Genomic DNA, 144,179 nt, shown 5'->3' with positions numbered 1-144,179 from the left:
CAATCTTCTCCAAATAAGCATGGGCAGCTGGACTCAATTTCTTCAGCGCCTCCATTTCCCTTTGATACCCATAAAAATTATATGCAGCAGCTGCTTTCCACAACTTGTCTTTTAGCACCAATCCTTTGTGCCCATCACCCCTAAAGTTTGCATATAAGTGTCGGATACATATGCGATGCGGTGCACTTGGTAGGACCTCCTCGAAGCTTGGTATTAACCCCTAGGCAAAGAACAACAGAAGACAAATTAAAAATAAATAAAGAGAGATTTGAGTCAATGAAAGTAAATGCACAAGTGAAAATGTATGAAAAGACAATATTTTAATATACCTTCTGTCTGTCAGAAATGAATGTCCACCCAGTACAGCCATTTGGACCAAGGTCCCCCACTAGAGTCTCTAGAAACCAGGACCAACTATCCTTGGTTTCAGCTTCAACCACAGCCAGTGCAATCGGATAAATATTGTCGTTTGGATCTCTTCCCACAGCAACCAACAATTGCCCCCCGAAATGTCCCTTAAGGAAGCAGCCGTCAACACCTATCACGGGCCTACAAGCCCTTTTAAAACCCTCCTTGCATGCTGCCAAAGACATATACAACCTTTGAAAAGTAGGTGGGACGTCTAACGTAGGCCTTTCAACTTTCATCAACAGTGTACTCCCTCTATTCATTTGTCTTACTGTTGCACAATAATCCCATAGCCGCTTGTACTGTTCCTTGTGCTTACCTTCTACCTGTTCTTTCACCTTAACCCTGGCCCTGTACAGTTGTCTAGGAGTAACATCCACATTCCATTTCCTTTTTACATCATCAAAGAGAGCTGCAATTGGATAGTTTGGCTGTGTCCTAAATTTGTGGGTCATTCTGTCTGCAATCCATCTAGACGTTACAATCGAAGACTTGTAACATCGTGTACACTGGTGTTTAGGGTTCAGTGACTTAAGCATAAAGTTCTCTCACCCGTAACCAGTGAACCATAAACTCTCCAAGGACAACCCTTGGGCCTACTCTTACAAACTCCAATAACCCGATCCCCATCATTTTTTGTGAACACAACATCCTTACCCCTAAACAAATTGTATTCTCTCACAGCTTTCCTGAATTGAGCAGCAGATTCAAATGACATGCCAACATCCAAATGTGGGTCTTCCATGTCCACATCCTGAAACTGGGAAACCCTAGTAACACACTTAGGCCAACTACTCGCCTCATACTCCTCATCACTTTTAGGGGGAGTTACGAGGATATCACTTCTAGCTAAGTTAGAGGATACCTCATCCTCTTCCTCATCATCCAACATAGTAGCCGAACCACTTAAACCACCAACATCAGCTGCCTTTTCATGGCTACCCTTCCCATGACCACCATCCTCCTCATCAGTATCACCCTCATCATCAAAATGAGGACTATAATCATCATCACGTTTTGAACCACCAGCTTCTGGTTCATCAGCCCCATCCCATGCATCGTCATCGTCACTCATCAATGCATGCCAGTATGGATCATTTACAACCTTCAACCTCCTTTCCTCATTACCACTTTCCACAATATCTTCACCCTCACCCTCACCCTCATTTGCCCCTACTTCAGCACCAGCATCTGCAAAAGACACCGTGTACAGTAATACAAGTGTATGGCCTAATAAGACATCGGCCATTCTGGAGACATCCTCATCAGATGTTAATAAAACCAACCCATCATCTAATTCTCTTCCGGGTATTCGATAGTACACCAGGTCACCTGGTTCGTATCCAAATTTTCCAGCTACTCTTTCGATCTCAAAAAAAGACAAACAATCTAGGTCATACGACTCTTCATACAACCCTATTTGCCCTCCAACATAGGTGCATTTGTATCGCCGATCAAACCGGCCCCCGTAATGAACCCTAAAAATGACATCGTTGTTTGCCATTGTTCAAGTGATAGGATTGATTGACACTGCACATAAAACATACAAACACTGAATTGAGTTTTAAATTTTAAATTTTATTTCGAAAACTTAGAAGTTTATAGGTCATAAACTTTTTAACAAAGAGTTTCACGGTCACTTCTGAACAATGAAGTCAAACTACTTTGTTGATTAGTGACTTGAAATTATTCGGAAAATAGTACTTTCTCTAATGCCAAGTGAAGCCACAAGAACACACACACATACACTTCATTGAAGGCAAATATTTGCATGTATGATCCTATATGCCTATGCCTAGTGCTTGTGTTGGATGAGCCTGAGGGGATTTGCGTTTACTTGGTTTTTCAAGGCATATGAGTCTTTGTCTTGTGTTTTCCTCAACTTACTGCATTTGGTACAAATAGAATGCTTATTATGTTTTTGTTGAATTTTCAGATTTTGAACAGTGTCGCTCCTTTAAAGAACTCTCTCTCTCTCTCTCTCTCTCTCTCTCTCTCTCTCTCTCTATATATATATATATATATATATATATATTATTTGGTTTATGCTGAGGCTTGCTAATATCTTGATTGAAGTGTTACTTTGAAATATCGGCTTGATTTGATACTAGATGGGTGTATGTGGTCACAGGAAAAATAGTGCATTCTACCATTGAAGAATGTCGAGAAGCTTATTTGAACTGGATAAACATGGTAATGTCTTTCTGTTCAATTTAAATGCAGTTTTGATTTTGAAGTTCATGAGTGCTAGATTGTCCATTTAAGAATTTGCATATTTGTTGCTCTTTCAGGCACATGAATTGTTGAAGAAAAAGAACCTTGGTAAAAAAGAAGGTTGGGCTGTTGTAGATAGTTATATTTACAGTAGTTTCTCCAATGCATGAAATTTTATGCTTTGGCTGTTGTAGATGATCAATTATTTTAACCAACACTGAATTTGGTTTGGTTTTCTTTAGCCATTCCTCGGCATTCATTTATTTGTTGGTTGGCTTGTAGGGATGCTTTAGTCACTAAGCAGAAGATGGTTTTGATAATGCGATTTTAAAACTTTATGTTTTCTGGATGTTTTCTATTGATAAATTTTTTCTAAGAGAATTTGAAAATATAACGAGACTCTTGAGTATTGTGATGCACCCTAAGATGCGCTAAATCAAATATGTAATGTATGAAATACCAAAGTAAATTAAATGATAAATAAAGTATGATGATCGTTGCCCTGTCAAGATTGATAGGGCAGAGCCTATTTTCACATATTTTTATAACAGTATTTATTAATTCAATTAATTCGAAAGTATATATAAACCCTACATATGAAATTTTTTTACATTTTACATAAATTGTAATTTGTAGAGTCAAATGATTAATATCTTTAGTTATATTTCAATAATTCGGATGTACTAGATGAAGTTCCCGGAGGTTTTCTGGTTTTGATATTTGATTCTGGTGTTTGTGGTTGCTGCAGTGTTTGTTTTCTGTTCTGTTGTTTTGGTTGTGTGTAGTAGCTTGTTGCTTTATTAGTTGTGTTTCGTTGAGGAGTAGTGCAGGAGTGCTTCCAGTCTTCACTGGAGTGTTTGTTGGATGTTGAGATTGTGCTTTATAAAGTTTTTATTCATCGAAAAAAAAAACCCTAAACAATTTCAAAACACACACAACAAACAAATGGGGAACAAAGGGGACCACTTCAGGGGAAAATTGGTGAACTTTAACACACAAAGGGGAACAAAGTAACAAAGGGGACCACTTCCGAACAAAAAAAAAAAAAAAAGAACCACTGACCGACAAAGGGCCGACCACTGCGGGACCACTTAGGGCAAAGAGGAAACCCTAAACAAATAAAACCAAATCCCAAGTAGCAAATCTATCGGGTACTACCAACAAATAACAACAAAAAGAAATCAACAATAACAAAGCAACAGGTCACTGATCAGAGACAATGAAAACAAACAAATTAAATAAAAAGTACTTACAATTCCGAAAATCTCCAACAAACAGAGTTACTTGTAGCAGATTGGTAGTTGTTATAGGCTGATTTTGATGTTCGAAGATTGCGTGAGGATTGAATGTTGTTCTAGGGTTTTTAGTGTTCAAAGTGAAGTGTGGTTTGAATCCGAAAATAGTGAAGTGTGCGGCGCAGATTAGGGTAGAATGAAACAAAATTCAAGGGCATTTGAGGTATTCCACGCTAAAAAGGGTATTCTCGCCTTTAATCGTACCGGAGGGCATTTTCGGAATAAAAATGGGGTAGACGGCACTTGACATGCACGTGAGCAGTTGACCGTCGGACATAACGGGTCTGACTGACGGAAGGGGGCAAACGGTGTCAAATTGGTAGTTGGATGCTCTATTTTGGTCGAAGGGGTAGTTCATGGGTGCAAAATGACACTGGCCAGTAGTTCATGGGGGGAAAAGGTAATTACCCCAAAAAAAAAGGCCAAGTACAAAGGAAGACTACAAAGTCTTCCCTCTTGTCAATCCCTTGAGTAATTGGTAAGAGTCACTTGGAAATGTAAAGCCACGTATGTTGCTCATAAATAATTCAGCAATGTGATTTGGAAGTCTAAAAGTCAAGCATGTCGTGGAATTCCAGGAAAAAAGAGACCAAGTTGTGGAAGGAACATAAATGGGCTTCACTAAGTTGTGCTTATACTGTACACTAAGGGGCAGATGTTGGGAATTGGTTTGCAAAAACAATTTTGTGCAGCGACAAAATAAAATTCACTAACTTAACAACGAACTTTATGAAGAATAGGCGAAGAACAATGCTATTTTAAAAATAAATTACAAATCAGAAACACTTATTTAAATGTATTTAAAATTAAAATGTCACTCCTTGGCTATATGGGCAAGATTAAGCTTTTTTCACATCGACAACGAAGAACGTGTGATGAACCTTTCAGATCTTCTCACTAATGACTGATGATAACCAAGAAAGTGAGCTCTCAACTTGCTATTCAAAATTTAAATTTATTTTCGAGAGTTAACTCAAAAATATTAGTTATTACTAAAAACAAAAGAACCGTAGCAAAATAGCTTATTTTTTAAGAGCTACAGGCATATCTATTTATAGGCTCAGAATACTGGGAGACTGGGAGACTTAAGCAATGTAAGACAAGTTGTAGTTGAAGTTCTAGATAAACTAGAACCCTCTATAATAGTGGACGGCTAAGGCTCCACCACTTGTAAGTGATGCATGGGGCCAATGATAAACTCCCTGGCCCATGTGTCCATTTCATGCGTATGGGCTTGAGTTTTATCCCAAAGTCAAATCTCTCATTCCATCAAATGCACAATTTTTCTCTAACCCATGTTTTTAATTAAATAAAAACAACTAGCCCAATAAATAAAAAGTCTGATCTTGTTAAATTAATCAGCTTGGTGAGGGACCTAAAGGAAAAAAGAAAAAAGAAAAAAAAAAGAGTTCTGACTCTTCAAGTCACTATTTAATTACAATTGATTCCACTAAACAATTGTAATTGTATTCTGGTTTATATTTTCGATTAAAATAATTAATATTTTAAATTTACTTAATTTTGACTTTTGATTCCTCCATGAAATCTTCCACAGCAGAATTAAAGCTAAGATACTGCAATTTAATTCTCTACCTCTTTTTCCTTGAGTCCCTTGATTTTATATATATTATTATCTTACTCGTGAAAGACTTATTACATGTACTTTGTATTTCAGTATCTCATACCAAAATGCTTCGGCTAGAGACTTAGAATAATTCAATCTATAAAATCAATCTCAAGGAAAAATTTCTTATCCTTTTAAAAAATGACTTGGATTACATTTTGAAAAAAACTTTCTCACAATATTAATTGCGATCACCCAACGCATCGAGTATGTTGACCATCATTTTGATCTCACCCATAAATGTATTAAAGTGATCTACACTTCACATCTGAATATACAATCCTCTCAGGATTTAGAATCATTATTGTTAGTTTTTGATTGGCTGCATTCTGTTGATAAAATCACTATCATGTAATGTTGCTGCTTTCACAAGGATGCCGTATATTTCAGAGTCTTTAGATATTCAAAGTTTATTTCTATGATATGGAAAAAGCCTTATTATGACAAGTTCCAATGTCACAAGCTGCAAGAATGCTATTTCGGTATTCCAAGAAGATTTTGTGCAGATTCAAACTCAGAAAAGTCGGATCCCTTGTTTCCGTTCGGACATCCTAGTAAAACGTCTGGACGCTCATTAGTCAGCGACATTCGTCTGGACGACGTGGCAATACCGTCCAGACGTTCATCAGTGTCGAGAAGCTTAAAGGTTGAATTCGTCCGGACGTCATGGCAACACGTCCGAACGCTCTTTAGAGTTTGAAAAGTTTTCAGCGTTGCAATGCATTCGTCCGGACAACGTGACAATACAGTCCGGACGCTAGTCAGAGTTCGAGGAGAATTAGGTTTTCCTTTCAGAAACAAATATGGGAAGACAGCTACATCCGTCCGGATGTCAGGTCTACACCGTCTGGACGCTATCTTTAATAAGGAAAGACGTAGAGAAGAATTGCAACCGTCCGAACATCAGGGCAACACCGTCCGGACGCCAGTCCTTATTATGTAAATTGCGTGAAGCGCGTTATGGAAAGCCGGTTGCACAGTTATTCGTCCGGATGGCTTCAGCTTGCGTCCGGACGCCGCCTAGAGAAATCTGTTCCAGACTAGATTTAGGTCTGTTGAATCTATAAATAGAGGCCTCTAGGCATGTATTATTTACAGAATTCGATATTGAATTCTTCATAACTTAGAGAGTATATTATAGGGAGAAATTGTGAATATCCGCTAGCTCTCAAGCAGTTGCTATTGTGTGCTATAGTTGTGCTCGTTATTGAAGTCTATCTTAGGGAGGAACCCTAAGGTAAAGGAATCCATAGAAGACCTATTCAAGTATGAGACTTAGTTGGGAGGCGTTCACGTTAAGTTACGTGTTAGAGTGCTAGATACAATCGCTGCATCGGGTATGTGAGTGTTACTGTCTATGTTCTAGTTTGTTTTCTGATAGTGAATTTCCTGGGTTTGGCTGCCCCAGAATGATTTTTCTCTTCATTGAGTTTCCACTTTATTAACAAAATATATGTCTTATTTAAATTCCGCACTTTTGATATTTTGTTACATGTTGCACAAACACACACACAGTTAAGTTAAAAGTCTCTTTATTTTTCAATTAGTATCAGAGCAAGTATACTTGTGTTCGGATTAATTTTCTGAGTGTAATCCTTATTTTCTATTGACTTCTTTTATCATGAATTCTTCTATGTTGTTTGAAGAGAATTATGATAATGAGCTTATTGAGAATTTTCTTAAATTGAGTAAAAAGTCCAATAAAGAGCTCAAAAAGGTTAAGAAGGAAAAATAGTCTTTAATTATTAAATTGATTGAATCACATGTTTTGATTGACTCTTTGAATATGAGAATACCATGCTATTTGACATTATTGATACACTTGAGAATAAATTAAAAGAATATGAAGATTTCTTGAAAAAATTCTCTTGTGATAATTTAAAGAGCATGCTTTATATTCATTCAGATATTTAATCATATTATTCATGTACCATAATATGACTATATGATCATATATTAATATAAAATTGTCTCATATGACATATAATCACTATATCATATGAATATGATCGAATGTTCATAGTATTATCATTAGATACTTAAGAATCATTAGATTATGGGGTCCAAGGTCTAAGATCATAGGAAAAATGATATTTGTACACACACTCACATGGGTCCCACACCCATTGTGAGTGTGTGTACAAATAACACAACTCAAGATCATATGATATAAATATTATCGATAAATAGTTGAAAATTAGGATAATTAGATCAGATTTACTGATTTAGGCTTTTAGCCTTTAGGTCAAGTGTTAGGGGCATGGTTTTGTCCACATTACTCAGTATGGGATCATTGGTACACCACCTGACATTTCAATATTTGCGCAAAGGACAAGTATATCGGATTAGCTATTCCACATTACTTGCATTAGCTGTTCAGCATTAGTGCATTATGAATCTACGACTACTATTTACTCATTTAGCCTAAGACACATACCATCCATCAGATAACCCTCAAAAGTGAAAACCTAAAATCAGATTGAACCGCACAAGCACAACTCCTCTTTTCCCCAAACCCTAACCCTATCTAGTATCTACGCCGCATGCCGCACACAGGCTCCTCACTACAGATCCTTGCACGCCGCACGTTGCATGCTACTGACAAGTCACTCTTAGAGCACTAGTAGCAGATGCCCTATAAGTGGTTCTATTCCCTAAAATAGGGAAAATTTGAAAAAAGTTACCAAAAAACGCATCACAACAGATGCCCTATTTTACATGTTCTTCCTTGGGTAGCTACAGTGCTACCCAATGCTTAATATAATGATAAAAAATAACACTCTCTCTCCTCCTACGCCTCCTTTTATTCTGAATCACTTTTTTTTTTTTTTTTTTTTTTTTTTTTATGGTTTTTTACCCCTACGCTTTGCTTCATCTTCCTTTCTATTCTGAATCTCCATACCCCTCTCTCTCTCTCTCTCTCTCTCTCTCTCTCTCTCTCTCAATTTTTGCTTCCTTTCGGTATACAGTGTTTGGAGCACCAGATCAAGGGCTAGCCTTGGACGATGCTCCTGCTGCTGCCACAGCCGACGAGCTCACCGAACCAGAGCAAAGGAAAACTTGGGCCTTGGATTTGTGTTGTCTTGTGCCAATTTAGATTTCATTGCTCTTAATCTCTCTGTTTGAAGAAAAAAAAAATATGAAAAATGGTTGAAAAGCAAAATCATCTCTTTGTCTCTCCTTGCTCTTTGTCTCTTTGCTCTTTGTCTCTCTGTTTGTAGAGAAAAAAAAATATGAAAAATGGTTGAAAGGCAAAATCGTCTCTTTGTCTCTCCTTGCTCTTTGCCTCTCTGTGTTGTCTTGTGCCAATTGCCATTTGCCAGTGTTTTGTTGAAGAAGAAGATGAAGAATGGGGGTTGGAAGGGACAAAGATGGACGTTGATGAGAGAGAGAATTAATTGAGAAAAAAATAAAACTTGCTTTTGGAATAAAGTTAAAAAAAATTAAAATTAAAAAAAGGTAAAAAAATATTATTTTAATATATAGGGAAAGATAAAGGGAAGCTGTTGTGAAGTGTATTTGTATAGGGAAAGAAAAAGTGGTTTGATTCCCTAAATTTTTCCTAAATTAGGGAAAATGATTGGGAATTTGCTGCTAGTGCTCTTAATCCTTCCTTCCAGACATACGGCCTTCCACTTCCAGCTCCAGCCTCCAGAGCGTAGACTCGCAACTTATTGGCCTTCCTTCTTATTGATCTCTGATTCCAAAAATGGTTCTTCATTCTTCAAGTTTTCAACCCGTGTGCACTGAGTTTGCAAGAAATTTGTGTGTACCCTCTTCAAATTCCACCGTCGGTCTGTCGGTACCGGTTCCAGTTTGTCTCCCCTCTCTCTCCCTCTCAGTTCATTCTTTTGCCCATGTCTGATTCTTTGAAAAAAAAAAAATAGAAACAAGAAATACCTGCATCGCCCTATGAGATACCCAAATCTTAACAGATTAACAACATAAAATGCGGGTTGCAGATCACGGATTTAAAACCTGTGAGCCTCGGGCCGGGTCTAAGAAAACCAGTAAATCCAGCCCATGCCCACCTCGAGCTGTAACACATCTTTATATGTGAGAGTTATATGATGTTACACATCTCCATGAGCTCACTTCCAATGATTTGATCAAACGAATTACATTATGGCTTGATTTTCTAAAAGGGTGATCAACGGCTAGGATCGTTGTTGTGCAAATTCATATTAACTCACAAGCGCACGAATCATTTGCAATATAGTGTATGTGCAAGTGCGAGGTCGATTCCACAGGGAATTGTGTTGCGAAATTAATCTCTATTTAAACTAATCATATTTTAACCACCTAGTTCCGAATTTTTGGATTTTTTTTTTTTTTAAGAATCAAAACACAAAGAAAAAGATGATTAACTAAAAAGAAAGAAAAGCACTAAGGTTTTGGAATCCACCAAGCCAAATCAAACACCACATTTTTACATGCTAATTATAAATCCAATTGAAATGAATTGGCAATTCAAGTTCTTTAATAAATCGTAAATCATTTGATGAATCCAACTTTAAGATAAATTACAACGATTATCCCTTTGAGATCAAATCATCCATTTTATTCGTTTGTCAGACAAATCACAATGGATATCCATTCTCAAGGAAATCAATCGATGTATCCATCGGTTGAAACATATCAAATATCCACTAGAAAATAAAATATTCAATTTAAATACATGAGTCAATAAATTGAATTAGAACTTGAATTTTATAAAATATCGAATTTATAAATTTCATGACAAGAATGTTGGTGTTATCATTGATGAGGTTTCATCTTCAACCTTAGTTGAGAATGACTCTCATAAAATAAAACTTATAGAAAATAAAAGAAATAGAGAAGGTAGAATGACAGAAATTAAACATAAAATAAAAGAAACTAAAGAGATGAAAAAGATAAAAAGACAGAAATTAAACTAAAGTACAAAAGAAAGAAAAGAACTTGTAATGCAAACATAAAAATAAAAGAAAGGTAGAATAAAGAAGACAGAAATAAAGAATTAATCTAAATTAAAATAGTGAAAAGAGCTAAAACTAATGCTCTGAAAAGAAAATGTGTATATACAATGATCAATGATAAAGTAGAGTCTATCATGGGGTTTTTATAGCAAAATATTAGGTTAAACCCCATATTTTCAAAATGACACCTCTACCCCTCAAAACCATAATAGGAGAAAAGAATGCTAGGGTTTAGGGCCATATTTTCAAAATGGCGCCTCTACCCCTTAAAATCCTAATAGGAGAAAAGAATGCTAGGGTTTAGGGTGTCTCTAGCCGCCAGGAGCAAGGAAATTCGCGTTTGCCACATCAGCCCTGATAATTGCTCAAGCGACATCGTGCTGATGCGCTCGAGCGGTGCTGATGCACTTGAGCGCCTTTCAGGTGCTTGTTTCTCCAATAGCGTTGTCACGTCAGCCCTAACACCCGTGCTTTGAATGGCTCTGAAGACTTCTTCTCCTGTTTCTTTGCAAAACCCACAAAAATACTGCAATTTTATCTCAAAGTCCTGCAAAACACTGAAACACCAAAACTAACAAAAAAAGTTAGAAAATAACAAAGCTAAAGGTTTAACAAGTGTAAATTAAGGGGTCCAAATATACAATATTTGGCACTCATCAAATACCCTCAAACTTACATTTTACTAGTCCCTTAGCAAAACAAAATGAAAAACAAAAATCAAAGTATGAAACATAAGTCCTCTATCGTGGGAGAGATGATTGCATTTAGCATATGCAACAAGCATTTTAAACCTTTAAGACTCCCTAGAGGACGAGTGAAGTCTCGTGCGAGTTTACCAGAAATGATACCCACGAACATTTTAAAGAACTATGTTGTTGTCAAACAAAGACTTCCACACAAAAATATGGTTCATATGTCATGATTAGGTTTACCAGTTTTCCATAGATGAGTGGACTCCTTTGAACTCTCCAATTAATGAGGTACTGATGGAAATCAAGAGGGACCCGCAGTACGAGAAGCCTTGCCCGCTCCACAACAAATACGTGAAAGAAGAAAACAGAAATAAATACTGCGCATTCTATGATGCCCGAGGCCATGTCACCGAGGAATGCCAAAATCTCAGAATCTTAATCGAGAAGTTCATCAAAAACTGAAAACTACTCCGTTTTATTGCAGACAACCAAGGCCAGCCTCGGCAGAATCAGAAGTCTCGCGAGCATCAAGACAAAGAGCCGAGACACAGAGATCGCTCCCCTCAGAAGCACCGGGAAGTTCGCTGAGACAGAAGGAGGGAGGAGCCCCGTCGGGAAGAGCCTTGACGGAATAGAAGCATAAGCAACAGCAGAGGCACACGGGGTTGTGACCCGCGTAATGAACCGGTTATCGCCGATATCCGAACCATATTCGGGGGCTTCGGTGGAGGAGGAGAAACGAGTGCAGATAGAAAGGCCTATGCTCGGCACCAGAAGTATCAGAAAATTATGACTGTAGAGATACCTCACAAATCCCACAGAAGGGAGTCCATGGTGGTGGGGTTTTCATATGAAGAGTATGCGGGAGTCTCGCTCCCTCATACTGACGCAATCGTGGTCACGCTACAAGTAGCTAACCACCGAATTCACCGAATGTTTGTCGATAACGGAAGCTCGGCCGATATCCTATATTGGTCAGCCTTTCAGCACATGGAGATTAGCCCGGAAAATGTGATCCTGACTACCTGCCCTTTGGAGGGGTTTGCAGGGGAGCAAGTCCAGCCGGTCGGATCTATTGAACTCCCTGTAACGGCCAGGGACTATCCAACCACAAAAACCATCATGGTTAAGTTCCTTCTGATCGATAGACCTTTGGCCTACAATGGGATCCTTGGAAGGACAGCCCTCAACGATCTGAAGGCAATTACTTCTACACTACATTTGAAGATTAAATTCCCGACCGAGAGGGGGGTCGAGGAAGTAAGGGGAGAGCAGAGTGTGACACGCCAGTGCTATAACGTAACAATGAAAGGAGCCCCCTCACGGGGCAATGGTGGGGAGAAAGACGAACAATAGCAATTATAGTTAGGAGAACCAGCCGAGGAGATGGAAGAGTTTGAAGTAGGAGGTAAAGAGAGAAGAGTTAGAGTAGGGTCTCTGTTATCTCCGGAGATCAAAGAGTCCTTGATAGCTTTCCTCCGAAGTAATTCTGACGTGTTTGCCTGGTGCCATGAGGATATGCCAGGGATTGATCCTTCAATAATTTCGCACAGGCTGAATGTCGACCCAAACTACCGACCCGTCAAACGAAAAAGAAGAAGCGTTGCTCCAGAAAGAAACCAAGCCATACATGAAGAAGTGGAGAGACTATTGAAAGTTAGTTTCATCCATGAGGTGGACTACCCTGAATGGCTGGCCAATGTTGTCTTAGTAAAGAAGCCAAGCGAGAAATGGAGAATGTGCGTGGATTTCATCGACCTCAACAAGGCATGCCCAAAAGATAGTTTCCCTTTCCCGCGGATGGATGTCCTAATCGACTCCACCTCAGGGCATGAGCTCCTAAGTTTTATGGATGCCTTCTCAGGATATAACCAGATCCACATGAGCGAGCTCGATGAAGAAAAAACTTCCTTCATCACTGACCGAGGATTATATTGTTACAATATGATGCCCTTTGGTTTGAAGAATGCCGAGGCAACCTACCAAAGGCTGGTCAACAGAATGTTCAGTGACCAGATCGGGAGAAATGTAGAAGTATATGTGGATGACATGCTGGTGAAGAGTCGGAAAGCGATCAGCCATCTGGCTGATCTCGAAGAAACTTTCAACACACTAAGAAGATATCAGATGAAGTTGAACCCGGCGAAATGTGCTTTCGGCGTCTCATCAGGAAAGTTCCTGGGATTCATGGTTTCGAGTAGAGGGATTGAAGCAAATCCGGAGAAAATTCGGGCTGTGCTTGAAATGCGAGCTCCCCGTACAACAAAACAACTGCAGCAATTGACCGGGAGGATTGCAGCCTTGAACCGGTTCATTTATCGATCAACGGACAAATGTCTACCCTTCTTTAAGATACTTCGGAAGACATTTGTTTGAAGCAACGAGTGTGAAGAGGCTTTTTGCCAGCTAAAAGAGTACCTAGCAAACCAACCACTCCTAAGCTCGCTAGAAGAAGGGGAAATTCTCTACCTATACCTAGCAGTATCGCCGTCAGCTGTCAGCTCGGTTCTAGTTTGAGAAGAGTCCGGAGTGCAAAAACCAGTATATTTCACTAGCAGGGCGCTACACGGAGCAGAAGGAAGGTATCCCCGGATTGAGAAGTTGGCTTTCGCCCTCATCACCTCAACTCGGAGGTTGAGACCATACTTCCAAGCACATGCTGTAATGGAGCTTATAGAGTATCCTTTGAAGAAAGTACTGCAAAAGCCTTACCTCTCGGATAGGTTGGTAAATTAGGCCGTGGAACTCAGAGAATTCGACCTAGAATTCTACCCGAGAACCACCATCAAGGCTCAAGTTCTGGCAAACTTTATTGCAGAATTTAGCAACCTTCCCGAAAGTCAGGAAATGCCCGACAAAGAAGCGTGGGTAGCATATGTCGATGGGTCATCCATGAAGTCCCGAAGCGGAGCCGGGGTAGCCTTGATAACACCGGATAAGGAGGAAATTGCAGTGGCATTGAAGTTAGACTTTCCAACTACAAACAACGAGGCAGAGTACGAAGCAGTGATAGCAGGCCTCAGCCTGGTGGAACATCTAGGAGCAAAAAACCTAGAAATTTGAAGCGACTCACAGGTTGTTGTCGGCCACATCCAAGGAGGATCTGAGGCTAAAGGAGAAAAAATGATAAAGTACCTTGCCAAGGTTTTGGGTTTTTGGGACCGCTTCGAACGAGTGGTGGTCACACAGATCCCAAGAACCGAAAACGAACGAGCCGATGCACTAGCTCGGCTAGGGTCAGGAACGGATGAAAAGATTTCGGCCTCAAAACACCGGGTTATCATTCTGGACAAGCCTTCTGTGGATGACACTGGGTCGGTGATGCAGATCGAAGACGCTTACGTAATTCCTGAATGGGCAAGGCACGTGATTGAATATCTTAAGAACGGGCAATTGCCGAATGATAAAAAAGAAGCTCGGAAGATTCAGATGCAATTAGCCCGATATACTCTTGTCGGTGAAATTTTGTATCGTCGAGGCTATACACTCCCACTCCTGAAGTGCCTCTCGGCAACTGAGGCCGAGTATGTATTGAAGGAAATTCACGAGGGAGTCTGCGGCAGTCACTCGGGGGGTAGAGTGTTAGCACATAAGGCTGTACGAGCTGACTACTATTGGCCAACGATGAATCAAGAATCAATGGAAATGGTCCGAAGATGCGACAAGTGTCAAAGGTTTGCAAAGTTACAAACCAACCCCCCAACAGAACTCAGCTTGGTTTCTTCACCATGGCCGTTTGCCCAGTGGGGGGTTGACATTGTAGGGCCCATGCCCATAGGGAAAGGGAATTGCAGATTTCTAGTGGTCATAGTAGATTACTTCACCAAATGGGCAGAAGCGGGGCCTTTAATGACTATCACAACCGGGGCAATCAAAAATTTCCTATGGAAGGCGGTTATATGTAGATTCAGGATACCTTATGCCTTAGTAACTAACAATGGGACGCAGTTTGACTGCAAACCATTCCAGGACTGCTGCGTCGAGCTCAAAATCTGACATTTTTTCCCATCGGTATATTACCCTCAGTCAAATGGGCAGGTTGAAGTGACAAACAAAACTCTAGTAAAGATATTGAAGAAAAAACTCTCGAAGCGTAAGGGTGGATGGGTGGAATATTTGCCGGAAGTCATGTGGTCGTACCGAACAATAGTCAGCTCGGCCACTTCCGAAACTCTGTACTCACTAGCATTCGAAGTCGAAGCAGTGATCCCAGTCGAAATAGGTTCCTTGAGCTATCGCATTCAGCATTATAATCCCGGATTCAACAGTGAAGGATTAAAGTTGCACCTTGATCTTCTGGAAGAGAAACGAGAAGAAGCAAGAGTTAGAACTTCTGCTTACAAAGCAAAAGCAGCCCGGTATTATAACAAAAAAGTAAAGCCCCGATCATTCAATACCGGTGATTGGGTGCTTAGGAGGGTAACTTCGGCAGCTAAAGACCCCACAGAAGGGAAATTGGGGCCAGTCTGGGAAGGACCATTCCGAGTTATCAAAGTCAACCCAAAGGGAGCATACCATCTTGAATATCCAAACGGGAAGAAGCTGCAACGACCATGGAATGCCGAGTATCTACGTAAATATTATATGTAATTTGCTTGTTTTTTGACTTTATTGTTTATCAATGAAATGCAGATTCAGACGTCATATTAAATCCATAAACAACATTCGCAAGTTACATGACTCGAATCACGTTGAGGGGATTCGAGCCGAGACTTGAATCACGTTGAGGGGATTCAAGTCGGAAAAATAATATGACTTGAGCCACGTTGAGAAGGTTCAAATCGGAATAATTCAAAGCGTAAAACTTAGACGATACTAGATATACCAAAATCTACACTTAGCCAAAATTGGCTAAGTGTAAAACTTAGACGGTACTAGTACCACATAAATTGGCTAAGCATAAATTTTGTGCAAAGATGCCGAATGTCATGTATATAATAGAAAAGCCAAAGTCTTACAAAAACGCCGAGGCTAAGACGGCGAAGCTACAAAAAAAAAAAAAAAAAATAGCTAAGGATTCTCGGTATTCGTTTTTCCGGAAACTTGAGTAGTAAAAGCTTCAATGCCAACGGCCTCAGTCGAAGTGTTTAAATTCGCCGGCTCAGTAACCTCATCAACAGGGTCGGCGTGATCACCAACCCAATCCGGGACATTAGGAATCAAGTCTCGCCCTATTCCTCTCAGCTCTAAGATAGCTTCCTCGGGAACATCCATTAAATCGATATAGTTCAGCTCGGCAAAATTTGGAGAAGGCGTCGAGGGGTTAAGCACAAATTCTTTAAGGGAATCAAAACCCCACCTAAATCCGTTAACCCAGATTTGGTCTCGAACCTTTGTAAATGCCAAGATCTGACCATGAAACCAATCTGCCCTCGCTTTGTAGCAAGTGGCCTTCGATTTATAGTGCTTGGACTTCTTCCGAAGCTCGTGACACTTGGATTTCGCCTTTTGTAAATCTGCCCGAGCTATTTGTGAACCCGATTCAACCTCTTTGAGCTTCTCCTCAGCAGCTATTTCCAAAGCGGGGCGAGCTTAAGCTCGGCCGAGATCAGCAAGTTGATGATTACGAATCAGAACTCGTTGAGCTGGGCTATAAAACGGTCATCATGGCGTTGCAAACGTTCGGTGACCGGAGGGGTGTTGGGAAAATCGGGTCACGGTTGGAAAATAACACCACCCCAAACACCCATTTTTTTTAAAATAAAAATAAAAATAAGAAATAAAATTTAGTTTATTTATTTTTTGATTTATTTTTTGAATTTATTATTTTTAATTGAAAGATGACACGTGACAAGAGTATTTTTGGGATATTTTGCCAAAATGAGCATTTTTTAAAGGTTTTGGTAGTTTGGGGTCAAAATATAAGTCTTGGTAGTTTAGCGAGCCATTTGAAGAAAATGTGATAGTTTGGGATGGCTAGCCTAAATTGCATTTTTTTTTTTTTGAAAAAAAAGAAAAGTGTCACATGGGATACCTAAGAGCACTAGTAGCAAATGCCCTATAAGTAGTTCTATTCCCTAAAATAGGGAAAATTTAAAAAAAGTTACAAAAAATTAAGCCACAGCAGTTACCCTACTTTAGGGGACTACCCTTGGGAAGCTACAGTGCTTCCCAATACATTGGGAAGCACTGTAGTTTCCCAATCATATATTTTAATAATAAAAAAAAAAACAGCTCTTGTAACGACCCACCCTCAATGATACAATATTGTCCACTTTTGCCTCCCCATACCAGACTTCCAGGAGGTCACCCATCCTGGGATTGCTCTCGTAGAAGCACGCTTAACTGCGGAGTTCTGATAGGTTCATAACCATCACGGCTTTAAAACGCGTTGTTGTGGTATCAGAGCACGCCGCAGCCATGGTGACCCACCCACAATATTGTCCTCTTTGGTATCTTGGGACTACTCGAACCCTCAACTTCAAGGCTTTGTTCCTTACACCCAACCATCTGGGCTCCAGACGCGTTGTGTCATAAAGGGTTCATTTATACATATAAACACATCCTCATTCCCAGGCGATGTGGGATGTCACAATCACCCCCTCTTGGGACCCAGCGTCCTCGCTGGCGACCCTCATGGGCTTGTGCACGCTCCCACCATCTCAGGCTGGGCAATGGCTTTGATACCATTTGTAGCGACCCACCCCCAATGACACAATATTGTCCACTTTTGGCTCCCCATACCAGACTTCCCAGGAGGTCACCCATCCTGAGATTGCTCTCGTAGAAGCACGCTTAACTGCGGAGTTCTGATAGGTTCATAACCATCACGTGATGGAGATCAAGGCACCGCTTTGAAGGATCTCGTTCAAGTACCAATTGGGCCGGTTACGAGAGCACGAGCAAAGAAGTTCAAGGATGTGCTCAACAAACTCATCCAAGAGTTATGGGCTCAAGCAAATTCGGGGAGGCCCATTGAGCATGATCCACGTGGGCAACAAAGAATTGTCACCTTGATTCAAGTTCTAGAAGGATCCGGTCAAGGCTAAGAACTGCTGAGATTGTTCGTTAATTTAGAAGGATCGGATTGCAAGACTTATTTTCTTTACCTACCTAAGATCTTTAGTTATTTTCTTTCCTTGCTAGGAATTGATTTGTTTACTTATCAGGATTAGAACTACTTTCTCCGCAAGTACTTTTCTTGTATAAATAGGTGTACCTACCATGTAATCGAGGAGACATTGATGATTCATAAAACTTGTGAGGTTTTATTCTCTTTGGTTCTTTGAAGAACTACTTGAACTTATCGAGATTTCCCGTGGCGTTCATCTCGACTTATCAAACGGAATTTCCACCACCGTTTGTGGCGTCTTCCTTATACCGAGGTTCTTGTTTGTCATAAACAACGGGTCGGGGTTTTTCCATTCGAATCTGTCCTTAGAACGGTCTTGGGTTCCCTTTCATTGTTGGGTCTCATTATTCTTGACGGAGTTCACATCATCACGGCTTTAAAACGCGTTGTTGTGGTATCAGAGCACGCCGCAGCCATGGTGACCCACCCACAATATTGTCCTCTTTGGTATCTTGGGACTACTCGAACCCTCAACCTCAAGGCTTTGTTCCTTACACCCAACCATTTGGGCTCCAGACGCGTTGTGTCATAAAGGGTGCATTTATACATATAAACACATCCTCATTCCCAGGCGATGTGGGATGTCACAGCTCTTTCTCTCCCCTCTCCTTCACGTCCAATCAGTAATCACTTTCTCATCTTCCACTCATATTTCTTCAGATGCAACTCATCTTCCTCGCTCAGATGGTCATCGTCGAGGTCGTCGAGCTTTGCAGAGGGAGTGCCAGTAGAGGAGAGACTGGAGAAGCTGGGATCGGCGGAAGTGGCGGTGGAGTCTGGCTCGATCGGAGAAGTGTGGTTGAGGAGGATGTTGCAGAATTCGTCCTCAGGCTGAGCCAAGGTGATTCGGATGGTCGAGTTGGCCCTATTGCCGCTCTGCTGCTCGTCTCCGGAGAGAGACTCCGACGACAGTGACTATTGGATTTCAACCACGGCCTGCACTGCGATCGACTTCGTCGCGTGGGATTTCACGCACGGCCTGCACTGCGATCGAATTCGTCGCGTGGGATTTCATCCACGGCCTGCACTGTGATGAGTGCCAAATATTGTATATTTGGACCCCTTAATTTGCATTAGTTGGACCTTTAGCTTTGTTATTTTCTAATGTTTTTTGTTAGTTTTTGTATTTTGGTATTTTATAGATCATTGAGAGAAAATGGTAATTTTTAAGTGAAAAAATGCAAAGTTTGGAAGCCAAAATCGGATTGGATCAAATTTCAGGTTCTGTACAAGTTATAGTATTTTGATCATAACTTTCAGCTTAAACATTAGATTAAAGTGAAAGCTAATTCAAAATGCTACAAATCATCGTGAAATAGAATTTTCCTAATTCGAAAGTCTGCTACGTCATAAATGTCCCGCAATATAAGAGCGCGAATTTCCTTATTCCTGGCGGCTGCAGACACTCCAAACCCTAGCATTCTTTTCTCTTATTAGGGTTTTTGAGAGGTAGAGGTGCCATTTTGAAAATATGGCCCTAAACTCTAGCGTTCTTTTCTCCTATTAGGGTTTAGAGGGGTAGAGGTGCCATTTTGTAAAAGTTGGGTTTAACCTAATCTTCTGCTATAAATACCCCCTGCTAGGCACCACTTAAGACATATCCGAAAATTGTACATAGCAGCAATTGGGTTCTTTTGCTTCTATTCTTTGTAAGTTTTTATTTTTATATTCTTAATAAAATTTAGTATTTTCTTTTTAGTAATGAGTAGTTAATTTTTCAACTAAGGTTGATGATGAAACCTCACCTTTGATAATACTTTCATTCTTGTTATTTTATTTTGTGCAACTCCGATATTTATCAAATTATTGTTCAAGTCCAATATTCAATTAATTGATTTATGTCTTTTGATTGAATGATTATTTATTAAAAGTTGGATATTCAATGTGTTTCAACCGATGGATACATCGAATGATTTGGTTGAAAGAGGATATCCATTGTGATTTGTTTGTTAAAACGGATACATTGGATGATTTGATTTTAATTGGGTATTCGTTGTGATTTGTTATTAAGTTGGATTCATTGAATGATTTAACATAATTTTTACGGAACCTTGAACAAGGAATATGTTTCAATTGTTTATTGGGTGTATGAATAAAATACAAGAATGTGTTATTTGATATGGTGAGGTGGATTCTAAAACCTTAGTGCTCTTTGTTATTAATTTTTTTTTTCTTTTTTTCTTTTCTTTTTTTAATTCAGTTTTTATTTAGTTTATTATTTTACATGATAAAATCCTAAAATTTAGAACTAGGTTAAAATAGAATTAGTTTAAATAGAAATTAATTTTTGCAACGCAATTCCCTGTGGATTCGACCTTGCACTTGCACATACCCTATATTGCAAACGATTCGTGCGCTTGCGAGTATTAAAATTTGCACATCAAGTTTTTGGCACCGTTGCCGGAGAATTGTTTGTTTGTGAAAATTGATTTTTGTTTGAATTGATTTTATTTTTCTACTAGTTTAGGTAGATTTTTGTTTTATTTTTCCTCTTCCAATTTTTGTTTCTTTTTATTTTTATTTGTTTTTGCTTTATTGTCTAACCAAAAAGAAAAGAAAAAAAGAAAAGAAAAAAAAGCAAGGGTTTCTGTTCTATTGTTATTTCAGGTTGTGCGGAATTTTGCGAAGTCAATCGATCGAACCAACACTGGAGGTGTTACCTGGAAAAGTTCAGTAGCAGAAATTTTTTGCCAAAAAAATTATTTTTGGTCCAAACTGTAAGTTTTAATTCTTAGCTTGCTGGTGTCTTTGTTTGTTGCATGTATTTGTGTTAGTCTTCAATTTTTTTTTTTTTATTTATTTATTTTGTTTGTGCTATTTTTCTTTTAATCTTCAAAAAAAAAAAAAAAACTTTGCTAGTGTGGTCTTGTGGCGCTATCCAAGTGTCGAGGCAAGTTCTGGCTAGGAAAGTCTTGGGATTTAAGTGTGTCCGGTGTGACCCCCCTCACTTTCCTGGGAACGAAACTGGGCTTTTGGAGAATTCTGTCTACCCCACTTGCATTTTCTTTTTTTTTTTTCTTTTCTTTTTTTTTTTCTTAAAAAAAAAAAAAATTTCTAGTGTGGTATTACGGCGCATCTAAGTGTCGAGACAAGTTCTGGCTAGGAAAGTCTTGAGATTTAAGTGTGTCCGGTGTGACCCCCCCTCACTTTCCTGGGAACGAACTTAGACTCTTGGAGAATTCTGTCTACCTCACTTGCATTTTCTTTTTTTCTTTTTTTTTTTTTAAAAAAAAAGGTTCATATTTTTGGTAGGAAGTGATTGTAAAACATGAATTATCATCCATATGGACCATGTTCACATTGCTCTGATCCTCATCATTGTGCCAGTAATTGTCCATCTTGGGGACAATTTCATAATTTTTCATATGAGCAAATGAACAGAAATTTCTCCAGCCCGGGGTTCAATTCAAATTCCAATTTTTACAACCCGGACTGGAGCAACCATTCTAATTTCTCATGGCAAGCTCAAGCCATGGGAAATTATGCTCCCCAATTTCAGGAACTGCATCATCCTAAATATCTGCAGTTCGGAAACCAAGTCCTCAATCATTCAAATATGATCCCCTTCCTCAAAAATCATTAGAAGATACACCGAAGGAATTTATGGAGATAATTGGCCAATCCACCATTCAAGTTTTACAACCAGAGTCGTCATTGGAGGATACGCTGAATGAATTTATGGAGAACACTAGCCAAACCATGCAAGAGCTTAAGAATGTCACCATGGTTGATAGCTCAACCATTCGAGAGATCGAAGATGCCACTATGACCAATACTTCAGCAATTCAAAGGTTGGAAGGACAACTTAATCATCTGGTTGCTGAGTTTAACAGACTGGAGGAAGAAGAGTTTCAAAGTCAGCTGATGGCTGAAGGGCACTACATGATTGATGAGGATGATTCTAGCTATCTTCATTATGAGCATGTCCAAGCCACTACCACATTTGGGAGTGAGGTAGTTTTTGAAAAGATTGTTAATGAGCCAAGTCTGGAAGATCCTTTTGAAGAGAGTTCTGTTCAATTCGAATTTGACCTTGACTTTGTACCTAAGCAAGATGAGGCTTTATTGGATTCCACTCCCGAGATACGACCTGAGAATGGGGAAACCACTGAGATATCATTCCCCAACACATCTTCATTAGCGGCTGAGAATGAAGTGAAAGGAGAGCACTTGGAATATATTGAGCAACTTGAGCACACAGAGCCCCTACCAGATCCAAATATGTCCACTGACAAGGAAATGAGTACTGAAGCTCATTCCTTCATCACAATCCCTCTTGAGACATTTCATGAGCCCCAAGTTTCAGTTCTTCAATGTCTCCAAATGCCATCTTCTGCTAAAAACCTCAAGGATCGATGCACACAAGAACAAAAATCTAGGAACCATCGTCCTACGAAGATCCTTCGAAGCACGCAAGTTAGCCACCTAAGACGGCGACACATTCTTTCAAATGGGTATCAAATTCTAAAGAAGAAAGGGTGGAAGGGATTGGTTGGACATCCACGTGATCGGGGAAGGCGTAAATTTTCTTTTCCCTTTTATTTTTTGTACATTTGATTTCTTTCAGTTGATTTCTTGATATTTTATTTTTGTTTCTGACAGCAATTAACTTTTTTATGTTTGTTTCTATGAGAAAATGTTGTTGTTAGTTTTGTTGACGGGTGTTTGATGTTTAAGTTTAGGGGACTCCATGGCCTTTTTCACACCTCGGATTTTCATCCCCTTCTGGTAACGTATTTCTATACCACACATTGAGGACAATGTGTAATTCAAGTTTGGGGGTATGGAAAAAACACTTTGTCTGTTTGTTTGTTTGTTTATTTTTTATGTTTGTTTGATTATTTTTAGTTGTCTTTTTGTTCTTAAAATTTTGCAAAAAAAAAAAAATATTTGTTGTTGTCAAGTTTGAGTTAAACTGTAGTTGTGGTTTGCATTTCATTGGCTTACTTAAAGTGTTGAACATTTCATCATGTCATTAGGAATCTATGTCTTTTGACTTATTTTTGGGCTAGTAAGACTTCACTTGTTTGAGATGAATTATCATGAGCACATTAGTATGCAATCCGTGGGGTATGAATTTGTGCTTAATCATTGTATATTTTGAGAATTGTTGGATGATCTATTGATAAATAACCTTGGCTTGCAATATATATTTAAGTATATATATATAAAAAAAAAAGAAAAAAAAAAAGAAGGATCATTTTGAGTTTTTCATTGAGTAATCGGGCCTCTTGTCTCGTTAAGCATTGAGTGTTCGCGTTAAAAAGTGAGAACTTCAATTTGGTTGATTGTATGGCTAGTTTGGCTTCATAGCCTTTTTGACTTGAGTAATTAAGCCTTTAGGGATGTTTTTACATCTAGTGTCCTAAGACCATCTGGTTTGGGAGTCACACTGGCCCAACACTCGTTACATGGGTCAATTAGAAAGCTTAAGGGAGTCGAGCGTTGCACAGCCTACACAAAAAAAAAGAAAAAAAAAAGAAAAGAAAAAAACTATAAATAAAATAAATAAATAATATCTTGCCTTGGTTATTTCATTTGATAGGGATTCTCGTGATTTTTGAGGTATTTATCTTGAGATTAAAATGAAACCCCATGATTGTATGTTAATTTCACTCTACACTTTTGAGAATAGGTGATGTCTTAATTGTCCATTTATGAGTGATTCGACGTTGGATTTCATGTTGATGTTAATGATGGTGTTTGTCTTTTTAAGCATGCTAATGACATATGAACCATGGTTTGTGTGAAAATTCTTTCTTGTTGACAACATAGTATTTTAATGTTTGTGGCTATCATTTCAGGCAAATCCTCACGAGACTTCACTCGACCTCTAGGGAGTCCTAGGGGTTTAAAAGGCTTTTTGCATATGCTAAATGCAATCGTCTCTCCCACGAAAGCGGATTTATGTTTCTTACTCTGATTTTATTTTTCATTTTGTTTTGCTAAGGGACTAGCAAAATGTAAGTTTGAGGGTATTTGATGAGTGCCAAATATTGTATATTTGGACCCCTTAATTTGCATTAGTTGGACCTTTAGCTTTGTTATTTTCTAATGTTTTTTGTTAGTTTTTGTATTTTGGTATTTTATAGATCATTGAGAGAAAATGGTAATTTTTAAGTGAAAAAATGCAAAGTTTGGAAGCCAAAATCGGATTGGATCAAATTTCAGGTTCTGTACAAGTTATAGTATTTTGATCATAACTTTCAGCTTAAACATTAGATTAAAGTGAAAGCTAATTCAAAATGCTACAAATCATCGTGAAATAGAATTTTCCTAATTCGAAAGTCTGCTACGTCATAAATGTCCCGCAATATAAGAGCGCGAATTTCCTTATTCCTGGCGGCTGCAGACACTCCAAACCCTAGCATTCTTTTCTCTTATTAGGGTTTTTGAGGGGTAGAGGTGCCATTTTGAAAATATAGCCCTAAACCCTAGTGTTCTTTTCTCCTATTAGGGTTTAGAGGGGTAGATGTGCCATTTTGTAAAAGTTGGGTTTAACTTAATCTTCTGCTATAAATACCCCCTGCTAGGCACCACTTAAGACACTTCCCAACATTGTACATAGCAGCAATTGGGTTTTTGGGTTTCTATTCTTTGTAAGTTTTTATTTTTATATTCTTAATAAAATTTAGTATTTTCTTTTTAGTAATGAGTAATTAATTTTTCAACTAAGGTTGAGGATGAAACCTCACCTTTGATAATACTTTCATTCTTGTTATTTTATTTTGTGCAACTCCGATATTTATCAAATTATTGTTCAAGTCCAATATTCAATTAATTGATTTATGTCTTTTGATTGAATGATTATTTATCAAAAGTTGGATATTTAATGTGTTTCAACCGATGGATACATCGAATGATTTGGTTGAAAGAGGATATCCATTGCGATTTGTTTGTCAAAACGTATACATTGGATGATTTGATTTTAATTGAGTATTCGTTGTGATTTGTTATTAAGTTGGATTCATTGAATGATTTAACATAATTTTTACGGAACCTTGAACAAGGAATATGTTTCAATTGTTTATTGGGTGTATGAATAAAATACAAGGATGTGTTATTTGATATGGTGAGGTAGATTCTAAAACCTTAGTGCTCTTTGTTATTAATTTTTTTTTTTTAATTCAGTTTTTATTTAGTTTATTATTTTACATGATAAAATCCTAAAATTTGGAACTAGGTTAAAATAGAATTAGTTTAAATAGAAATTAATTTTTGCAACGCAATTCCCTTTGGATTTGACCTCGCATTTGCACATACACTATATTGCAAACGATTCGTGCGTTTGCGAGTATTAAAATTTGCACATCACACTGCGATCGACGACAGTGACTATTGGATTTCATCCATTTTATGCTTTTGGATTCAGAAGGAGAAACGGAAGATACGAGTTCTGTGGAGTGTGCCGGAGATTCGGAGAAGACGAGAGAGCAAGAGAAGAAAATAAATGAATAAAAAAAAAAGTAGGAGAGAGAAAAAAAAGAGAATAAAAAAAGAGTAAAAAATAATATTTAATTGATATAAGGAAAATGAAGGGAATCTATTGTGGGGTGTTTTTTTATAGAGAATTAAAAAGTGATTTAGTTTTCTAAATTTTTCCTGAATTAAGAAAAATGGTTGGGTGTCTATTGCTAGTGCTCTAAGAATCAAATGTAATCTTGGTAAATATAAAAATTTGCATATATACAAAAGATTGCCGTCTTGCCATAAAACTTGAGAAAACTGTTTTTAATTTTCGACACAAATGCCATCACGTGCGGCTAATTTAGAGAGAAAAAAGAAAAAAGAGCAAATATGCCCATTTAAAAGCTACCATATCCTCTGCTTCCCTCTGCAAATAAAATCTCTGCCACTTAAAAAGTTAAAACCTCAGGCCATAGACACATCCTCGTCTCCATAATAGCCCATACTCCATAGACCATAGCCATTTGGTAGGGTTTTTGTTTGTTCCGCTCATTTCTTCTTCTTCTTCTCCAGTTCCGCAGAGGCATTGTAACAAATGATACTTCAAACGGCGCTCTCCTCTGGGCCGTCCCTCTTCTCTCCATGCTGCTCTACTTGTAACAGACTCAATCCCCTTCTCTTCTCCAAACGACGTTGCGGCTTGCGTCGTTGGCATTTCGTCAGACCCAGGCCTTTCGCTGCAGGTACTTGGATGGAGGGAATGATGAGAAAATCATAAAAGTATGGAGGAAAAGGAAATAATTGAATTCTTTCTCTCTGTCTTTACATTAGCAACTGTTTGGTTGCTGAGAATGTTCAACTGGAAGTGATGGAAAGTGAAATTTGAAGTCCTTTAACGTTTTCTACCAAATTTTATAAAATCCATTTCTGTCTTTTGTTTCCTCTACTTTGTTTATATGATTGTTATACAGAGTATTGGGATTTTGTTGGAGATACGACCTTTTTTTTTTTTTGAACATTTTGTATTAAACTTGGAGCCTTATCTATCAGTTTTATTTATTTATTTTTATTTATTTTTTTTATGACGTTTCAGTTGCTGCAGCAGAGAATGGCGTGTTTACTTCTCCAGAGATAGCGAAGACGTTTGATTTTGCTTCGGAGGAACGGATATACAATTGGTAGCTTATATTTTTTTGATAAAGCCCTTGCTAATATATGTGCTTGAATTGTTGCTTTAGTTTTTGATTCATTAAGCCTTCAGAGTGATTGCTTTTGCTAATTCTCTTGATCTGATTGCTTTTCTTTTATTATTTATTTCTTCACTTTTTTCATAAAAAAAAATTGCTTCTTCACTTTTAGTTGATGAATAGATATTCCGTTGATAGTATGTGCTCGTTGCATTAGTTCATCATAGTCATACAATGGTTAGTATGACATATTTCACATTGGCCGCACTTAATTGTTTTTGAAAGAAATATTGATTATTATTGGATATACTATCGTTGGAAACTGATTGCATTCTTTAGTTCCACAGTCCATGGATTTGGTTTCACGTTTGGTGATACTGTGAGTATTGAGATACAGGGACACTAGGAACCTTGGAACTTTTTTTAATATAGTTCACATTTCCCTTTTTTTTTGGTGTGATTTATAAATTCACATGCATCCCTCGGGACATAGACCTTTAACTCATGCACCACCTTATTATTTTGGTGATGGAGGTTCCGTTTAGCCTAACATGCTGTAACCCTTATGGAGTGGAGTATATAACACTCATAACTTTGGATATTATAGTCAAATGGTGGTAGCTTCTATTTTAATAATTCAAACCGAGTATCAAGTGCTGGTGGATACAAGAAAATGTCTTTTAGCATGTCGAGTTCTGAGTACATTGTCCTACAAAATGTCGCCTCATCAGCATTTGCACCATGCTTTTTTTCAATAAGTAAATTTAGTTTTATTGAATGCGTAAGGCGCCCCTAAGTACATTGGAAATATACAAAAGGAAACACCTAATTAGGAATAGAAAAGTGAACAAGGAAATCAGCAAAGCTAATCGATAGTGGGACAAAAAAAGCTACCGTCCAAAGATACAGCGTATGAAAAACGAAACTAAAAATCTTCTATGGAACCCTCCAAATCCTCGAAACACCTAAGATTTATTTCCTTCCAAACACTAAAATATTCAGATTGGCACCATCTTCCAAATTGCAGCACTCTTTGGCCTTCCAGACTTCCACCAACAGGCAAACAAGTCGATAACTCTTCTAGGCATATAACCAAAGACATACCAATATGAGTAAAAATGTTATTCGACAGAGCGGAAGCCACATCACAGTGAAGAAGAAGGTGGTCCACAGATTCTCCATCTCTCTTGGACAAGCAACATCTATCCAAAATAATGATATGCCTCTACCTGAGATTGTCCACAGTAAAGATCTTGTCTAGGGCTGCCGACCATGCAAAAAAAGTCGCCCTCGAAGAAGTCTGAGTCTGCCACACACTTTTTTAAGGGAAGCGTCTACCTTTAGAGCAAGCCAAGGAGCTGAAGAAGGACATGACCTTGAACAATCCTTTCTTGGAAGAGACCCACCAGAGCCTATCTGCACGATCTTTACTCACTATGGCTGAGTGCAACATCTAAAAAAAGGAAGCAAAGACACCCACTTCCCAATTATGCGCCTCTCTAATAAAGCTCACCTTCCACTGAGTAGAACCGCCCAAAACCTCCATATTATTCGCAACTTAGGCATCCATCACCCGAGCAATACCAAAGAGATCAGGAAAAATTTCATTTAGAATCGTATCCCTGCACCACAGATCGTGCCAAAATTTTGTCCTAATCCCATCCCCACCTCAAATCTAGCAAAACTAGGGAAGTCTCCCTCTCTTTCATGATGTTCTTCCACAACCCCACTCTAAAGGCACCTACAGGCCCAAGGGAGCACCACCTGCCCCATAAATTGCCAAACTTGGAGTCGACCGCAACTCTCCACAAGCATCTCTCTCAATTCCAAATTGTTATAACCATTTACCTAACAAAGTGCAGTTGAATATCAACAAGTTCCTAATACCCAACCCCCTTTCTGAAATTGGGTTACAAACTTTGACCAACTTCCAAGTGATATTTGAAATCTTCACCAATCTCACCCCAAAGAAAATCCCATTCTAACTTCTCAATGCGAGCAGCAATACTCCCCAGGATAGGGAACAGAGACAAATAATATGTAAGAAAATTGGCGAGGGTACTCTTAATATGGGTAACTCTACCACCCTTGGAGAGGTATAGCCTTTTCCAAATGGCTAGTCGATGCTTTATCTTCTCGATAACCCCGTTCCAAATATGAGTGAACTTATAGGAAGCCCCCAAAGGAAGACCAGGATACTTCACCAGCAAGGTAGCAACCCTACACCCTAGTATGTTGGCTAACCTTCCCACTTGATCTACATTCCCCATTGGAATTAAATTTGACTTTGCCAAGTTAACCTTCAAGCCCAAAGCAGCTTCAAATAGAAGGAAGAGACTCCGTAAATAACGCAACTGAGAAGAATGAACACTACATAAAATCAGAGTATCATTGGCAAACAAAAGATGGGAAAAAGTAGCATTACCAACTTTGAAACCTTCCAACAAACCCCCATTGACCGCAACAGAAATTATACGGCTCAAAGCTTCCATCACAAATACAAACAATAGGGGTGACAGAGGATTCCCTTGTCTCAGTCCTCGAAAACTATTGAACAAACCATTTGGAGAGCCATTGACTAACATCAAAAACCGCACAGAAGAAATTCAATGAGCTATCTATGAACACCATTTTCCCAGAAAGCCACACCTCCTCAACATATACAAAAGAACCAATTTACATGATTGTATGCTTTCTCCAAATCCATTGTACATATGATGCTTGGCTCCCCCGATCTTAATCTGCTATCAAGGCATTCATTTGCAATAAGGATCGGATCGAGGATCTGCCTCCCTTTGATGAAAGCACTCTGAGATTTGGATATGACCTTCTCCAAAACCGACTTCAATTTGTTTGCTAGAATTTTAGCAAAGTAAAGTCCTCCCACAAGACTAATAGGCCGAAAGCCTTTGAGGGAATTAGCACCAGGAAACTTTGGAATAAGCAAAATGAACGAAACAAACCTTTAGCATGAAAGTCATAAAATACCTTCATAATGTCCAAGCTCAAGACATCCTTGCATGCTTGGAAGAAAGCCATAGAGAAATCATCAGAATCCGGCGCCTTATCACCATTCATAGCTAACACTACCTTCCTAACCTCCTCCTCGAAAGCTCTCTCCAACCAGCTGGCTTCAGACTCCAAAATAGAATCAAAGGAAATACCATCCACCAAAGGCCTCCACCTACACGGCTCAGCCAAGAGCTTTTGATAGAACTTTACCATGTGCTCACCTATTTCTGTCTGATTAGAAGGGGTATCTCCAATCGATAAGGAGTCCATTGAGTTGTACCATCTATTTGAGTTGGCTATGGAATGGAAGAATTTAGTACACTTATCCCCTTCCTTTAACTACATCACCCTCGATTTTTGCCTCCAGCTCACCTCCTCCAAAAGGGAACACCTCTCCATCTTGCTGACAATCTCTGTCTTCTTTAGTAGCTCCTCTTGAATTAAAGCCCTACTACCTTCAATAGCATCAAAAGCCTGAAGCCTGAAGCCTAAAGCCCTACTAACAACGTTTGCACCATGTAATTGTACTTTTTCTAAGACACATGTAACTTTTCCAATCTGGACTTTTAACTCCCCATGTCTTTAGTCATCCCATCATCCATGCCCCTGACTTTGTCTCTTATGGGACGATCTCATTTTCCAAGAATTAGAGTCCCCATATATTGTTGAAGTACTAAACTCCGAAAAATCCAGTACGTTAAAAGTATCTTGTTTATTTTCTTTTTGAAATTGAAACCATCTCATTAAGAACCAAAAACAAGGCCTATGCTTTTGTTAAGGACTTAAGGTAACCTATAAAGGCTAGATACTTGTTTCATACTTAGAGCACAAAATTGAAAAGAAGGAAGCTCCGCACAATTCGCCTTAATTTTATCATTGATTTGTCGAGGTTGATAGATCCCATAATGGTGAGATTAATTTTTTTTTTTTTGATAATTAAGCAAAATATAATTAAAATTGTAAAGTGTTACCTAAGTACACAAGAAGTATACAAGAGAAACACCTAGTTAAAAAGAGAAAAAAGAATAAAGAAATCATGAAAACTAAGCACCAAAGGAGCTACAAATGTAGTTGTCCAAGTATAAAATGTATTAAAGGAAAACAACTTAAGCTCTATCAATCTCCTCTTGCGGTCCTCAAAATTTCTATAATTTATTTTTCTCCAAAGATGCCACAAAAGGCAAGACCCATCTTCCTCACAGCAGCACTCTGAATGCTACCATCAGTCCACCAACAAGCAAACAAGTCAACTAATTGTCTAGGCATAACCAAAGACAGTCCAAAACGCTGAAAAAGCATTCCATAAGGTACAAGAAACCTCATAATGGAGAAGAAGATGGTCTACAGACTCTTCATTCATCTTGCACAGACAACACTTATCGATCACAATGACATGTTGCTTCCTAAGGTTGTCCATGGTAAGGATCTTTCCTACGACCGCTGACCGAGCAAAAAAAGCCGTTCCCAAAGGAACTTTAGTTCGCCAAATACCATTCCAAGCGAAAGGAATACCATAATTACAAACAAGGACACTATAGAAAGAGTTAACAATGATGGTGAGGTTGGCAAGGTGGGCGAATTCGGCTACTCTGAGGTTGGGCAATGTGCAAAGGAGATCTATCCTATTGTGGGGATCTCATGTGTGGGTCATGAGAAATAGTTTTTGGCTCTTTTGATAGTTCTTGAAGAGGAACACTGTTATGATGTTTTGGCTTCTCCATTTAAACATGGTACGAAAGGTAGTAGGGAGCTAAAAAATTTGGAGTGCTCCATAAAATTTGATGCAAGAGGTGATTGTTCTAGCCGTGGTAAAGGCAAGGGGGTGCTTTTAGTGTTTTGATGAAGCCTAGGTTACTCTCTTGGTTTGTGAGAGGGTTGAATGAGGAGAGCAAATGTTTGACGATAGGAATATGCCCTGCACAGTGTGCAGTTTGTGGGGGTGTCATCGTGTGGGTGTTATTTTATTTAGGTGGGACATAAGGTGGTGGAAAAGTGTGTGGGGGATTTCGTCTTGGTTGTAACCTTGTAACGTTGTAGTTTTTTCCTTCTGGGCTTTTGCGGGTGTCTTTGGCTGGGATTTCCTTGTTCTTTTTGCTCTTTATTTTGTGTTACGTATACTTCCTGTATACTTAGGGACGCCTTACGCTTTTAATAATATTTGTCGACTACCTATAAAAAAAGAAAAGAAAAAGCTATCAATGAACAACTCTCTTTTGGAGGGGCCTACCAAAGCTTGTCTTTACCTTCTCGTATCACTCTAACTGAATACAACATTTTTTTTTGGGATAAGTAATACAACAAATTGAAAAATGAGGCATAGACATCCATCTCCCAATCATAATTCGCTCTAGCAAAGCTTATTTTTCACTGATTGGGGCAACTAGAGAGCTCCAAGTGAGCCACTACAGAAGCATCTTTCTCACAAGTAATACCATATAAATCTGGAAAGGTTTCCTTTAGAGCCTTGTTCCTACACCACAGATCATGCTAGAATTTATCGTTGGCACCATCTCCCTCCTCAAATTTGGTATGACTTGAAAACATCCCTCAACCCCTCCTGATGTTCTTCCATAACCCCACTCCATACGACTCAAGGGCTTATTTGAACACTATCCACCCCACAAACTACCAAATTTAGATTCCCCCACAACTCTCCTCCAAGCTTCTCTCTCATGCACATAGCGCTATGGCTATTTTTCTAAGAGAACTTGATTGAACAAGTTTTGAACCCCCAACCCTCCCTCAAAGATCGGATAACAAACTTTGGACTAGCTTACCAAGTAAAATTTAAACTCTGTGTAAACCACTAAGAAATCACAATGGTGCCTATTTGCCTAGCAAGAAACACTTCAACCAACTAACACTGTCTCACTCATACCGGACATTTGCATTCACATGGTATGACCCATATTGCTTCTTGAGCAAACTGATACAGAGGCTTGCAAGTTTATAGCATTACAGTTTATGGGTGGTTTTTACTTATTTTTCTCTTCTGTCCCTTACAGTTGCATTGGTGTTTCTTTTGCATGTCCCCTTTCATCTTTTTTTTTTTTTATTTTTTTTTTTATTTTTTTATTTTTATTTTTTAATTTTTTTTAAAAAAAATAAAAAAGTAGTCTATTATCTATTTAATAACAATGCAAAACTTCCTGTCCGTGTAGAATGTGGTTTTTGTAAAACCATGCCTGGGTCTCACAACATGTTTACTATTTCCAAAAGTCTGACTTATGTATTTAAACATATCTGGGACCTTATTCGGATTAATTAGAATATAGTTTTCATCCTTCCTTGATCTCTGTGGGGTTTTTATTTTCTAATTATCTCATGTCTAGGTGCTGTTCATCATATTGCTTTGTATGAATTCTCAAGTTTGGTATTGACTGCATCTTCACATTTCTAACTGTGTGTGGACTGGTTCTGGAAGTGTTGACTAACACATTTTCATTTATATGTATCAGCATCGTTTTGTATTGATTGTAATTTTTGGATATTAGGTGGGAGTCCCAAGGTTTTTTTAGGCCAAAATTTGACCGAGGAAGCGATCCATTTGTGATTTCAATGCCGCCTCCTAATGTTACTGGTTCTCTGCACATGGGGCATGCAATGTTTGTGACCCTTGAGGTTGTGAAATTGCTTTTGAATTCTTCATAACATATTTGGATTTTATCGAAATACATGCCATTTGATTTGTGTTCATAAAAATGTTGATTATGCACCCATACTTTTCACTGAGATATGTTACAGTTTGCTGGAGCAAATGTTACATTTTCATGTGATGCACTTGTCATATATACTTTATAATACATGGTTCATGCTTGTACTTCCTTTGTCTAAAATTTTTCTAATTGTAGTTTATAGATACAAAGTTTTGATATATTTTTGTCAAGTTTTACCATCTTCAGCAGGTCTGGTTGTCTTGTTCTTATACTTTTCATTACGAACACAAAGGCACATATACAGACGTGTTTTTATGTAGATATATGCATACACATTTATATGTTTCAGTTACACCCTTGGGTTGGAGGAAGTAGGGAGCTGTTGAACTTGAAAAGCTCGATTAACTATGGTGATGCAAGCACATCATCTAGGCGTTGGAAAAACAAGGCACACATCTAGGCGTTGTATTTATGGACGCTTTATGCTTTTTTAATAAAACTTTTATTACTTATCAAAAAAAAAAAAAAGTTATCTAAAAAAAGAAAAGCATGCAAAATACATCAAAGTTGAGATGAGTTGCTACTTGTGTGACACGTTCAGATTTCCAGGGCTTATGTGGCAGCACACATGGCAATCCTAAAGCCCAAGTTGGCTGGAATAAGGAGTATAATCTCCATATATTATTTCCCTAAATGTTTTAGCTAATAAGGAATGTATTTTCCATTAATTTATTTTGTTCCTAGTTATTTTCCTGCATGATGTAATGACGGCTAGACCTAATGGTTGTCTTATGACCTAGCCGTCTTCTATATAAGTGTAACCCTAATCAATAAAATATTATACTGAATATTATGAAAACGTAGAACCTTTATTGGTATTTTGGAGGTCACGGCTCCTTCGAAGTAGCCATTAGAGAACACGGCTCTCTCGAAGTAGCCAATATTCCTTTTTTTTGTTTTGTTTTGTTTTGTTTTGTTTTGTTTGTTGTTGTTGTTGTTGTTTTCTATAATAATCTCCGATCCACATCATCACCATGTCTTTCTGGAATGAAGAAGAACGAACGAGGCTAGACAAGATGCGGTTAGAATTCCTCGCGTACAAAGAAGAAGCGAGCAAACGGATGGGGGAGATTAGGAAAAGAATTGAAAGCTTTTCTCCACCACGCACCTCTCCGGCAAGCCAATCCTTGCCCATAATGGAAGAGTTCAACGCAGGTTCTGTTGGTACGAATTTTATGCCCTATAATCAATGTCAAGGTTGGCAAGGGCGTCACGATGCAGCCTGATTTTTCTGGGGGTATTTCAAGCCCTGATGGTCGTGTTGTCGGGAGAGGAGTTACTGGAATTCTTGTAGCAGCTAGTTCAGTGCAGTTTGGCGTCAACATCAGGGTTCTACCTAGCAACCAGCTTGAGCCGAAACCAAAGAAGTTGAAGAATGGGTCCGACAGGCCAAGAGAGTCCCTGTCTCTCTATCAAGAAGGGGCTGAAAATATCAAGGGAGTGTTGCAGTAGAATGTGAAGAAGTAAGAAGAAGAGAGGAAGCACGGGCTGGAAGAGCATGGAGTAATTTTTACAAAACCAGAATTGAATCGAATAGGAAGAAAAAGGAAGAAGAGATGAAGCCAAGTTTGGAAGGGCAGAGAGTGAATTGTGCAAAACTGGATCTCTTCCTTGGGGACAAGGAAGTTGTTAGGGGGGAGGGATGATACATTCAGATTTTCAGGGCTTATGTGACAGCACATGTGGCAATCCTAAAGCCCAAGTCGGCTGGAATAAGGAGTATAATCTCCATATATTATTTCCCCAAGAGTTTTAGCTAATAATGAATGTATTTTTCATTAATTTATTTCCTTCCTAGTTATTTTCCTGCATGATGTAATGACTGCTAGACCTAATGGTTGTCTTATGACCTAGCCGTCTTCTATATAAGTGTAACCCTAATCAATAAAATATCATATGCTGAATATTAGGAAAACCTAGAATATTTGTTGGTATCTTGGAGGTCACAGCTCCCTCGAAGTAGTCATTAGAGATCACGGCTCTCTCGAAGTAGCTCATATCCCTTTTTCTTTGTTCATTTTTTTTTTTTTTATTTGATTGCATCATTATGTATGGCCTATATTGGTCCTTTCAGTTTTGTGTCAGCCTATTGGTCTCATTTACATTGAATAGAATAATTGTGGAAGGGTGTAGCAGTTTCTACTGACCTGTGAGTTACATAATGTCATGGGATGTTCTTATGTGGCAAAATGGTAGTTTTGTGGGAGGAGATGCATTATGATAGAATTTGATCCACTATTTCCCGCGCACTGAATCTTGTGACCAATAAAATCTAAATTTTATATTGAATTGAAGTACGATGATATTCTTTAAAACTGATTCTGTTATTGTATTTTATTATTGTTTTTTCTTTATAACTAATTTAATCTAATTAAAGCGTAAAGGGGTGCAACCCAAAATACATATGGAGTATACAAGAGAAACACTACTTAGTGAGAAGAAGAGGAACACAAATCCTGAAATTCTATGAAATTAGCAATTTTAGTATTGTAACTAATTTTATATTATCTATACTTCTATACAGAATTGGGATGGCAAGTTTTTCGGCCCTGCCCGCCCCTAGAGGGACGTGTTTTTCCCGTTACGTTAAGAGGATGGGGTGGGTATGGGGTGTTTTGCCAAAAACTGACTCAAATTCAGGGCTGGAATGGGTTTTGATTGCCTCACCCTGTCCCAATTATATCTTCTTCCATAGATGTAACATATATTTAAGTGTCCAAAGAATCATTAGAAAAGACATTGTTTTGGTTTTAGTTTTTAAACAAATTTAAAAAAATTATTGCTGCCCTAGGTTTCCAATTTCTCTCTCTCTCTCTCTCTCTCTCTCTCTCTCTCTCTTCCATTGCTCTAATCTGGAATGCTGTCGAGTCAGCGGTTCGCTGCCTCTCTTGCATTCACAACCAAAAGAATTATGGAATTGGAAGATTGGCTGCTACATCTTTGCTGCCTCTGGCCATATTTCTCTCCTTTATTTCAACTTCAAACCCCCTGAGCTCTCCTAGTCTAGGCCTAACTTGACTACTACCACCTCCCTCTACACCACCACCTCAGCCACTGTGTTGGGATGGGCATCCGAACTCTGAAGGCTTTGGGTCTTGTGCATGGTATAGAGTATGAACTATCTTTTTTTTTGAATTCGTTATGCTTTGATATGTTGTAATGAAGTATGTACATTCATACTTGTATTTTATATTGATTGATTTTGAAATGAGATGAAACTAGCTTTGATTGCATGAATTTTTTGTTTTAATAATCTTCCACCTGTGTTGGTTTATATGGAAAGCATTTTAGGGAAAATCGTTCTCTAGGAAAAAAATGTGAACTTTCTTTGTCAAGAGAATGCTTGTTGGGGTGGGGACAGGTTTCTAGAAGTCAAATGGTACGGTGATGAGTTGCCTCACTAAACCTTGAGACTGTTCAGGGCGGGGACGAGGAATGGGGAATTCAAAGTGGCATGGGCGGGGGCATGGCTGTCCTGTACCAAACTCGCCCCCTTGCCAGTCCTAATGCAGACACTCTTGATCTTTTTTGAGATTGTACCATTCAAAATCTTTTTTAACCATGAGCTCACTCTCCACTCCATTCTTATAGGGGAAGACGATGCCATTAGTCAAGAAGACTATTTTCACTATCTAGAATCCCTGCTTAATCTGGACGATATTTGGACTCACTTGGATAAACCCTCAACTGATATGATCTAGCATAAAAAAACTTTTACTCGTTATCTTTCTTATGGAAGTTAGAAGCATTTGAAAAATTATGTTGAGCCATCCATGGGTTTTTAGGGTTTTATAATAATGCAGAGTAAAGCTATGTGGATAATTAACAAAATGTGCAATATTAGTGAGGAGTGGTTGCAAGCGGAAAAAAATTGTATAGAAAAAAGAACAAAATTGACTTGGGACAAGAGTTGATCATAATGAGTCTCTTGAGTCCTCAAAGTTTGATGTGCATAGAAATAATATACTCACCAGAATGAGCACATTGTTTATTTATTTATGAGCCAGACTAGAACTTTGTCAATTAAAGTGAAATTTTGAGAATAGGAAACATATAATTTCAGTGTTTTGTGCTTTAAAGTGCTATGCATTACCAATTAGTAGTTGTAATCCTGAAACTATTTTCATGATTGATCTTCCCGTGTTTTATCAACAGCATCCTTGAACTTGATTTAGCTCATTAATTTCAGTCTCCCTTTTGTACTTATAGGATTTAGAGTTTATTTGAGAATCTACGTACTTCAAACGTATGACAGCAGCTTGAATATATAGAATACCAAAACATCTAGATAACCTCTAGATGTGATTTACATAAACAGAACTTGTAGCATAACCTATCTAACCTTATCCCTTGATTATAGAGACCTAGTTTATTACAACTCAACTATCTTAACATTTATCTAAACAGCGAGAGACTTAATCTAACTCTTATCACTTTAGCTTTATCACTAGTAGATAAGTTGTTTGATCCAATAAGCCCCCTCAAACTCGACGTGGGTAACTGAACGTTGAGGTTGGATTTGAGTAGAATGAAGCGTGCAGTAGTCAAAGGCTTTGTGAGGATGTCTGCTAGCTGGTCTTGCCCTGAAATAAAGTGTACATCTAGAGTCTTTTCAGCAACCATGTCTCGGACAAAATGTTAATTGATTTCTATATGCTTTGTGCGAGCATGATAGAGTGGATTGGATGTGAGATATGTGGCTCCAATATTGTCACAATGCAAAACTGGTGGGCGGGGAGACGTGATACCAAGTTCACCGAGTAGAGTTTGAATCCAAACTAACTCCGCTGATGCATTTGCAATGGCTTTGTACTCGGCTTCAACACTAGAGCGAGATACCGTTGGTTTTTTTTGGAACTCCATGAGAGAATATTTTTACCAAGAAGAACACAATAGCTTGACGTGGAATGTCTATCATTTGGACAGCTGGCCCAATCTGAATCCAAGAAGGCAGTGAGTTGCTTGGAGGAGTTTATGTGAATGCAGAAAGTATAAGAAATGGTATACTTCAAATAGCGCAAAATACGCTTCACTGCAGACCAATGAGTGTCCTAGGGGTCTTGCATAACTTGGGAGACTTTGTTGACTGCAAATGCAATATCAGGACGGGTAAGAGATAAATATTGAAGAGAGCCGACTGCAATATCAGGATGGGTAAGAGATAAATATTGAAGAGAGCCGACATTGCTATGGTACAAAGTTGCGTCCATAATGGTTGATCCTTCAAAACGAGTAAGAGTGGTTGAAGCCGCCATAGGAGTAGAAACAGGCTTCACGAGAACCATAGTAGTCTTTGTGAGAATGCCATGAATGTACCTTTGCTGAGATAGATGTAGACCATCTGAATGCCATGTAGCTTCAACTCCGAGGAAGAAGTGGAGAGGCCTGAGATCTTTGAGTGCAAAGGATGAGTGGAGATCACTTATGAGCTGAGAAATAGTTGCTGGATGGGAACTGGTGATGATGATATCATCAACGTATATCAACACAAAGATAGTAATACCCGAAGCTTTGTAAATGAACAAGGAAGAGTCGGACTTGGAACTTTGGAATTTAAGTTCAAGTAACTGTGCACTTAAGCGCGAAAACCATGCGCAGGGGCCTGTTTCAAACCATAAATGGCTTTGTGAAGCTTGCAGACTGCCGTTGGATAAGTAGGATGCTGAAATCCAGGGGGTTGAGTCATATAAACCGTTTCTTGAAGAAGACCATGTAGAAAAGCGTTACTGACATCCACTTGACGAATTGCCCAACCTGCAGAGACAGTAATGGCTAATACAGTTCTAATTGTGATAGGTTTAACCACTAGACTATAAGTTTCAGCAAAGTCAATCCCAAGTTGTTGATGAAACCTTTTGGCCACTAAACGAGCTTTGTACCTTTCGACTTGCCCATCAGCCTTTCTTTTTAATTCGGAATACCCATTTAGAGCCAACTATATTCATAGTTGGTGAAGATGGGACAAGAGACCAGGTTCCATTTTTGAGGAGTGCATCAAACTCGGTATTCATTGCTGCGCACCACTCAGCAAGTTTGTTGGCTTGGGGGAAGCAGGTTGGTTCCTCTTCATGTAGTGCAATTGAAGCCATGAGAGCTTGAGAAGGGGGATACTTGATTATGCCGTCAGTGAACTTTGAAGGTTTTACAATCAGATTCTGAGACCGTGTGGTCATGCCATGGACTTGGATTGGAGGAGCTGACTCGGTTTCAATTGATGAATCAAAAGGAACGATAGGATAAATATTGTGGGAGGCAGTGTCAGTTTCTGTGGGATATGAGGCAGAGGGAGATGGATTGTGAGATGGAATGTTAATAGCTTCATTCCTGGAGGAAGGCAATGTATGAGATGATGGAAGAACTAAAGGAACAGTAATGGATGTATGAGATTTGGAAGAAGAGGTGGTGCTGGGAAGTTTAGATTTGAAGAAGGGAAAGTTGTTTTTAATGAAAACAACATGACGTGCAATATAGACTCTACCAGAAGGGATGTGAAGACATTTATACCCAAGATGATTTTTGCTGTATCCTATGAACACGCAGGATGTGGAACGAAAAGAAAATTTAGTAGAGTTATATGGACGAAGGAATGGCCAGCACTCGCAACCAAATATTTTTAAGAATTTATAGTCGGGAAAATGATGAAAGAGACACTCAAAGGGAGACTTGTTCTTTGTGACTTTAGAGGGAAGTCTATTAATTAGATAAGTGGTGGTTTCAAAAGCCGAGTCCCAAAAATTTAATGGTATATTGGCAGTGGCTAGAAGGGATAACCCAGTTTCAACAATGTGTCGATGTTTTATTTCTATAGTTCCCATTCGATGATAGGTATGTGGACAACTTAGTCGATAAGAGATTCCCATTGAAGTGAGAGAGGTTTGAAGGGGATGAAATTCGCCACCATTATCACTCTGGACAGAGATGATTTTTGTATTGAAATAGGTTTCAACAAGTTGTTTAAACCTAAGAAAAGTAGCACATACTTCAGATTTTGTTTCAAGAGGATAAAGCCACGTATACTTGCTAAAATCATCAACCACACTTAGATAAATTTTTTTATTGTTTACAGAATTTTGAGGAGCAGGGCCCCAAACATCAAGAAACAACAATTGTAAAGGATTGCTAGAAATGGAAGGAGTACTATTAAAATGTAAACGGTGACTATTGCCCTGCTGACATGGGGAGCAAAAGGAAGAAGACTTTGATGAAGACAAGAGCAGCTTATTGGATTGAATAACTTGATTGACAATAGGAGAGGCGGGATGACCAAGCCGGAGATGCCATTGATCCAAGGAAACTTTCTCACCAATGAAGGCAGCAAGAGACTTGGAGGAAGGAGCATTTGAGGATGGCCATGGATAAAGGCCGAACTTACTCGAGCCTTGGAGGAGCAGCTGTCGAGTTGGGAGGTCTTTAACACAGAAAAAAGTGGGATGAAATTCAATGAAAACATGGTTATCTCTAGTGAATTGGTTGACAGAAATAAGATTATTTTGAATCTAAGGAACATGAAAGAGGGAGAATAAATTGAAATTATGTGAAGGTGTAGGTAAGAGACCACAGCCAGAATGTGAGATATGCAAACCTTGTCCTCTGCCTACACGAATTTGGTTCGTCCTAGCATACTACTCAGCATTCAAGTTGAGATTGGACAGATCATGGGTGAGATGCATGTTGGCGCTTGTGTCTGGATACCATGAAGGGTCAGAAGCAGAGGTGGCTGAGGCTGTCTTGGCGTGCATCGGAGATGAATCAGCCTGGTAGCTTTGCTCATACTTGAACTAGCATGTGGTTGCTGTATGGCCTTGTTTGTGACAAACTTGACATGTCGGGAGCTGGGACGAGCAGGTACTATATGAAGGGAATTGCTGAGGTGGTCCTTTGCCATGACCACGGCTCCTGCCACGAGAAAAATTGTTGCGATATCTGGAGTTGTATCCATCGTTGTTGTGTGAATAAGATGGACTTTGGTGTTGTGCCGTGTTAGCAGTGGAAATATTTAACTCCATATGGCAGATTTGTGTTGCTCTAGACGCAACTCATAGGAAAGCATATAACCATAGAGATCATTGAGAGAAATGGAATCTTGCCTTGTAGTCACAGATGTGACAAGAGGATCATACTCAGCACCAAGTCCAGCAAGGATGTGGGAGACCAGTTTGGAAGCTTCAATGGGTTTGCCAATAGCTTCTAATAAATGGGAGAATCCCTGTGCTTTTTAGAAATAAGCGGAGATTGTTTGAGCCCCTTTCTTTAAGGTGGACACTTGTTGTTCAAGTTGTATGATTTTGGATTGAGATTGAGCAGAGAAGAGAGTTTCCAATGTGAGCCATACTTCACGGGAAGTTGAGAGTCCAATGACATGGGGTAAGGCTTCTATGGAGAGGGTGGAGATAATAGCACTGAAGATCATTCGATCTTGATGATACCAGGATTGATAGCCGGGATTTGCAACGAGGAGACTAGATGTGGTGTCGGGAATGAGCTGAGAGGGTCGTGGAGTTGTTCCATCGACATACCCGAACAGATTTTGAACTTCCAAGAAGGGAATCATGAGAAACTGCCAGAGGATGTAGTTGTCTTGGGTGAGTTTCTCGGTTATGTGATGATGCACATTTTGGAGCTGTGTTGGTGGGGCAGAGGAGGGAAGGATGGTGGAGATAGGAGGGGAAGTTTGTGTAGAATCGGTTTCAGATGCAGGAATAGCCATAGACGTGAGTCTTGAGAAGATCTGATACCATATAGGATTTAGAGTTTATTTGATAATCTGCATACTTCAAACGTATGACAATAGCTTGAATGCATGGAATACCTAAACATCTAGATAACCTCTAGATGTGATTTACATCAACATAACTTGTAGCATAACCTATCTAACCTTATCCCTTGATTATAGAGACCTAGTGTATTACAACTCAACCATCTTAACATTTATCTAAACAGCAAGAGACTTAATCTAAGTCTATCACTTTATAGCTTTATCACTAGTAGATAAGTCGTTTGATCCAATAGTACTTCACGGTTGCTTTGATGATGGCATCTATTTAATGTAAGCAGAAGGAGTGCAGTTAATGAAGTCTTCCTTTGCCACTAAGTGCAGTTAATAAAGTTTTTGTTTGATCACTAAGTGCAGCTAATGAAGTTTTCCTTTGATCACTAGGTGTAGTTAATGAAGTTTCCTGAGGCTGCTAATGAATCCCAGACTTCAACCAAGAGAAATAATTTGCAAGGGACTAAAACTAGAAAGGCTGTTTATATGGTATACCTTTTATTTGTCAATGGGAAACCCACAAAAATGAAATCTCGATGATGGTTTTCTTTAAGAATAGGGTTATGAAGGCTTGGAGTTTGAAATTCCTTAATTCTTCTATTGTTGGTGCACCAATGATGCAACCAGTTGGCAAAAGGATGCATCAATGATGCATAAAGAGCTTTTATGCTTGTGGCCGATTAATATAGCGTCCAATAAATTCTACTATTTTGTGACTTTTGTGGATGATTTTTCTTGTATAACACGGTTATTTTTAATGAAAAATTGTTCTAAGTTATTTTTTATTTTCCAAATTTTCCGCACTATGATTAAGACTCTATTGGCTTAGAAAATCCATATCTTGCGTTCTGATAATGCCAAAGAATATAGATCTAGGCCCGATCTAATAAACCCCCTCCCCTCCTCCCTATTTTTTTTTCACTTCTCCCAAAAAAAGTCGTCATCAAAACATTCTAAATTTTTTCACTTTTTATATAACATTAATTATTTTTTATTACTATTCAAATAAAAAAACTCGCTACAAAACAATATTTTTTTTTTCACTTTTCCATAAAAAAATTTCAATCTTCTTTCTACTTTATATCACATCAATTACATTTTATTCATATTAAAAAAAAAAAAAATTCTCTCCACAAGGGTTACCAAACAGGGCCTTAGTTCTTTTGCCTCTTATTTGTCTGATAAAGGCATTATCTATCAAACCTCATATGCTCACACTCCACAACAAAATGGTGTGGCTGATTACAAGCATCGTCAAACCTCATGTTGCCTCTCCCCATTCTCTATTGTGTCGTTCTTCATCCTCGTTCTCCTTGCAACTACAGGTTTTTGGGTGTGTTTATTATGTTCATAACTTGGGTCTCGGTTTTGATAAGCTTGACCCTCGTGCTACCAAGTGTGTCTTTCTGGGGTATTCCACAACCCAGAAGGGATAGCGTTGCTATAGTCCTATTCTTCTATGTCACATTTGTTGACTCTATCCTCTATTTTATTGCTGTTACTTCTTTGGGTGACTCTTCCCTTTAGCCTGATGTCATGTCTATTCTGCTGCTTGTTCCATTTCTCTCCAAGCCTGCCTCCACTTTCACCTACTCCACTCCAGGTTTATTCGCGTTGGCCTAGACCATTAGCTTCTGCATGTCCACCATCATCCTTACTATCTCTAGATCTGGTGTCTCCACCTACATTTGACCCCTGCCTATTGCCGTTCGGAAAGGTAAATGTTCTTGCATTACTCAACATACTATTAGTCAGTTTGTTTCCACTAGTTCTTTAGCTCTTTCACTTCTTCCTTTATTTCCCATCTATCTAGTGCTTCCATTCCAAAGACAATGCAAGATGCATTATTTGACTCTAGTTGGAGGCACGCTATGGAATTGGAATTGAAGGCCTTGCATCAAAATGGGACGTGGGAGCTTGTTCCCTTACCGCCTAATAAGAAGACTTTGTCGCAAATCGGTCTACACGGTTAAGTTTAATCTTGATGGTTCTGCTAAACGATTGAAAGCTCGGTTGGTTGCTAAGGGTTATACACAAACACATGGTATTGATTACGATGACACTTTTTATCCAATTGCCAAAATTTCTTGTGTTCGTTCTTATTTCTTTGGTTGCTAATTTTGATTGGCCATTGTTTCAATTGGATGTCAAAATTGCATTTTTACATGAGTATTTACATGAGGAAGTTTATATAGAGCAAGCACCTGGGTTTGTTGCTCAGGGAGACTCTTAGGCCGTGTATGTAAGTTAAAAAAGGCATTGTATGGTCTCAAGCAATCACCGAGGGCATGGTTTGGAAAATTCCATGAAGCGGTATTAATGTTTGTTCTTCAGAGATTTCGGACGGATGATTCAGTATTTCACTGTAACTTACAGACTAGTGCAGGCTATATCCTTCTTGTGGTATATGTAGATGATATTGTTGTTACTGGAGATGATTTAGGAGGCATACAAAGGATTTGGTCAAACTTCGATATTTTCTAGGTATTGTGAAGTTGCTAGATCTTGAACAGGTATCAACTTATCTCAGAGAGTATGTACTTGATTTATTAGAAGTGATAGGTCTTTTGGGTTCTCGACCAGTTGATGTTTTGATGGATCCAAATAAGAAATTACTAAAGGGTGAAGGTGAATTACTTGAAGATCCTGGCAGGTACCGTTTCCTAGTTGGGAAGTTGAACTATCTTACGAGAAGTTGTTACTTGCATTATTCGGTATTTGAAGAGACAGCTTGGTCTAGGGATACTATATAGATCGAATGGATATCTTAGGGTAGAAGGTTTTACCGATACAGATAGGTTCTCTTTTAGATAGACAGTCTACTACAGGATATTGCACATTCTTCGGCGGTAATCTTGTAACTCGAAAGAGTAAGAAACAGATAGTGGTAGCACAATCTAGTGCTGAAGTAGAGTACAAGGTAATGGCTCATACTACTAGTGAGTTGACATGGTTACAACATTTTCTTTAGGAGATTGGGTTCTTAGCACCTACTCCTATCCCATTATTTTCTGATAACCAGGCTGCTTTACATATTGCTTTTAACTCAGTTTTTCATGAAATGACTAAACATATTGAGGTCGATTGTCACTTTGTTCGAGACAATACTCGATGGAGATATATCTACAACATTCATGAAGTCTGGAGACTAGTTAGCTGATATGTTTACAAAATCTTTATGTTGTAACCGGTTAGAGTTTATTTGTTCCAAGATGGGTTTATATGATATATTATATATATGTACGAGCTTGAGAGGGAGTGTTAGAAGACTGCATTAGGGTTTGGGGGTATTTTGGTCATTGTCATAATTCTCAAAGCTTATATAATAATATGTGTGAGGTAGGCTACATAAGTAGCACTAGCCTCCTCTTTCTCTCTAATATTTTCTATGCAAATCTCTCAACACCAAAGTATAGTAAGCAAAGTCAAATTGCCCAAAGTAAGGTAAAGAAATTTAAAGTAAATTTACAATTTACCGGAAGTTATATTAGCAAGTAGAAGTAGTCAACATGTTAAAGTAAAAAAAGAAAAGGAAGAAAGAAAGGATTATTCAATATCTGTGATCCTCCGTGACAGTATGGATTACCAGACTTAAATGCTCTGAGGCTTTGTTTGCATATATGAGTACATCCTTTTTCTATGGTCCACAAAACCTCTGATGTAATGTTTTAAAGCTCAAATTGAGCTTTGGCTGTTAGAGTCTCATGATATGTGGATACCCATGCATGTCACTTTCCCCTCGTTTCATTGAAGTTTCCTTCTTAGCACTATCAATAGTGCGTTCGCTATAGTGATCCATCTGTTCATTTCACTAGAAATCTAGGCATTGTTTTTCTCCCCAACTTTTTTATTATTTGAATATCTTCTTTCATGCTCTTGCTGAGAGGTCAAGGATGGATGCAATTGTTTCATTGCCTATTTGGTCTTGTTTTTTTTTGTACTGAGACTAGTCTTGACTAATTTGTTCTCTATTACTCTCTCTTTTGCCCTGCATTATTTTTCCTAGTAATTTTTTAACATTAACTACAAGAAAGGTCTGAGCCCGTCATTCTAGTTTCATCAACCCCTTCTTGCTATCTTCTTAATCACTTTTTATTTATATGCACCATACTATTTATTAACAAAAAGACGGTAATAAATACACAATACTATTTATTAACAAAAAGATGATTATGTTTTTGCCCTTTCCTTTTGATTTCAGTGTAATTAGTTGATGGTGTTTGATTAGATATCATGAATGCAGTCTGCCCTGGTTTTGCATGTTACCTTTTTAGTGATGATATATTTTTTAATTTATTTTTATGGTTTCCTCGGCTAGGATATTATGGTTAGGTACCATCGAATGAGAGGAAGGCCAACACTTTGGCTCCCTGGGACTGATCATGCTGGTATTGCAACTCAGGTTTGTGTCTGACCCATGAGCGTCTGTATCTGGATCAGTGTTTTAATTGAGTTTTTTTTTTGGTGAAACTACCTCTATATATTTTCATTTTTCTTTCAATCATCTACAAATCCTTTTTACTCTCTTGCAAATTTGTTTGGAATGTTTAAAGAGGTTTTGACATTGTAAACTTTTTTTGTTGTTGCAATTTCATGATTAGGATCAATTTTTTTTTTTTATTTTTTTTTATTTTTTTTTTTATTTTTTTTATGACAAGTTAGATTCATTAATTGTCCTCTAATCTTACGAATTGTCTTGTATTATCTAATTGTTTTACTTATTCTGATTTTTTTTTTCTTCTTCGTTTCCTCCCAGTTGGTAGTTGAAAGAATGCTTGCATCTGAAGGAATAAAAAGGGTTGATTTAAGTAGAGATGAGTTCACAAACCGAGTTTGGGAGTGGAAAGAGAAGTATATTCTTTTCTAACTTCTGTTGTTTATCTTCTCTGACATCTTTGTTATTCAATTATGTGTAGCAAGACTTGTATGCTTGCATTTATTAGGTAAACTTTATTCACGACTAGATATGTATGCCTTTTCTAGAAAAAAATGCATTGTGTGTTCTAATGAAATACAATGGACTCTTCCTGGTGAGAGAAATTGGTTTTACAAAGGGATAAAAGGTTTTAGAAAAGGTTTTATTTTTATTCTTACTCCAAAGAGCTGATTTAATGGAAATAATTTGACTATTAGATGAAACAATTTTCTAATTTCCACAAAATTAAATTGTCAATTGCTGTATTTTATTTCTTTTCCTATAACTTACAGAGAAGTATAGTTTCTTCCTTAAAAGTTGTCTTTTATTTTTGGTTTTCAAAAGAAGTGCCAATGTATGAAGAAATAAGGTAAATGAAAAGTGCCAATCTACAAAGAAATAAGGTAAATGAAGGAGCACATATTGGACATATTCCTGTCAATTTAAAATTCTGGAATGAGGAGGTGTTTGGCAATATTGAGAGACATAAAAAGCTTCTTTTGGAAGAATTGCAAGTTCTTGATGTTTTGGAAGAATAAAGCATCGTGTATTTAGGAAAGAGAAACCTGTCACTGATTTGGAGAGGGCTACTCTTTGGGAGGAGGTGAGTTGGAGGTAGAAATCAATGGTGTTGTGGTTTTTGAGAGGGTGACAAATGCACAAAGTTTTTCCATCAAGTGACCAATTTGAATAGAAGAAACATTACATTGAATCCTTAATGGTTAATGGTATTGTGTCATCAGAGTAGTCTGAGAACAGAGACCACATGGTGTAGTTCTATAATAGTTTGTTTGCCGAACATTTCAATTGGTGGCCTAAATTGGATGGCCTTTCTTTTGACTCCATTGATGAGGTAGACGCCATTTGGTTCGAGAGAGCGTTTGAGAAGGAAGATGTATTGGAGGTGGTGAAAGCTATGAACAGTGATAAGGCTTGGGCCCTGATGTTTTCACAATGGCGTTCTTTCAAGCTTTTTTGGGATGCAATTAAAGTAGATATAATGAATATTTTCCAATTTTCTTGCCAAAGGCAAGTTTGAAAGAAGCCTTAATGCTATTTCCATTGCTCTCATTTTGAAGAAATTAGGGGTTGTTGATATTTAGAACTTTCATCCTATTAGCCTTGTGGGTGTAGTCTACAAATCTTGTCATAATGGTAGATTTGTGTTGTATGTGTAAGAAGAGTGGAGAATTTGTTGATGACCTTTTACTCCTTTGTCAGGTTGTTTGTGCTTTATAAGATTCTATTTTTCAGTCTTTTTGGGGTTAGCCTGGGTCATGCCTAGATGAGTTGTAGGTCTCTTTGTCTGTTGGAGATGTCAGTTTGGTAGTTTTCATAGTGCAGCATTGTGGAAGATGATTTCATCTTGTATAATGTGGTGTATCTGGGGAGAAAAAAATGACCATAGCTTTGAAGATTGCGAGAGGACAATGGTAGACTTAAAGGCTTTTTTTTTCCTTAATACCCTATACCACTGGGCAGTTGCCTATGATTACTTTCATATATCTGGTTTTCACGATTTTCTCGTCCTTTTTTTTTTTTATTTTTTTTATTTTTATGGTTAGGTGTTTCTCTTATATACTTCCTGTGTACTTGGGTTGCGCCCTTGTAATCTTTAATGAAATTTGATAACTTATAAAAAAAAAAATTCCTGCTGTCAAGTGAATTAACAAAATCTCTCAAGATCCTCCATGGTACATTATATAATCAATATAATAATAGATTCGCAATTTAATAATACATTAGGAATGGTATTACTAGCAAAGTTGGAGCAAATTTTCGTTAAACTAATGTAGATATTATTTTTTCTTCGTTCTTTTTTCTTACAAAGGATATGTGGATGTGAGACAAAAGATTGGCTGTTAATTGGCCCCTAGGAATATGGATAGTGAAAAAATTCATTTGTGCAACCATTCTATATGAAATGGAAGTTTGATTTTAGGACTTGGGTTTCCAAAGGAAGGGAGTATGTACGATTTAAGCACACTGCAAACGACTGGCTCAATTAACGAATAATAATTAAAAAAATATTACTGGTTCAATTGTTCTTTTTGATGACTTGGCAGTTGAAGCATGTGCATAACCTTAGATGTTGATTGTTTTAGATGGCTGTATGATCGCTGGTGTTTTTTTTTGGTCTTCAATCTAGTTTGCAATAATTGAGTTGTGATTCCATTGTTCTTGTTTCTTTTTAATTTACTGTTCATATTCTTTATTATGTTTCAGGTATGGTGGAACCATCGCAAATCAGATTAGGAGACTTGGTGCTTCCTGTGATTGGAGTCGAGAACGCTTCACCCTTGATGAACAGCTAAGTCGTAAGGCAGTTTTCTATTGAGTAGAATTCTAACCAATGTAGAAACTGTGTATAAGATAGTTAATGATGTTGTTGATCTGCTGTTATGGATGATATGTTGTATGTAAGATATTGTATGGTCCTAGATTTTCGTTTTTTGTGACACTTTGTGTTTCATATACATCTAGAGCCTCTGAAATGCATTCATGTGGACTAGCCTAGATTTACCTTGCAGCGTTATATGTACTGAGACCATTACCTTTTGCAGGAGCTGTAATTGAGGCCTTTGTCAGGCTTCATGAGAAAGGCTTAATCTATCAAGGTATTACACTTACTTGTAGCCCTATAGAGCTAGGAACTTTCCATTTAACCTAAACCTTCTCTGAAGGAGTTCTGGTGGCTGCACTCATTTTAGAAGGCTGATGCATTTCTTCTTCTTCTTGATTTGTTGTTTAGTGGTATGTTAACTTTGTGAAATCTGCAAACAATTGTTCTGGATTGATCTCATGAATCATGTTGTAGTTTTGTTAGCTAGTACTATGATAATTATGAATTTTTCATAATCTGGTAAAAAAAATTTCATAATTGTAAGCTGGTGAAAATGTATTGTGCAGGAGTGTCATCTAGTGCCTTGAACCTTTATCCTTTTTGTTTTGGTGGAACGCTCTGACAAGTTTTCCATCACTGAGAGAGTTCTATCAAGACTCCCTTGGTTTACATTTTCTTATAGAGAAATGATGGAATCAAGTCCTGACCCTTTTCCATTATAGTTAACATGATGCACACATGATTTATCCACTTGTATTATTGTGCCATGTTAGAGACAAGTTTTATAGTTTCTTTTTACAACATTTTTTTTTTATCATTTGGCTTGTTGGAAGAGGCTTTATCTGTCTAATTGAGGTAGGTTGACTTTGATAAAAGAAAACTCTTTCCAATTTGCCTACTTATTTTAGTCTGTCTTCTCGATTCCTGTAGGTGTGGTAATAGGCTTGAAAAACTTTAGAAGGGTTTTTTTATGGGATGCAAATGGTGATTTATTTAAGTTCCATCTAGTTAAATGGTCGAGAATTTGTACTACGATGAAATCAGGTGGTTTGGGGTTTAGAAACCTGATTCAGTTTAACTAATCTCTTTTGAGAGGCTATGTGGAGATTAGTGGTGGAAACTAAATATCATAGTTTGAGGGGAGGGCAGGAGCAGGTGGTTTTTCTGTAGCTATGGAAGACTTCTCGGAGTTCATTGGTGGACAGAGCTTGGTAGATATTCCTATGCATGGAGGGCAGTTTTCTTGGTCCAATAATAGGGTATGGTCTAAAATTGATAGGTTTTTGCTTTCTCTAGAGTGGGAAGAACATTACCCTGATGTGTCTCAACGACGTATGCCTAGACCGTTATCGGACCATTTCCCTTTGTTGTTGGATTGTGGTACACATAGAGAAGAAAAAAGACATTTTAAATTTGAAAACATGTGGCTCAAATCCGAAGGGTTCGTGGAACAAGTGCAACGGTGGTGGGAGTCTTATAATTTCCAAGGCCTGCCGAGTTATGTTCTGGCGAAAAAATTGAAAGCTTTAAAGGCGGATTTGAAGAAGTGGAATGAAGAGGTTTTTGGTGATGTGGGGAAGAAGGAGGAGTTATTGGAAGGTATTAAAGAGTTGGAGGGATTAGAGGAGTCTCGGGGGTTAGTGGAGGAGGAGTAGGTACGGAAGTCTGACATGCTTAGGGAAATGGAAAAAACTCTCTTGTTTGAGGAGGTTAATTGGAGGCAAAAATCTTGGGCTTTGTGTTTGAAGGAAGGGGATAATAACACAAAGTTCTTTCATAGGTTGGCAAATTCGCATCGAAGATATAATCATGTGGGAGCTCTAAGGATTCATGGGGTTATGTCTACTGATTCGGTGGAGATTAAGGAGCACATTGTCAATTATTATAACTCTCTATACACTGAGCAGAGTTTGTGGAGGCCTAGGGTGGATGGGATTTCTTTCTCTTCCATTGATGCGGGTGAGTGTCTTTGGTTGGAATGTGTCTTTGAGGAGCATGAGGTATGGGAGGTGGTGCGGGAGATGAATGGAGATAAGGCTCCGGGCCCAGATGGATTCTCTATGGCTTTCATTCAAAAATGTTGGGTGGTTCTAAAACATGATATTATGGCGGTGTTCTCAGAATTTCATAATAGCTGCCAATTCGAGAGGAGTTTGAATGCAACTTTCGTCTCCCTTATCCCTAAGAAGGCAGATGCGGAGGAGATTAAGGATTTCAGGCCTATCAGTTTGGTGGGAGGGGTCTACAAAATGATTTCTAAGGTCCTTGCTAATAGGTTAAAATTGGTGTTGGGAAAAATAATTTCGAGCTCTCGGAATGCCTTCATTGGGGTTAGGCAAATTTTGGACTCGGTTTTTATTGCCAATGAATGCCTGGATAGTCAGTTGCGATCGGGGGAGGCGGGATTATTATGCAAGTTGGATTTGGAGAAAGCATATGATCACGTGAACTGGGAGTTCTTACTCGACATGCTTCAAAGGTGTGGGTTTGGGGAGAGGTGGAGAAAATGGATTAAATTTTGTGTTTCTACGGTAAAATTCTCCATTTTGGTTAATGGTGCACCAACAGGTTTCTTTTAGAGCTTGAGGGGATTAGACAAGGCGATCCTCTTTCTCCTTTGCTATTTGTGGTGGTTATGGAAGCGCTTAGTAGGATGTTGAATGAATCTATGCTTCAAGGCTTGTTGTTTGGTTTCTCGGTGGGTATTAGGGAGAGTGAAGCTTTAGTGGTAAATCATTTGCTGTTTGCAGATGATACCTTAATTTTCTGTGGGGCATAGGTTGAACATGTTCGAAATTTGAGGTGTGCCTTTTTATGTTTTGAAGCGATGTCAGGTTTGAGGATTAATCTAGGAAAATCCGAATTGGTCCCTATTGGTGAGGTGGATGATGTGGAGTCTTTGGCACATATTTTGGGTTGTAGAATTGGGTCTATGCCGATGACATATTTGGGTCTGCCGTTAGGGGCATTGTTTAAATCTCTTCCTATTTGGAATGGGGTTATTGAGAAGGTAGAGCGAAGGTTGGCTAGGTGGAAAAAGCTTTATTTATCCAAGGGTGGTAGGGTGACGTTGATTCATAGTACTCTGTCCAGCATTCCTACCTATTATTTATCTCTGTTTCCCATTCCTGTGAGTGTAGCCAAGAAATTGGAGCGGCTTCAAAGGGAGTTCCTGTGGAATGGTATGAGGGATGTGACTAAATTTCATTTAGTCAATTGGCATCGGGTTTGTTCTCCGATCAAGGTTGGTGGTTTGGGAGTTCGTAATATTATTAAATTTAACCAAGCCTTATTGGGGAAGTGGATATGGAGATCGGTGATTGAGGTAAAGTATGGGAGTGTGAGGGGAGGTTGGAGTTCTTTACCGGTGACGGGGTCTTATGGTGTGAGTGTTTGAAAGTTTATCCGAACGGGGTGGGATACTGTAGCCAAGTACTTGCTTTTTGAGGTGGGTGAGGGGTCTCATATTCGTTTTTGGCACGATTTATGGTGTGGGAACAGGCCTCTCAAGTTGTGCTATCAGGCTTTGTGCTCTATTACTCGTTTTCCGGATGCTTGGGAGGTGGATAATTTGTCTGTGGTAGGAGGTGTGGCTCATTGGAATGTATTCTTTACGCGATATGCTCAAGATTGGGAGGTGGAGATGGTGATATCCTTCTATGAGCAGTTATACTCTAGTCGGATTCGGCTCGGAGAGGTCGATAGGGTGGTGTGGAATCTTTCTAAGAAGAGGATTTTTGAAGTGAAGACTTTTTACAAAGCATTAGTTTCTCACGAGGTGGCCTATTTTCCTTGGAAGGGTATATGGCGTGTTAAAGCTCCGAAGCGGGTGATATTCTTTGTTTGGACAGCTGCTTTATGAAAGATTTTAACTCATGACAATTTACGTCGGCGTGGGATTGTGGTGGTAGAGTGATATGTTATGTGCAAGAAGCATGGGGAATCCGTTGATCACCTTCTTCTACATTGTGACATGGCACGGGTTGTTTGGAGTTATTTTTATAGCTTATTCAGGGTGGAGTGGGTTATGCCTAGTAGTGTTTTGGATTTATTGAGTGGCTGGGGCACTTTGCTAGGTCGTGGTCCTACTATCCGTATTTGGAAGCAGGTTCCTTTATGTATCTTGTGGGGTTTGTGGCGTGAGAGAAATTCTAGTCTTTTGAAGATGTGGAGATTACGGTTGTGGCTCTTTGTAAAAATGTGCTTAATATGTTATATTTGTGGGTGTCGGCGCATAGCCCGGGTCATATGTCGTTTGCTGATTTTTTACTTTCATGTTCGTTTATCTCCTCTGATTAGGGGCTCTTTTGTATAATTCCTGTGTACTAGGGTTGCGCCCCTTTGCTCTTTTTTATGAAATTATTACTCATCAAAAAAAATATAAAGAGGGGGTGGGGACTTTTTTTGAGTTGTGTTAGATATGAGGTGGGAGATGGGGCCAAGGTTAGGTTTTGTCATGATTTGTGGTGTGGGGAACAACACGTGAAGATTTCTTGTTTAGTATTGCACGTTTTAAGGACACGTGGGTGGCGGATCATAAGTATTTCTGAAATAGAAATCTTCAATGGAATATTTTTTTTACCGGATCAGTGCATGATTGGGAGGTAGATTGGTCTCTTCTAAACTGAAACACCTTGGGGCTTTTTCCTCTCCAAACCTAGTTGACCAGAAACAGAAAAACTCAAAAACTCCTTCCTCTCTTCGGCTGAGATCTCATGGTGGAAGCACCCAAGCAATGGCCACTCCGAAGCCCAACCAATGTGGCCACAGCGGCATAACCCACTCTCCATGAACACCTTTGCTTTGGCTATAAAAGCTTGACTTAATGAAGTGCCCACCAACAGTGAGACACAATTTAGATCTACAAATCTTGGATTTTTTGTTGTTGTTAAATTTAGGTATGTATGGGAATGTATGACTCATCCTTACTTTTTTTTCCTCAAACCAAATATACAAGGTTGTAGATGACTTAGAGATTTGGAAGATCATGTGGTGGGTTTGGCAGTTGGGGAAGAGAATAAGGTCAGCCGAGATTAGGAGGAAGAGCAAGAGTATGAAGAGAGGGAGAGAGAAAAGGAGGGAGAAGAGGGAGATGCTGGGTGATAGATTTGAATTGATTGGACTGAATTTCTTTCTTTTTCATATATTAAGGGATTTGTCTTTTCTTTTTGAATTGCATCAAAATATAAATTTGATAGTTAAGGATTTTATTGTTATTAGATGGTGTAAATAGAAAGCGTAGAATTTATGGGTCATTTGCCTATATAGTGGATAAGTATGTGTGCGTCATCTGACTAATAGCTGTGAGTTGATTGCAGTGGTAAGTGGACAGAAGGGCTCAATTAGATCATTCAGAGAGTACAATGGCTGTGATTAGAAAAATTGAAACTGAGCGAGTCCTGGATAGAACACCTTAAAGTTGGAGTAGCGTTATTGCATTTTTTCTCCTATCCCCCCTCGTTCTTTTGATGGGTATAATTACATTGGAAGAAGAAAAGGATGGAGACTTAGTACATGTAGCATTCACAAACTCCAACATTACAAACACAAACACTTGTACCTTTTTTTGAACTGAGTTGCTATTTGAATTATCCATTTGGATTTTATTCTAGTGGGTGATCTATCATTTGGAATTCTAAAAGATAATATTGAGTTATTGGGACAAGGAAGTACAGATGCTTATTGCTTCCTCATTTTTCTGTTAATAATATGTAGCTCTTGGATGAACTACTTGTTGGACTGGAACTATCTTCTTATGAATGAGCTCTCTCTCCGCCCTTTCACACTCTCTTTCTCTCTGAGCCTCCTGTTTGGTCCTATAGTTTGCATTTCAGGTTTCTGTTCTGTTGGGTGGTTCTTTGTTTGGCGATGTAGTTTTTTGGATTGGTCGTCTTAGTCCTGGGGGTTTCCTAGATGGAGAAGAATTTCTTAGTGGAGTCAAAGTCCTTCACTTTCTCGGTTTTGGGTGGGGCATCGACGTTGAGGGTGGAGGAGAAGAGGAAAAATTTCCTGGGTGTGATTTTGTTGAATGCGCAGAGCTCCGAGTGGCTTGCGTCGATGATGGAAGTGTTGTTGGGTCTCCCGGCAGAGCAAGATCTTGTTAAGTCGTTTAGAGAAGGTTCGAAGGTCCTAATTGCACGGAGAGGTGGGAATTAAGCTGGGCGCTTTGTAGAGGTGACAACGTTCGGCTTGGGTGGTCGAAAGGGGTCCATTGTTATCCCCGAGGGCCGTGGAGGGTGGGGATGGCTTAAATTCTCCGACGAGCTGAGAAAGGTTGTTGATTTTTTCTCAGCCTCGTCGGGTGGCGGGCTCGGCTCCTCTTCTACATCGGAGAAGAAGACTGTGGAGGATGTTCGGCCGACTCTGGGCTTGGCTCCAAAGTGGATGGGGCCTTCTTTTGCAGAGATTTTGAGGTCGAACCCGACCACTGTTGCGAAGAGGATGCCCATAGCGGGTGATGGTCGGTCCTGGTTAAGGGTTTCGTTGGCGACACCTTGTGAGCTTGATCTTCTTCCGGCGGTGCAGCAAGCAGAGGCTGATCCGAGATCGGCGGTGGATTGCTTTTCACTGGAGCATAACACGCTTGATCTGTTGGACAAAGACTAGCTTGTACGTCCGCAGGGTAAGGGTTTGAATTTTGAAAATTCGAGACTGCGGACGTGGCGTAAGTTGGGTCCCGGTTTTTATTTGGCTTTGGGCCGGGCTGTGAGGAGAGTTCTGACTCGGTTTGCCGGGTCGGGGCTATTTCGAAAATCTTTAGGTTTTCGCGTGGCCCGACTCAAGCGAAAACCTAATGTTTCCAGTCCGCCGCCAACCTCGCCGGAGACGACAACGGAGGTGTCCTCTGGGTTGGTTCTGAATCGGATTCCTCCTGGGGGTTTGGAGGATACAGCGTTGGGAGCTAAAAAGGGCGCGAGTCCAGGTTCTACGGGTTTTGTTGGGGTTTCCCCTAGGCCGGAGCCATCGTCGGTGGCAGATACAGGGTCTATTTCTGGAACGGAGTCTCCTTCCGGGGGTGAGTCGAGCAGGTCCCAGGTATTTCAGTCGGTTTCTAGCCGGACTCTAGCCTCTCACCTGTTCGGTTTCCCCCCTTCTCCGGCCCCGGATCTGGGTTTTCCGGCGGTTACTGCTTCTTTTAAGTTCACTCCTTTGGGGAAGCTTCAGATTCCTAAATCTCTTTCGGTTACACCGTCTATCGCTGGAGCAGATATTTTAGGTGAGAAGTTGCGTTCTCCCCTCCCTGTGGTGGTTTCTAAGCCTTTTCAGTGTTACTACAGGAGGGCGAAAAAATTGAGGGAAAAGCATTCTGTGAAGTGGAATGATGAGCTACTTTCTGACTCTTTGGAAGCCGTAAAGATGTCAGTTGGCTACGTTGACAAGAGGGTTACTGGTGCAGAGTTGCCAGCTGAGAAGGCGGCAAAGCCTCGTGCAACAAAGAAGTCAGTGACGCAAGTGAATCAGGGCCTTTTTAGAAAGGGGTTTCTCAACCTACCCCCGATTTCAGTCCCTTCCGTGGCGCTTCAGGAGGTCAACAATGGCGGGGTGATAGGTCCTTATTCCCAATCGAGTGGTTGCTTTAATGGTTTCGCCCAATCTCGGAATTGGCCCGTTGGCTTTGATCATAACGGTGAGATTGTGGTGTGGGAGGAGGAGGAAGATGATTATTGGGATGGTTTGCCCTTTAGATTGGGCGATGGATGGGGATTTTGGGGAGGAGGCTTTGGCTATTCGGGACGCCATGGAAGAGGAGTTCCAGTTTTTTGCGCGGCAGAAGTCTAAAGGAAAAAGGGAACTTCTAAATTTGCAGAGTTCCATCAACTATGGTGACGCGAACTATCCCTCTAGGCGTAGGAAAGGCAAGGCACACATGTTGTAGGTTTATTGTGCCTTGACGGGTAGTGGGTTTTTTTGTTCTTAGTTGGGTTTTTTTGTAGCTTATTTTGGTTATTTTGTGTTCTAGGGCCTTGGTGTTGTGGGTTTTTTTTGGGTTAGCTTTGGTTGTTCCTGTGTATACTTCCTGTGTACTTAGGGACGCCTTACGCTTTTTTAATAAAGTTCTTCTTACTTATCAAAAAAAAAAAAAAAAAAATAAATATGTAGCTCTTGTTTTACCATGGAAAAGATACTGTACTAATTCCTTTGGTGATTTTATTTGGGAAAAGTATACATTATTCCCCTCAAACTACCACTCAATTGTCAATGTCTCCCTTCAAAGTACCATTCAATTGTCAATGCCTCTCCTCAAATTATCAGAAAATGTCAATGTCCTCCCTAAGACCAACAAAAATACAAAAATGACCCTAAATTTTTTTCAATAAGGCAAAAATGTCCTTACAAATTCGAAAAAAAAAACTAAAACTAAAAATATATATATATTTTTTTTCAAAAATCGAAATTAAAAAAAAAATGATTATTTTTTTTCGAAAAAGGAAATTAAAAAAAAAAACGAAAAAGAATGAAAAAAAAAGAACAAATGAAAAAATAACTGAAGATTATTAAAACAAATTTTGTTTTGTTTTGTTTTTTGTTTTTTGTTTGTTTTAAAAAAAAACCAAAAAAAAGAGAAGAAAAACCAGTTTTTATTATTTATTATTTATTTTTGGTTTTTTTTTTTTGGGTATAACTTTTTGTTATTTTAGATTTTTAAGTTTTTTCTTTTAAATTTTTATAATTTTATAAGGGTATTTTTATCATTAGGGGGACATTGACATTTTTTGGTAGTTTAGTAGTTAGGGGGTCATTGACAATGAAGTGGTAGTTTGAAGGGGTTATGTGTGCTTTTTTCTTTTTTTATTTCTTTTGGTTTCTCTTACTGGCCTATTTGTTCATTATGTATGAGAGATAGCAAAATATAGGATTACCAATAAAAGGCACCTAAATGATAAGTAGTGGGTATCTAAGCTATGGACGTGATTAGCTTACTGGTACCATCTACCATCTCTTCATGGTGACAGAGTCGAACAGATTTATTGTTCAAGACGGTAGACGTTGCTCCCTTCCTTTTGTCGGTCTTTAAGTTTTTCAATTTTATTTTTGGAACTATCGCCTATCTCACAAATGCAGGATGTGAATAAGTTACATACATCAGTGTACTATACTGTTTCAAGTTGATTCTGTGTTAATATTATTATTCAGGATCTTATATGGTAAACTGGTCTCCCAATCTGCAGACTGCAGTTTCGGATTTGGTAAGCTTTTTTCGGTTGTGTTGTTGTCACTTTTTGTTTTATTTTATTTTTTTTTAAAAAATGATTTGGTTTACTTATTTTATGTTTATATCTTACTCTTTACCTGAGCAGTGAGTCTTTACCTTTTGTGGTTAGGAAGTAGAATATTCCGAAGAATCTGGTACACTGTATTATATTAAGTATCGCGTTGCTGGAGGTTCAAGGTAGTTACCAGTCAATCTTTACTAATCTTTTGTCAAGATGTGTTCTTATATAATGCTGTATATGGTGCACATACATGCTGTTAAGGCTGCAATTTTTTGTAATACAAATTCGAAATATCAATTATTTTCTGAGAGGCTAACATTATCAATTATTTTGGTAAATTAGCTGGCATGAAAACTGATTTTGTATTTGTAAAAATCAAGATAAGTAGGAGTGCTTATGTATGAAGAGCTGAATTGGGTCCAAAAGTCAGATAATTTTCTTACACTTCTGCTTGAGTTTAAACACCTTAATTTTGAAAACCTTGGAAGTAGGAAATAGGGCTGGAGAGTTAGCAACGTTTAGGAAATTAAAATTCAAGGGTCAAACTTTAAAAAAGTATGAAATTGACAACAATCAAATGTGGGATCTGGAAGCTGTTGTACAAATGTGTATATGGAGGTCTTACATCTTGCATACTTGTTTTATTAGGGCTTGGGATTGTCGTGGCTTAAAGTTTATAAGTTGATCGTGGTATAATGGGCTAAAACCAAAATTTCAAGTTGGTCTGTTTCTGAAGAAAAGAGGCTGCAGGTTTTTTTGTTGGCGGAGACTGGAGAGTGCCTGTCTTGGGCATTTGGGGTTATTTGGACGAACACCAGAGTAGACAAGTGGAAATGTGAAGTTAGAAAAATAGGGTGGATTGTGTGGAGAGAATGAAATAGTGGTGCCTAGAGAATTAAAAAGGGGAGTGGGAGTCTTATGGTTTGCAAACTTGTGGGTTTAGGTCTTGGGTTTATATCCAAGAATACTAAGCATCTGAAGCTTGGAATTCGCTTACTTTCAATTAGGCTCTTTTGCGAAAGTGGTTATGGAGGTATGCTGTTGAGAGAGAGGCTTTTTGGCATTAGGTAGTGGATGTTAAATATGGTAGTTTGAGCAGAAAATAAAGAACGAAAAAGAGAGAAATTTTTATTGCTTGTAATTGTTCCATACGATTACATAGGTTTAAATAGAAAAAACCTATAGACTAATATGGAAAGAAAAAAAACACAATATTACAATCAGAATAAATAAAGGAGAATAAAATCATAGTATGTTGGTAGTTTCCGTCTTCAACACTCCCTCTCAAGTTGAGGCATAGATGCCTCGCATGCCCAGCTTGAATAAGGCTAAATGAAGAATACTACTAGATACTCCCTTTGTCAACATATCCACCAGTTGTTCTCTTGGCTTCACATATGGTGTGCAGATGATTCCTTCTCGGAGTTTTTCTTTAATAAAGTGTGGATCAATTTCTACATGCTTGATTCGATCATGTTGGACTGGATTATGAACAATATTGTTTGCCACTTTATTGTTACAATACAATCGCATTGAGTCCTTGGAGTCGAACCTAAGTTCTGTCAAGAGTATTTTCAACCATAATGTTTCACACTTCTTGAGCCATAGCTCTAAATTTTGCCTTTGCACAGGATCTGGCAACCACAGGTTGTTTCTTGCTCTGCCATGTAACCAAATTACCTTCCACAAATGTGCAATAACCTACCGTGGACCATTGATCCATAATCGAGCCAGCCCAATCTGCATCTGTATAGGCTTTTATTTTCAAATGATCATATTGAGAAAACAATAGCCCCTTACCCGGATAGGATTTTAAGTAGCGGAGAATGTGGTAAATTGCTTCCATATGAGGCTCTCGCGGAGATTGCATAAATTGACTCACAATACTAACAACATATGCAATGTCTGGATGAATATGAGATAAATAAATCAACCGTTCAACCAATCGCTGATATCTGCCCTTATTCACCAAAGGGCTCTCGCTATCTTCTCTCAGTTTAACATTTACCTTTACTAGATTGTCAGTGACTTTACATCCAAGCATTCCTAATTCCTTGAGAAGATCAAGTATGTATTTTTGTTGGGAGATAAATATACCATGCTTTGACCTTGCTACCTTAATGCTGAGAAAGTACTTTAGACTCCCAAAGTCTTTTATTTCAAACTCGTTAGCAAGACGGTGTTTTAAGTTCTGTATCTCCCAATCATCATTTCCTGTTAAGACAATATCATCAACATACACGATTAAAGCTGTTACCTTTCCTGGAGTGGAATGCTTAATGAAGAGTGTATGATCAGCCTGACTTTGCTTGTAACCAAATCTTTGCATAATCTGAGAAAACCGCTCGAACCATGCTCTTGGAAATTGTTTTAGGCCATACAAAGCCTTCTTTAGTTTGAAGACTTTTCCCAGAGGATGAATCTTCCAATCTAGGGAGAATTTCCATGTATTCTTCTTCTACATCTCCATGAAAAAATGCATTTTTCACATCAAATTGATGTAGAGGCCAATCCAAGTTTGCAGCAATAGACAGTAGAAACCTCATTGAGTTCATCTTTGCTACTGGAACAAATGTTTCCTCATAATCAATCCCATCGGTCTAAGTAAAGCCTTTTACAACAAGTGTGACCTTGTATTGTTCCGTAGAACCATTGGCCTTATGCTTGATAGTGAACATCGACATGCATCCAAAAACCTTATTTTCATTAGGTAACTTAACCAAATCCCAATTCTTGTTTTTGTGAAGAGCTTTCATCTCTTCTTGCATTGCTGTCTTCCACTTTGGATCACTTAGTGCCTCCTGTAGATTTCTAGGGACAGACACAGAAGACAATTTAGACATAAAGGAATGATAGGATGAAGAAAGATGTTTATAGAAAACAAAATCAGAAACGGGATGGTGTGTACATGACCTAAATTTGTTAGGTATATGAGGTGGGAGATGGATCTATGGTGCAGTTTTGGCATGATTTAGGGTGTGAGGAGCAGCCTTTGAAGTTTTCTTTTATCTGGAATTATTCAGTATTGCACATTGTAATGATGCCTGGGTGGCGGATCATATGCAGCTCCAGAATGGAAATATTCAGATAAACATAACTTCGTATAGACTATTGTTCTCTCTATATAACTATTACCTTTAAATATCTGTTGTTGTTTATCTTAAAGAAGCTGTGTTGGTTTTTTTTTTTTTTTGGCACAGCCAATAGTTTCTGCACTAGTTGTATTTATTTTCTGTTTTTCTTTGTTGTGTAGTAGTGACTATTTGACAATAGCAACAACACGTCCAGAAACTTTATTTGGTGATGTAGCGATTGCAGTGCATCCAAAGGTATGGTAACTTTGCTTGTAGGCTTGCACTTTGGCTTATGAGATGGATGGGCCAGGTGCTTGGAACTTATGCATTGAGCATATAATTGTCATCATGGTTTTAGGCTATCTAAAGTGTTGAAGAAGGTAAGGTGTTTTATGTCACTTTCTGTACATAGGGTCAAGGATTAATTGACTTTGTATTCATGAATAAGATTACATAGGGTCTAGGATTTTTCCGAACATTAGTTATCCTTATTATGTATTCTGAGTTTGTCGTTAATTACAATAAAAGATTTATACTATTGTTCCGTATGTTGAATTCTGATTGAATAGAAAGATGGAAAAATATGTGAAGTGCATTAGTAACAAATAAATCTTTGGAAGAAGCACTGAAATGACTTCAAACATATGAATCTTATTGTAGTGCCGTTTTCCAAATATGATTTTAAGAATGACAGTGGAATCTACCATAGGTTTGACGCATGTTTGTTTTCCTTGTCGACCACAGTAAATGTAAAAATTGTGAAAACTGATCCACACACTCTGCTTTTTCTGTGACAAAATCTGTATTTGTTTCTGTTCTCTTTTATTAGATTAGAAATTCACTTTTTCATTTCTGGTTTGGCACTTGAATGGAGAACCTTTCTCCTTTTTACTCAGCCAAATGTAGGTCTTCTTTTTCATTTTGGATTATTTTGAATCATTTTGGCCAAAGTTGGTCCCTGTGATATTTTTCAGAGTATTGTACTTTTGTTCCAAGGTTTGGCACCTGAGAAAATAGTGATGCGGAATTGGACCTTTAGTTTATTTAAAGTGTTAGTTATTTTATATTTAATTATGGGCTTGGCCCAAAGTTAGTCATATTAGTTAATTTAATTGATGTGTAATCCAATAATGGGCTTGGCCTTTAGTCATATTAGGGTTAGGATTAGAGTTAGGGTTTAGTCTGAGTCTATTTAAGCATAATGTTCATTGTAATAGGCAATTGATGATGAATGAAAAATTGAGCGTGCGTTGCTATTGTCTTCTCCCTATTTTCCCTCTTTCTCGGCTTTCTTCTTCCTTTCTCTTCCGAGCTTATTCCCCTCTATTTCTGTGTCTTCTTTCTCTTGAATTCTTGTTTTATTTATTCTATTAATCTGTCCTACATCAAATTTGGTATCAGAGCAAAATTTTGATTGTTTCTTACAACAATCATGATCCACGTTCAATTTCATCCCTTGTTTCAACTTTACTCCTGAAATACCCAAACACCCAAGAGCCTCCCAGAACTTGCACCGCTTCTCATCTCCTCCTCAACCACTGAATCTATCTCATCCAACAGCCTCATCAAAACTCCATCCAACCAAAGACCCAACTAGAAGTAAAAGCCCCAAACATAGACCCACACCCCATGAAGACCCAATCCTTACCTTTGAATTGGCACAAATTTGTTGTCTTATGCCTCACCCTGTAACGATCCAAACATGAATTATTGGCACCATGAAGATCTTGATCGTAGTCGATCTCCCGGGTATTCTCAATACGGGGGCAAAGATGTCTCAGATTTTTATGGCGGAAGGGATCCATATGCGTTCCAAGATTGGTTCGATGCATTGGAAGACTATATTGAATGGATTGGTGTCCCTCCAAATCGAAAGGTGCGTTTCGTAAAGATGATGCTCAAGGATGAAGCACATATTTGGTGGTGCAGTGTTGAAGAATACCATCACCGCCTTTGTCTTCCTCCTATCTCCGATTGGGAAGTGATGAAAATTAAATTGCAAGAGAATTATGGGGCTAAACATTATTTTCAGGACCCCCAACCGCCTACCAGAAAACAGCCTACCCAAATCCACAAACCGTCGCCACCGCTATGCGACAACGTCCCACCTAAAAGCCCAGATTTTCACAATCCAAACGCTTCCATGGTTGAGTCACAATTTGAACGATTGCAGCAACAGATTTCCATCTTGGAGGAAATGAACTCCTACATGGCAGCATTCCTTAACGAGTGTTATGCACAGCCTGAAACCCATCCCTATACAACCCTTCCACAGTCACTGCCATCGCTCAAAACCACAACCTTACCCACTCAAAAGAAAACCCAACCCACCGTAGCAGAATTCCAAACACAACCACAAAGCCCCAATCTTTTAGCACACCCGACATTGTCAAGGCCAAACATCCTACAAACCATGACCACTCCAGCACCATTCACCCACACCCAATCAACAGCCTCTGTTGTTCACAAACTAGAAGAAACTGAAGCAAATACCCAAACCCAAAATGACACTCCATCAGAAAATTCCGGGCAACCACCATTGATACCCACACCACAAAACCCCACCACCACGCAAAAGCAAACCCAAATACTCAGGCCCACCGTCGCAGAACCCGACCCACCGCCAACCCGGTGCTGTGACCACTACAGAGCCGACCTAGCACCCCTGCCCTGCGTCGCTGTCATCAACCCACCACCGGATGGCTGTGACGCCGGCCACAGAACCATCACACCGAAAATTTTATCTTTGTTGCCAGTGATCTGCACCATCAACGGGTCCTTCGGTGATCAGCCCAAACCCTTTCCCTTCCTCCAGCAATCTGTGCCGCCAACGGCCATATTCAGTCGCGCCACTCCGCCAGTTCACCACCTATGAGCGACCTCTGCACTGCATCTCCACCGTGTTCCTGACCCTTGCCACTCCTCCTGTGTTGAGAAAGATCCGCATGAAGTTTCAAGTTCCTCTTTTGTTTGGCTTAAACGGGAGGGAAAAAGCCGTGTCTTTGTATGTTTGGGTCAAAAAGTGAAGAAAAGAACGCTGGTTTCCTATGTCTGGTTCAGAAAGAAGAAAAAGAAGAAAATAAAGCTAGTCAAAGAGGAATTAGCTTGTCAGACGAGGACAAAAAGTGGGAGCATGTGTCACTGTTTCAAACTTTTGTCAGAGATTCTAGAAGCAAGGCAAAGAAGGGCTTATCCTAAACTTTTAGTTTTGCAATTTTGAAGGCCCATACCAGCGGCAGTTCCTGGTCCACGTTGAAGCCCACGTCAGCAGCAACCCATTCACATTCTTTTCAAGACTTGAGGAATTGGGCTTGGTCCAAAGCATTGTCGTCTAAACTCGAGGATGAGTTTTTTGGACGAAGGGGAGAATGATGCGGAATAAATTGGACCTTTAGTTTATTTAAAGTATTAGTTTTATTTTTATTTAATTTTGGGCTTGACCCAAAGTTAGTCATATTAGTTAATTGAATTGATGTGTAATCTAATAATGGGCTTGGCCCTTAGTCATATTAGGGTTAGGATTAGAGTTAGAGTTTAGTCTATGAGTCTATTTAAGCATAATGTTCATTGTAATAGGCAATTGTTGATGAATGAAAAATTGAGCGTGCGCCGCTATTGTCTTCTCCCTATTTTCCCTCTCTCTCGGCTTTCTTCTTCCTTTCTCTCCCGAGCTTATTGCCCTCTATTTCTGTGTCTTCTTTCTCTTAAATTCTTGTTTTATTTATTCTATTAATCTGTCATACATAAAATAGTTTTTCATGTTTTACTTAGACCTGTATCAGCACAAAATTATATGTGAATAGGTACTCTGTACTTTCATTAACAAAGACATCATAGCAATAAATCTGAAATAAAATGATGGATCAATTTGTTAGCAGTATATCCCATTCAAGTGGGAAAACTAAATGTCTGCACAGACGAAGTCCGCAACAATACTTGGAAATTTGACATTGGCTCGAAAACCATATGCTCCTTATTCCCCTTTTTTAGTGCTTTTCCTATTTATAGATAGTTTTATGAGCTTTTTGTATTTGTTTACTTTTGCAGGATGATCGGTATTCTAAGTATATAGGTATGATGGCAATTGTGCCTATGACATATGGCCGTCACGTCCCTATCATCTCTGACAGGGTAAAAGCATCCAGATAATATTTTGTTTAAAGAGCATTGCACTTTAGGTTGTTGTTTATGGTTGGTATGATGCTAATTATTCCTGGAGCTTAGAATTTCAATTGGTGAATGCACCATGCTGCAATTATAGTTCAAGAGCATTGTTTGATGCAGTAGAACAGGAATGGATAAATATTATAAGCGTCAAGGCATGGGGCATTTCACCTGAGTCTGTGTGCCTTTTAAAAATAAATAAGTTATTGTGGGAGTTTCTATGCAGTCCCTGACCTATGTTTCATCTCGTTTGAGCCTGTGCCTTTCTTCGCCTTCTTTTTGTTTCCTAATTCGTTTGTCCAAAATACTTTCGTAGTGCTTGGTTATTTCACTGCACAGTTCTGACCTTTTGATGAACCCTGAAGTTAAGAACTTAATTTTCGGAGTCCTTTAACTTTTCTTTTTCTTTAATTGATGGAGTTTCTTTTAATTCTTATGCATTAGCACAAGCATGATCCTCATCGTACAAAGATTGAATGGGAAATTACATTTAGCCCCCTTCAACTACCATTCTATTTGGAATGTCTTCCCCAATCTATTATTGAGGTTGCAGTGTCCCTCTTCCGCAATCCAAAATGACAAAGAAGTACCCTACGTAAGACAAGAATTTTTTTTTTTTTTTTTTTTTTTTTTTTTTTTTTTAAAAAAAAAAAAGGCAAAATGTTGTTCTTCTTTTGCTTCTTCTTCTTCTTCTTTTTCTTCTTCTTTTCATTTTATTTATTTATTTATTTATTTTTTCATTTTGAGGGTGAAAGGGGATATTGCAAAAAAGGTAGTAGTTAGAAGGGGTAAATATAGTTTCCCCAAAATTCTTTTTTTTTTATTTATTATTTATTTATTTTTACCAATTTCAATTTTTGGCTTGGATAAGAGCTGCGGCGGAACTAGATTTCTAGGGGGGGTGGGGTGGAGATTTTGAAAGAATTATAGAGGTATTTTAACAACAAATTTGGGAAAGACGTTGAGGTTTGGAGGGGCTACTTTTGCCCCTGGGTGAGGGTGTGCCTAATATTTTTTTTTGGTGCAATACGGTTTTTATAGATCCTTGCTTTGCCAAGCGTTTTGGCTTGTCTCTTAGCTGAGTATACTCATGAGCTGAAGAATGAATGCTTTTCGTAACAAGTGGGCCCCACTGCCCTCTGCTAAGGAAATGCTACGTCATCATTAAACTGAATTTCAAACATCTGTGAAAATATCTTTTTTTTTTTTTTTATGACGAGGAACTCCTCAAAAGCAGGGCCACTTCTTGTACCTTCCCCTGCAGGTAAACTTTAGATTCGTGTAAAGCACCCCCTCCACCGGATCGGGTAATACTTCGGCTTCGCCGGCAGGCTGGCTCCAAAGAATTTTTTTATTACATTTATAATGCTTAAAATAGCAGGAAACCTTTACTGTTGATGCCTACCTGTTTACATAAGTCAATTTCTTTTTTTGAGCTCTTTTTCAGTTCCAAGAAAATAAAATGTAGATAAAATTGTTCCTGTAAAATAAGTATGTTGTAGTAAGTTTCTCATACTTAGGATCGGTTAAAGTTTGCGATTTAAAAGATTGTGATTTTAAAATGTACGATCTGAAAACCTAGTTAAGCGTTTGGCAAAATCGTGGTTTGGCATTTAGAATCGCAGTTTAGCCTTTAAATTTGTGCGTTTTAAAAAAAGTACCATTGCGTTTTCAAATCACAATTTTTTTAAAAACGCAATTCTAAACTTTTCATTTTTTTTTGTGATTTGGTTGAAAATCGCATTTTTTGTCTATGAAATCTCAATGCCAAACGGACCCTTACTAGATAATGTATTTCCTTAATTTTCTGAATTCGTACTCGTTAAACTTATTTCATATAATTCATGGTTAGTAATTTCTTCTGGTTTATTTTTTACTGCTAAATCTGACAGCAAGTTGAAAAAGATTTTGGAACTGGTGTGCTGAAGATAAGCCCTGGGCATGATCATAATGATTATCTTCTTGCCAGAAAGCTTGGTCTCCCAATACTTAATGTAATGAACAAGGATGGGACACTTAATGAGGTTGCTGGATTGTTCTGGTAAACTTTTGAAAGTCTTATTTGGTTGTTGAGGTTTTATCATAATGGAGTAAGCTTTCTATGTCGTGCCTAATATGTGGCAATGACAACTATAATGATAGTGGCCTTGATCGGTTTGAGGCTCGGAAGAAACTATGGGCAGATCTGGAGGAGACAGGCTTAGCTGTAAAAAAAGAACCACACACTCTACGAGTTCCCAGATCCCAACGTGGTGGAGAAGTAAGACATTAATGTACTATTTGAAAATTCCATTAGGTGATGGAGACCTATTCTGTTGATAATGTGTTCTCATGTTGTATTCCCTCCTGCACCCTGCCCCCTCCTCTTTTCCCTCTCCCTCAACCAGATAATAGAGCCACTCATAAGCAAGCAGTGGTTTGTTAGTATGGAGACGCTGGCTGAAAAAGCCCTTCGTGTTGTTGAAAAAGGAGAATTAACCATTATTCCTGAAAGATTTGAGAAGGTATGCGGTTATATATTTTGTATATTTGGCCTCATATCAACTTATTTCAATTGCAATAGGAAACTTTTTCCTTTCTAGTATTATTTCTTGGCGCTTTTAGCTTTTACTTTACTGTAATTTCCAACCCATGGAGTGCCTTGCGCACCAATGCTTTACCATTTCAGTATGATCTAAATCGTTCTTGGTGCACATGATGGATTTTCAACTTGTAATATAAATATGTTTCTATATGTTATGTTATTAATTTAACCTTCGTACTTTCATACCATCTTATTTATTTATTTATTTTTTTCATTCCACACAACTAAACAATATTCTTCCCAGCAAGCAAACCTCGGAACAAAGTTACAGAGTAACTAAAACAAAACAACAATCAAAAGCTCTTCCCAAAATCTTCTGGGAAAGCCAAAGAAATTCTCCAGGAAACCACTCAACTACAACTATCAAATCTGCACATCAACAGAAACTATACAAAAAATAGCCAGCCAACACTGCCCAAAAAAAACAGCATATATAGTCAAACCAAACAGCCAACCAGAAACTTCAAAGCAAAAACTTCACTACCAAAGCCTCCAGAAACCAACTCAGCACTCCAACCAGCCATTTCAGCAAGTGTTAATAGGAATACCCCAATTAAGGCAGATCTTCTTATTGATATACTTTCATACCATTGGTTATCCTTAACCTTATTTTGTGTTTATTGCAGATTTACAATCACTGGCTATCAAATATTAAGGACTGGTGTATAAGCAGACAACTGTGGTGGGGGCACCGCATTCCGGTTTGGTACATCGTGGGGAAAGACTGTGAGGAAGAATACATAGTTGCTAGGAGTTCTGATGAAGCTCTTGAGAAAGCTCGTGAGAAGTATGGAAAAGATGTAGAAATATATCAAGATCCAGATGTTCTTGACACTTGGTTTTCAAGGTCATTTCTCAAAGACTGCTACGAATTCACATCTTTTTCTTGTGCGTACATTGAATACTATGAAGTACAAGTGACACCACATAACTAAATAATCTAAATTTTATCATTTATTTATTTTGCATTACTTTGGCATACTTTGTTACTGGCTTCTGATTTGGAACTAGTTGTCAATCAAACTGTTCTGCAGCAAGAGAACAAAAATTCTAATTTGAGCTATTCTCCCCTTAAGTGTATGAAAAGACATTTGAGCATGGATTCTTCTTTTTTGATAATCTGGCTGGGGGGATATGGTGATTATTGAACAAATAATAGTTGCATTTATGGTGCAGTTAAAACCACTCTATTCCATTTATGTCCTACATGTTTATGGAAGCCTTAACCATTTGTCTCCCAACTTATATTGACACTGGTTTATGCTAACTCACTTTATTCTCCTGTCATTGAGCTTGTACTGCAAGGAAGATTGTATGTTAATCTATCTTCTTTGAAGAACTCTAAGAGCCTGTTTGAGATTGTATTGGGAAATAGAGCTTTTATATCCAAAAAGAGTTTTTGAGAGAAAGCTTCATTTTCAAGTTTTTCCCAAAGTGCGATTTGTTCTTTTTAGAGCAAACAAGTCAAAGTACTTTTTTAGTTTGTTACCAAACATGCCTATTTTTGATTTGCATAGCTTTCTATGTACTAAAATTACTTTTTAAGCTTTTTATTGCAATTGCCAACAGGTCCTAAATGTTAAGATGAAAACCGTGTTAAATGTATTAAAAGTTTTTCAAAAAACAGAAAAAGAGATAGATATGAGATCTTGGCCAATTTTCTTAGATTATAAAATGTTAAAGAAATTAATGAGTTGGTTTTTATTTTTTTATTTTTAAATTGTTGTTGCCTTACAACTAGGGCTACCTTCGCCCACCCCCCCGAGTTGTCACATCATTCCTTCATCCGTAGTGGACAATGGCTTTTCTCAATCTTAGGAATGGCTTGTTGGGTTTGATCCTTTTGGGGAGTTAGTTGTGTGGGAACAAGATGCAAGTTTTGGGATGGGATGCCCTTGGATTGGGCGATGGATGGTGTTCATGGCAAGGAGTCCTTGGCATTCCTGGATGTCATGGAAGAAGAATTTCATCGGAATAAGATGATAGCGCGCCAAAAGACCATAGGCAAGAGGGAGTTTTTGAATTTGAAATGCTCCATTAATTATGGTGATGTAAGCGCTCTCTCTAGGCGTTGGAAAGACAAGGCTCACATGACGTAGGGTTGTGTGCCTTTTGTGGGTCTTGAGGTTTTAGGGTTTTAGGGCTTAGTTCCTTGTGGGTCTAGTTGGGTTCTTTTTGTGGGCTCGTTTTGGGTGTTCTTTTTGGGTTTTAGGGTTTAGGTCCTTTTGGGTTTAGTTGGGTTCTCTTTTGTGGGCTGGTTTTGGTTGTTCTTGTGTATACTCTTGTGTCCTTAGGGGCGCCTTATGCTTTTATTAATTAAACTTTTCTTACTTGTCCAAAAAAAAAAAAAAAATTGTTGTTGCCTCAGATTGCAGATTTCATCATCCGCCCACATTAAATGAAAAAAAGAAGTGATGAAAATTTAATTTTGATACACTTTGATAAAGGGTATGAAAAAAGAGAGAAAAAATTGATGAAAATTAAATTTTGATATTTGTATTAATAGATTATTTTTCATGTATCTCTTTATTGGAATATCATATGGTTTAAAATCCATGTCTCTTTGATTAAATTAGAAGTTTGATTCAGTGGATTAACAGGATGTTGCAATAAATATTAGCGCTTATAGTCTTAATGTAAGGCCATGCAGGTTGTGTTTTTGTTTGAATTGTCATGATTGTATAATTGTTATATGCAGCAATAAACCAAATTCAGTAGCTGCTTAAATTTGTAGATATTTGAGTGTAATCACTTGATTTCTTCGCTCATGAATTGGAACTCTTGAAAATGAAGCGTCATTTTTACTGGTCTCATAGTTTTTTAAATTTCAGTACTCTCTTTAGTGGTGACATGTGAAGGCGATGGCAGACATTTTACTTTTTGGGTTTCACATGAACACTTACTCTCTGTTAGTTCACATTTTAGATCTTTTCATCTGTTAAATGATATATGCGTACATATATGTGTGTGTGTGTGTGTGCATATATATTTTTTTCACTAATTGTATCTGCTTATTCCTTGTTCAGTGCACTATGGCCTTTTAGTACTCTTGGATGGCCAGATGTATCTGCAGAGGATTTTAAACAGTTTTATCCAACAGCAATGCTTGAAACTGGGTAATGTGTCTCCCTAGCTATCTTCTGCCACCCCATATGATCTCCCTCTCTATCTCTCTCTCTCTCTCTCTCTCTCTCTCTCTCTCTCTCTCTCTCTCTCACACACACACACACACACACACACACACACATAAATGTGAGTATGTGTATGCAACGAAATTATCTGATGCAGAACTCCCAGATATGTAACTTGGAACTTCTATATGAGGTATATTTAGTGACAACTTATTTTGACTACTGTGAACCTGTCCTGTATTAGGAGGGAGGGCATATGCTGCTATTGAACTGCAGCTTGCATTTTTTGCCGATGGATATAGTAGATGAAGGCACTGCTAACTTCTTTTGTTGCTTTCGTCCATGAAATATTAACTTTTTAATTTCTACTTATGTGAAAATGTTTGCGGTGATGCTACTTTCATGTTTGGGCAGGCATGACATATTGTTTTTCTGGGTGGCAAGGATGGTCATGATGGGAATTGAGTTCACAGGGACTATTCCTTTTTCATATGTTTATCTACATGGACTCATCCGAGACTCACAAGTGAGTGTAGTGCATGAGTAAATTTTCTGCTTTGACGTTGATGTAGTTTTTACAAAGTTGCAACCCTTAATACATTTATCTTTCTGTACCTTTCTTTCAAAGTTATGCATACTGTTGTTGTATGCTTTATTTATTTATTTATTTTTGTGACTACACTTTAACTTTGTGAAATATAAAGAAGGTTCCAAATTTTATTTTTTTTATTTTTTATTTTTATAAGGTAATCGAAATATCAATAAAAATGTAAGGCGTCCTCAGATACATAGGAAGTATATAAGAGAAGCTACCTAACTAGTAAGGGCAAAAAGAACAAGAAAATCATGATAACTAATTACCAAACCAGAAACAAAATCAGCTGTCCAAAGATACAATGTGTTGAAAAATAAAGACTTAATCTCCTTCGAAGTCTTCTCACGGTCTTCAAAACTTATACCATTCATTTCCCTTCATAGATACCACAAAAGACATGAAGGCACCATCTTCCACACACAGCAACACTCCAAGTGTTGCCAACAGTCCACCAACAAACATACAAATCAACTACTTGTCTAAGCATGACCCAATCCAAGTTGACTGAAGAAAATATTCCAAATGGCACTAGTAACGTCACAATGAAGCAGAAGATGGTCCATGGACTCTCCATTCATTTTGCACAAACTACACCAATCAATCACAATGACGTGTCGCTTTCGGAGATTGTCCTTGCTAAATTCAACACCCTGAAGAATGAGGCAAAGGCTTCAACTTGCTAATCATGAGCCGCTCTAGTAAAGCACACGTTCCATTGAATGTCACTTCTAGGAAATTCCATAAGTCACAATAGAAGCATCCTTCACGCAAGCAATACCATATAAAACTGGAAAGGTGCTCTTAAGGGCAGTATCCCCACACCAATGATCGTGCTTGAATTTAACCTTGGAGCCATCTCTCACCTCAAATTTAGTATGACTACAAAACTTCTCCCAACCCCTCCTAAAAACCACCTTATACACCCTGGTAGGCTCACTAGAACACCACCCTCCTCATGCACTTCCATATTTAGAGTCCACCACAACTCTCCATCAAGCCTCTCTCTCAAGCTCACAACGCAAAAACCATTTACCTAAGAGAGATCGACAACCCTCCCTTAGAGATTGGTGTTCAAACCTTGGACCATCTAACCAGGTGGTATTTGAACTCTTTACCTAGGCCCAATAAGAAATCACATTGGAGTTTCTCAATACAGTTTGCAACACTCTTAGGGAGAGGAAATAGTGACATGAAGTACGTAGGTAAGTTGGATAGGGTGTTCTTGATAAGGTAATCCTACCACTCTTAGCCAAATACTTCATTTTTCAGCTAGCCAACCAATGTTCTATTTTCTTAATGACATCGTCCCATATATGTTTGGCCAGATAGGATGCCCCCACAGGAAGACCAGGATACGTCAAGGGTAGAAATGCAACCCCACAACCCAAAATTCCAGCCAACCCAGCCACATTATCAACATTTCCCATAGGAAATTTTGACTTGGCTAAGTTTGTCTTCAAACTCGACGCAACTTCAAATTATAAGAATAAACTTCGTAAAATGCGTAGATGATTTGGGTTGGCCCCACAAAAAAATAAGGTGTCATAAGCAAACAGAAGAGGGGAGATATCAATCCCTTTTCCCATAGAGAAGCCAGACAACAAATCTCCACTCGCTGCAGCTGAAATCATCCTACCCAACGCCTCCATCCTTATTGACAAACGGCAAAGGAGATAGAGGGTCCTCTTGCCTCAATCCACGAAAACTCCTAAAGAAGCCTAAAGAAACTACACAAAGGAAATACAATGAACTATCCACGAACACCACTTCCCCCAAAACCGCACCTTCTTAGCATGTACAACAGGAAATCCCAATTTATAGATCATAAGCTTTTTCTAAGTCTATTTTACAAATAACCCTTGGTTCTCCAGATCTCAATCTGCTATCAAGGGATTCATTGACAATAAGAATATGATCTAAAATCTACCTACCTCGGATGAATGCATTTTGTGACTTAGAAATAATGTTCTCCAACACCATCTTAAGCATGCTCAGCTAGAGTCTTAACAATAATCTTGTAGATGCTACTCACTAGATTGATCGGGCAAAAATCCTTGGGCTCAACAGCCTTTGTAATCTTCAGGATGGGGGCGAGGAACTTAGCATTAAGGCTTCTCTCGAACTTACCACTAGCATGGAACTCACAAAAGACCAATTTGCTCTCTTTGATTTTAGAAGTTGAAATTTCAGTTCAGGAAATTCTAATTTTGTTCAGTGAAGTCCATGTGTCTAACTTGATGACCACCCTGTCATAGGATTTGGTGATGTGGCAGAAGTTAAGATGAACCACTTCATCAATTTTTGTGATGCCATTTTTTAGTCCGATGGATGACAGGTGAACAATAATTAAAGTTCAAATTTTCAAATATCATATTGAAACTTTTTAAAATCGAGGAATCAAAGTCAAAACAACCTATATTTTAGGAACCAAATTAGAATATGGTTTCCCCCCCCTTTTTTCCAAGTTTCCAAAAGTGGTCTTGACAATAAATTATAATTTCAGAAAAAACTATCGCGCGTTCTCCTGATGCTTGGGTGGTGGATAACTTGTCGGTGGTAGGAGGTGTGACTCATTGGAATGTTCTCTTTACGCGCTATGCTCAGGATTGGGAGGTGGAGATGGTGATGTCCTTCTATGAACATTTATACTCTATTCGGGTTTGGCATGGGGAGGTTGATAGGGTGGTGTGGACTCTTTCTAAGAGGAGGAATTTTGAAGTGAAGACTTTCTATAGAGCTTTAGTTTGTCACGAGGCGGCTTCTTTTCCATGGAAGGGTATATGGCGTGTTAAAGTTCCAAAGCGGGTGGCGTTCTTTGTTTGGACTGCGGCTTTAGGAAAGATTTTAACTCATGACAATTTACGTAGGCGTGGTATTGTGGTGGTAGAGTGGTGTGTTATGTGTAAGAAGCATGGGGAATTCGTTGATCACCTTCTTCTTCATTGTGACGTGGCTCGGGTTGTTTGGAGTTCTTTTTATAGCTTGTTTGGGGTGGAGTGGGTTATGCCTAGTAGTGTCTTGGATTTATTGAGTGGGTGGGGTACTTTGTTGGGTCGTGGTACTGTTAACCGGATTTGGAAGCAGGTTCCTTTATGTGTTTTGTGGGGCCTGTGGCGTGAGAGAAATTCTAGGCTTTTTGAGGATGTGGAGGTTCCGGTGGGGGCTCTTTGTAGAAATGTGCTTCATATGTTATATCTTTGGGTGTCGGTGCATAGCCCGGGTAGTATGTCGTTTGCTGATTTTTTACTTTCTTGTTCGTTCATTTCCTCTAATTAGGGGCTCTTTTTGTATACTTCCTGTGTACTAGGGTTGCACCCCTTTGCGCTTTTTAATGAATTTTTACTTATAAAAAAAAAAATTTCAGAAAAAACAAATGTTGTTCAGAGGATCCCTCTAGCTTGGAAGGTATTAAAGTGAAAAGAGAAAGGATTTGATTTGTTTAGTAACAGGTCGTAATTATTGGGTAAAGGAGGATAAGGAACACAATTTGATATGCATTCAGGTGACAGGAAGACAAATAGGTGAAGCTGATAAGAGTCTCAGGTGGAAAAAAAGAGATTACACTTTTAGATTCTCTACTTTTAAGCTCTGATACACATTTCTGGATGCATCTTTTTATGCTTTCCATGTACCACGGTTGCACCCCTTTTTACGATCCTTCTTTTGATATTCTATTCTTGACTTATCCCCACCTCTCTGCCCAACAGATAAAAAAAAAAAAGAAAAAAAAAAAGAAAGAAGCAATTTTTTCTGCTGCAATGTACATCCAATGAACTGCAGTTAAGGGAACAAAATTTATTATAAGAATGGATGAGCAATTCTCTCGATTATTGAAATTTTGTGTCTTCTCATTAGCTCTTTAGAGGATTTTTCTAGTATGTCTTTGAAGATTAACTTTATCCAATATATTGATGTTACTTCTAATTATTTTCTTTCAGGGGCGTAAAATGTCAAAAACACTGGGTAATGTAATTGATCCAATTGATACTATCAAGGAATTTGGCACTGATGCTTTACGTTTCACACTTGCCTTGGGAACTGCTGGCCAGGTTTGTTTCGTCAGAATTGTTTTAAATCGCTGCATTGATTCAACCTGTCAACAGAGTATACTTGCTTATATATGTTACCTTACCAACTGATTTACATTGTTTTGTTTCAGGACCTTAATTTATCCACTGAGAGATTGGCCTCCAACAAGGCTTTCACTAACAAATTGTGGAATGCCGGCAAGTTTGTGTTGCAGAATTTGCCTGATCAGAATGATGCATCTACTTGGGAAAGTATACTGGCGTATAAGGTTTGTCATGTTCATTCTGTTTTGATGAGGTCAGTGAAATGATATTATGATGCTAGAGTTAAAAACTGATAAAACAACTCATATGCGTTGAACTTTCTTTTGTTTAACCAGAGAAGAAAGATCTATTTATATTCAAGGAATTAAAAGGAAGATATTTTGCACAGAGCATAAGATTAATAGAACCCCTAACGTTCTATAAAAATGTGGAGATGAAATTACTCCATCGAGTCGTAAAGGAATATTTCACTAGTAAATACTAGGGATTCAACGAGGCATCCCAAACACATTTGAAGAATTTCAAATGATTGGAAATGGAAAATAGAAACTGCATGCCCTTGTAAACTTAGAACGGATTTAGGGTAAAATGCCTTAGCACATGATGCTTAGGTATTGTATTGTATGTGTATTTATAGGTGGATACAGTGTGCCAGGTATATTGCATGCTATAATTACATGAGCGAAGTATGGTAAGTAATATTCTGTCCTAGGAGAGTATAGAAGGCAATATAGCCGTTGGTGTATACAAAAGGAATGGGATTATTGAGTATCGGGAGATATGCTTGCTGTTGGTCTGATATGGTGAGAGGATCTGATTGTGTTCCTACTGAGGGAAGTTCCTTGAATCACGGTTGACTCCTCTTGATCTTGTCTGCTGTCAATGAGTGGGATTGAGGCTGGAATTACGGCCGAGTTTGCTGAGTAGAAGGTGTGTGTGGTCCGGTTGTGTGTTTACTATAGTATCCTTAACGCCCCCCGCAAACTGATGAGAGGAACAACTGGCGATTTGGCACGCAAGAGACAGAACCGATCAGTAGTGAGGCCCTTGATGAAGATTTCAGCTACTTGTTCAAGTATTGAGAGGTAGTGAAGTTGGATGTCATGGTTGGTTACCTTTTCCCGGATGAAGTGAACGTCGACTTCAATGTGTTATTGTTACGTACCTATGTTAGATGTGGCAAATGTGTGAAGGAAGCAAAAGAAGACCTAGCTAGGGTTCAAGAAGAAGCTACAAGTGGTGGTTGAGGCTTATGGGCCTATGAAAGGAAAAAAGTCAGTGCTTTTATAGCACGACTTTTTGTAGGAAGGAAATCATCCTTTATGGATAGAATTTCCTATCAATAAGGGATTCTGATTCCCACTAGACTAGAACTCTTGCTAAATAAGGAAGTTCTTTTATAGAAAGAATTCCTAAGAATAAGGGATTTTATATTCCCATTAGAATTAGGACTATTTCCATATAGTTCAGTATTTTCTATTCAGCATTTTAACGTCTATAAATAATTATAATAAGGAAGCAGAAAGTTATTAAAACAACTCTTGTAGTTGTTTGGGATGCAAAGGTATCTCGAATACCCTACTATCTTATTCTACTCAGTCACCATAGGTAAACTCAGGAACATTGATCCTACAGCCTTACCTCTCAATAAACCCCTCACCCGATCCCAAACACAAGCCCATAATAGTTATCACACCAGATGGTGGGTGGAGATGGCAGGGAGAGTTGCAATTCGCCGAAGAGCATGCGGAGCCAGTAGAGGTTGGCAATGGCAAGTGACATGGCGTGATACTCGGCTTCAGTGCTTGATTTGGAGACGATATGCTACTTCTTGGCGGACAAGGAGATCAAGTTGGGGCCCAAGTGTCAATGGACAGCACAGCTGTCCATAATTGTTCATTATTTCTTTCCTTATTCTTTCCTTATTTCTCCATCTCTTATTTTGTATAGTTGGCATATATATATTTGACCGATTATGGTTTGTACGTATAGGGCTAGAATCATGCGGGACTTTATTTTCTTTCCATGTATAGCATTCATGTAAAGTCTTTATAATAGACAGAACTCAAGGCTAAATTCAGCCATTCACATAATATTTTGTCATGGTCTCAGAGTCCAATTGCTAAGTTTTTTTTTTTCCCACGATTTTTTTTCGGTTCTCGGTTTTTGGTTTTTCTGGGTATTCACCGCACGGTGGTCTGTCCCTCTCGGCACAATTCTCTTGGCTCAAGTCTTTCGGAACGATTTTCTGCAGCTTGTGTTGGTGTTTTCGGCAGCCTCTGTTTGAGGTCTCGGTGGTTTTTTTCTCGGCACTTCTCGGTGGTTTTTTTCTCAGTCACGCGGTGCTGTCTTTCTCGGTGGTTTTCTTGGCACTTCTCTGGGCAGCCTCTGTTTGAGGTCTCGGTGGTTGTCTTTTTCAGTCACTGCTGGGTAGTCGGTGCTGTATTTCTCGGTGGTTTTCTTGGTAATTCTCTCCTCTCGGGTTCTCTATGGATTCTGCTCCTGTGTGTGTTAAGTTTACAGGCACCAATTATGCTACCTGGGCATTTCAGTTTGAATTTTTTCTCAAAGGCAAAGCTCTTTGGGGTCATATTGATGGCACGGATGTTGAATCTGGGTCGGCTTCTGAGAAATCGAAGGCTGACGGGTCTTCTCTGTCCTGGGCTGTGCTGGATGCACGTATCATGTCCTGGCTTCTTGGTTCAGTGGAGTCTCATATTGTCACTCACCTGCGACCTCATCGCTTTGCTCATGCCATGTGGGCTTATTTGAAGAAGGTTTATCTTCAAGACAATGATGCTTGTCGCTTTCAGTTAGAACATGCAATTGCCATGTTTCAGCATAATAGTCTTTCCATCCAAGACTATTACTCGGGTTTTTTAACTCTGTGGCACGAATATGCTGCCTTGGTTACTGCGGATGTTCCTGCTGCTGCTCTCTCTGCTATTCAATCGCTTCACGCTGCTACCCAGCGTGATCATATCTTATGAAACTTTGCCCAGAATTTGAATCCGTTCGCTCCTCTTTGCTGAATCGCTCTCCGGTTCCCTCTCTTGATGTTTGTTTTGGTGAGTTACTTCGTGAAGAACAACGTCTTAGTACTCAAGCTATTTTGGAGCAATCTCATGGCAGTTCTGGGGCTGCAACTGTGGCCTTCTCTGCCCAAGGCCGTGGACCACCTATGCATTCTCGGACATTGCAGTGTTTTTGCTGCAAGGAATCTGGACATATTGTTGTTAATTGTCCTAAGAAATTCTGCTCTTATTGCAAGAAGAAGGGTCACATTATCAAGGAATGTCGTATTCGTCCCTCGAATCGTCCAGCCCAGGCATTTCAGACTTCAGTTCTTGCCACGCCTACTGCTGCTCCTGCCGCCCCTCCTGCACCAGATTTTTGCACTCCAGCAATGGTACAACAGATTCTGATCTCAGCCTTATCTGCAATGGGGTTTCAAGGTAAACATTCCCCTAAACTCTGGTATGTGGACTCGGCCGCTTCTAATCACATGACTCCTACTCACACCGCTTTGCGTCATGTTCGGCCCTATGCTGGTAACTCTGTTATTCAGACTGCCAATGGCAGTTCTCTGCCAATAGCTGCTGTCGGAGATGCCTCTTCTACGCTCACTGATGTGTTTCTTGCTCCTCAGCTTTCCACAAATCTTATTTCGGTTGGCCAATTAGTTGAAAACAATTGTGATGTTAAATTTTCTGGTGATGGTTGTGTTGTGCAGGACCAGGTAACGGGAGAGCAGATCGCGAAGGGACCTAAAGTGGGGCGCTTGTTTCCACTATTTTTACCTGTTCCAGTTTCGTCTCCAGTTTCTTCTATTAAGTCTTTTGCTTGTAATAATGTTTCCGATCTTAGTATGCTGTGGCATCGTCGTTTGGGCCATCCCAATACTCAGATTTTATCTCATGTATTGAATTCTGGTTTGCTTGGTAATAAAAACAGTTCTTCTTTCTCTCTTGAGTGTGCTTCTTGCAAACTTGGTAAAAGCAAAATTCTTCCCTTTCCTTTGCATGCTAGTCGGGCATCTCACTGCTTTGAACTTATCCATAGTGATGTTTGGGGTCCTTCTCCAGTGAGTTCACATGAAAAATTTAAATACTATGTGACGTTCATTGATGATCATAGCAAATTTACTTGGGTCTATTTTCTTCGCTCTAAATCTGAGGTCTTTCGTATTTTTACTGAATTCTTTGCATATGTTGCCAATCAATTTTCTTCTTCTATTAAGAAATTACGCACCGATTCCGGTGGTGAATATTTGTCTATTGAGTTTCAGGCTTTCTTGGCGTCTAAGGGTATTCTTCATCAACGTTCATGTCCCTCTACTCCTCAACAAAATGGAGTAGCCGAACGTAAAAATCGTCATCTTCTTGATGTGGTACGTACTCTCTTGTTAGAATCTTCTGTTCCGTCCATGTTTTGGGTCGAGGCTATGAAAACTGCTACTCACTTGATTAACCGTTTACCTTCTCAAGTTCTACATATGGAGTCTCCCTATTTCCGCTTATTTGCCAAGCAACCTAATTATGATAACCTTCGTACTTTTGGTTGTGTCTGCTTTGTTCGTTTACCTCCTCATGAGCGACATAAATTATCTGCTCAATCTGTCCGTTGTGCTTTCTTGGGATATAATGTGTGTCAAAAGGGATTTGTTTGCTATGATCCTATCTTACGTCGTACTCGTATTTCTAGGAATGTTATTTTCTTTGAAAACCAACATTTCTTTCCTGTGTCCTCTCTGTCATCGTCCTCTACTGTGGTTCTTCCCTCCTTTGAGGAGTGGCTCTCAGATCTTCCTCCTATCAGTTCCCGATTTAAACCGGGTATTGTGTATACAAGACGCTCCCGCCCACAGCCTCTTCCGGTCGCTCACCCGGTATCTGATCCTACCGCGCTCCAGATTCAGTCCGTGGCAACATTTCCTGTGCCTTTGGTTCATCGCTCTTCTCGAGTGTCTGTACCTCCGGATAGGTATGGTTTTTCTTCTTCCAGTGCTGACAGTTCTATTTCAGCTCTTACTGCTACATTGGCCACTTTTGATATTCCCAACTGTTACTCACATGCTGCCAAGCATGATTGTTGGCGACAGGCTATGCAGGAAGAAATTGTTGCTCTAGAGGCCAATCACACCTGGGACATTGAGCCCTGTCCTCCTACTGTTGTGCCCCTGAGATGCAAATGGGTTTACTCAGTCAAAGTTCGATCTGATGGAAGTTTGGACCGTTACAAGGCTCGGCTTGTTGCTCTTGGAAATAATCAGGAGTATGGTGTCAATTATGAAGAGACTTTTGCTCCAGTGGCTAAAATGACAACTGTTCGTACGATTCTTGCCCTTGCTGCTTTTCATGATTGGCCCCTACATCAAATGGATGTTAAGAATGCTTTTCTCCATGGGGATCTGAAAGAATGTATTTACATGAAGCCATCTCCAGGCTTGTTTTCATCTCCGACTTCACATGTGTGTAAGCTTCGTCGCTCCCTTTATGGTCTCAAACAGGCTCCGAGGGCCTGGTTTGATAAATTTCGCACCACTTTATTGCAATTTTCATTCAAGCAGAGCAAGTATGACACCTCTTTGTTTCTTCGGAAATCGGACATGGGTATTGTTCTTCTATTGGTCTATGTTGATGATATTGTGATCACTGGTTCCGATTCTATTTTACTTGACCAGCTCAAAACTCATCTCTCGGGGTCCTTTCATATGAAAGATCTTGGGTCTCTCACATATTTTCTTGGTCTTGAGGTGCATCGTGGTCCCTCCGGCATTTCCCTCAATCAACATAAGTATGCTAGTGACTTGGTGGCTACAGTTGGTCTTCAAGAGGCTTCTTCTGTTGATACTCCCATGGAATTAAATGTCAAGCTTCGCAAAGAGGAGGGTGACTTACTTGCTGATCCCAGCCTATACCGGCAGTTGGTGGGAAGCCTCATTTATCTCACCATTACTAGACCGGACATTTCCTTTGCTGTTCAGCAAGTCAGCCAGTTTCTTCAGACTCCTCGTCATCTACATTTGACTGCTGTCTGAAGAATTATACGCTATGCTCGCGGTACTTCTGCTCGTGGCTTATTCTTTCCTGCCAGCAATTCTACTCGTCTTGCCGCTTATAGTGATGCTGATTGGGCTGGTTGTGCGGATACTCGTCGCTCTATCACTGGTTGGTGTGTGTTCTTAGGTGATGCCTTTATCTCCTGGAAAAGTAAGAAGCAAGATAGAGTCTCTAAGTCATCTACGGAATCTGAGTACCGCGCTATGTCTCTTGCTTGCTCATAAATTATTTGGCTTCGTGGTTTGCTTGCTGAATTAGATTTTATTGAGACCGACCCTACACCTCTACATGCCGATAATACCAGTGCTATTCAGATCACGGCCAATCCTGTCTATCATGAGCGCACCAAGCATATTGAAGTGGACTGTCACTCTATCCGGGAAGCCTTTGAAGCTAGGATTATCACTCTTCCACATATTTCTACTGATCTCCAAATTGCGGATATTTTCACCAAGGCGCTCACCCGTCATCAACATTGCTTCCTAAGTGGCAAATTGATGCTTGTTGATCACCCTGCATCAATTTGAGGGGGGCTGTCAATGGACAGCACAGCTGTCCATAATTGTTCATTATTTCTTTCCTTATTCTTTCCTTATTTCTCCATTTCTTATTTTGTATAGTTGGCATATATATATTTGACCGATTATGGTTTGTACTTATAGGGCTAGAATCATGCGGGACTTTATTTTCTTTCCATGTATAGCATTCATGTAAAGTTTTTATAATAGACAGAACTCAAGGCTAAATTCAGCCATTCACATAATATTTTGTCACCAAGAAGATACCATAACCGGTTGTGGAGCGGCGATTGTCGGGATGCTTGCCCAATCTGAGTCACAAAAACCAGTGAGTGTGATGGCTCCTTTGGTGTAATGAAGACTTGAATTTACAGTCCCTTTCAAGTAACGAAGAACACGCTTTGCGGCTGTCCAGTGAAGTGACGTAAGAGTGTGCATGTGCTAGCAAAGCTGGTTAACAGAGTAGGCAATGTTCGGACGGGTGAGGGTGACATATTGGAGAGCACCGACGATGTGGCGATATTCTGATGGGTTGGAAAGCACTTCACCATCAAACTTGGACATTTTGGAGCCAGCAGTACAAGGAGTGTGATAAGGCTTGGAGTCGGTCATGCCAACACGAGTGAGGAGGTCCTGAATATATTTGGATTGCCGAAGGTGGAGGCCAATGGAATCCCGAATGGTTTGGATGCCAAGGAAGTAAGAGAGGGAGCCGAGGTTCTTCATGGCAAAGTCAAGCTAGAGTTTGGCAATGAGGGACTGCATGGTGGCCTCATTGTTACTTGTGACAATAATATCATCGACATAGACTTAAGAGAAAAATGTGAGAGCTATTAGTGTGATAAACAAATAGAGAGGGTCAACTTGAGAACTAGAGAAACCAATCTCTAATAAAGTATATGAGAGTCGTGTGAACCAGGCCCGAGGGGCCTGTTTTAGACCATAAAGGGCTTCGTGCAATTTGCACACATATTTAGAAAAAGGTAGGATCCAGAAACCCTTGGGGTTGTTCCAGGTAAACGTCTTCATCAAGGAGACCATGGAAGAAAGCGTTGGAGACGTCCAATTGTTTGAGTTTCCAATCAAATTGGACTGTCAAAGCCAAAAGTAGCCGGATGGTGGCCGGTTTAATGACAGGACTAAAGGTGTCATGATAATCTATACCATAGAGTTGATCAAATCCTTTGGCGACTAAGCGGTCCTTGTATCGTTCAATGCTACCATCCGGGTGTTGTTTAACTTTAAACACCCACTTGTTGCGGAGAATATTATGGTTGAGGGGGCGAAGAGATAGGGACCAGGTATTGTTGGATAATAAGGCTTGGAATTCAGAGGTGACGGCAGCAACCCATTCAGGTTTGGTGGTTGCTTGTTGATAAGTGGAAGGTTCAGGTGGAATAGTGACGGTGGTATAGGTAACAAGAGGATGGTTGGTAGCATGAAAAGTGGTGAAGCTAGGATAGGATCGGGGTTTTGAGGACCCGGTTTGAGAGCGTGTAACAGGACGGGTGCTAGGGACAGTGGGTTGGTCAGGGAGTGAAGGGGCCAGTATAGGGGAAGGAAATAGATTAGGGAGAGGGAGTGCTGGAGAGGGAGGCAAGGGTGGAGGTTGGGAGGGTAATTCAGTGATGGGGGATGCCGGGGCAGTTGAAGTGGGTAGGGTGTTGGAGGAAGGAGTGTTGGGAGTAGGGAGGGGGTATGCAAGGGTAGAGGATGAGGGTGGGGCAGGGCTTAGAGGATATAAACTTGCGGGTTGAAAGAGGATGGGAACACCGGGAGGGGTTGTGATTTTATAGGAACCTTGGGGTTGTGTCTTAGATGGAAAGTTGGTCTCATCAAATACAATATTGCGGGAAAGATAGACTTTTTGAGAGTGGGGATCAAGGCACCAGTAGCCACGTTGATTGGCACCATAGTCGAGAAAGATACAAGGTTTGCTTCGGAAGGAGAGCTTATGGGCAGCATAGGGGCGAAGTAGGGGATAACAGAGGCAACTAAAGGTGCGGAGGAGTGTGTAATCCGGGTCTTTCTTGAAAAGTTTGAAGAAAGGAGAGTGATGTTGTGTGATAGGTGAAGGTAATCTGTTTATGAGAAAGGAGTCTACCCAATACTTAGGGGGTAATCCAGACTGAGCCAGAAGAGTTAATCCGGTTTCTACTATATGTCTATGCTTCCTCTTAGCTATGCCATTTTGCTGAGAGGTATGTAGACAAGTGAGCTGGTGAAAGATTCCATGTTGGCTTAAAAATTGTTTGAAATTAGCGGAGGTGTGTATTCTCTGTCGTTATCATTTAGAAGATATTTAATAATTGTAGAGAATAGGTTTTCAAGCAATTTAAACTTAATAAAACACTAAAAAACATCACTTTTATTCATAATTGGATACAACCAAGTAAACCGGTTGTATTCATCAATAAATAAAACATAGTACTTGTATCCACTCAGAGATGGAACCGGGGAGGTCTAGACATCTGAGTGTATGACTTCTAAAGGACTTGTAGAACTCCTAATAGACTCAGAAAATAGTAGTTGCTTGGACTTGCCAAGTTGACAGGACTCACAAGCAATGAACTGACTGACAGAACCAACAAGAGGAAGATGCTGATGACGAAGTAAATGCTGGAAAACAGAGGTGGAAGAGTGGCCCAGTCGTTGATGCCAAACCATGTCAGTAGTTTTAACACCAAAAAGAGCAGTGAACCCTCTACTTTTATTCAAAGACTAGGGATGTAATCGGATAGGATACAACCCATTTTCACTGGGGCCGTGGAGCAGCACCATTCCTGACTGGGGCCGTGGAGCAGCACCATTCCTGTCAAGTTGTCATTCACAGTGAAATCAACATCAGTTAGAGCAAACTAGCATTTATTATCTTTGTAGAATTTATTAACAGACAGTAAATTGGCAGATGCAGAAGGGCAATGCAGAATGTTTTTGAGAAGAAAATTGAGTGAGTTGGATGCAGGAGAGTCTAAAAAGGTACCAATTTGTTGGATATGCAAACTTGCTCCATTGCCTACACTAACAGTTTGTGGACCATCAAAGGGCTGAGGATTGGTGAGGTAGGATGGATCGGCAGTAAAATGAGTATTTTCTCCAGAATCAGCTTACAAATCTTGATTAGCAAATTCGTCATTAGTGTGGGCAGTCATTGCTGCAAGTTGCATGGGGGGGATGTCGACCTTGGTATGCGAAGTCCATCCGATGGTAGCAATCCAAGGCTCGACGACTGGTGTTGCCGCAAATCTGGCATGGAGAATACTGAAGTCGGTTATGAGAGGTGCTGGAGTTGGAGTTCCCGGGAGTGGGAAGTTGATGCTGGGTTGGAGACTGATTCCTTGGAGAGAAGGATGAAGGATGGAACTGACTTGGTGGAGAGGTGTGACAGAATTGACCATGGAGTTTGGGGAAAAACCTTGGTTTTCTGGAGTTGTTATTGGGGTTGTTGGACGGTTTGGGGCTGTGGGCATGAAGGGCAAAGGAGCCGGCTTTAGGGGTGATGTTATGCTATTGGATCTGGAGTAAGATTTCATGGCTAAGTAATTCAGACTAGAAATCATGAAAGGATGTCTCACGGTCATGCAGGGTAAAAGCAGCGACAAAAGAGTTGAAGGTTGGATTGATACCATTGATGATGAGTGAGATAAGGTCATCATCATCAACGGGCTTACCTACGGCAGAAAGTTCATCAGCCCATGATTTGGCTTGGTTGAGGTAATTGATGCCTGTCTTACTCCCTTGCTGCAAGCTTTGCAATTGACGCTTGAGACGGGAGATACGTGATCTGGATTGTGCAGCAAACCGTGTTGCTAGATTGCTCTAGGCAAGCCGTGATGTGTTTAAACCGTACATCGATGGCACTAACGAAGGAGCAAGAGCACAGATGATGAGATTCAGTAGTTGCCGATCTCTTCTCAGCCATGCAACATAGGCTGGATTCGGGATTTCAGCATCACCAGTGGCATTGGCAATGAGTTTAGGAGGACAAGGGTTCGTTCCATCAAGTAAGCCCTGGAGGCCATAACCACATAGAATGGGCTGGAATTGAGCAACCCATCATAGGCAGTTAGGTCCCTCCAGTTTGATGCCTCCAAGCTGTGTAACGTTGGGCATTAAGGGGTTGATTTCAGCAGCTGCGGAATTGGGATTGGCCATGGATGAGCGTTAGCCTTTGGGTGGCTCTGATACCATGTAAACTTAGAACAAAATTAGGGTAAAATGCCTTAGCACTTGATGCTTAAGTATTGTATTGTATGTGTATTTATAGATGGGTACAGTGTGCCGGGTATATGGCATGCTATAATTACATGAGCTAAGTATGGATCATCTACTCCTACATTTTGAGGTCGCTTGCGTTCTTTGGAATGCCATTTTTAGTCGCTTCAGTCTGTCTTGGGTTATGCCTTGTTGGGTGGTAGATCTATTTGCTTGTTGGTGGATGGGTGGACGCTTACGGAGTGCGGTTGTGTGGAAAATGGTCCCTTGTTGCCTCTTATGGTGCTTGTGGAGGGAGCGCAACGATAGACAGCTCGAAGATAAAGAAAGAATCATTGAGGAGCTCATTTCTTTTTTCTTTCTTTCTTTGTATTCTTAAACGGCTGCGTTCTTTGCCCCTATAGTGATTAATTATCATGATTTTTTTGTATTGTTTTCCTCTTCTTCTTAGTTGTTTTTCTTGTATGCTCTTTGTGTACTTGTTCGCTCTTTGCGCTTTTAATGAATTTTCCCTTACTCATAAAAAAAAAAAAAAAAAAAAAAAAAAAAAAAAAAAAAAAAAAAAAAAAATTCTGTCCTAGGAGAGTAGAGAAGGCAATATAGCCATTGGTGCATACTAAAGGAATGGGATTATTGAGTATCGGGAGATATGCTAGCTGTAGGTTTGATATGGTGAGACTATCCGATTGTGTTCTTGCTGAGGGAAGTTCCTTGAATCAGGGCCGACTCCTCTTGATCTTGTCTGCTGTCAACGAGTGGGATTGAGGCTGGAATTACTGCTGAGTTTGCTGAGTAGGAGGTGGGTGTGGTCCGGTTGTGTGTGTTTACTATAGTATCCTTAACCCCTATGGAGAATAGCGTTCTAAATTCTAATTCTTTTGCATGAAAATTTATCTAGATATGTGTTACATATCTATGTGTTATGTGACAAGGGCAATAGTGGAATTACATAGTATGCCCTCATTAAGTAAATAAAAGATCCTGTGGATTTGGATTCTTGTTCATAAAGCAAGAATCCCTATTCTTATGGGTCACATAGGTTTTAAGGGAATTATATCCCATTTGGTTAAGTTTTCTATAAGGAAGGAAATAAGGGAATTATTGTTTAGGGTGGCATGGGCCAAATAAGAGTGGCCGAAACCACCATCAAAGGGTTTGGGGGTGGCAAGTCACCCCTTGCTGCCCCCATGGCCCATGTAGGTGGTCTGGCCACCCCCAACTGGCCGGACCACCCCCAAATGAGGGCATTTTGGAGAAAGCACGCATGAACTTGAGGGTAATTTGGGGACATTTGCCTCTAAAAATCCATGTGCCAAGCACATGGGCCTTTTTCCGTCAAAGAAGACGAAATTTGTTAACGGATGAATGACATTGACAATTTCAGAAACTTTGTGGGGGAGGGGCATTGGAGGCAAAATAAAAAAAGCGGTCTAACTTTGGAGGGGTAAAATGTATTTTTCCCATTTTTCTATCTAACAAATGTTACCCAACAACCCATAAAGTTAATTGTTTCCGCATGACAGAATTAGCTATGGCTGCTTAAAAAAAAGTGATAGGAAGGAGGCAAGCTATTTACACATTTCCATCCATTGAAAGTTTTTTTTTTTCCCCCGGTTAGATAGTTTTTCCCGATCATGAATTTTCGACTGATTTGGAAATGTATAAAGTGGCTAAGGCACTAGGTTGCAAAAAACAGTCCAGACTTGACCCCAAATCCTCAACTAGCTTTTCCAAATTCGGTTCAGGATTAAGACAATCCAGTGACCCTAATAATCAAAACGTTACTATGGTCATTGCACCTGGCAGACATTGTTTCCAGAGAATCAAGGATGACATAAGGGGCTATCCTACATGAACAGATGCTTCATAAAAATTTTGTCTATGGCCAGCCCGCATAGATGATTGAATGAAGTAAAAAGTATGTGGAGATAAATATCTGCACTTACTAATGGCTTTCATCTTGTCAAGGAGATTTTCTTCGTTTAGATTGGGATTTTTGTTTCATTGTGTTCTGGATGTAATTATAGCATGTGTGGAAGGTAGGCAATACATATTTTGTGAATTAAAAAGATTTTTTTTTTAATTGGGTCAGCTTGACAGGGAGGAATCTCTAATTGCACTACCCTTACCAGAATGTTGGGTGGTAAGACAACTGTTCACACTCATTTCTGCTATGCCAATTCGGTATACCCCCGTAGTTACCTTTTTACTATCCTTTTTTCAGGTCTCAAAACTTCATTTGCTTATTGACGCGGTGACATCAAGCTATGACAAATTTTTCTTCGGAGATGTTGGAAGGGAAATTTATGATTTCTTTTGGGGTGATTTTGCTGATTGGTACGTTATGACGTTGTTTTAATCAGAAAATATATCTTTTAAGTTCAACATATATAGTTATATTGTAGGGAATAGATTCATTACTGGTCAGACACAAGCATTAGATTTCTCCAAATGTTGGAAAACGAGCAACTATCATAAGACAATAGATAGTGATCCCTAAGTTTCTGTTCTTCAGAGCATCTTAAAATTTATTGAAGTTCAGATGTATTATTTAGGTTGTAAATATCTGGAAAGTAAAACAAGATGTTGTTGGATCTTGAGCCTGTCAAACTTAGCATGGAGGACAGACTTTTCTAGATGAATTAGAAGTTATATATTGCAAAAATTATGGATAAGACCTATATTTCCTTGACGTTCCAGCTGAAGTTCAATTAGTTGAAATTACCATAAATGAAATAGCAGGTAAACTATCAACTATAGGGTTCCAATTTTTATTTTTATTTTGTCTAAATTATATAACAAAAAATACTTAGAGAAAATATGAAAAACAAAGTGTTAAAGCAAACATACAAGATTTGCAATGGTCGATTAATGATGATGGTTCTCAGGGACTATTATGTATTTTTTAGGTTCTAATGAACTGTGAACCTCCTTCCATAATTGAGTCTGGATATTTGTCCCAGAAATGTCATGTTGTAATGTTGATAAATTACCATTTGTCTTAAAACTTTAAGTTAATAGGAAATGATGAATTTAATTACTTAACTATTATTCTAATATTCTTCTTTAACGTGTGAGCCCAAATTCCCCTCAATAAGTGAGGCCCACCACAGTGTTTTTTTTTTTTTTTTTTTTTTTTTAAAGAAAAAAAAAGAAAACAAACAAACAAACTTACTTTAAATAGCATATGGAGTAGAATCGAGGTACCATTTGTTCTAAAAACTTAAACTAATATTAAATGGTTAATTTATTACTTAACTATTTATTCTTACCCATGTAAATGCATGGCAATTTTCTGACATAATAATGTCTATTTGTAATTAGTTTATGTACAAATTCATGAGTTATTTTGTAATGACACAGGGAAAAGTGCTAGTCATATCTACGCTATCACCTCAAAAAGATTAGTTAATTTACCCTAGAATCCCTTATAAAGTATAGTTTTTTTTTTATAAGTAATATAATCTCATTAAAAAGCGCAGAGGGGTGCAACTTTAGTATACAAGAAGTATGCAAAAGTGCCCCTAATAAGAGGAAACAAAAAATGAATGTAAAAACTCAGCAAATATAAGACGACTCTGGCTATGCCGAGACCCGTACAAATACCGTATTAAGCACATTTCAACAAGTCCAAAATTGGTAATTTCACATCTTCAAATAGACTTGCATTCCTCTCAGGCCAAAGACCCCACATAACACACAAGGGAATCTGCTTTCCAAATTTGATGAACTTTACCACGACCTAGCGAAGTGCCCCAACCACTCAACAAATCCAACACTTTTCTTGGCGTGACCCACTCCACCCCGAACAAACTATAGAAAAAATTCCAAACAGCCTATGCCACATCACAGTAAAGTAAAAGGTGATCAATGGATTCCTCATTCTTCTTGAACATACAACACCACTCAACCACCACTAAATGACACCTACGCAAGTTGTCATGTGTCGATCTTTCCTAATGCCGCTGTCCACACAAAAAACGACATCCGCTTCGTAGCCTTAACACGCCAAATACTCTTTTAAGGAAAAGAGAGAACCTCTTGACTAGCTAAGGTTCTATATAAAGTCTTCTCTTCAAAGATCCCCCTCTTAGAGAGATTCCACACCAACTTGTCAACCGCTCCATGCCGAATTTGATTAGAATACAAACGCTCATAAAAGGAAATAACCATGTCCACCTCCTAATCTTAAGCATAACGCTTAAGGAAAACATTCTAATGAGCAACTCCATCTACCACAGACAAATTATCTACCACCCAAGCGTCTTGAAAACGAGCAAGACTGAACAAAACTAGATAACAGAGCTTGAGCGGCCTAACTCCACACCACAGATCAAACATGATACCCATCTCCCTCCTCCACTCGCACGAACTTAGAAAAAGTATCCCACCCCCTTCGAATATACTTCCATACACTCACACCATAAGACCCCACCGCCGGTAAAGAACACTAGCCACCCCGAACACTCCCATACTTAACTTTAATCACCGATCTCCACAAAGCCTCGCGTTCCTGAACAAACCTCCACATCCACTTCTCAATAAAGCTTGATTAAATTGAATCACATTTCGAACTCCCAAACCACCTTCCTTAATTGGAGTACAAATTCTATGCCAGTTTACTAAGTGAAATTTTATCTCATCCCCCATGCCATTCAACAAAAACTCCCGTTGAAGTCTCTCCAATCTCTTAGCCACACTCACAGGAATGGGGAACAACGATAAATAATATGTAGGAATGCTAGAAAGAGTATTTTTAATCAGAGTCACCCGACCACCCTTAGATAAATATAGTTTCTTCCAACTAGCTAACCGGCTTTCCTCTTTCTCAATAACTCAATTCCAAATAGAAATAGATTTAAAAGGTGCTCCCAAGGACAAACCCAAATAAGTCAACAGTAGCGACGCAACTCGACACCCAAAAATATGAGCCAAAGAATCAACATTTTCCATATCGCCTATGGGAACAATTTCTGATATACCTAAATTGATCCTCAACCCTGAAGCGGCCTCAAAACATAAGAAAGTACACCTCAAATTTCGAACATGTTCTGCCCGTGCACCACAAAAAATTAAAGTATCATCATAAAGCACAGTTTCACCTAGTAACTAGGCAATGTAAGATTTAGCACCCATAAGCATCTTTATAAACCACCCACTCTATGTGAGCTATTTACCTCTTCCTAATATGAGATCGGGGTGTTACATACTTAAACAATAAAGTAATTGAGATAAAAACCTATGTTAATGAAGTGATAATTAAATCTGACAATAATGACAATAATGATTATTTTTCTCTTCCCTTCCCCCACCCTCATCTCCCTTGGTAAATCACAAGTCTTGATATGCAACGACAAGTATCCTTTGTTACGTAGTTTCAAATGTAGTAAGTTTCAGAAGTAATATTCTAACACGAGAAGTTATTCCATTAAGAATTATTCAATGATGACATTTAGAAAGAATTGTTTGAAAAAAGAAAAAATGGACGCCTGATTGGTTACAGCTAGTGAAAGTTTTGACACTTTTTCCTGTTTGATTGAGCAGCATCATTATTTTTTTAATAGATCGTATATAGTTTTACCATATTTCCTTCTGTTTGTAATTAGGAGCTTGCAGCTGCACTCTCTTGGGCTTCCTCAAGATATTATTCAGTTGCTTTTTTTTTTTTTTTTGTTATTGTTTCATTAACCTAATTAAATGCTTTGTATGTCTGCTGACACCCTAGCTAGTGGGGGCATACCTACGTGGTTTACTTACTAAAGTCTAATTCACACCTAATAATAACTCTGTTGTAACACTAACTATTATCATTGTTTGAGTTTGGTCACATTAATCCAACATTTTTTATGCAGGACAGCCAAGGCATTCATGTGATTAAGGGGCTGTCTTGCTAGGATTGTCTTGATACCTAAGAGTGGTTGGTTTAGAAAAGAAGAATAGATCTGATTTCGTTGGTATTAAGTTTTGGTGAGAAAGATGAGACGAGAAAGCTGAGAATTGCTGGAAAGAGAGAATAGATGAAGAAAGTTGGATGAGAATTTGGAGAAAGGGGATGGACAGGGATCCCAAGGCAAACTCAACAAAACTCAAATTTTCAATTTATTCGTCACTACCAAAAGAGTATGGGTCACATATTTATAGCAAAGATCGCATCATAAGGAAGTATTTACACAGTTCTCTGAAAAGCAACTAGTACAGCTCAGTGACACTTAAAGAATATCAACTGCCAGCTAGAACCAACTCCCTTAAGCTCCTTAACAGCAAAGAACTTTCATCCTGAGTAACCAGTTACTGTTTTACGTAAATCTAGATAACTGTCAATAAAAAACTAAACCCTTAGCTAATGACCATGCTAACAAAAGTTCTGGGGCACCCAAATATCCTAGGTATGACTTTTCTGCTTGAAATGTTTCAAAATTGTCTGCTGGAGAGACCTATGCTGACTGGTAGTTGCTTCTTAGTTTTCTTCTAAGGCTTTCTGCTACATTAATTGCTCAAAGTTTAAAATTCAACGAAGGGCACAAGAAATGTATTTGCCTCTTTTACTTGCTATTGCATCATAACAGGGAATGTAGATTCTTCAAAATATACTTCAACGGTCAGCCTAGTTTTTGGAAATAGACCTAAACAATCTACTTAATAAAGTATTATATTTGTGTTGGTGGAAAATCAATAAATGTAGTGGATAAAAAAAGAGAATTGGATTTACTTACTACTGTCTTTCACAAATGTCATTATTACACCAAACAAAAGTTATTTATGATACATAAAAACATTAACCTAGAATCTTTAGATTTATTTGTTGTATCCAGTGTTATGAGAATTGGACCACACCTACAATCTCCCATTTCTAAAATAAACACTAATGCATGTCTTCAAAAATAAAAGGAGGAAAGATTTTTTTAGAATATGGTTGCATGAAGAACTTGTTGATAAGTACTTTCAATCTCTGAAGGATATTGATATGTGATATTAACCAGGCCATTCAGCTTCCTCAATTGTATTGGATGCTTGCCTTTTTGAACTTTCTATTCGCCATTGGTTCACCTTTCCCTTTTGGCAGGTATATTGAGGCCAGTAAAGCTCGCCTTTATCACTCTGGAGGCGATTCAGTTGCATCAGTGGCACAGGCAGTCCTGTTGTATGTTTTTGAAAACATACTAAAATTGCTGCATCCCTTCATGCCTTTTGTTACTGAGGAATTATGGCAGGTAAATGATTTCTCTAGTACCTTAGCACTTGCGTATGTATTTTAGTGGTTCTTTGATTTACCTTCTATTAGACCTAAGGTATGGGTAAATTTCTGTGGAGATTTGTAGCCTATGCTGCATTGACTTGGGTAAAATCTTGGGTAATATGATTACAGTACTGGTACAAATTTGTAGAGGTATCTGGCTTGTGTGGTGCCCACAACATAGGATGTAGGGACTCTGCTTTAGAAAATTGTAGTCCTTTTTTTCCTTTAATTAGTCCTACTTAGATCCAAATACAGGCATGTAAAGGCGTAAGTCCATAATTCCATGACATTAGTCCAAATAGTGTGACTACAGTCCAAGTAGAGAGTCCCGGGGAAAAAATAAAAAGAAAAAGAAAAAAGAAAAAAGAAAAAAGAAAAAAGAAAAAAGAAAAAAGAAAAAAGAAAAAGAAAGAAAGAAAGAAAAAGCAAAACGAACATGAAGATGCTGAAAAGGTGGAGTTATTAGATAATGTAACCATAAGTAAATGATGCTTGAAGTTGAAAGAACAGAAGGAAAAATTGGAGAAAGGAGCAGGGAAGAATACTGTCTTATTATTCTTGATGATACGATGATACAAATTCATGGGTTAAATAGAGGAGTATTACAATCTAACATGGAAAGTAATTAATGAGAAATAATGGGAATAAAATCAGGTCAGCTGCATATAAGAAGTTTCCTTCTTCAACACTCTCAGTCAAGTTGATGCGAAGATGTTTCGTATGCACAGCTTGCACAAGGCTGAATGAAGAACATTACTGGATCATGTCGAGTGAACAACAAACCTTTTCAAACTTTTGTATATTGCCTCCATATGGGACACATGGTGAGTGCATGAACTGGCTCAATACACTAACTGCATAAGCAATTTCTAGCTGTTGAGCAACAAATAATTTAATCTCCAACCAATCATTGGTATCTACCTTTATCCCAACTTTTTATTTTGCTCTACTGGATTGCCAACAGCCTTACATTAGAGATCCTTGTTTCCTTGAGGAGATCAGAAACATATTTCCGCTGAGAGAAGAAGATACCATGTCTCGATCTTACTACTACAATGCCAAGGAAATATTTTAAGCTGCCTTAAGTCTTTTATCTCAAATTCACTGGCGAGATATTTTTTCAACCTTTGTATTTCCTCATCATCATTTCCAGTTAACACGATATCGTCTACATAAACAATTAAAGCAGTTACCTTTCCTTGTGACAAATCTTTGATGAACAATGTATTATCTGCCTGACTTTGGTTATAGCTAATCTCCGCATAGCTTGAGCAAATCTCTCAAACCAAGCCCTCAGATTGTTTCAATCCATATAGGGCCTTCTTCAATTTACACTTTACCCTTAGCTGAGGAGAATTGAGTACCAAGAGGAAGTTTCATGTATACTTCTTTCTCTAGATCTCAATGAAAAAATGCATTATTCACATCAAGCTGCTGAAGTGGCCAATCTAAGTTTGCTGCCAAACAAAGTAGGACTCGAATAGAATTCATCTATGCTATCGAGGCAAACGTCTCCTCGTAGTTTATCCCATAAGTTTCAGTATAGCTTTTTGCCATGAATCTTGCCTTATATCTTTCCACTGACCCATTAGCCACTTCACTATAAACATCTATTTGCATCCAATCGCCTTTTTTCCACTAGCAACTCAACTAGCTCCCATGTGCTATTTTTGTGAAGATCTGTTACGTATGTAGGGTGATGGATAAGGGCATTCATGAAATTATATATTATGCCTCATTTACTAAATAAAAGATATTTAGGGATTTGGATTCTTGCTCATAAGTGTTACGTATCTAGGGTTATGGAGAAGGGCATTTATGGAATTATATATTATGCCTCATTGACTAAATAAAAGATATTTAGGGATTTGGATTCTTGTTCATAAAGCAAGAATCCGTAATTTAAGGGAATTATATCCCATTATGTTAGGATTTCTATTAGGAAGGAAATAAGTGAATTATTTATCTCATTAGGTTTAGTAATATTTATTTATCGTTTTCGGTATTTTATTTAGCTTTGTAACCCTATAAATAAGGGTATTGAGGAATAAAAAAAGAGAAGAAGAAAATTATTGGACAACTCTTGTAGTTGCTTGGGAGTTTTTTAGGGTTTCTGGAATAATCTAAACATTAGGAGGCTCAGGATACCTAAAATTATCCTGCCCAAATCTTTCCAATTTATAATTGTTCATCCCTCATTACGGAGGTCCGTAACATCTTGGTATCAGAGCCAAGTTGCGACATGGCGGACCAAAGATTAGAGCACCTAGCGAACAAGTTGAGTTCTCTCAATGTCGACTGGCAACTTATGGAGGAAAGACTTACCAAAAGAATGGAGGAGATGATGGCTGCCTTTGCCATCAAGCTCCGGCCATCCCGTGCGGAAGACCCATCCCAGAAGTCACCCGTGCAGAAGAGCAACTTGCAAAAGAAATCCCGCCATCACCATCACCCTTAGAAAATCTACCCCAACAACAACCCACCAAAGAAACACCAACTCCACCACCAAGCAAAAACCCAGAACCCATCACTGCTCAAAAGAAAGACCAGCCCCCACCATCTCCACAAATACCTCCACGTATCAACCCATCGGCACAAACACCACCCCTACCCAAAATCCCAGCTGAAACCAAAAGCCCAGCCACCCCCTTCAAGATTTCCGCAATCCCGCATCACCCATACCTCAAGACCACTCATCGTCAACCACAAAACAAAAGAACCAAACCAAAAAAATCACCCCCCTCGTTGAAATCCACTCTCTTCCACAGTGATTGGTTCAGAAGAAGGAAAAGGGCAAGGTTCAAATCAAGCAATTTCGTGGAGAGAAAGGACGCCACAAGGGATTCAAAAACCCAAAGAAAGCTGACCGAGTTCCTTGCTGTTTCTGAATTGGGTTTGAAGGTGTCGGTTTGTAGGGCAGGAGACAAGGGCTCGGGCAAGGGAGGACCAAAGAGGCTGAGAAAGGTGCTTCTGAGCAGCACCCGTGGTTCCACAAAGCCAGCGATTCGGCGTTTGGCGGCAAGGAGGCTCGGGGAGTAGATCAAAACGCAAATTGGGTTGTGGCCCAGAGCGTCGTCCCCTGGCCGGCGGCAAGAATTAGGAGCCAGAAGGATGACTTGAGGTTTGACGGAGCGAGTTTCCCCTTTGGATGAATTTTCCGGCCACCGACAGCCACCCAAACATCACCCAGACGGTGATTACAGGAGGAATGGCAATCTCGGCGTGACTGGCGGCAACTCAGATCATTCTGTCCGAAACAGGGAGTTTCCCTTGAGAGAGGTGGATAGAGGAGCACACTCGGGCTTGACTGGCGGAGGACGAATGAAGATTGGGTCCGAGATTTCCGGATTTTCAAAAAATATCCTGAAATTTTTGGGTGTTTTTGACTCTCTGAAGAACCTTGTTGTCCTACTGCACAAATGGAGTTGGAAACATAGACGCAAGGGCGTGAGTAGTTTCTGCTGTGACGCGGGTTCAGGGAAGCTGAAGAGTTGGCTTATAGGCAGAAGACGTTGGAAAAAGAAATTAATGGACGGAGCACTGGTTGGTTGATTGCCTGGGAAAGGGACGAATTGCAGAGAAACAGGAGTGCTCGTGTGAAGTGTGCAAGCCAAATTCTTGGGTGAAAAGTCGTGCAGAATTAATGGAGGGTAGGTGAGATATGAGTTTTCAAAAAAAAAAAAGGGTGGGGGTGGCAACAGGTTACAGTAGGAACACGTGGGTCTTCAATGCAGGTAGCTCATTTTGCCTTCATCAAGAGATTGACACTCCACGTCAGCAGTTATTGGAGTCATTATTTAGGACCTTGAGGACAAAGTCCATTTGAAGAGGGTAGGAGTGTTACGTATCTAGGATTATGGATAAGGGCATTTATGGAATTATATATTATGCCTCATTGACTAAATAAAAGATATTTAGGGATTTGGATTCTTGCTCATAAAGTAATTATCCGTAATTTAAGGGAATTATATCCCTTTATGTTAGGTTTTCTTTTAGGAAGGAAATAAGGGAATTATTTATCCCATTAGGTTTAGTAATATTTATTTGTCATTTTCAGTATTTTATTTAGCTTTGTAATCCTATAAATAGGGGTATTAAGGAATAAAAAAGAGAAGAAAAATATTAGACAACTCTTGTAGTTGCTTGTGAGTTTTTTAGGGTTCCTCGAATAATCCTAACATTAGGATGCCCAAGATACTTCGAATTATCCTACCCAAATCTATCCAATTTATAATTGTTCATCCCTTGTTACGGAGGTCCGTAACAAGATCTCTCATCTCTTCTTGCATTGCTTCCCTCCACTTTGGATTACTAATTGTCTCTTGTAAATTTTGAGGAATAGACACGGAAGACAATTTGGATACAAAGGAACGATATGAGGGTTAAAGATGTTGATAGGACACAGTTAGATATAGGGTGTTGAGTACAAGAACTGATCCCTTTGCATTGAGCAATAGGATAGTCAATTTCATTAATAGCAGTAAGTGATGAGTTTAAGCTAGGGTTACTTGGGTCAGATGGAGGCATGTTAGCAAAGTTAGGTTTTGTGTCTAGTCCAGATCTCAATACCAATATCCTTGTCTTTCCCTGTCAACACAAGTACAGTAGGGCAACTTTCAGAGTCTGGACCAAATCTTCTGGTTTTTTATAGATTGATAATTGGTATTATGAACTTGCTTATGTATTGTTATCATTTTCTTTTAAATTTTGAAATTTACTGCTGAGCTTGGTGGAAGGTTTTTTATTTTTTTATTTCAGTGTAAGATAACCATCATAGACTGACCCAGCATTACTGCCCTATACGATATCTGGAAGTGTTAAAATTAATTATTAGATCATTCCGTCCTCTTTCACTTGTGAAACCATTACAGACACTTAAAATCTGAATCCTGCATTGATTCAGGGTCTTTTACCTATCATTTCTCTCCAGTGTAACTACTATATGGCACTAGTTTTCTGGATGTATTCTTTATCTTTTTCGACTCATAACAGGCACTCCCCCAACGGAAAGAAGCTATTATGGTGTCTCCTTGGCCACAAACATCACTTCCAAGGCATGCCAATTCAATAAAGAAGTTTGAAAATTTACAAGCTTTAGTAAGTATATCTGTTCTTGTTTCTCCCTCAGTACCTCATGTGCAACCTGGTTTTATGTGAAAGTTTACTACATTCAAATTTTCTCCATTATGGTTCTCAGACGAGAGCAATACGGAATGCTCGAGCAGAATATTCTGTTGAGCCAGCCAAGCGTATATCTGCATCTGTTGTTGCAAGTGAAGAAGTAATCCAATATATATCTGTAAGTCCTGTTCATGTATCTGTCCATTAACTTTTGGAGAATGAAATGTTTCATTCCTGTATGTGCATAATTTTTGTTCAATATGAGATGATTGCGGGGGATATCTTGGTGCATCAGCCAAACAGTTAGCAATATTAATCTTCACATGCTTGCTTGATCCTTCCACATTTTTTGTTAATGAGAAAAGTAAACAATGCACCTCATGAAGAATTGGCTATTCGATATAAACCTCCAATCATCCTAAAGTCTTGACATATCTGTTAAGAAAATATAGTGATTCCAAAATTAACTCTTTTCATTCATACACTAATATTTATTGGAGTAAATACAATGTACTAGATTTAGGGCACCTCACACTATGACATCTCATAGGAACACCTTACTACCTTTTCGAATGGGGACACCTGTCCCTTTTTCTCTAACAATATCCATTATTGAATCAGTTTGATAACTTTCATGTGATTAAATCGGATACAGCAGAGTTTAGATTGTTGCAGCAGAAGTTCTATGTTTCATTTTTTATTTTATTTTATTTTTTTACCCCAGCTTTACCAGTGTTTTTTCACCTTGTTCTTTCTGACTTATGTATCCATGGATTTGATCCATCCCTGCATAGTTGTTTTGTGTCTGGTTTATGCTGTTTTCTTGCAGAAAGAGAAATCCTAGTAATTATGCTTTTTTCATATAGCCATACTGTCCATCTGATTGAACCTGTTTTATAAACTGGCTATGTGATTGGAGGTTACTTGATAGTGTAACTTTTCATGTAAGTCTTGCACGTGTCCATCTAAGCATATATATTTGCATGATGCAGAAAGAAAAGGAGGTTTTAGCGCTTCTCTCCAGGCTAGATGTTCAAAATGTCCATTTTACAAATTCTCCTCCAGGCATGTTTTCTTTCAAATCTTTGTCCTTTTAGGCAAGAACTGGATATATTCTTCTTTCATTTTGGCGGGTGTTGGTATCAATTGGCTTCTGAAGACAAAATGCTGAACCATTTCTTCCAATGGATGTAATATAAATACTTCAGGAGATGCAGAACAATCTGTCCACTTGGTAGCTGGTGAAGGACTAGAGGCATATCTGCCTCTTGCTGATATGATTGATATTTCTGCTGAAGTTGAACGTCTTTCTAAGCGCCTTTCCAAGATGCAGACAGAGTATGATGGACTTAAAGCTCGCCTAAGTTCCCCCAAAGTATGTACTCATTTACTTCTTGTTGATGCTCTTTGTTTTACTATGCATTTGCACAAAGTATGCTCCATTCTGAAGAATATAGTCATGCTATATAGCAAAACATCTCATGTGGGTAATAAATGCACTAAATCTCAATTTACAGGCACAATAGTCTGCTGCATTCACACAGGCACAAATATGTCACTTTTTCATTGTTATTGTCATGTCAAGTCCCTATCCTTATTGAAGAGAAGAAATGCGGAAAACCAAAACTTTCCTAATCAAACAAGAAATCCTGTAATTTAATATGGTAATATGGCAATGAGACCTATTGCTCCAGATCTGCCCATGAGTTTACCATGAAGAGAAGAATCAAAAGAATGGAACTACCTGCTCATTATTTAGAATTTTGGATAACTTCTCGAGTTCTAAACTAATTAGTTGGGGAAACTAGTTCTATTTTGGATTACTATTTTCTGAGTTTGACTAGTTTAATGTAAACCATATACACCTAATTGTTTGAGACAAGTATAGGCAGCAATTGGTATAGTGGGATGCACTTCTATATAAAAACGGAGTTAAAAGAGGTTGCCAAGTCAAATCACTTGAATTGCTAATGCATTCTACATATTAGTTTCTCCATATATCTTCCTGAGACCAGGTATTAGCTGGTAAGTCTGATCAGTAAACCAAAATCATTCTGTCTCTAATAGCACATGCTTTCTATTGAATTTTTTTTTGGCCTATTGTCGCAATTGGATGTGGTAACTGCTGGATCCCTTTTCTTTCTTTCCCTAGAATTCATATCGCTAGACATAGTTATGATAGATAATATTTTTGATTTTACTATTAATGAACAAGAATTTGGCCATATTCAACTAGGAAACCTATCACCATCTTCATGATGAACTACCAAGAGTTTTACTGTGCCATGGTAAGGTGGCATTTGGGGAAGGAACCACTTCATACTACAGAATCAGCCATTATGGTACCTTTCCTTGTTGGCATGTGCATGTCTGACAATTTCTATTTGCTCTCTGTAGTTTGTTGAGAAAGCTCCGGATGACGTTGTCCATGGGGTCCGAGAAAAAGCAGCAGAAGCAGAAGAAAAGATAATTCTCACCAAAAACCGTCTAGCTCTCCTCAAATCCACTGCTCCAATTACAGAATAAGTTTCACAAGTCTCGATTACATATCTTCAGAGCCAAATCTTCTTCTCAATGTTTTCACCAGATATCGAAGCATTTGGGATAAACATCGTCATCAGCATAATGGATTTCATGGCAGTTAATCGTTAGTCTGGCCGCAGCTTATAATCATCAATATCATCAAGATGGCAGCAAGCTAAGGATGTGAGAAGCATCATGCAATGCCATAAAGACTGCTTTAGCAGCTTCTTTACGGTGCTTCACATACGAGTTAGAGCAGTAGATAGAATTGGCTGTGATGGATGTAAACAGATTCTTCATTCTTCTAGCTCCAAAGTTGTGGCAACGTTTTTGTTGTATTGATCTCCGGCTAATGATTGCTAGTGCTACTGTAGACTAATTTTTTTTTTTTTTTTTAATGTTCTTTCTCTTTCATGCCATAAAGTGATGTAATAAAGCTTCTTGCTCTTAGTCCCCTTTTATCACCAGGGAAGGGAACACGTTGTTCCTCCAAATTAGGGTGTTGAAGCTTGGTAATTTACAATTAAAAAATTCTCAAAAACACCTTTATAGCCAAGAGCCAGAGCATATGGAATGCAAGTTGCGTTAATTCTATTTATGGAGCAAACATTCAGGTCATAGTACATCAGATTTTAAGAGGCAATCAAATTATTTTGTTTTGATCAAAATCCTGATGAGTCTCGTTTACAAAATTATAAGAGGTGTCAAGATAAAGTAGTAACAGTTTTAGTATTATATGTTGATGATTGTGATGACTTGACCCTGCCCCGAAGTAACAAGTAGGCACCACAATAACATCTCATCATCCTATCAGAGATCATGAATCTTGCAGGGAATATTTTTTTTTTCTTTTCTTTCACCAAACAACGTACAACATCACTTTAACACAACAATGCTGTAAAAACTGACATCTATATCAATAAAAATTTACGTTGTACATTTACACGACAAAATAGACATTAGTTCACTGACTAGACCTAAGTGCCACAAGTGGCATGATAACAAAAAGATCTAGTGTATATACACTACAAAAATGATGTACATAACAAAAGTTAGACTAAGGAAACTAGTCTAACAAAACTCAAGACATCAAACAGCCTTATCCATAATAGCCCAAGTATGTCCTCTACACCTGCAACGTCTATGTGATTGTGGAGTTACTACAATTACATAAGCGAACTAGGGAGTGCACAGTCTCGATAAGTATAATAATCACTAACCTTTATTTATGAGAGGTCTTTTTATAAAAGATTTTTACCAAGGGTTTATAATAATAGTTACAACAGGTTTTCCAAAGTGTAGAGTTTATCACAATAATTCATAACTGATAAAATAAACACTACAGTGACAATTGTAAATACATTAAAATTCCCTTATCTTTTCCTTGGCATTTTCTATATATCATATAACCTAGCTACATACGTATATATGCATTCCACAGTAGGGGTTGAAAATGTGGGCAGATAATAACCGTTTGCATCCGTTATCCGCACCTAACCGCTATCCAGATAAGCCTGGTCTCTCTTCGCCTAACTAGAGGCCCTTACTCCTATACGTTTACGACTAATAGGGGACTTGTCCCCTCGTTTAGTATTCCTACTTTTCTTTCAGCACTATAGCCCATACTCCACTAGTGTAACACCCCCAAAATTAGGTAATAGTTTTACTTTGGAGGGTTACTAGCTGCTCCCCCGGAACAATTAATTGATAATTGACCGGCAAAACCACCCTTAACTTCCTATCGAAGTAAATAATGCAGAAGACATGAATATGAGAATCTAATAGCATCATAAGTTATATCATCAATCAATAAGACCAAGAGTTGTTCAATATTATGCTAACTAAAACAAACCTGTAACTATGAGTCATTCGCTTGGGTCTTCATCCTAGCGAATTTCTCAGTTGAACACTGAAACCTGCTAAAATCGCAAACACCGGGGTGTTTAACGAGGGAGGGGTGAAAAAACACTATGTAACTCTAAGACTTGGTAAATGAATCATTACAAGACTGATTATGAAATAAGCTTTTAGACAATAATTATTAGAAATTGTAAACATGAGTTTTTGCAAAGATCACTTGTGTTGCTCCCGTTAATATGCATGTTTGGTTATCAGTTGCGAAGGCATAGTTCCGGTTACAAATACTTATATTTTGATACAGGAAAAAAAGATGCTAATAATTATATGTCATAATTCAATCCCTCACGATCTACCCAAAATATTAACCCCTTCCGACAGAGTTGGTGCTATCCCGAGGGACCTGCAATACAATACCGGTGCCCTGAATATGTACGTATACCATTATATACTACCAGCCCGACCGAGTCCGACCTCGGGTGGCCCATGCTACTTGCAAAGCGGTAATCGTGACCCCAATTCAAGCATGGTGCGCTGGTTAGAAAACAACCATTGAATCCAAGGTCAATCATAACACATCATAAACATTTAACCATAAAAAATAACCCATATAATAGCAAGCCCACGGTTGTTTTTTCGCACGATATGGTGTACCATGTCAAGATGCAATAGTATGGCTCATTTATTGTTATTATAAAATAGTAGTGCTTGTATTGAAACAATTATCATATGCTCTGAAAATTTAATAGGCTTATAACATATCGTTAAGAAGAGTAAATCAAGCTCAATCAGCTGACATATTGCATTTTACTACAAGATTAGTTTTGTAAGTATTTTCAGCCTCATTCACTCATCCATAATCTTGGACATCCTGAGTTCCCGCTACTAGAAAATATACCCTAAGATTAATAACACTTCTTAACCTATAAATGAAAACATATTTTCAGCATTTTGGCATCTTTTGAACATTCGGCCTTAAGGATGATTGTTCGGCTTACGAGTAACAAATGTTCATATAGAGCTCAGAGAGAGTTCTGCGCTACCAGAATGCCTAACATCTAAAAGACAATTAATTCTAACGTGCTAACTCTTAATTTAGGGCTAATAAAAGCGTAACAAGGGCATTTATGAAACATATCATCTTGACCAATTAAGAAATCTAGAGTGAGCTTATGCTCAAGTTGAGAAAAAACATTTTCTTTCAAGAATAAACTTTAAAGCTTGCATGCTTGAAATTTGTAAAAACATACAACTACTAAGGATAAAATATCAACAATATGAGAAGAGAAATTGGACAACAAAGGTTACCTCAACTGAAGGTGGATTAACTTTCAATCCCTTCCTCTCACTCTAGAACTTTCCTCTAATCAAGAAGCATGATAGAATGAGTGTGTAGAGAAGAAATAGTGCAGGAAAAATGTAGGGTAAGAGTTATTTATAGGGTAAAGAATGTAGAGGATAAGGATAAACTGATATGTCTTTTAGCGAACGTTTGTATATTGTTTAAGGTTAACAAACATTTGTGTACTATTTAGGATTAACGAACGTTCGTTGTACGATCTGACACACATGCAAAAGGCGTGTGATGTACCTTCTGACACACAGTACAACACATCATCAAATGTTTGCGAAAGGGGCATCGAACGTTCTTGGTGGGAACTTTGAACGTTCGCAAAAGGGTAAGGGTGATAAGTTACGTCAGCTAGGGCAACAATCGATCGTTCTAAAAATTGATTGTGAAGGTGTGTTATCGGATTAGTCTCTTTTAAAAACATTGATTTTTATTCGGGGCATCACAACTAGTCTCGTGAGCGTATTCCCGATTTATTATTAAGTTAACAGCATTGTGGCTTGTACTCCACAAATGCTGGAGTTTGTAGTCTCAATACAATAATCTCTTATTCTCATTTGAGCAACAGTAAGCATCATCGTGACATTCATAAAACCAATCAATCCTTTGTTTTCATAATCATTCAGTACTTAACGTCATTTCTTAGCACATGTAAAATCATTGAAAGTATATAGTCATATTGCATCACAAAATAGTCAAGCTCGTTTACAATATAAATATCATATTTTTTAAAATACATGTTGTTAAGTCTCAGTAAGTAATATACTTATCAATCTTCTTAGACGGCTAAGAAGGATCCCAAACTCAAGCACACACTGCAATTTCAGATTGCATTTCACGGTTGAACTCATACCCAAATCAAAACCTAACCTCATTAAAACACCATAGTACTCAAACACCTAAAGTACTATCCCTACTCAAAAACCCTAAGGCAAATCTTGGGTTAAACATCACTATACATATAATTTAACCTAGCTCAAGAAAATCTAGGGTTTAACTTATACCTTGGATTGATGGAGCAATTAGAACGCTAACACTATGAATCCTGTAACACCCAAGAAAAGAATTAAAATATTTAGTGCACTTAAATTAGTAGATAAGATAAGTGAAATTAATAACCAAGCAAAACACTTAGAAAATTTTAGAGAAAAAGTTATTTTTGTGGTTCTTCGTCCAAGTGGGAAGTCTTCTGTTCGAACAGTCCATTATGATACACAATAAACGTTCCAGAACCATCTATCCCATTCCCGTTCCCTTTTCGTCCGACTAAGAATTTGACAAAATGTCTTGTTCGATTCACGTCCCATTTCCGTTCGAACTCGAGTGTTACAGTGGGTCTCGTCTCATTTGCGTTCCAAACTCGTTCAAACGGCAAATCATAGTGGGTCTTGTTCAATTCTTGTTCGATTCAAGTCATGACAAATGGTTTTGCTATCACATTCAAAGGAGGCATGTTCAGTTGGAGTTTTAGGAACTTGACAAGAGAGGCATTTGAATAGGCCACTTATCCGTCCGAACGGTGAAGTTAAAAATTGATTATAAATAGTTGGAACTCAAGTTTCCAACGTATTTCTTTCATTTCTCTCCTCTCCCACGACACAAGCACACTTTCAAACCTTAGATTTGTGATATTTAAAGTGTTCTCCAAAGCTAAATCCAACATCGGAATCACGATTCTCGGTATTAGAACTCTGTTTTGACTGATCGATTCAAGGTAAATCCTTGAACCCTAGTTTTCTTTAAGTTGAGCTACATTTATCAATGTAAAGCATAATGTTGGAAATTTCTTTAGGGATTCTATTTGTTGAAGGATTCTAAGCCACGGGTAAGAGTTTCGTAGACCAGAACTTCAATTCTATCGAGTGGTTTGAGGTAAGGTCTTAAACCTTAGATTTTCTCTAAGTGTTATAATTTGGGATTTTGGTGTCCAACCTTAGAGATTCCCTATTAGTTGATTTTATTAATTAATAGGGTGTTAATGGAACTCTCTTTTTCTATGGGTTGCCATGGAAGATTAACACTTGTGATAATCAAGTGCCAATGATATGTCTAGAATTAAGGAAATGTTATGGGTTGAGTCTCATGGTTAAATTGCAATGTGAATTACAGCGGTTCATTGCAAGGCTTGCGTAGGGAGATCATTCACAAGCTAGGCAAGCGGAAGTATTTATACTTATTGAGAATGATACTACCCTTTAAATGTTTTAAATGTTTTCAAATCTTAGTGAGTTTTCCTTTGCTAAGCAAAAGGAAAGGAATTTTAAATGAAATTTTCAATCATGATATGATTGTTTAAATTTCGAGCCGATGATATGTTGAGATATTATATGTTTTATGATACTTTGAAGAATATTTATGAGATATGTCTTTATGAATGTTTATGAGGTTTATGAGAGTTTTCATGATAGATGTGTTAGTATGCATATATGTTTGAATGGAACCGAGAGTATCTATAAGGTCACAGCTAGAATGCATATGATGATTTATGATTTCAAACATAGATGTGTATGTATGCTTGTTCTTTTCCACAAGTCATGGCGGGATGTATACTTGAGGTAGTATGCATACGATTAAAGAGGAAAATTGAATGTCCTTACACTTTCCCTGCTAAAAGGTAAGTTTAATGAATTTTCATGACTACGGTGTTTACTTCGTCAGCTACAAAATGTTTTTAAAAGAAATGTCAAACCAATAGTAGATGATGTTGTAAACATATGGAAGAAAGTGAAGTCGGCTCCTTACGAAAATTCTATGGGTTTTACTCCTTGTGAATTGTTGACTCACTCATTTTCACCTATGTTACCGTGAGGTTCCACAATTGTATAGATTATGTTGTTGCAGGTGCTGAGAGTTTGGATGAGGATCCAATAGCCACATATTTGGGATATTATGACTGAGGTCACAAGATGCTACATTTTTTTTGTTTAGACTAGCAAGTGTTAGTCTAACATTTGTATTACATCATTTGTTGTATCATGTAAACAATGTTGATCTATATGGCTTGTGTTGGTTGTGACAGTTTTGTATAACCATTCTTTTGAGATATATATAGAAATGTAAGACTTAAAAGATCTAGATGTATTTTCTTCTCAACTCTGTGTTTGGAGAGAGGGGAAAAGGTTTTTGTAGTCCTACTTCAACTAGGATTCCTAATCCTAGATAAAGGGGACTTGTGTGCATGAGAGCCCACAATCTTTGGTCTCGTGCTTAGAATTGAGGAGAAGAATTTGAGGTCTCAAAACTCTAGTAGTGACCGTGCATCATCAAGGAGATATTAGCCAACCTAGCCGACACACCCAAGGTATGGTTTCATATCATACAGTTTTTTGTTTTGAAAAATTTGATGCTATGCTTTCTTGAAGCTCTCTCCATAGAAATCTTTTATTGTATGTAATGTGATTAAATCACATATATGTTCCCAATAACATGGTGCCTTATAGCAAATTAATGTGAAAAACAATCTCCCTACCCAATGGGAAATCAACCAAACCCCGTCGAAAGTCATCCTCACATTCCCCCATGGTGGGGAATTTCTCTGCTTGTCATCCACCTTACCATGAAATATATGGCGCATACCTCACTTTCTAGTTGAATAATTTCTGCAATCCACCTTTATCAATTGTTCCACATCAGAGATCCTATTGATCATCTCGGCTAGATCTTTCCATTCAAACCTGTGATTTGTAAGTTTCGTTATTTGTTCACACAATGGGGAGGATTTAGTACAAAAAAGGGGGAAGTCACATAACTGTAGAAACCGAATTTATTCCCCATTGTGCTCTGTTGTTCAACACCTAAACCCACTACAAATCGCCAAAACCTCCATTTGTTTTCAAATTTATCAACCCAAAGGTCATTGGTCGCACCAACAATGCACATTATAAATTATTTTGATCCATACCGCCCAAAGGATGTCCTAGGGAGACCCATAGTACCTCACCATCACGTTCACCTTTAAATGAACTTTTCCTTCATGTGAACCTCATGTTTGAGCCACCCTTTTTGTTGTTATGTGGTCTTGTACTCATACATCCCTAACACTAAAATCCCATACCACCCGATTCCCAAAAGCTCGTAAGATCAAGAATCTCTCTCTGGAAACTTAGCCTAGAGATTTGACTCGAGTTGAGTGACCACTTATCTATCTTATAATGATGTATAACTTGGGTGTCTCTTTCCATCACCAAGGTGACCAATGTCGAATCCACTTATGCCATGTTTAGCTGCATAGGGCACTTCCAAATCTCTTAGAAATTTCATTTTTCATGTGTTTTGTACGCAAGGCAACTCACTATCACTCATTTCATTGTAATATCTAACACACACCTCTACTTTTTCATGTGTATCTCACTTAGATAGTACTGCGCCTTATCACCTAGGAAGTTGCAAGGAGTTGAGCAATCCTTGCATCACCACCACGTTCAAGATACAGAGGCACATGGTTTCACTAGGCACCACACACGGGTTAGGTTTTCACGATACATGAAAATTGATAATCAATTTTCTATTTGCACAGGTCATTATGGCAGAATCCCTACACAGAAAGCTTGTTAGGATCTCTGACCAAGCATCAAAGTTGACATCTGACTTGACCTTTGAGCTGGATCCTGAGGAGTATACCAATTTCAAAGATGACACTATGACAAAGAGAATATGCAGATGGCCTCCGTAACCAGCTGATTATAGTGGAGCGGGGGATAGATTTTGTGAACCTTATAGAGCGGTACCCACTTATCAGAGGTGGTGACAGCCCAGGGTTGGGTACCCTGTGCCTTATCGATGGTATTGAAGAATAATGGGGGGCTGGCGACCCCATTAAGCTTTTCACAGAAGAAAAGAGATTGTTGAGTCGGATCTTGACAATCAACTTCTACTAGTCCTACACACTAACATTTTGAATGGAGAAAGGGCTTGGCTCCTCTATGATTTGTGCAGGCACACACCCGTGGACTTTGGGAGCCACATCATATGGGTTATGCGCGAGATGTACTACTCTACCGCAGCGCCCTTACTCCCCATCAAAGGGCTTATCACTCAGATTGTGAAGCACATGAAAGTTACCATCCTTCAAGGTAAGAACATCCAAGCCCCTCTGTTGCAGTTCTCCAACCGCATCGAGAACAACATGTCGCATGTGGTGCAGTCACGACAACACATCTACCCAGAAGCTGCAGGTATCCAGAGGGTTACAACACCAGCTCCACTAGCAGATTATGAGGCCTTGTTATCATCATAGCACCCTCTTCTGGTGACAGAGCTAAGAGCGCAATTTTAGTAGCTGATGTAAGTAGTAAGCAGTATGCGCTAGCATGTTGATGGGCTTCTAGATTAGATGGTCGCAACCATTGCTGAGGTGCAGGATACGTAGGCTAAGGAAAAGAGAGTGGCAACTGCAACTCTCCAATCTAGCGCCTTTTATTGTGAGATAAAGCGATTGGAAAGACTGCTTCGTATTTTTTTTCATTATTAAATATATAGTACGATCACCCATAAATAAAAGCATTAGAGAATTATAAACATTAATAAATGATAACCATGAGACCACAGCTCGTCCTTACAAAATAATAGGACACAATGGCTTCATAACCATATTACTATCTCATTAAACATAAATGTTACAAGACTAATATATTTTCTTACGACATAGAGATCATGAATCCAAGTTGTATATCTCATACCCTGCAGAGCCCAACCTTTATACATTTCTATGTCCCTCTCCTTGATTTAGTTATTAGAGCAAGTGCTCATTATCCATCCTCTCTTTATCCCGTAGTACCCTATTCCACAAGTTAGAGCACTTAGTTAGAAAACTCTCATCAGAAACTCACCACACAACTCACAATACACTAACTATACATCATGCTAACACATAAGAAGAGTAAATCCATGAACTTTTTACTTCATCTACTTGACTGCACAACTTGGACTCATGGTCCTTCCTTGAACATTCCTTTACCTATGCCACAAACTTTGCATATTTCTGTAAATGCAGTTTTGCATTTACAGGTGGAATGGGTAAGTTCACAACTTAGTAAGTAAGGTCTGATAGTGTGTGCGTGTGTGTAACACCTCTACCTCACATTGGGAAGATATGGCGTAACCCAAATAGAGTGGGTAATTTATGAAGATAGTCATAAGTGTTAAGTCCCACAATGCTTAGTTACTAAGTGAAATTGAGCTTTATAATGGATTCTAAGGAAGCTTCAAATTGACTAGTCCTTTTAGGGTGATAGCGCATATGTGGCTTGCACTTTTCCATTGGACATTATAATGTGCACGTGAGACATAATTTGAATCTTTAAGACAAACAAGCTTGCTTTTATAATAATAACCTTTCTCTTAAATAAAAGCTTTTGACCTTGTAAAACACCCACTTCTATTCAAAATGTTTCCCCATCTTCAAAAAGGTTACACTTTAAAATAATAAATGGAAATTTTTTTCATACTTTGGAAAATAACTATTTAAAAACTTTGAACAACTCTCTACTTTAACTTTACTTCACACTATGGCTTTACATGACCGTCCTTCACCACACCATGGCTTCACGTGACCATCCTTCACCATAGGGGAACTTCTGGGGAAATTACACTTTACCCCCCCCCCGCCCGTGAAGTTGACAACAATTTGCAATTCACTCACAAATGTTTCAATTTTGTCAATTGCAGCCCATAAAGTTCAAGAAATTTTCAATGCACCCCCTTCCATCCAATTGTGCCGTTTGATGAAACGAAAATGCACCCACGTGCGCGACACGTGATTGCTAGCCAAGGAATCGAACGAAAATACCCTAAAAAAAGGAGCCGTTTATTTCTAAAACTAAAACTCGTTTATTTCATGTATATTGGTTCAAACATTGGGAGAGAATCAGAGAAGAGAGAAGAGAGAAGAGAAAAGAAGAAGAGAAGGATTCAGGAAAAGCTAGGGTTTCGTCAGCAGCAAGTTGAAAGAGATAATGGACGCCTCAACGCAGGACTCGACCTGAGACCTGACTCCACTGGGCACTTGAAGGAGAGGATGGTTGGAAGCTCGGAGTCCATGCAAAGTGTTGCTACGTTTTCATGGCAACGAGTATGCTACTACAGGCGATTGATGAATGTGAAAATGGCACACACAACAAAAATTTTTGGAAGAAGGTTTATGGGGTGTGAAAATTGGAAGGCAAGTAGTACTTATTCTACTTATTCTGTTCAATTTTAGGGTTTTATTTCTTTTTTGCAATTTTAGAGTCGGACCAAGGAATCTAGCTTTTCTACATATATGCCATTCGATGTTGGTGCAAAAAAATGAGGTTTACCCAATATAGGTTGCTCTACAACCACTGTGAGAGGTGTGTTTAGGTGGACTCATTTTATGTTGTATAATGGTCTAATGTAATAGTTGTACTAAAGATATATGTTCATTTGAGGTGCTTCAGACATATATGTGCAAGCTAGAACTATGACTTACCCGAGGACAACTCTTAAAATTATAAGAGCAAAATCCTCATGAAAACAAGATCATTATTTGCAATTTGATTGTTGGTTTGTACTAAATTTTAGTGTTTTAGTATTATTTTAGTATTGATTTGCCCTTAATGATGATGATATGGGTTCTGTTTTAGTAATGTCTACATTCTTTTTCGTTTGTTTAATTGGCCATCGTGCTCAATTTCATTATTTGTTGTGTGTTTTGCAGATCCACAAAAGATTGTGGTTTCTTTGAGTGGGTTGATCCCAAAATGTGTGCACATGGTTAAAGGGTTGTCGGTTGATTGGTTGAGTGGCACGAAAGTTTGGTGGCAGAAACTAAATGATGTGAAACCATGGTTGAAGTAGAAGTTGGGAAAGTGAAGGCCAATGGAGAAAGAAATTGAGAAGGTGAAAGCCGAATTTGACAATGAGACCAAGGCAGAAATTGCACAATATCGTAAAGAAATTGAGATTTGGGGGATCAAATTCGAAGCAATGAAAAAGAATTACCACACAATGCTTGTGTGTTCATGGATTTTGTTTGTACTGTGTTTCTTCTTCGAAAATGCAGCCCAAGACCAGCAGGACAATAGGGTTGGTTATTTCTGGTTGCCCTGAGTTGTGATTGTCAGACAATTTTTGTACACTTCTATTGGGGCCATAGAAGGTAGAAGTAAACTATTATATGTACTGTGTTGTGTTGTTGTGGTTTGTTTTGGTACAATTCAAGCAAAACTTGTTGCATGTATTTAATAGTTTTTGTTTGTAAAATATAGGTGCTTATAAAATGTCTACCACTTTATCAAAAAGACTTGTGTAGTTTGAGCTGCTTATATTTATAAAGTAACAGAATACTAAACATAATATTGGACATTAATTCCTGCAAAACCTGTCAAAAGAACATTGGTTTTTAACCATGCAAACACATAGTAAAACCTGCCATACATTCCAAAGTGAAAATTGAAATTGACTTCAAAAATAAAGTGTGTGCACAAGTGTCAACAAAAATTAAAGCACAACGGAAAATAAATGACACAGATTTTTGTTGACGAAGTGGAAACTCAATTAAGAGAAAAACCACTCTGGGGCAGCCAAACCCAGGAATTCCACTATTCAGAAGACAAAGCTAGATACAAGACAGTAGCACTCACATTAACCCGATGCAGTGGTCGTATCTTGATCTCTGACGTGTAACCCAACACGAACGCTTCCCAACTAGGTCTCCTACCTGAAGGGGTCTTCAATGGAATCCTTTACCTTAGAGCCGACCTCTAAGATAGACTTCAGATGTAGCACCGCAACAGGACACTTGAAACGGCTTCAGAGGGATCTTGAACTTTTCTGAGCTCTTGTGGAATTCAATACCGAATTCTTGCAGTTCTCAATGCTCAGAGGCCTCTATTTATAGGCTGAGGTACAGAATGGGCGACTGCAATAATATGTACGGACGCCGTCCAGTCGGGCAACAGTGCTTCAGGATTTTCCAAAAATTTCGTTGAAAATCATTCCTGTTTAAGAACATCGTCCGGACGGTGAGACACTGATGTCCAGACGGTTGCACGTCCGCTGCAAGTAATTTCCATTTAAGGCTTCGCCCGTCTGGACCATGGAGGAGTAGCGTCCGGACGGCTGATCTTCAACACGCAATTTCCATATTTGCTATGCATGCGTCTGGACCATGAGGGGCAGGTGTCCGGATGGTTGAAGTCGAATCGTCAATTTCCTTCTTTGATGAACGCGCGTCCGGACCAAGGCTGTCAGACGTCCGGACGGTTAATTTTAAATTGCGATTCTTGCCTTACGGAGACATGCGTCCGGACGGGATACCACATCGTCCGGACGGTTGATTGATCTTCCCTTTCTTGGAACTTGGAAAGAATCAGAAAACCGTTCGAGAACTGAGAGGCATCCGGACGTGTTGCTAAAATGTCCGGACGGGTGCAGGCTGGAACAGAACCTTCTCGATACAGTGTAGGGGTCCAGACAGATGATGCTGGTCTGTCTGGTGTCCAGACAGGACGACATGTCATCTGGACGAATGGAACAGTGGACAGCTGGACGTCCGGACGGGATGGCTTGATCGTCTGGATGACTGACAGGGAACTTGAATTCTTCTGACTTGCAGGCAGAATCATCTGACATCACTCTAAATAGTGGAATCCCTGTTTACAACATTTTTACACATAAGTGATTTTGTCCAAACACAGAATGAGGCCAAAATACTAACACAAAGGAACCATACATACATTTTCTATCAAAGGAAGAATTAAAATACACAACAAAACCTGCCAAACATTCAAATATCCATATCATCAACAACCAAATTCTGCACATGTGCATTAAATACAAGCAGACCAACTGTCTATCAACCACACAACAAAAAACATTCAAAGTATTGTCTATCAAAAACACAACCACCAAATTCTGCACATGTGCATTAAATACAATCATACCAACTGCATATTAACTGTCTATCAACTACACATCAAAAAACATTCAAAGGACTCTATCAAACTAAAGCTTCCAAACTGGCTTCATTTTCCTTCTCTTCGCTTCAACAATTTCAATTACCTTTTCAACAAATGCAACTACACGTTTGCCCTTCATTTTGGCTGCCGCATCAGCTATTGCCCCACTGGTTCCAGCACCTCTGTTCAGACTTGGACCACCTCTGGTTGCAAGGCCACATGTGGTTGGATCCCCTTCAGTTAGGTCAATGTGCACAGGGTGATCGGCTTTGGATGGACCACTTTGAAAAATAGCCGCGACCCTTTGTGACTTTTGTCTCCTTGGTACAGGTACTGGCTTGGTTATCTTTGGTACTTGTGCCACTCTGCCCCATCCCTGAGGTGGGAGACTCCTAGTAGCAAGTGTAGAAGGTGGTGTGAGTCCACTTGATCCAATGGGCTGATTTGTCCTTGTACCCTTATTCTAATAACAAAACACAATAGGACTCACATAAGAATAATACAGAGAAAACAAATCCTAACAAAAAAAAAATTAAAAAAATTATGAGATAGTACATTTTTAGTGGCCCTATGTTTGGATTTGGTCAATGTAGGAGTGCTAGAACCAATACTTTGTGTCTGATTTGATGGAAGTGGTGCAGGCAATGAAACACTTACTTGACTCCTATTCATTGGACATGCCCTTTCATTCTTGCTCCAAATTTCCTCATTCTATTTTATTTTTCGGATCTCTACTTTCATCAACTCTTTAACTTTATTGGTCTACCCGGGGCCGCTCTTGATACTAGGGGTTCCAACATGTCATGCTGGGTTGTTATCCATTGCTCCTCACTGGGCATTGGATATATAATTGGCTCGTATGCTTTCTTGTATATCTCCATAGAATAGTACTCATCCATATAATCCTCTGCATTCCTAGAACTATGTCGAATAGCTACACATGCATGCACACAGTGCATTCCAGTCATTTCCCACACCTTACAACCATAACTTTTTCTCCTCAAGTTCACCACAAATTGTCTGCCATCCGGACCAGTCACTTCAAACATGTCATCATTAGCATATAGGGCAGTACAGTTCATTGATTCCAACACTAGTGCATCTAACTTCTTTGCAATTTTGGGAGTTATCTTTGCGGTCAAACTTTGAATGCCCTCCCTCTTAGTCTGATATGTAAAGACCAAAAAATAAATAAGACATTTAACAATTAATAAACTGTATTTATTAAATTGATCGGACGAGTAATAATTTCTAAGTAGATAAATTTAAATGATTGGAATAAAAATGAGTCTAAGATAAAATAATGAAAATTAAGAATAATAAAATACTACTAATGAGCCTTTAGGAAATAATTAATTGTATGGTAAGTGTAATTAAATTAAATGTGGGGTTAGATGTTAATTATTAAATGATAAAAATAAAATAGGATGGGGTACTGCAATAATTTGTAGAAAGTGTAGGGTTTAAAAAAAAAAAGAGGGGAGATCCCTTTGTGCCACATGCTAGTCTATGATTGGCCTAGAGAGATGTCTTATCTCTACCCTTATTTTAGTAAAGCAAAAAGACAAGAAAGAACAAAAGGGCAAAGCCCTTTGACCGAATACCCCCCTCCCTCTCTCACGATGCTCTCCCCTTTTCCTCTTCTCTTTTCCTTTTTTTTCCTTCTCCTCATCTCCTCTCTCTTCCTCCTTCATTCACGCACGCACAACCCATGAGAGAGTGAGACGTTGCAGATTTTTGGAGAGGGAGATAGTGAGTACGACGCAGAGAAGAAAAGAAGAAGAAGAAGAGAAGGAGAAACGGATTTCGTCCATGGGTCTTTATAAGGTAAAATCTTTAGTTTTCTTTACCCTTTCATGTTACTCATTGTCTCTACATCACGAAATCACAGGGGTCATTAGAGATTCTCTTAGATTTGATTTCTAGGTCAAAATGAAAATGGGGTTTCGTTTTTTGGAGAGTTTGTAGTTGATTTTTGAGTTATTTGTTAAGGGATTTCGTCCATGGAAGCTGTAAGTTAAGGTTTGAAGCTTTTCTTTATAATTTTATCATACCCATTGGATTTGAAGCTTGAAATCATGTTGATTTGTGGGAGTTCTATTTGGGTCCGAAAATTAGGGTTTATGTTTGGTGATTTTGGGGGTTTCCATGGACTATTATCCGAATGGGTGCATGTGTATGAAGTTTGGGTATTTGATTTGCAATAATTGACGGGTGATAGAGAATATAGTTTTGGTTATGTTTACTTATTAGAAATTGTTAGTTGTGTTGCCTATGGAAGAGATTGAGTTTATTTGTGTTGGGTTGATCATGAATTGGTATGAAGCCTAATGGACATTGCTATGTAATTTTGTAGAAAATTTAAGTGTGTCCCCACTTGAGAATAAGGAATTCATTGGGTATTTAGGGATGAAGTGGTATGTAGTTTGTTAATGGATTATTGGTGATTATTATTATGATATTCTAGCGGGAGAAATGTGGGCATTTCCATTTGAGAAATGGGTTGAATCTTCATATGCGAAGGGAGTTGATTTTGATATTTAAGAATAGATTGTTAATGGTTGGGAGGATTTTACTTGGATTTGGGTTGAATGTCTAATGCTAATTGAAAATGGTGGAAGGTTTGATTAGTTTCTTATGGTGGCCATGCATGGAGAGAGTGAGTTTTGTAGGTGTTCTTGATGGGATTCAAATTTGGACTTTGGATTGATAATTGGATGATGTTGGATCTTTGATTAGGCTCCTATAATGTTACTTTATTGATATATAGGAGTTGGCTCTAGGCCTTTGATACTTGTGGGTGCCTAGACCCTTGAATGAATTTAATTTTGTGGATCCCTTCTATGTAGTAGCCGAATAAAGAGAGAGACATTGAAGGGTGTAGTGTTATGAAGTGTGTAATGTTTATGGTTGATTGCTTGGTATTTTGGTGTTGATTTGATAACTTTTGATTTCTATGGATAAGTGATGTATGGGTTGAATTGTGTAGATTGGTTGAGGGTTGATTTTCATTTAAAATTGATGAGTATGTGTTAGGCCTTGGTAAAGATTGGATTATGGGTATATGTGATCTTGAAAGTGAATGGTGGTTAAAGAACGATAATTGTTAGGAGATATTAATAGAAGCTATTGCTGATGAGGTTATTTAAATTGGAGGATTGTTATGGTAGCTTATGGCTAATGCTTTGAGGTGAAGTAAAGGAAGTTAGAAAAAGGATTTAAGGGTTTGAAGTTAAAATGTATAGATCTTTGTTATGTAAATGGTAAATACGGTCGAAATAGAGAATATGTTATTGTGATGTCTAAAAGGATATATTATGAAAAGGAAATAGTTAAAGAAAGAATAAAATGGTAAAGTGCAATAATTAGAATGAATAGATCCTCATATTAGCAAATTAAGCCCAAGTATAGTGCTTGGCTTTGAGGTTAATGTATATGCCTCAAACTTTATAGAATGTATATTACAATAGGTGATTGTAAGCTAGTTTAAAAAGAGCTATTAGATTAATATGTTATTTAAGATTAAGATCTTATAATTTAAATCAATTAAATGATTAGCAGCTAATGATAGTAATAAGGTAACCAAGTAACTAATCCATCTATTCATGTACACATAGTATTTTAGTTTATTAATGGACTAGGTTTAAGTATTGTATGTGTATATGTATATAAGTATACATATGCATATACATGTATATGACTTATATATATATATATATATATATATATATATATATATATATATATATATATATATATATATAATGCTAACTTGGTAAATAAACAAGAAACTATAAAAAAGGATTAACAATGATAATGTGACTTAATGATAATAAGTAGGCAAGTAAAATAGTAAACATGTTTTAAAGATAATAAGCGAAATAAAATGTGAACCTAAACCTAAATGATAACCTAATAATAGTTTAGGATACTTAACTAGACTTAGACACAGGTAACGTGACGTGTGAGCACGCGGGTAGCGTATGTGTCATAGAGTATGGAGTTCAATGGTCTAGTCTAACGTTATAAGTAATTGCAGGGTCGTGTCATAATTGGAGACTTCAATGGGTTCTTCAATGTTGAGTTCGAGTCATGAGTCCAAATGTCCAGTGCAGCCAAGGTGAGTATTCTACTCGCTGAGAAAATGTACTTTTATGTATTTAATAGATTTGCAAATGAAATATGATTTCATTACCTAACCGACAATGTGTTGACAATATGTTTTGGATATTTTGCGTAGTTTTAATTATGTTGAAATATGACAATAATGTTTATGTGATTTAAGGTGATTTGAGATATGAGTATGAAATATGTTTGATGTTTTGAGATATGATTTGAAGTATTTTATTGCCTGCTACGGTTGGAAATTTAAGTTACACAAATTGTTGAGAAAATGAAAGGTTGAAGTGTTTATGTTTTATGAATAGAGCATATGTTAAAGACATGCCCATGAAATTAAATGTATTATTTGAGCATGAGCATAGAGCATGAAACAGGAAAAGGAAATAATTAAGTGGGGGTTCACGTCCCACGGTACTTGGCAACAGGGAGTAAATGAATGGAAACTAGCATGAGCATGTATGGCATTGTTTTTATGAGTGATGTTTTCTTAATATGATGTATAGTAGCTTTATGCTAGACGTATTAATATGTATAAGAGTCTCAGTGGAAAAGAGCTTATGTATATTTCTATCGGATGGTTACATGATTTAAAAGCCATTGTTTTCTAACTTAAGGGTTATGTAAACCTGAGTAAACAAACCTCAAAGTATTATCGTAGGTGAGGTCATACATAGTTGTTTCTACAACAGAACTTCTACGTATAATCTTAGCTGCCTAGTATGTTTAAATGTTTTTTATTAGTCAGTATTTGCTATATCAGCTATGCGGATTTTCAAACAAAAGTTTATAAAATTGGTGGTTGTTATAGTGTACGCGTGACTAAAAAGGAAAAATTGGTTCTTTGCGAAAACTCAGTGAATAGTATACCTCTGAGGTCTTAGTGTATTTATTTATGCTAAGATGGTGGGCTCATAATTCCACCTATACGGATGTGGCAAACCCCCACAACTGTATAGATGATGTTCATTTGGCTGCAGGTACTCCGATCTTAGTTGATGGTGTTGTAGATGTGCACTTGGGATATTATGATCGAAGCTCGTCGTGATGGTCATAATTGCGGGACCATAGGTGTCCTCTGTTTTATGGGTTTTGTTTATGGCTTGTGACGCCTGTGTCACTTGCAATTGTATAAAGTCATTTATGTTATATATTTAATTTGAAGAAAGACTTAAATAGATAGATGTAATATTGGCTCTTGATTATGATTAATTTATGATAGAAGTTTAAGATGTGATTTCCGCTATTAGGTTTATGTTTTCCGCTGCATAGTAGATAGATATACTCTGATTTACCAGGTACATATTATGGGGTATGTATCATATGTTGGCTTTGTGACATATTGTAGTGCCACTGTGAAGATCCGTTTATATTTTAAGAAATTAATGTTTATGTGAATGTTTATATATATATATATATATATATATATAATAATAATAATAAAAAAATAAAATAAAATAAAAGGGTCGTCACATGATATTTCTTCATCAACTTTTTCGTTGTCATCTCCAGCATGGTCAAGATAGGCTTATCATGAACCTTTAGAACGTATGAGTTAAAACACTCACATATGTTGTTCTGCAAAAGATCACACTTTGAATCCGTAACAAACCATGCTCTGGACCATGTACTAGGATCAATTTTGTTCAAGTACTCATGGGCATCACTCTTCATTGTCTTCAACTCATCCATTACCCTTAGAAATTCCCCTTCAGTGTATGCAGAAGCTGCAACCCATAACTTCTCCTTTAGGGCCACTCCTCAATGCCCCCCAATGTCCTTGAAGTTCGTATATAGGTGCCTCACATAAATCCTATGATCGGTTGTTGGCATGAGAATATCAAACGCTGGCATTAGACCCTGCAGTCAAGAACCACAATATTAGATTAAGATTGTAAAACATTGTTGATGTGGTCATTTTGTGTTCAAAAATATCAATAATAAAATTACCACTCATAATAGAACAAATCCTTGTAGGATAGGGCTATATTGAGGGTGTCGAACCCCAAGGACTGCTGGACTATTGTTATCAAGTTTATGAAGATTAAAAACAACTAAAGAAAAGATTGGTTGACTTGATTTTGTTTATAAATAAGTAAAATGCATAAAAATAAAGATTGTAGTGATGAGATAAAGAATAAGGGATTGATTTCACCACTCACCGCATAACAATAGTCAATTATAAATTAACAAGGAAAATTCATACTATGCATGATATAGGGCTTGTCTCACTCGAGTAGTCAAGAAATTACCTCTAAAGAATAAGTATATTCCATCTTTGATTGGCACAGACAGTCCACCTAAACACTAAGATGTGATACGACCCGTCTTCTCAAGGTATGGATTAGCTACGTCTTTAATAGGATACACATAATCAATGGAATAGTACAACCCGTCTTCGATTGGTACGAACTGTCTACCTAAATTACACTAAACTAGGGTGTAGTACAATTTGTCTTCCCTAGGCATGGCCTATCTAACCCTTTTGATCATATATCAATTAAAACTGTTGTATAATAAACATTCACATAATCACAGAAAATATGAAGAATTGAGTTCAATCAATATAAAAGACTTTCTAAGACAAGATAAGAAATTCATAATGATTGAATATAAATATTAAGATCAATTCTCACAATTATACAACCATCATGCATATAGAAAATCCCAAATTAAAATACAATTAAACCATTGTTACTTAGAAAGGGCTACATCAACACCCTATTACGAATTCAGCCGCTCATCGTGGTGCTGGGATGGCCTCCTGCCATATTCTTCTCCTCTTCAACTTGTCAAGCCTCTAAGAAGAATTTTCTGTCTAAAGCTAAGCACACCTTCTCTTGAAGCTTAGGGGTCTATTTATAGAGATTAGGAGAGACCTAAAACCCCTAGAAATCCAAGAAAAATTGAAACTTAGTCTCTTAGTCCAAGTAGGAGATTGAAAATTCAATCCAAGTAGGAAAAGGATTCCAAATTCGTCCAGATTTGCGGTCTTTTATTGCGGGGCAATTTTGGCATAGTAAACGTCCGAAGTAGGAAAAAACTATTTCTCCCATATGTGTTACATTTTTTATCACCTCTCCAACACCACCAATTTCATTGCAATCCGAGATCTGAGCAGAAAGTTATGATTAAAACATTGAGACGTGCATAATCCAAATTTGAATCCAATCCGATTTTGACTCTTATTGGAGAAATTCTGATATAATCATTCCCTTGATATGAATAAACTTAACCACATTATATAGGTCTTTTATTATGATTGACTAAGCTTAATCATAAATTCTAGGTCTTCTCAAAGTATGCTTTAAGCTCAAAATCAATGGAATTAATTGCATCTTTATTTAAAACCTGAAAACAATAAAACAACACAAAATCAAATAAATAACAATGCTAAGGAATTAACATATATAAGTTAAGAGGCTTGCATGTGCAACATTCGACACTTATCAATTGTAAATTAAAATGAACTCACACAGGGCACTAACCATGACTTACCTTATGTCGGTCAGAAATAAATGTTGGCTTGCTATGCTGCTCAATGTGACCCAAGATCAGACACTAGGGTTTCCAAAAACCAAATCCAGATGTCCTTAGTCTCAACTTCGAGTACGGCATATGCAATTGGATACATGTTTTTATTTCCATCGCGCCCAACTACAGCTAGGAGTTGCCCCTTAAATGGCCCTTTAAGGAAGCACCCATCCACTCCTATCACAGGCCTGCAACCTTCCATAAAGCCCTTCTTCATGGCTGCCAAAGAACAATATGGTCTTAGAAACCTTGGATTCACCTCGGGTACTGGCCTATCCACTTTCATCTCAACACAACTTCCTAGGTTGGTTGCTCTCAAGGTCTCACAATAGTTCCACAACCTCGCGTACTGACCCTCTTGCTTGCCATATATCTTTCTATTAGCCTTGCTTTTTGCCCTATACATCATGCTTGGATTTACATCTACCCTCCATCTCTTTCACTTCATTTTGTATCACATCTAATGGCATGTCAGGCTGAACTCTAAACTTGTCAATGAGTTTGTTGGCTATCCAGGTTAAGTTTACAATTGCCTGCCGCACACATGTCTACTTTGAATGGACCTTATCTGGAATGTATCCTCATCAGCAATCTATGTGGCATACACTTTATAATTACATTTTGGTTTTTTACATACAATAATATAATTTTGTCTCTCATTTCTTTTAAAGGTAATGTCCTTCCCCCTTTTTAGATTGAACACCCTAACAGCCTCCCTGAATGTCTGTATATTTGAGAATTTCATCTCAAGTTCCAAAGTTGGATCCCCAAGGTCAATTGAATGGAACTCAGACCTTCTAGCAGAGGGTATTTCAACTTCTTCATCACTAGCTACTGGTGAAACAAATATGTCACTTCTACCCATATCAGAGTTAGTGTCGTCATCATCAACATCTTCAACCTCTTCAAATGTTCTTTTCAAATTTTCACCACTTACAAGCTTACCAGCATGACCAGCTTCAGTGTGGTCCACATCATCTTCACTATCATTATTACTACCCTCTTCACTACTCTCATCATTACCCCATTCATTACCCTCTTCATTACCTTGTTTAACGTTAGGATTATCAGGTTGTACATTAGAGGGTCCAGCCCCACCATCACCCCAACCAGCACCCACATCAACATCAAATAAGTCTTTAGTATCACTAAGCTTATCCGCCACCAATGATCATCCAAATCAACCCTACCTCCATATTCCTCATCTTCTTCACTATCCTCTTCATCATCTCCTCCATCCCCAAAAGTCACAATGTATAATTCCAAAATGACATGCCCAGTATGGCGATAAGACAGGAAGAGCACGTCATGGCCATAAGTAATTAAATGCAAGCCATCAGCAAGACTCTTTGCAGGGTCTTTAAAATACATTAAATCCTCTGCCTTATAGCCATATTCTTTACATATATTTTCAATTTCAAAGTATGATAGTTTATCAAGGTCAACACTAACTTTGTGCACTTCAATTTCACCACCCAAATACACACAACCAAAACTCCAGTCAAACCTACCCCCAAAATGGACCTCAACCACAAATTTGCTACTTGCCATTCTACAAAGTCAATTTAGTAAAACACAGTAAGTGGCAATGCTATGAAATTAAACAAAGGGAAACAGTCTTGACAACAGCAACCAATATACCTAATGAAAATTTATTGGACATATAATTTTAGCAAGTGTGTGTGAACAGTGTGCAACAAAATATTAAATGCGGAATTAAAGGAGACAAATATTTTCTTGACGAAGTGGAAACTCAAGATGAGAAAAACCACTTCGGGGCAGCCAAACCTAGGATATCCACTATTCAGAAGACAAAGCTAGATACAAAGCAGTAACACTCACATACCCTTGATGCAGTGGTCGTACCTTGCTCTCTAACGTGTAACCCAACACGAACGCTTCCCAACCAGGTCTCCTACCTGAAGGGGTCTTCAATGGAATCCTTTATCTTAGGGCCAACCCCTAAGATAGACTTCAGTTGTAGCGCAGCAACAGCACACTTCCAATGGCTTGAGAGAGAACAAATCAGCTCCGATAACCTCACAAAATAACTCTTTAAGCTCTGATGGAATTCAATACCGAATTCTTGCAGTTCTCAATGCCCAGGGGCCTCTATTTATAGGCTAAGGTTCAAATGGGCGACTGCTGTAAAATATACGAACGCCGTCCGAATGGTGGACATGGGCCGTCCGGACGGACAACTGTGTGACCAGAATTTTTGAGATTTTCGCTGAAAATCTTTCCTGTTTGAGAGCCGCGTCCGGACGGTGAGGCACTGTCGTCCGAACGGTCGCACGTCTGCTGCAAGTAATTTCCATATAAGGTTTTGCGCTTCCGAACCAAGGGGGATGGCCGTCCAGACGGTTAATCTTCATCACGCAATTTCCATATTGGTTGAGTGCGCGTCCGGACCAAGGTAGGCAGGCGTCCGGACGGTTGAAGTCGAATCCGCAATTTCCATATTTGCTTAACGCGCGTCTAGACCATGTTGACAGACGTTCGGACGGTGGTATTTGAATTGCGATTCTCGCCTTATGGATGAGAGCGTTCGGACGGGAATCCACATCGTCCGGACGGTTGAATCAATCTTCCCTTATTTGAACTTGGAAAGAATCTGAAACTTGGTCGAGTAATGAGAGGTGTCCGGACGGGCTGCTGAGACGTCCGGACGGAAGCAAGATGGAACAAAAGCTTCTTGACATAGTGAAGGGTCTGGACGGAATTTCACGTCGTCTGGACGGATGATGCTTGGTCTGTCAGACGTCTGGATGGTATGGTACGTCGTCCGGACTGATGGAATAGTGGACAGATGAGCGTCCGGACGGCTGACAGGGAATCAAAAATCTTTTGACTTGCCATCGGTGCAGAGTCTTCTGAATCACTTATGAATAGCAGAATCCCTGTTAAAAGCATCTTTACATACAAGCGATTTTTTCCAAACAGAATGTAGCCAATTACAACCTAACAAACTCCCCTTTTGGCCATTCTGGGACAAAAAATCACTTGACCGGTTTGGAAATACATTCCCGGTCCAAAAATAAAAATTATTCCCCCTTTTTGTCACAAAGGGACAAAGGGTAAAACAGAGTAATAAAAACCAACTACAATAAAAATTACTCCCCCTAACAGTCTCAGAAGGACTAGGGTAAACAGAGTAATATAAGTCCACGATTTAACAAAAGTAGCATAATATAAACCAAATGTCTCAAAAACATAGAAACATAGCTACAAAAAGAAAAGAGACTCAAGCATCCTCTGCCATGGGTGCATCCCTAGGCGCATCATTGTAACGCCCCGAATTTGAGCCTGCAAATTCGTAAGCAGAAACCTCCAGTTCCCACGTGACGTTACTACATCAGAGATAACTGACGCAGCGGAATATAAATTTATTCTCTTTAAAAAGATACATCAGAATTTATTGAGTGACAAATGTAATTAAAGTATTACATTCCAAATTGATACAAGAAATCACTACAATCATCAACTACATTAACGAACAGTTCTAATTCTTGTAATGCTAACCAACTCCTATCCTTGAGCTTTATACACTTTCGTACCTGCAACATGGGCTATACCGCCCATACATAAATATATGGGTCAGTCAACTGCTTTCAATAATGATAAGATTACTGATTTAATTAAATATATGCGATGCAACAACATGTAGTGCAGCAATATGATGACCATTATAAACACTTAAACCAAGGACTCAAACTCCAGAATCACTATCCTTTCTACGGGCTTTTCACTGAGGGTCCTTTCTTAAGGCCTCAGTCCTGGGTTGTCTATCCCTCTCAGAGTACCAAACCCACATACTAGGGTTGTCTATCTCTCACAGGGCCTCAAATCCCACAAAAATCCATGGATGTCTATCTCTCTCAGAGCTTCAAAATCGAGGATGTGTATCTTTCCTAAATCCATGGATGTCTATCTCTCTCAGAGCCTCAAACCCACCAACTGGGTTGTCTATCTCTCTCAGAGCTTCAAAACCGAGGATGTCTATCTTTCCTAAATCTAAGAATGTCTATCCCTCAGAGCTTCAAACCCACCAACTAGGTTGTCTATCCCTCTCAGAGCTTCCTATCTGTCTCTATGCCTTAATACTAAAACATGTCATATTACAAACAATATGCTCCAAACAAGTTGCATACTATTAAATAAAGCAGATATCAAAACATTAAGGAAAGCTCTACGTGTATCACTCTGAGTGAGTAAGGAATACTCACAATCTTTTCGTACATTCTCTCAGTTCATCACCTGCATAATTATAATTATACACATATAAAGTGTTAACATCATCTACCACAAATCCTAATTCTATTTCTGAAACCTCTTTACCTAATATTATTATTATTATAGAATTAACACATAAACCCATCTTCTGTAAAAAGCTAATATTTCTAATAAAACTAATTTATTAATATCCATTACTTCATTATTAGAGATAATTATTTATAATAATCTTAAATCCTAAGAACACATAAAATTCAACTCAAATATCTTTAGATTTAATCAAAAATCTCAAAGACCAAGAGTTTGTGAAAATACCTCAAACCAATCGGTAGAAACGTAGATCGGGTTTCGTAGATCACGTTACTGAAGTCGGATTTGAAATTGAACGGTTAGATCTTCATAGATCATGATTTTTGTACGAAAAATCAAAAGAGGAAAAACTGAGAAGGAGAAGCTCTCCCTCCAAAGGAAGAAAAACAGACGCACTGCCTCAACAAGACGCAGTGCGTCTCATTTTATTGAAGGCCACTTGACCTTCCGTTTTCTTCTTCTCTTTTCTTTTCTTGTTTTCTTCTTCTTTTTCTTTCTTGTTTTCTTCTTCTTTTTCTTTCTTTCGTCTTTTCTTCTCTTCTTCCTTTCACTTCTACGCTTCTTCCTTTCTTCTTTGTTTCTTCTTTTGTTTTGTTTTCTTTTCTTTTAGCATGTGGGGCGCAGGTCGCCCCACATGTTATATATATATATATATATATATATATATCAATTTATTATTTTATTATATTATATATTTGCATAAATAGTTGGTGTTGGACCATTCTACGCACTTGTTGTCTTTCATAATTGCAAGCACAACTTGCAATTATATAAATATATATATAAAATATGTTATCATTATAAAAGGAATGGGATATTACAACAAGTGTATGGTGAGTAGTAGGAGCTGAAAATTATGTTGTCTGGATAAGGGTCTAATTAAAACGTAGTGGAGGACGGCTGAATTGTTTAGAAGACAATAAAGCATCAATCTCCTGCAGATTAAGTTAATCTGCAGGTATTTTTATACTAGATTTTTATCAATTTAATAAATCACTAGAGTGTAATTTTAAACCCGTTTTGAGTTCAGTTCGTTTCATAAATAAAGTAATTTTATTACGAACATTAATACACATATTATTATTACACTAGATAATAAAGTGTCAAATAATATTTTGTACAATTATAAGATAAAGCTAATTAATCTAATGATTAATTATTTTGTCTATTTATTAACTCAGTAATTTTCGGATATAAAAATAATTATCCGTTTTATTCAAACAAAGTTTCATTAAATCAATTGAAAATATTGATAAAACAATTTATAAGACGAATGATTATTTACTCACATAAATATTCATCTTTATCCTTTAACTTTATTATTCTATAAAAATGTGTTTTAAAATCTGGGGCGCTACATCCCTCCCCCCTTAATGGAATTTCGTCCCCGAAATTTGTAAACTATGCTTCGCATAAAGTTTACATAAAGGAAAGATTTAGATTCCTAAATCTTAAGTCTAGTGATACAGATTTTACGTGAAGCATCTAATTATTAAACACGAAAAATAAACAAGTATACAGCACCGTATGACAAATTATCATATATAGAATTTTAAGCTCATTACAGATTAAACTAGTATGTAGACTGCAGAAAGGAAAGCATTTATTTATCCCATTAGGGAAAAACAATTTATTGTATAACATTTTCCTTTGTGAAGATGCTTCCAGATAGTCTTGGTGAAAAGCTTGCCAAATGAGAACATGGAAGCCTCGAAAGAGAGGAAGGTGGGGAAGGTGAAGAAAGCAAAGAAGTCTAGGCAAGCAATCAGGAAAGGATATGAGTGCGGTACTCATATAGTGGTGCTCTCTCTCTTCTGTCACAGATCGCCATCACCGGATTGAGGGTAGATGCCAGAAAAGTTCACGATGATGAGATGGAAGAGAAAGATACTTCATCTTAGAAGCATGATCAAGGATAATCTTGCTTCTAGATGTTAAGATCAAGGATAGTCTTGCTTCGTTGTTTGTGAATCTGGTTGTGATGCTGCATTTTTCTTGATTTAGGTTTTGAAATTGGTTATGAAACTACATCTTCTATCTCCGGAAGCGATGATAAGTTTAGACCAGAAGAAACATGTTGGCTTTCAAAGTGTGAAGGGTTGAGAGCTCAAAGGTGTGCTTTGCAAGGGAGAAGATGAGTGAATTTATAGAGGAGATTTGAGAGGGGACGGTGCAAGTGGTGCCGACAGTGGGTCACTATTAAACCCATACCTCTCTCGAAACGCTCTTCTACGTCTGCTAGGTGCGAAATGTGCGGTGATGAATCCGGAAAAGTCATCGAGTGAATTCGGAGTTCGAGGAGGTAAAAAGTGAAAGTTGAAAAAAGAGGAGACTCGTAATTCGAGAGTTGTCTGCTAGTGGTAGTGGCGGCCAGGCTCAGAATGACTTCTATTAGACCGCATCTTGTCCACTGATTAAGTTCTCTTTCCTTCTCTTCAGATCTTTCGAAGAACAGCTTCATTTCTATCTTTTCTCCTTCAGGTTCTTTGAGGAATATCTTCATTTCTTGAGTTTTCCAAAAAAAATGGCTTATTCCTCTTCCCAAAATAATCTTGATCTGAATGCTGTGCCTGAAGTACAACCAAAAATTTGGCGTCCATTATTCCTATCTCAAAAAGGTCGTCTTATGACCAATGACTCTGTGATGCTGAGTGATGCAGTAGCTGCATCCGTGGCTCAAGGTATCATAACTCCTCGAGATGAAAAGTTATTGGCGGATAGGACTGATGTCCAAGCCATCAATGACTCTCTGGCATTCAGTATTCAGGGTGCCTCTTCTGTTTCAAATATGGCTCGACGTCTGCAAGTTTGAGGGAATGAGATTCAAGCGCTAAAAGCTCAAATTTTGACTTTGCAGCGAATGTACATGGACTTTAGGCGAAGAAATAGGGTTCTTCAGCAAGAAAATAGAAAGCTGAAGAAAGTGGTAGATTCATATGCGAATGACTTGGGAAAGAGGTATGCTGATTTGGAGCAGAACACTAATCGTCTCCGAGAACAACACCAGGATCTCTTGCGTGCAATCCAAAATCTTAGGGTTTTCCGCCCTGAGGTTTAGCCAGGTATTCTATTTGATCTAGCAGTTCTTTACTAACAAAAATAAATAACTAACTGTAGTACAATAAAACGCAGGTATAAGCATACCGAACTCCCAGGGGATGAAGCAGAAAAGGTCCTATTGGCAAGTCAATGTTTTCTTTGAATTACCAGTAGTTCATCTTGTAAGACAATAATTATTTTCTACGTACTGTTCTTATCTCCTAATATTAAAAACTCTCTTAAGATTGTTGTAATCTTTTGAACTGTTATTTCTTCTCGATCTTTTACTAAGGTATAATTCTTATATGATATCATGATCTTCTTTCTTATACATCAAATCCTAATTATTTCACAGAAAGGGATTTTCAAGTGCTACGATATCTAGGTTATTAAATCATTTAATCTATTCTAAATGATAATCTTTATCAATCATTTAATAACAAAAGATACGAACAAACACAATCATCGATAATCATAACTCTAAGAACATAATCTAAATAGTGTTATGTGCTAAGTGTTCATACACATGCATAGCACACATTTCCCCCAAAAGTTTTTCATAAAAAAAAAATTCTTATTGTTTCAAAACCACTTTTGAAAACATATATTAGTACATGAATGGGTATTATTTCCCATCCCGGAACATAAGTTTTACTCCTTCTATTCAATAGGAGAAATAAGAGTTTAACTCCCCCTTATTTAATGGATTATTACATGAATGAGTATCCTCATTCCGGAACAAAAGTTTTACCCCTTCTATTCAATAGGAGAAATAAGAGTTTAACTCCCCCTTATTTAATGGATTATTACATGAATGTGTATCCTCATCCCGGAACAAAAGTTTTACTCCTTCTATTCAATAGGAGTGTCTCCGTTGCTATTAGACAAACAAAACAAACATATGTCTATAATATACATATATCATTTTCACAAAGCTTTTGTTTTAACAACATTTTCACTGCTTCCAAACACCATTTCATCGCATCTAAATATCATTTTACAAACAAAAGTGACAGTGCTAAAAGATATATTCAATATACTTAAAACATTTTCTTAGGTCCAAAACTAAAATAGATTCTATTGCAAACCCCTTTTTAGCATGCAATCATACAAATATATATATCTACTATGCTAATCATATCTATGAGTTTCTAATCTAGAAATCATATCACTATGTTCTCTAACACACAAATGGTATGTTACTAACATGATTAGCAAGACATATATAAAGATTTATACAATGCATATATGATCATGTTTAGCAAAGAAATAAATAAACATCAAAGTCATGTCATGCATACATCATCATAAGCATAGATGACAATATTTAAGAAATCCTAACTGTAGATAATAGTTATTAATCTTAACAATCATGTTATTTTACACAAAAGCTTTTATAAAAAGTTATGTCTTTAACTTATGGCTCTTGTGTTATTCTTAGACATCTAGGGTCAAGCCTAACGGTCCTCAGAGCAAACTGCTCTGATACCAAACTGTAACGCCCCGAATTTGAGCCTGCAAATTCGTAAGCAGAAACCTCCAGTTCCCACGTGACGTTACTACATCAGAGATAACTGACGCAGCGGAATATAAATTTATTCTCTTTAAAAAGATACATCGGAATTTATTGAGTGACAAATGTAATTAAAGTATTACATTCCAAATTGATACAAGAAATCACTACAATCATCAACTACATTAACGAACAGTTCTAATTCTTGTAATGCTAACCAACTCCTATCCTTGAGCTTTATACACTTTCGTACCTGCAACATGGGCTATACCGCCCATACATAAATATATGGGTCAGTCAACTGCTTTCAATAATGATAAGATTACTGATTTAATTAAATATATGCGATGCAACAACATGTAGTGCAGCAATATGATGACCATTATAAACACTTAAACCAAGGACTCAAACTCCAGAATCACTATCCTTTCTACGGGCTTTTCACTGAGGGTCCTTTCTTAAGGCCTCAGTCCTGGGTTGTCTATCCCTCTCAGAGTACCAAACCCACATACTAGGGTTGTCTATCTCTCTCAGAGCTTCAAACCCACCAACTGGGTTGTCTATCTCTCTCAGAGCTTCAAAACCGAGGATGTGTATCTTTCCTAAATCCATCGATGTCTATCTCTCTCAGAGCCTCAAACCCACCAACTGGGTTGTCTATCTCTCTCAGAGCTTCAAAACCGAGGATGTCTATCTTTCCTAAATCTAAGAATGTCTATCCCTCAGAGCTTCAAACCCACCAACTGGGTTGTCTATCCCTCTCAGAGCTTCCTATTTGTCTCTATGCCTTAATACTAAAACATGTCATATTACAAACAATATGCTCCAAACAAGTTGCATACTATTAAATAAAGCAGATATCAAAACATTAAGGAAAGCTCTACGTGTATCACTCTGAGTGAGTAAGGAATACTCACAATCTTTTCGTACATTCTCTCAGTTCATCACCTGCATAATTATAATTATACACATATAAAGTGTTAACATCATCTACCACAAATCCTAATTCTATTTCTGAAACCTCTTTACCTAATATTATTATTATTATAGAATTAACACATAAACCCATCTTCTGTAAAAAGCTAATATTTCTAATAAAACTAATTTATTAATATCCATTACTTCATTATTAGAGATAATTATTTATAATAATCTTAAATCCTAAGAACACATAAAATTCAACTCAAATATCTTTAGATTTAATCAAAAATCTCAAAGACCAAGAGTTTGTGAAAATACCTCAAACCAATCGGTAGAAACGTAGATCGGGTTTCGTAGATCACGTTACTGAAGTCGGATTTGAAATTGAACGGTTAGATCTTCATAGATCATGATTTTTGTACGAAAAATCAAAAGAGGAAAAACTGAGAAGGAGAAGCTCTCCCTCCAAAGGAAGAAAAACAGACGCACTGCCTCAACAAGACGCAGTGCGTCTCATTTTATTGAAGGCCACTTGACCTTCCGTTTTCTTCTTCTCTTTTCTTTTCTTGTTTTCTTCTTCTTTTTCTTTCTTGTTTTCTTCTTCTTTTTCTTTCTTTCGTCTTTTCTTCTCTTCTTCCTTTCACTTCTACGCTTCTTCCTTTCTTCTTTGTTTCTTCTTTTGTTTTGTTTTCTTTTCTTTTAGCATGTGGGGCGCAGGTCGCCCCACATGTTATATATATATATATATATATCAATTTATTATTTTATTATATTATATATTTGCATAAATAGTTGGTGTTGGACCATTCTACGCACTTGTTGTCTTTCATAATTGCAAGCACAACTTGCAATTATATAAATATATATATAAAATATGTTATCATTATAAAAGGAATGGGATATTACAACAAGTGTATGGTGAGTAGTAGGAGCTGAAAATTATGTTGTCTGGATAAGGGTCTAATTAAAACGTAGTGGAGGACGGCTGAATTGTTTAGAAGACAATAAAGCATCAATCTCCTGCAGATTAAGTTAATCTGCAGGTATTTTTATACCAGATTTTTATCAATTTAATAAATCACTAGAGTGTAATTTTAAACCCGTTTTGAGTTCAGTTCGTTTCATAAATAAAGTAATTTTATTACGAACATTAATACACATATTATTATTACACTAGATAATAAAGTGTCAAATAATATTTTGTACAATTATAAGATAAAGCTAATTAATCTAATGATTAATTATTTTGTCTATTTATTAACTCAGTAATTTTCGGATATAAAAATAATTATCCGTTTTATTCAAACAAAGTTTCATTAAATCAATTGAAAATATTGATAAAACAATTTATAAGACGAATGATTATTTACTCACATAAATATTCATCTTTATCCTTTAACTTTATTATTCTATAAAAATGTGTTTTAAAATCTGGGGCGCTACAATCATCCTCATCATCACTGCTGGAAGGATGATGATACTTGAGGCACTCCTTGAGATCCAGCTGGTTCTGCTCCACACGCTTGTTGATAGAGTGCACCTTCAGCTGTATAGAAGTGATGGATTGCTGCATGGAGGACATAGAAACTTGCATAGTGCTCATCCCCCCTGAAGGGGAGCCAAGGCCTCCATGATCTGAGAATAGTTGACCTCCGGCTCAGATGGCGGGACGGTCTGAGAGGATGAAGCCTTGTTCGGAAAACCTACAGGCATGGCAGTAGGTATGGGCACCTCATCATCGGAGTCATCTCTCCGCAGCTGAGCATTGGACTTCATCAAAGTCCGCTTGCTGATGGGCTGCTGAATCTTCATCTTCAGTTCTCCGGTAACATTGATGCCTGACTGAAGGATGATCTGAGTGAGTAGGCAGCCAAAAGGAAGACCAATATTGCCCTCATCACGGGCCTTTAGCATAACACCCAGAATATGCTTGCACAGGTAGAAAGGCAAGCGGAGGTGGATGGCATAAACAAAATGAGCCTTCTTCAAAATCAGGTCACTGCCTTGACAACTGGCCAGAGGTTGTGCTGAACAATCTTGGCCAACATGCGGTGTGAGGGGGATAAAGTTCCGATCCTGATGGTAGTGGCGCGCTCCTCACTCTGTGGAACAGCTTGGAAAAACTCCCGGAGATCATCCAAGGAAGGAGGGAGGACAACCTCATTGTATGGGCTGCTAGATATGTCGAGGATAGGAACTCCGATGAAGCGACTGATGATCTGGGGATCAACAGTGATAATATGTCCATCAACAATGGACTGAAGCACCAACCCGTGGTCACTATCCTGCACCACCTCCAGGTTGGCATAAAAAAGTTTGACTAGCTTGGTGTACACCATACAGGCACAGGTGTGAAGATATCCCCAATGGTATGTCTGGATAATGTCGTGGATGCTGTCCAGAGGTGGCACCATGATGTCAGATCGGACCACATTTCGCTCGGCTATGACTGTGCAGTCCATAGTTTTGGCTTGAAGTGCAGCCTAATCTTCCACAGTCCTCTGGCGGACCTTGCGCTGTGGGCTGCCTGCAGACATGATTCTGCAAAAAGAAACCGACAAGATTTTGCCAAAAATAATCCAAAAATATTCTTGTTAGGTCACAACAAAAATTGGGCAGAATAACAAAAGTAAAAAGGACTATTTCAAAAATATAGACAAAGATTATCCCATTGTAGTCCAAAAAAATCACCACAGCATCTCAAAAACATTCCTAAAGAATTCAACATTCTTACAGTTAAAAATAAACTGAAGAGAAAAAGACTAGAAGAATACCTGGAATGTGAGATTAATGCACAAAGAGACAATGAGGGATGAGATAAAGCCAAAAACACTCAAGAAATAACTCACAAAAAGCCAAAAAGTGAGATTTTGGTGGGGTAGGGAGGAGAAATGGTGACCAAGTATATATAGCCACTGTGGGGTCCCCATCTAGACGGTGTATTAATACCGTCCCAGCGCGCTGCCTCGGAAACATGCGGACAGGTCGCGCGCGTCCAGACGAGTAACCTTACTGTCCGGTCGTTGGTTGCCGCGTGCGTTCGGACGTAACCATATCCCGTCCGAACGACTAAGCTCCATCCCCGTCTGGACACCAAGAGAAGACCATCCGGACGCTTCACATTGAAAAATAGAAAACTAAAGAATAATTTGAAGAATAATTTTTCTCAGGTCAGTTTCAGAACACGCATAAATAATCCACTGATAACACAATCAGAGAGCATCTCAAACTAAACAGAGATATAAAAGAGAGTTGAGATTTCAATTAGCACAAATATTTTCCTGGACATAGAAAATTCAAATAGACAACTCAACTCATGCAATGCGTGTGTGTGTGAAGACTTAACCCACAAGGTATGACTTTCAATGACATGACAAATAGCAACCAGATGTTCTGGATCAGAGAGAAAATCTGTGACAGATTAGTCAAAAGTCAAACCTTATAACTTACTAGGGCCTAGCCACCCTCATCTAATACACACCCTCTGAGATGCAGCACCTAATTGTTTTACTTGTACCATGAAGGACAAAGTAAAAATTTTACTTGCACGTACAGGACAAGGCATATAGCAAATTCAGCACATAAGCAGTGAATATAAAATTTAAAGCACATAATGCAAATGATTTACTGCTTTATTCTTATGGTTCTGCGATCTAGAGGGAATGCCAGAGTTTTTAGGTTCTAGGTTCAACTAGCATGTGGTCAATTTGGCCATCTTATCAAAGACCTCTTCTCTTATCCAAAATTTCTAGAACCAAAAAGTCAGAGAAGGAAAGATGTACCTTTAGGGGAGTCGTGGATAATGCAAATTTTTCATCGCATGAGAAAAAAAACTATCCTACTTTTGCATATACAGGAAAACACTTGGCAAATATAGTTAAAAACTCTTAATTATATCTAAGCAAAGTAGATTAATGCCCAATGAATTGAGATATCAGGTGAAAATACATGCAATATCTGATATGCCAAAAAAAATTGAAATCCTGCAAATTCTCCCCAATTTTTTTTTTTTATTATTTAAAAAAATGCACTCTGGAAATAACATCATATGCCAGGCAATATCAAACCTGATGATGCCAATACAGAAAAACAGTCGCTCGACCTACTTTTTTTTGTCTTCCCCAACAAGTACCTGCAAAATTCTTTCAAGAGAAATAGGGGGCAAAAATACAACTGGTTCCTAGATTGCATTCAAAACATAGCAAGTGAAATGAGCAATCAAACCTGATGTCGTTGGATTAGGAAACAAATCATAGGCATGAACACCTGATCCTACTAGGTGCATCTGTTCCCCCTCATGGGGTGACTGTCCTTCTTAATCCAAGCCTGCCTTCCTGTGGGTGGTTGCTGGCAGGACTTCATCATCCACTCCATCATGCTCTGCATCTAGATAGGTGGCTCACTGTGGTACTGATCTTCTTCCACCTTCTGAGGCCTTCTAAACTGCTTGGATTTGTTCTTGGAGTTGCCACTGTGATTGGCTGGTACAAATCGCTGCTGAGGTCGCTGATGCTGAGAAGCCTGGTATCGTGGTGCTTGAGACCAAGGAGCTTGATATCTTAGTGCTTCATGATAAAGAGCCTGATACCATGGAGTCTGAAACTAGGCCGCAGGTCTAGTGCCATGATTAGCCTGTCGGGGCACTTCTTTCTTGGCCTTGGCTTTCTGAGCCTTCAGGAGAGAGCACTGAGGACGAACATGCCCACTTAGACCGCAGTGATGGTATATGGGAGGTCTTCTGATGGAATGAGGCTTCTGAGTGCCTGGAACATCATCTTTGACCTTGTCCTTCCCTTTATCTTCAACAGTGGGAGGAGGCTCTGGGACTGCAGGTTTCACAAACACAGTCTTTGAAGAAGAGGGAGCTACATACCCGAGACTGGTCTTGTCAGTTGGGCTCTTCTGGATAGACAGCATATAAGTCAGCTTCTCATCAGTGACTCTCTCTAGCTGGAGCTGTGTCTCTAGTAGCTTTTCCTCGAGCTCTTGTATTTTGAGCAGCAATGAACTCTTCTCAGTCTGTAAACTGTTCAGATCATAGAGGTTCTGCTTACTACCTTCCCTCGGCTTCTCATACTCTATGTAGAGTGTCTTGTAAGCCTCCTTGAGCTCTTCCCCATTATCACTATGCTTCGAGTAATAAGAGTCCTCCTCTTCAACTTGTGGGGCTACAAAGGCCAGAAATTTCTCAGACTCTGGAGCTTCTTCTTCTGACTCATCACTGAGAGTCACATTGTAAGCTTTCCCTTTGCCCTTATTAAGATTCCCGCAATCTGCTCGGATATGCCCAAAACCTGAGCATTCAAAACATCTGGGCCCTCTGGGATCCTTCTTTTCTTCTTCCTCAGGTTCAGCTTCTCTGGGAGCTTTCTTCACTTTTTCAGAGAACTTCTTTTTGAATTGGTCGTCTCTCATAAGTCTTTTGAAATTCTTGGCTAACATAGCCACAGCTTTTTCTTCCTCCTCAGAGTCATCTTTAGATGAAGCTTCCACCTTCTTCTTGGAAGCCTTTAAGGCAATGGTCTTCAGCTTCTTGACCGGGGGTAGAGACAGCTCATAAGTTTGAAGAGATCCCACCAGCTCTTCAATCTTCATCTCCTCAAGATCCTTGCTTTCCTCAATTGTCATTACCTTGATCCTGAAACGCTCGGGCAAAGTTCTTAGAATCTTTCGGATGAGTTTTACATCTGAGATAGGTTTCCTAAGAGTCACCATGGAGTTCCTCAAGTCACTCATCTTGGAGTAAAACTCTCCAAAGGTCTTTTCTTCCAACATCTTAATTTCTTCAAATCTTGAAATCAACATTTGAAGTTTAGCAGATCTAACAAGTTTGGTGCCTTCATATGTTGTTTCCAAGATTTGCCATGCTTCTTGGGCAGATTCACAATTTGAAATTTTTGCAAATTTAGATGGAGAAAGTGCTTGGCACAGAGCATGGAGGGCTTTATCATTTGAAAGGCGTGCGCTCTTCTGAGGGACTAGTTCAAGTGTTGCATCCTCTGGTTTAGTCCAACCAGTTTCAACAATACTCCAACAGTCAATAGATTTTAGAAAGAACCGCATACGAGCCTTCCAATAGCCATAGTTCGTACCATCAAAGGCAGGAACGAAATTAAGAGTTTAAGACATTATAAAAAAAATAGAAGTCAAAATAAATAACACTCAAGAAATAAATCTACACATAGTGTACCAAGCTCTGATACCAATTGAAAATTTATTGGACTTCTAATTTTAGCAAGTGTGTGTGAACAGAGTGCAACAAAATATTAAATGCGGAATTAAAGGAGACAAATATTTTGTTGACAAAGTAGAAACTCAAGATGAGAAAAACCACTCTGGGGCAGCCAAACCCAGGATATCCACTATTTAGAAGACAAAGCTAGATACAAAGTAGTAACACTCACATACCCCTGATGCAGTGGTCGTACCTTGCTCTCTAACGTGTAACCTAACACGAATGCTTCCCAACCAGGTCTCCTTACTGAAGGGGTCTTCAATGGAATCCTTTATCTTAGGGCCAACCCCTAAGATAGACTTCAGTTGTAGCGCAGCAACAGCACACTTGCAATGGCTTGAGAGAGAACAAATCAGCTCCGATAACCTCAAAAAATGACTCTCTAAGCTCTGATGGAATTCAATACCAAATTCTTGCAGTTCTTAATGCCCAGGGGCCTCTATTTATAGACTGAGGTTCAAATGGGCGACTGTTGTAAAATATACGGACGGTGGACATGGGCCATCTGGACGGACAACTGTGCGACCAGAATTTATGAGATTTTCGCTGAAAATCTTTCTTGTTTGAGAGTCACGTTCGGACGGTGAGGCATTGTCATCCGGACGGTCGCACGTCCGCTACAAGTAATTTCCATATAAGGCTTCGCGCTTCCGAACCAAGGGGGATGGCCGTCCGGACGGTTAATCTTCATCACACAATTTCTATACTGGTTGAGTGCGCGTCCGGACCAAGGTAGGCAGGCGTCCGGACGGTTGAAGTCGAATTCGTAATTTCCATATCTGCTTAACGCGCGTCCGGACCATACTAACAAACGTCCAAACGGTGGTATTTGAATTGCGATTCTTGCCTTATGGATGAGCGCGTCCGAACGGAAATCCACATCGTCCGGACGGTTGAATCAATCTTCCCTTATTTGAACTTGGAAAGAATCTAAAACTTGGTCGAGTAATGAGAGGCGTCCGGACGGGCTGCTGAGACGTCCGGACGGAAGCAAGCTGGAATAGAAGCTTCTCGACACAGTGAAGGGTCTGGACGGAATTCCACGTCATCTGGACGGATGATGCTGGTCTGTCAGGCGTCCGGACGGTATGGCATGTCGTCCGGACGGATGGAACAGTGGGTAGATGAGCGTCCGGACGGGATGACACGTCGTCCGGACGGCTGACAGGGAACCAGAAATCTTCTGACTTGCAATCAGTACAGAGTCTTCTGAATCACTTCTGAATAGCGGAATCCCTGTTCAAAGCATCTTTACATACAAGTGATTTTGTCCAAACATAATGTAGCCAATTACAACCTAACATCTAATACAACCATTTTGTAATCTGGGGACTACTACTGTTTTTTAAACACACAAGGCACCAACCAACTTCACACACGGACCAATATATACAACCATTTTTTCATCTGGTGACAAATATTATTTTTTAAACACACAATACACCAATCAACTTCATACAAAGCAGCACATCATGCACATGTAAAAGCAAAACACATGGTCCCATCATCATACAAAGGTAAGTGAAATTCAACCAAAACACACGGACCCAGTAAGTGAAATCAACTTTTCAATAAAAAAAAGACATACCCAATCATTGAAAGCATCTTTTGAATAAAACAAAGACACACCCAACTTTAAAACTAAATGATGTGAAACCCTAAACACATTTTTTTTGGTTCTTTGGCTTCATTCAAGACAAAATAAAGGACCTAAAGAAGGAAGTTAAGGTTTAATAACAAAAAACGACAGAGAAGACTTTTGCACAAAACCCTAATTTCAAAATAGGAGTCTTTTTGACATACCTTGGAAGTTTCTAGACAGCCACTTTGGTTTAATCACGGCAACCCCAAACACTAAATCGATCTCGGCTCAAATTTTTTGTTGAAGCTAGCTAATCCACAAAGAAACCCTAAATCAGAAACGGCAAAGCTTCTTCTCTCATAATGATTTTCAGGTTTTGACTTTGCAAATGAAGAGTTTCTTCTTCTTTTTTCATGTTGCGTTTTTAATGAAGTCTAGGCGAATTTTCAACCGGTTAAACGGGTTTTAGTTTTAGAAATAAATGGTTCCTTTTTTTGATGTATTTTCTTCCGGTTCCTTGGCTAGCAATCACTTGTCGCGCACGTGGGTGCATTTCTGTTTCATCAGACGGTGAAAAATAAAATAGACTTCTAATTTATCGTGTGTGTATGAACAATTGTGTAACAAAATATCTAAATGCGAAATTTAAAGAAGGCAGATATTTTGTTAACGAAGTGGAAACTCAATTAAGAGAAAAATCACTCCGAGGCAGCCAAACCCAAGATTTCTACTATTTAGAAGACAAAACTAGTAACAAAGCACTCGCACTCACATACCCATTATGCAGTGGTCATACTGTGCACTCTGACGTGTACCTATACACGAATGCCTCCCAACCAGGTCTCCTACCTGAAGGGGTCTTCAGTGGGATCATTTAGATTAAGACTCCTCCCTAAGTTTGACTTCAAAGGTTGATCAAATCACACAAGAACCACCCTAAGAAAGCTAACAAATATCTCTGTTTCTATCTAAACACCTTCTCTTAGTACAAAGGAATTCAATACCAAATTCTTGAATAAAACAAGCCTAGAGACCTCTATTTATAAACTATAGAAAAGCTAATACAAGTTTGATTCGGAGTTCTCTGGGCAGCATCCGGACTTAGACAATGAGCGTCCGGATGACAAGCAGCAACTAACTTCAAATTACGCGATTTCACGTGTTTCTTCATTAATCTTCAGTCATCGAGTCCAGACAGTTGCTTACAATGTTCACTATTCGCAGCTTTCAGTTTACCGTTCAGACACCTATGCAAACAGGTGCTCTCGGGAGTTGCTATCCGTTGGGCTGTCCAGACATCTGTGCGAACATGAGGAGCTCCCAGTGGTTGGTGTCTGCTAAGGTGTTCGGACACTTCTTCGAACACTGATGGGCATCCGGACGCTTTCTCTAGGCCGTCCGGACGGTAAGTAGAGAATCGACTTTGCTAAGTTGTTAACTGCGCAGAATCTTCCTCACACCCGAAAATTGCCTTTCTTGAGCTGATGACACTGATACTTGTCATATTAAGGCTTTTCATGTTAAGGGAATTAACTCCTGAATATTCTGAAGACTCTAATAAATACGGTATCCTTGTTAAGGCAGCAAACTTACATAATAATGATTTTGTCAACAGAATGCAGCGAATTAAAAACTAACAAACTCCTCATTTGGCCATTCTGGGGCAAAATTCACTTGACAGGTTAAAAATACAATCCTAGTCCAAAAATTAAAAATACTCTACCTTTTTGTCTCAAAAGGACAAAAAGTAAAATGGAGTATTAAAAACCACAGTTATATAATTACTAATTATCCAAAATAACAAGGATAAAAAAATGTCTCAAAAATATATCCCAAATAAATAGAAGTTTAAGGAAAACAAAAACCACCAAAAAGAATGAGTGATCAAAGCACTCAGTCATCCTCATCATCATCCTCAGGATCCAATTTTTTGAGGCAGTGTTTGATGTTAATATGATTCTGCTCAATGCGGACACTCATATGGTTGACATCCCACTGAATGGAAAGTACAATGTCTAGAATGCGGGAGAGCATAACATCAGAGGCTAGAGGATGTGGAGTAGTGTGTGAGGATGAAGCAGCAGCACGATCACACTAAACTGGTGGAATAGGTGGAGGAAACTCCGCTTCCCCATGACCCTCATCTCGCAGCTGGGCATCAGATTTCAACATTGTATCCTTGCCAAGGGTATCCTTGGTTTTTTCCTTGGGCTCGGAGTCTGGAATATCTTATACAAAATCCATGCAGATCTTTGTGACTAAGCATGCAAATGGTAGACTTGTCTGATGATCGTCTCTCATCTCGAGCATAGTGAGCACAATGTGCTTGCAAAGGCAGAAGGGTATCCTATGGATCATGGCATATAGGAATCTTGCTCTCTTGACGACTAGCTCACTCCGTCGAGCTATAGGCCATAGATTGTGTAGCACAATCTTTCCTAGAAAGACGATGTGGAGAGGAGAACAAGTCGATCCTTATCGGTGAGTGACTTTGTCATGAGCTCGATGAGGAGAAAAGAAGTCGAGCAATTCTTCCATGGAAGGAGGATCCACAGAGTCTGGGAATGGAATGCCCTCAAAAGGAATGGGATCAACCCCAATAAATCTGCCAATGAGAGCGGGGTCCACTCTAAAGGTAATGCCTCTAACTGTGGTCAGCAGAGTAAGTCTGCTATGATCATCCTGGACCACCTCCATCTATCTACAAAAATCCCAAACCAGTCTGGGATAAACGGTGCCAAAGCAGGAGTAAAAATAGCCCCAATGGTTCTCCCGGATCAACTGATCTATGAAGTCGAAAGGAGCAACCATGACATCGGCTCTCACAACATTTCGCTCAATAAGCACCTGCCTATTTTCCACCTTGGCTCTAGTAGCCTCAAGACCTTCCTTAGTCCTTTGGTGAACTCTGTACTGGGAGCTACTAGCCGACATTGTCCTGCAAATATTTAAACAAATAGATGAAAAAAAAAATAATAATAACACCAACAAAATTAGATCCTGTTAGTCCCAGAAATTTTTTGGCATTATTACGGTTGTAAATTGGATGCCCAAAACTTTTACATATGAAAATAAAGCAATCCAATAATGCAGATATGTTAAGTCCAACCCCAACAGGCAGCAGAATAATTACATTATGCATATTATCTCAATAATATTCCAAAACAATTATTCCTAAATTCCAAAAAGCATAAAAACTATAAAAGAAATAAGGAAAACAGTAAAAATACTTGGAATGAGATGATAAAATGCAGAAAAGACAAAAGTAGCCGACAACTCGCAATAAAGCACGAGAAAAATGCAAAAAAGTAAAGAAAAGATGAAATTTTGAAGGAGTGCGCGGCCTGTGCGAGAAAGCAATGGACTTATACCTATAGGGCTCGTGTCTAGACGTGTTATTAACTCGTTCAGACGTCGCACTGCCAGCTCAGCAGTCAACAGGGCCGAACATGTTCGGACTTTAAACCAAGTCCATCCGGACTCGTTACACTGAAAAGCTGAAATTAGAGAAAAATTTGCAAAAAAAGAATTTTCCCTAAAGTTAGCTTCAGAACATGCATGTATTGAAAACTGATAAAACAATCAAATAGCAATTCAAAAATATGTAAACATATAATTGAGAGTCAAGTATTCAATAAGCACAAATTTCCTACAAATAGAAATTT

General features: G+C 38.5%; 2 protein-coding genes, 3 long non-coding RNA genes and 1 other non-coding gene across 9 annotated transcripts; 2 read left to right on the top strand and 4 right to left on the bottom strand.

The window, feature by feature from the left end:
* The first annotated feature begins 26,106 nt into the window (after window positions 1-26,106).
* Window positions 26,107-102,679, top strand: LOC133872493 (valine--tRNA ligase, chloroplastic/mitochondrial 2). 4 transcript variants are annotated; one of them, XM_062310004.1, is made up of 27 exons: window positions 26,107-26,413; window positions 26,764-26,848; window positions 33,364-33,490; window positions 46,671-46,754; window positions 47,109-47,203; window positions 49,494-49,585; window positions 49,832-49,885; window positions 58,747-58,799; window positions 58,935-59,002; window positions 62,083-62,155; window positions 65,948-66,031; window positions 67,957-68,105; window positions 68,207-68,324; window positions 68,452-68,568; window positions 69,275-69,495; window positions 71,675-71,764; window positions 72,194-72,305; window positions 76,313-76,423; window positions 76,534-76,671; window positions 89,335-89,385; window positions 89,467-89,579; window positions 94,306-94,453; window positions 99,472-99,576; window positions 99,677-99,778; window positions 100,593-100,665; window positions 100,809-100,975; window positions 101,998-102,679. In XM_062310004.1, exons 1-27 carry the CDS (start codon window positions 26,266-26,268, stop codon window positions 102,124-102,126), a joined length of 2,907 nt encoding a protein of 968 aa, XP_062165988.1. In that variant the 5' UTR covers window positions 26,107-26,265; the 3' UTR covers window positions 102,127-102,679. The 4 variants fall into 4 exon arrangements, with proteins under 4 accessions (XP_062165988.1, XP_062165987.1, XP_062165990.1 ...); XM_062310003.1 differs by having other exon boundaries at window positions 26,108-26,413; window positions 62,080-62,155; XM_062310006.1 differs by having other exon boundaries at window positions 26,321-26,450; window positions 62,080-62,155.
* LOC133874417 (small nucleolar RNA Z247) lies at window positions 41,620-41,758 on the bottom strand. The gene has a single exon (XR_009901278.1). It is a non-coding gene; the product is annotated as a small nucleolar RNA Z247 (small nucleolar RNA).
* A 14,169-nt stretch (window positions 102,680-116,848) lies between the features above and the next one.
* On the top strand, window positions 116,849-120,613 carry LOC133872465 (uncharacterized). The gene is made up of 3 exons (XR_009901037.1): window positions 116,849-117,075; window positions 119,288-119,368; window positions 120,327-120,613. It is a non-coding gene; the product is annotated as an uncharacterized LOC133872465 (long non-coding RNA).
* Window positions 120,614-122,905: 2,292 nt separating this feature from the next.
* Window positions 122,906-124,452, bottom strand: LOC133873286 (uncharacterized). Its single transcript, XM_062311008.1, has 3 exons — window positions 124,092-124,452; window positions 123,539-124,038; window positions 122,906-123,337 (listed from the first exon to the last, which is right to left on the bottom strand). The coding sequence occupies exons 1-3, from the start codon at window positions 124,450-124,452 to the stop codon at window positions 122,906-122,908; spliced, it is 1,293 nt and encodes a 430-aa protein (XP_062166992.1).
* Window positions 124,453-126,286: 1,834 nt separating this feature from the next.
* LOC133874103 (uncharacterized) lies at window positions 126,287-127,628 on the bottom strand. The gene is made up of 3 exons (XR_009901207.1): window positions 127,450-127,628; window positions 127,128-127,158; window positions 126,287-126,470 (listed from the first exon to the last, which is right to left on the bottom strand). It is a non-coding gene; the product is annotated as an uncharacterized LOC133874103 (long non-coding RNA).
* Window positions 127,629-131,783: 4,155 nt separating this feature from the next.
* On the bottom strand, window positions 131,784-133,194 carry LOC133874194 (uncharacterized). The gene is made up of 3 exons (XR_009901222.1): window positions 133,016-133,194; window positions 132,694-132,724; window positions 131,784-132,041 (listed from the first exon to the last, which is right to left on the bottom strand). It is a non-coding gene; the product is annotated as an uncharacterized LOC133874194 (long non-coding RNA).
* Window positions 133,195-144,179: the final 10,985 nt, after the last annotated feature.

The sequence above is a fragment of the Alnus glutinosa genome, chromosome 7 (assembly GCF_958979055.1).
Source record: "Alnus glutinosa chromosome 7, dhAlnGlut1.1, whole genome shotgun sequence".
Lineage (NCBI taxonomy): Eukaryota > Viridiplantae > Streptophyta > Magnoliopsida > Fagales > Betulaceae > Alnus > Alnus glutinosa.
The sequence above is the reverse complement of the archived record's forward strand: the minus strand, read 5'-3'. Positions and strand labels throughout refer to the sequence as shown.

Coding starts and splice junctions, on each gene's coding strand:
- LOC133872493 (XM_062310003.1), top strand. CDS start 26,266: ATGATACTTCAAACGGCGCTCTCCTCTGGGCCGTCCCTCTTCTCTCCA. Junction 76,672..89,334: donor AAAGTATACTGGCGTATAAG/GTTTGTCATGTT, acceptor TAATTGGGTCAG/CTTGACAGGGAGGAATCTCT. Junction 99,779..100,592: donor AAGTAATCCAATATATATCT/GTAAGTCCTGTT, acceptor TGCATGATGCAG/AAAGAAAAGGAGGTTTTAGC.
- LOC133873286 (XM_062311008.1), bottom strand. CDS start 124,452: ATGGCAAGTAGCAAATTTGTGGTTGAGGTCCATTTTGGGGGTAGGTTT. Junction 124,039..124,091: donor AGAAGATGAGGAATATGGAG/GTAGGGTTGATT, acceptor GTGATACTAAAG/ACTTATTTGATGTTGATGTG. Junction 123,338..123,538: donor AGAGACAAAATTATATTATT/GTATGTAAAAAA, acceptor ATGAAGTGAAAG/AGATGGAGGGTAGATGTAAA.